The sequence below is a fragment of the Brassica napus genome, chromosome C6, assembly GCF_020379485.1.
Source record: "Brassica napus cultivar Da-Ae chromosome C6, Da-Ae, whole genome shotgun sequence".
In the NCBI taxonomy this organism is placed as follows: Eukaryota; Viridiplantae; Streptophyta; class Magnoliopsida; order Brassicales; family Brassicaceae; genus Brassica; species Brassica napus.
Genome location: NC_063449.1, coordinates 7368987 through 7513165, shown reverse-complemented (window position 1 = coordinate 7513165; position 144179 = coordinate 7368987). Strand labels below are relative to the sequence as shown.

The window sequence follows — 144179 nt, the reverse complement described above, 5'->3', positions numbered from 1 at the left end:
GAAAATGTGATATCGATGACAGAAGATCATTCTATGGGACCATCTGAAGCTCCATTTGTGGAAGTCGACGCTCCTCAGTCTACTCCTATAATTTCGACTGATACAGTGACTACGATATGTTCTCAAGAACAGATATGTGATGACGAGAATGATGTTCCGATGCAGAAACGACTCGCGATCATGAACTGACTGCAGAGGCAGAGATATCTACTTCTCCTGCTGCAGTAGACTCTGACTTAGGAGAATCTGCAAATAAAAATGATGCAGATAAGGAGACAGACGTCAGGGAGGGCTCAAATATAATGCCTAAGGGAACCACCGAGACTGATTTGGGCAAAGGGAAGAGACAACGGAAAGCTCCTGCGTATCTCAATGATTATCAAACAGGACTGGTTTGCTCAAAATCAAATGTAAAGTACCCTATTGGAGAGTTACTGTCTGATGAACGATTCTCTCTAAGTCATAAGTGCTTTCTCACTGCAATTACTACTGCAAAAATACCGAAAATCTTTGCAGAAGCAATGCATGATCCTCGATGGAGAGAAGCTATGCAAAAGGAAATTGACGCACTGGAATTAAATCAGACTTGGAGTCTTGAGTCATTACCAACAAGCAAGAAAGCACTTGGATGTAAATGGATTTTTACGATCAAATATCACTCGGATGGATCTATCGAATGGTACAAGGCAAGGTTAGTAGTATTGGGTAATCGCCAAATCGAAGGAACTGATTATGCAGAAACGTTTGCACCGGTGGCAAAGATGACCTCAGTTCGAACTGTCTTGTCTGTGGTCTCGGCTCGAAACTGGGAAGTCCATCAAATGGATATTCATAATGCATTCCTACATGGAGATTTACAAGAAGAGGTGTATATGAAGCTACCACCGGGATTCTCTTCTTCGACTAATCGGCGAGTGTGTCGGTTACACAAGTCATTATATGGATTAAAACAATCCCCACGGTGTTGGTTCGCGAAACTCAGAATGTCTCTCAAAACATATGGATTTCGACAATCTCTGGCTGATTACTCGTTATTCTCTTACATGAAGAACGGTAAGCAGCTATACGTTTTGATCTATGTTGATGATTTAATTATCACGGGAAATTCGATTGATGCGATTACGGAATTCAAGGGATATCTAAGCTCTTGTTTTCACATGAAAGATCTAGGAGTATTAAAATATTTCCTTGGGATAGAAGTTGCGCGAAGCCCAACAGGAATTTATTTGTCTCAACGAAAATACACTTTGGATATTATATCTGATATGGGGCTTCTTGCATCGAAACCGGCTGTCTTCCCTCTTGAACAGAATCACCGTCTTGCATTGGCGGATGGACCACTGCTTCGAGATGCCGCAGCATATCGACGTCTGGTAGGCAAACTCATTTACTTGGTGGTTACAAGACCTGATCTTGCGTACTCAGTTCATGTATTATCACAGTTCATGAATGAACCTCGTGAGGAACATTGGCAGACAGCATTACGTGTTGTTCGATATCTAAAGGGACCTCCTGGTCAAGGAGTATTGTTGCGGGCAGACTCTGATCTTCATCTCTATGGATGGTGCGACTCAGATTGGGCAGGATGTCCCTTAACTCGTCGCTCGCTCACAGGTTGGTTTCTCCAAGTAGTCCAATCACCGATCTCCTGGAAAACGAAAAAGCAGCATGTGGTCAGTCGCTCTTCAGCAGAGGCTGAATATCGGGCAATGGCTCTCACGGTGTGTGAAATGATTTGGCTTAAGGTTCTACTTGGGGATCTCAATGTAACCTTGTCACGACCGATGACTCTGTACTGCGATAGCATGGCGGCATTGCACATTGGAGCGAACCCCGTCTTCCATGAACGCAGGAAACATATTGAAGTTGATTGTCATTTCATACGTGACGAGATACAGAGAGGAAACATCAGTACGGCTCATGTCTCGACTCACATTCAACTGGCGGACATCTTTACGAAAGCACTTGGACAACGAGAGTTCAATGGATTTCAGTTCAAGCTGGGAATTTCAAACCTTCATACTCCAGCTTGAGGGAGGGTATTGGAGTATATACGATAGTTAATACGAAATCTTTCTTGTAAGGAATGTTTACATATTCGTATAGCTAGGTTACTTGGGCTTTACTCTAGACAACTTGTATATATGGAGACGATCTATAACGTGAATAAGACACAGGAAAACCTTCTCTAATCTCTGCAACTGTTTACAGCATTCTACTCAAAATCTGCGGAGAAACATGATGTAGTGAAGGAGTTAGAATGTGTGGCCAAAGACTTGCATGCTTGTGTTTGAATAAACGCTTTGTTATTAACAAGTTTTTTTTTTTTTTTTTTTTTTTTTTTTTTGTTAACCGAGGGTCCCAGGCCGGGGCCCAGACATCCCTCGAGGCCCGCAGCAGCCATGTCATTTCCACCCCAGAAGTAGCAGGGTGGGCCCGGGTGGCCACCTAGTGATTTAACCGTAGTAGGGTGCCTTCGAACCCAGGTCGCTTAGCTCACTGGTGTCCGCCTACCACTAGGCCACCAAGAGGTGGTTATTATTATTATTATTATTATTATTAACAAGTTGGAAAAGGTAGTTTCCAACATATTTCTTGTGATTGACTGTCCTTTTTTTTGTTATGTTTCTCTGTTTCATGTCTAACAAAATGGAATACATTTATTTTTAGTCTATCACTACAAGAAAACATCAAGGATTCTGAGGGAAAAAATCGTCGGAATTTCGTCGGAATATCGTTATTCCGACGACATACCGACGAAACACGTCGTCGGAAATAATTCCTCGGAATTTATTTTTTCCTCGGAAATCCCTCGGAATTTTCCGTCGGAATTCCGAGGAAATAAATTTCCGAGGAAATTCCGAGGATCACTAGTTTGTCGGAAATGTCCTCGGAATATACCGAGGGAGAACTTCGTCGGTATAATTCCTCGGAAGTTCATCGATCGATGCGTGTTTGGACATATATACATCGATCGATAGGAGTATACCGACGGACATTTTCCTCGGTTTATTCCGAGGAACTTTTCCCTCGGTATATACCGAGGGACCAGTTCCTCGGAATTTTCCGAGGGAGATGTCCCTCGGAATATACCGAGGGAAAAGTTCCTCAGAATAAACAGAGGAACCTGTCCCTCGGTATAGCCCGAACCTTTTTTTAAAAACGCATCGATCGATGCGTTTTTGAACAAAAACGCATCGATCGATCAAGTGAAAAATATAATTAATTTCCTCGGAATGTAAAAAATATTAATTTTAAAAAAAAAAAAAATTTCTGAAATTTAAATTCGAAAATATGAAATTAAAAGTAAAATTGAAATCATATTAATTAATATTCAAAGTTTCACAAATAAAAATAAAACATTCCGAGTTTGTGGAAAAAAAAAACTACGGGTCTGGCACGTCCGGGAACACCTCGTTCGGGTACATCCTCTGCATCATCTCCATCATTTGCTGGTTCAGCCTCCTCTGTGCCTCATAGCCCGCCTGTTGAGCCGCCATCTGGGTCTCTAACAAAGATATACGATCATCTTTGTCCTTCAACTGGGCCGTAAGTACTTCTGGATCAACGAAGGGCGGTGGTGCAGAAGAAGGGGGAACCGACCGGGTGCGACGACCCAAACCGACCAAACGTCCCTTCTTCTTTGGAACCGACTGAATAGAAAAAAGCCAAATTTAGAAATTTAAACCAAGAAATAAATGAATTGAACTTTTAAAAACAAAGAACTTACGGATTCAACGATTTCGTTGATTCGAAACCGGGACAAGTTGGTCGAAGCCGTCGAAGCGTCATCCTCGGTTTGAAGCTGAGACACTTCGTCTACCACCTGAGTTTGGACCAGGTCGACCACGTCCCTCACAAGACCGTCATCAATCTGGCCGGTCTTCTTGTTGGTATACGCCCTCCTCATTAGGGCGAGATCATCAACCGGCTCGCCATCATTTTCTTCCGCCTTGAAAAAAAACATAAATTAAAGAAACATTAGAAATTAGAAGAAATGCACAATAAATTTAAATTCTGAAACTCAAATAATTGAAGAAAAAGCGGTTGAACTTACCATGCGATCTCCGAGAGTGGCAATAGATTGAGCACCCAAGTTATGCTTGTAGATGCCCTTCCCTTTACGGTCGCTCTTGCGGTTGGTGGAGTTGGTGGAAGAAGTTTCTTTCGTCTCTTCCTTATCCCAATGCGCACACAACTCCTTCCAGACCGTGTCGTTCATCGACTTTGGGACCTTTTAATAAAAAAAAAAGAAAAATTTAATAAATTAAAAAATAGTTTAATAAATTAAAAAATGGTTTAATAAATTAAATCGAACCTTATTGATTTCCCACTTCTTCTTCCACTCGTGGATCTGCTTCCCATAGTTGTCCATTACTTTATGGACGAAGTGGTGATAGATAAAGAGCGTCTCATCGGAATTCCAGTTGAACTCTTGCTGAAAAAAAACACAATTAGTAGAAAATTTATATTAAAGATTAAAAATATAAGTAAAAAATTAGAATACTTACCGCAAACTGACGAAACCACAGAACCTGCTTGTCGGTTGGGAAGTGAGTGAAAGTCGGATGTCCACTGTCGAGGGCCGAGTACATCATACGGTTGATCCATGCGCTGATCCCGTTCCCGGATCGGTTGAACCTTATTAAAAGAACAAACGGTTAATAATGAATCCAAATTTAAAGAAAAAAAATGTTTAATTACCATGTTTGACCCCGTCCATGTGGATACGGAGTGAGATACGGAAGATGGTCACGACCGGGCTGTTGAACCAACTCCGCAACACGCATCACTCCCGGAGGACCCGGAGGAACAGGAGCGGATGCAGCAGCGGGAGCGAGAGGAGCAGGAGCGGGTGCAGCAGAGGGAGATGTATGGTTGGAGCTGTGGGGCGAAGGGGAATCCTGAAAATGGCTGGAATCCCGAGACTGGCTCCCCGTACCACCACGACCACGACGCTGTCGAGGCCGGGTCTGATCATCATGAGACCTGTAAATTTAAAAAATATATTTAATAAATACAGAAATATATAAATTAATTTTTTTTTAAAAAAAATTCCCAAATAATTTAATCACAAAAAAAGATTTATATATATTTAAAATTTTTAATAAATATATAAAAATAGTTCTAATAAACAAAAAATAGTTGTAATAAATAAAAATAGTTTAATAATTACAAAAAAATAGTTTTAATAATATATATATATTAAAAATATTTTTAAATCCCAAATAATAGTTTTTAATCACAAAAAAAGTTTTATAGATATTTAAAATGTTTTGTAAAATCCAAAAAATTGAATTTATATAGAAATTTTTTTTTGTAAAGTCCAAAAAATCGAATTTATATAGAAAAATCGTTTTGTAAAATACAAAAATCGATTTTATATACAAAAATCGATTTTATAAATAGAAAAAAAAAATTATACAAAAATTCTAAATCAATTCAACAAAACAAATCATTCAACCAAATCACAATTCTAAACCTATTATACAACCAAATCACAATCCTAACCAATCACCCTAAAAAAAAATCTATCAAAACCACACAAAAACCTAACAAATAGAACCTAAGAGAGTGGGATAGGGTCCTTACATGATTTGTGTAAGAGAAGAGGGAGATCGCCGGAGATATCGTCGGATTTCAGGGGGAAATCGCCGGAGAGAAGACAGGATTTGCGCAGAGGAAGAAGAAAGAAATGGGGAAGAAGAAGTGGCTCGGGGTTATAAAACCTAGGGTCCGACGGATAGTAAAATATCCGTCGGAATTTCCTCGGAATATTCCGAGGAAATACCGAGGAACTAGTGTTTGGGGTTTTAAAACATCAATTTTTTTTGCCGTATTTCATTTCTTATACAATTGTAATGCATACCATTGAGGATTCTTTGTATAGATGAGCATAAACCATGAAATAGAAAATTTCAAAACTAATTGAAAGTATTCTCTTTACCGTTCATTAAAAGGTATAAGTGTTTGTCTTATGTTGCGAGATTTCGTTCATACAATCGGAAAAGTGTTAATTATACGGTAAGGAACAAATTTTTGACTTCATAATGAACGTAAGACACTTAATAAGGGTTATATAGGTGTTATTCAAACGGCAAAACGTTGTTTTCAGTTTAAAAACCCTATTTCCTCGGAATTTCCTCGGATTATTCCGAGGGAACTCCGAGGAAACCCTCTTCTTCCTCGGAATTTCCTCGGAATATTCCGAGGAAATTCCGAGGAACTAGTGTTTGGGGTTTCAAAACGTAATTTTTTTTAAATAAACGCATCGATCGATGCGTTTTTGAACAAAAACAAATCGATCGATTACAAAGATGGACCGGGCCGTAAGATTGTGATCGATCGATGAGAGAATCCCATCGATCGATCGAGAATCTCAATTGTTCCTCGGAATGTCCTCGGAAAATCTTGTATGTTTTTTTAAAAACGCATCGATCGATGCGTTTTTGAACAAAAACAAATCGATCGATTACAAAGATGGACCGGGCCGTAAGATTGTGATCGATCGATGAGAGTATCCCATCGATCGATCGAGAATCTCAATTGTTCCTCGGAATGTCCTCGGAAAATCTTGTATGTTTTTTTAAAACGCATCGATCGATGCGTTTCTGAACAAAAACAAATCGATCGATTACAAAGATGGACCGGGCCGTAAGATTGTGATCGATCGATGCGTTATAGAACAAAAACGCATCGATCGATGCGTGTTCGGAAAACAGAATTATAAGGCAAAACCCGACCTTTTCTGGATCTAAACCTTAGAACTCTCATCCCCTCCGATTTCCCCTATAATTCGCCCCCCTTTCTCTCTCTATAATCATCCGATTTGAACAATTTTGGGCTCCATTCCACTTGATTTTTCGAGCTCTACCTGATTCCTACACTCGTCTTCACCCTAAGACAGGTATACTCCGCGAATCTCCACATTCTGAAATCGTGTTCTTGAGCAATTTTTTGGGTTTTGTGAATTTCTTATTTCCGTGTTGATTCCTTGATCAAATATGCATGAAACAGATGTTTAAACATGGAATAGAACACAATTGTCTGTGATCAACGAGTTTGGAACAGGATTTGAGATGATTTAGGGATTGAGAATTTTTTTCAATTTGTTTTTTTTTTATCACAACTCGATTTCGCTTTTCATTTTCATGTTGCTTTGAGTTCTTAATTGATTATAACCATGTTGAGAGCAATGATTCTATTTTGTAGAGAATGAAGCGCACGAAAATGTCAGCAAAGAAGAACACACAAGAAGAGGGTTCGTCTCAGCGAGAGAAGCAAAGGCCAAAGAAGTGGGATAAGTCTGATACCACCCACTACAACAGCATGAAGAAGGTAGCCGTTCCGGCTACACAACTAGCATGTCCTGAGACGATGACAATATTGGGAATCCAAGCAGACATTGAAGGACTGTTCCAGAACATGGGTCTAGGCCAACTATGCAACCTCAACGAACCCACTTATCCGGAGTTGGTATGCCAGTTCATAGCATCCGCATACGTCACCTCCCGATGATAGCCATCAGGAAGGTTTTCTGGCATTCGTAGTGCAGAAAGTATACTATGAGGTATCTTTCACAGACCTCTGCTGACTATTTGGATTGAGTGCAGGGGAGAGGACATCTGGTCTTTATTGGACTTCAGAGCTGTTGAACTTCTGGGAAACGATTGGCACAGGGGTTTATAGATCTTCTCAGGCAAAGGAGTCACTTATCCGGAGCCCAGTACTGAGATATGCCACACGCCTCATTGGCTCATTGCTATACGGGACAACCACAGCCGCATCAGTCACGCAATGGGAGTTGTGCCTCCTGTACCAAGGTGTGAGGCATTTGCTACCGGCATTTGGAAACTCTACATTCCCACCTGCTACTGCCTTCAACATGGGAGCGGTGCTGGCCGCAAACTTAGCAGGATACAAGGGGAAAGTAACCAAAAAAAAGAGCAATGCATGTGGATTTGGTGCAGTGATTACTCGGATCCTTAGACATGTGGGTGTAGACTGCAAGAACCAGCAGGTAGCACTGGACAGATCGAACAACATTGCTTGGAACTACCTGGATGTCATTTCTCTAGTAAGTAAGGAGTTCATAGCTGGTCCCCACTCGAGGATCCATCGGGATGGTCCTTACGTCTACGTATTCCAGGACCGAGCGAAGAAAACACTCTACTGCCACCTACCTCAGATCGGTCTCACTTCTCTACTTTCAGAGGCTGCAGTTGAGTTCCTACCCCCTGCTACCGCACTAGTAGACAAGCCATCCTTCTTCACGCCAAAATATCAGACCAAAGGCAAGGGCGTGGTTGATGAAGAAGGAGAAGATGAGGCTGCACAAGCCATTCCAGATGATTCACAACCCCATCAGCTACTCCCATCAGACTCCAGCCAGTACAAGCTGCAAGAGCTTCCACCGAACGCCACTTCGCGCCAGCAACAACATTGGAGAGATCAGAGCATAAAGACAAACAACGACATGCTACACAAGATCTGGGCTGCCATTTCACGTATCAGGCCGTGTCGTTGCCAAAAGGATGATGTAGTTCATCGGGACAACTCTCCATCCAGCTCTGGTTCGGGTTCGAGTGGTACACACAGGGTAAGAAAGAGGTCCAAGAGACCCAACGATGCAGGAACATCTGGAGCAGGAGACGAGGAGTAGGAGCTATCACCGGCTATTTTATTTTCTTTTCTATTCTAACGTTTTATGGTCTTATTTTCTGTTAATTTTGAACTGAGTTTTTTTTTGGGTTTCTTAATTATGAGTTCGTATTTCTTTTACATGGTTTCTTCGTTTTATTTGGTTGTGTTCTGAGTAGTTTTTAATTCGTATTCAGCTTTGCCTTGCTAGATAAACCAAATAACTATTATCCGAGGAAAGAGGTTATATCAAGTGTTCCTCGGAATTTCCTCGGTATTTCTTTAAAAAAAAAAAAATAAGTTCAATGGTAGTCTGTTTCCGAGTCATCATCACCAGATGAATCTGAATCTGGATCTTGGTGAAACTCTCCAATCACTGGTTCATCCTCTACGTGAACGACGGCTTCCTCTCCAAAGTCGGTTAAATCGACTACAAGGCCAACTCCAGCTAAATCTTCTGCTGCACTTAAGTTGCCGGATGTGCTTGGTTGTAGTGGGTCTTCCAGCTCAGAACTTCCCTGAACTCGGCCTCTCGGGTTGAGTCTTGTAACAGTAACCCATGGATCATCTCTGTTCCTTACCCGGGGGTACTTGATATAACAAACCTGTAACATTTAGAAAAATTATAAATTAATACACATGATGATGAATCATTCTGAATAATTAACATTTAATTACCTGATCGGCCTGAGAAGCAAGAATGAAAGGATCATAATATTGCAGCTTTCGCCTCGAATTTACTGATGTAACACCAAATGCATCTGTTCTCACACCTCGATCTGGGGTGTTGTCGTGCCAATCACAATAGAAAACAGTACAGCGCAATCCAACCATGCCCAAATACTTAATTTCCAAAATCTCATGTATGTGTCCGTAGTATACATCATCTCCTGATGCAGAACAAACGCCAGCATCATAAGTCGTACTCGAACGTCTCCTCTTCTGAGTTGTGAATGCATATCCTCGAGTACAAAATCTCGGATATGACTTCACAACAAAGTTTGGTCCAACGACCATCTCACGTATCTAATCGTCAAATGTTTCACCTCTGGCCAAACCAGCAGACACCTATTAATAGCACATATATATATATTATATCAATAAATGTGAATTAGTATAAATATGTGATAAAATATATTTTAATTTTAATTTGTTTAAAGCACTCACATAAGTAAACATCCATCCACTAAATTCTCCCTGCTTCATTTCTTCTAGTTCGTCCTCTGTGGCGTATCTATACTCGAACCGCTTTTCTGCCATGAAAATCCTGTATATGATGACAATAATGTAATTAATTAAGATTTAAATTTCAACTTGTTAAAATAAAAATTTGTAAGCTCATTTATTTACCTCTCATATTGAAGAACGTCTTCGCAGTTGGTGAGCAAATATGTTTGCAAATGACTGCGCTCCTGCTCAGTAAGTCGACGGTCCTTTGGTTTTCCGCTAAGTCGTCCAACATCTGTGAAAATGTCTGGAACCGTAACATGATATGTTGCCCGTTCGCCTCTATCATCATGCCGAGCAGGTCTTCTGTTTTTGGTCTGAACTTCTGCTGGAAAGTAGTACTCGGCAAAGTTTGAAGTTTCTTCATTGATCATCTGTGCGACTATAGAACCTTCCACCCTACTTAAATTTTTCACCATCTTCTTCAAATGGAACATATACCGCTCATACAGATACATCCATCTATACTGCACAGGACCACCAAGTTCCAATTCTCTTGCCAGGTGAATAACAAGATGCTCCATAACATCAAAAAATGAGGGAGGAAATATCTTCTCAAGGTTGCACTGAATCACGGCTATGTTAGTCTTCAAATTTTCAATACCTTCAAGAGTCACTGATCTCGTGCATAAATCGCGGAAGAAACCACTTATCCCTGCAATTGCTTCATGAACATTTCGTGGTAATAGTTCCTTGAAGGCGAACGGAAGGAGGCGCTGCATCATTACATGGCAATCGTGGCTTTTCAAGCCAGTAAACTTTCCTTCCTTTCTGTCGATACAGTTACGCAAATTTGATGCGTAACCGTCTGGAAATTCCACATCGTTTGAAATCCAATCAAAGAACGCATCTTTTCCCGCTGCATCAAGTCGGTATATGGGAAAAGGAGCCCTACCATTTTCATCAACATGAAGTTCTGAACGAGCACATATATCGACTAAATCCAGTCTTGACTTCAAATTATCCTTTGTTTTACCTTGAACATTAAGGATCGTGTTCATGAGATTGTCAAAAAAGTTCTTCTCAATATGCATGACATCTAAATTATGCCTTAGCAGATGATCCTCCCAGTATGGCAGATCCCAGAAAATACTTTTTTTGTGCCAGTTATGTAGTTCTCCAACAGCATCTACCGGAAAACGCTCATGTCCACCGACTTCTGGCGTCCTTTCTGCACCAAAATCTCTTAGTTGTATCTTCAAATCTTTCCCACAAATTTCCGGAGGTGGACTGTCAAACACCCTCTTGTTCTTCGTAAACAAATTCCTACTCCTACGATATGGATGATCAGGTGGTAGGAATCTCCTGTGACAGTCAAACCAACACGTTTTCCTTCCGTGTTTTAGTTGGAAAGCATCAGTGTTATCTTGACAATATGGACATGATAGCCTTCCATGCGTTGTCCATCCAGACAACATACCATATGCTGGAAAATCACTTATTGTCCACATTAGTACTGCCCGCATTTGAAAGTTTTCTTTACACGAAACATCGTATGTTTCAGCACCTTGAGCCCATAGTTGTTGCAACTCATATATTAGTGGCTGAAGAAACACATCAAGTGATCTCTTAGGATGCTCTGGTCCGGGAACGAGAATCGAGAGAAACAAAAACTCTCGTCGCAAGCACAAGTTTGGGGGGAGGTTGTATGGTGTAAGAATGACGGGCCATAGAGAATACTGTCTTCCACTCTTGCCAAACGGACTAAAACCATCAGTACATAATCCAAGGTAGACATTTCTTCTCTCATACGCAAAGTCGGGATACTTTGATTGGAAATGCTTCCACGCTTTTGCATCTGAAGGATGTCTGATCTCACCATCTGTTGAGTGCTCCGCATGCCATCTCATTGGTTGCGCTGTGCGTTCAGACAGATACAACCTCTGCAACCTTTCCGTCAAAGGTAAATACCACATCCTTTTATATGGCACTGGAACTCTTCCACTCGTATCTTTATAACGAGGCTTTCCACAAAATTTGCATGTAACCCGCTGTTCATCCGCCCTCCAATAAATCATGCAGTTGTCGCTGCATACATCTATTACCTGATACGATAAACCAAGACCAGCTACGAGTTTCTGAACCTCGTAGTATGAACCAGGAGCTACATTATCCTCGGGTAGAATACCTTTTACAAAATCAGCAATCGCATCCACACAGTCTTCAGCCAAATTATAATCTGTTTTAATGCCCATCAATCTTGTAGCAGATGATAAAGCTGAATGACCATCTCTGCAACCTTCGTACAATGGTTGCTTTCCAGCATCCAACATATCATAAAATCTCCTAGCTTCTGCATTGGGTAAATCTTCCCCTCTAAAATGATCATTTACCATCTGCTCAGTACCTACACCATAATCTACATCCGTTCTAATTGGTTCTTCTAATCTAACCGCTGGCTGAGGTTCGCTAGTACTACCATGTTCATAATCAGTTTCCCCATGATGATACCAAATTTTGTAACTTCGTGTAAACCCACTCAAATATAGATGAGTCCAAACATCCCACTCTTTAATAACCTTTCTATTTTTACAATTAGAGCAAGGACATCTTAACTTACCTGTTTTTGCTTCCGGTTGTCGGTGAACTAACCCCATGAATTCGGTTATACCTCGTTGGTATTCTTCCGTAAGCAATCTCGTGTTCGGATCCAAATGAGGTCGATCGATCCAAGAACGAAAATAATTTGAAGAAGACATATTTTTTATGAATCAAATTCGTGTGTAAATAGAGTAAGAGGGAGAATGAAGATATGGAGTGAATGAAGAGGAAGAGGAGTGCTTGTATATATAGATTAAATCCTGCCGACATACCGAGGAAATTCCGACGGAATTCCGACGGAAATGGCTAGTTCGTCGGAATTTCCTCGGAATTTTGTAAAATCCCCCAACGGCTCTCCAACGGCTATAATATTTCCTCGGAATTCATCGGTTTTTTCCGAGGAACACATTGTTCCTCGGAATTTCCTCGGAATATTCCGACGGACTGAGGTTTCCTCGGAATTCCGTCGGTATATTCCGAGGAAATTTCGAGGAACCCCAATTTTGTGTTTCCTCGGAAATTCCTCGGTATATTCCGAGGATTTCATTTTCCGTCGGAATACCGCTGTTTTCTTGTAGTGTATTATCAAAATGTAAGAAAGTGTGCAATGCACAACAAGATCTGTGAGTATTAGTGTGGTAGGATAAATAAAAATAAAGACAGAAAACAAACCATGTTGATCATCCTAAAAAAAAGGCTTAGCAATAAAAAGAGACATTGAAAGTGTTCAAGCTTATACACCAACCCAAAGGCACAAAACATCCATGGAGAGACACAAATCCAACTTACTACAGGTTTCTTCTGTCTCAAGTCACCTTTTAAAGAGGAACAGCTTAAACAAAAACATCATAGAACAAGAGTTTTCGATGAGAGTACTACAAACACATTTGATATATATATATATATATATGTATACATTGAATTTGCTATGATTCAATGCAAGAGATACCAAGCAGTAAATATTTTTTTATGCATTGCGGTTTTCAGTTTAATTACTCTTATTATCCATGAATTCACGAGTGTGGGAACCGGAATTCGCACTGTCGATTTCCGTTTAAATTAGGAAAGTAGGAGAGCACTAGTTTCCCAGAGGTCCCGGATATCTGCTAATACCACACGCCAAGCTAAGCAATCAGAACACGAGATAACAATGATAAATTATATGAAATCGTAAAAAGAGAGCAAAGAGAAGTCTTATTCCGAATTTGCGTATGAGCGTTTACAGCAAGGTATAAGCCTGGGCTCGAGAGCTGTCGATGAGATTCCTAGTTCTAACAACCCTAAGATGGCTAAACCTAATTGAGTCGCAGCTCGAATAACAAAAACGGAAAGTTGCCTAATTGCCCTAAGTGATAAGTTTGCTCTGAGAAAATCTCCCCCATGCCTCTCGCCTAGGACTCCTTATATACTGGCTCCTAGGTCGGTTTACGCTTTTCTTCTTCTGCCCTTAAGCCGTCATAGCATAAAAATGGAGATATTCTATTTTTTCCGATCTTCATAATTATCTTCAAAATTTCGTATTTATCCGCGGAAACTTGACATTTATCTTTCCTTACGAACCAAGTGTAAACCGTCATGCGGCTTACGGGCTGTTGGTTAAGAAATCGTAAGTTGGGTCTCGAGTAATGTCTTAGGTCCCTTTGGGCCGTCTTCTGACTCTAACCGTTTATTACGGCTTCTTTCGATAAAGAACAAACTTTCCGCGATTTTTACCGTAAAGTTTGATCGATGACTTAGAATGGCGGAAAACATGAAATGGGTTCGCTACGGTCTTCGGGAGATAGCATCAAAGGGTAGACGAGAATGCATGGACTAATGTCGTATCAACGTTTCGGAAGAGCTCAGTCGCTACGTAGCGACCGGGCGGAACGGATGCTCGGTCGCTACGTAGCGACCAAGCTTTGGCTCGAGCTCGGCAGCTACGTAGCGACCGCGCGGAACGAACGCTCGGTCGCTACGTAGCGACCGATCTTTGGCTCGAGCTCGGTCGCTATGTAGCGACCGAGCGGGACAGACGCTTGGTCGCTTCGTAGCGACCAGACAGCGTGCATGTGCGATAGTTACGTAATGACCGAGCTTGGTTCGTCCGTGTTCCGATCGTCATACTCGGACCTATCCGTAACTGGTCTGGGTATGTTTCCGATGGCTTATGTTTGATCTAAATAGTATTCGGACGAAGCTTTATCTCAGGAACATACGTTGCGACGTTCTCTTGACTGAGCATGATTTGTTGTGGAAAGACATACTCGTATTTTGCGGAGATTTGAATATTAACTTCGCCGTTACCGTTTTTGACGCCAACAGTTAGCCCCCCAGCTCGTTAGGATCGTGGATTTCTATTGAGATTCCAACGTGCGGTATGGCGAGTTCGGACGAGATTGGTGTATTTGGGCGAAGTTTGTGTCCGAAAATCTGCAAGTAAATAGTAATTTCTCATGCCTATAAGAAGGGAGGTAACTTCTTCACAACCTTTACACTTACTCATTTTCATAGAGAGGTTTCTTGAAAAATTTCTTCTTCTTTTTTTCTTTCTCTCTATTATTTCCTTCTTGATTCTTAAAAAGAAAACACGAAACGTCGAGTAAGAAAAGGATTTCTAAGAAAGGGACCTTGCCCGCGAACGTTTCTGAAGAGCTCCTTGTGCCAAAGATAGAATTTGTTCCTCATTCGGTAGACCCGGCCGAGAACGAGGCATGGTGGGTGGCGTGTTATGGTTCGATCACGCCTCCCAAAGAGAAGTCATTCCCGGTCATGAACCGTCGCCCGGTCGTGGAAGGTGCACCAAGTAGGAGTACTAGCGAATTCCTCGAGATCATGCGGTCGTTGTATCAGATTTCGGATGCGGTGGAATTTCGGGTTCCTTGTCAAGGAGAGTGCGCTAGTAGTCCCCCGGAGGGTTACTTTACTTGCTACGGAGCATTCGTAGTGCGCTGTCGCTTGTGGTTCCCAACTCCCAAAATTATCGTCCGTGTGTTGGATCGTTTCGAGGTGGCGATAAGCCAACTGAATCCCCTTGGCATCCAGGACCTCATTGGAGTCCTGATCCTGAGCTACGAGCATGGTCTCTCCCTTACCGTCGATCACTTTGAAGCGCTTCTTAGGTTACATATTATCAAGGATACGGACAAGTATAGGCTGGTCCCTCAGAACTTTATGTCAGTGGTTAAGGGGTTTACTTCTAACTTCAACTCATGGAAGAAATTTTTCTTCTTCGTTAGTGTAGACGTTGCGTCTGTTGAAAAGAGTTGTATCCCATTGTTCCAGAGGTTGCCGAACGATCGTCCCTTCATCAATCCTCTTGCTCCGTCCGTTTCCTGAGGACATTATCGCGGTGAGGGATCTGCTCAGAAATGGTCTTTTTTTCGGGACTTCCTTTACGCCGAAGAGAGTTCGAAAGGCGTTGAGGTTTGTGCATCCTAGTCCTGCTTTGGGCGGGAAAACAGGGAGTGATTCCGAGCCCGATGACCAAGGTCCCGACGGTGCTCCCACGGTTGCGACGGGGCTGAACTCTTCAAAGGGGAAAGATATTGACCTTGGTGACATAGAGTTTTTGGTGGGCGATTCTATGCTTCAGGATGGGATGCAGACCTTGCTTTCGGCGATGAAAGTGGTACGAGCGAGGTCCCTATTCGGACTTTGATGATTTCTTTGCTGGTCTTCCCTCGGGCTTCGATGTTCCTCTGGCTACGAACGAGTCGGGGAGGCCGAAAGTCATCGTGGAAGGATCTCGTACCATCAACGGGGTATAGGCTTTAAGAATTTTGACGATTGTTTCAAGTATATTTTTTTTTATAACGTGTTAATCGGTTTCGCAGGGCTTGAACTTGCTTGGATCGGCCATTGAGGCGAGCCATAGAGAAGCCATGATCTATCGCTTTAAAGCGGAGAAAGCAGAAAGGGATCTTGCTCGCATGCAAGGCGAGATGTTGGAGCGAGATGCGCAACTTGCTCGTGATCATGCGAGGGCTGTTCGCAAGGCGGAATGGAAGGGCAAAAGGGAGATTATCGAGGTGATGAAGACTCGCGCCTCTCAATTCCAGGTCGAGTACGGGAACCTCAAGGATGCTTTCAACTCGCTAGGCGATTTCCGTGAGTGTCGCGGTTCAGTCGGGAGCCTTTGGAAGACGCGGGCGGACGATTACGTTTTCGAGAAGGAGATGGAGTTAATGAAGGGTGGCATGAAGGATCATGCTCGGGCTGAGGCGCTCATTCCTCCGATCGACGGGAGGATCCAGGGATTTTGGGATCCCATCCCGGTTTCTCCTGATACTGTAGAGACCACGACCGAGTTTACCGGTGACGATGAGGAAGTGAACTATCCCGCGGATGCATTCGGAGCTTCCTTGTCCGGGAATTTTAACTTTGATCTGTGAGAGGTGATTGTTTGACGGGAAGAAGTTTTTCCCTTATCTAGTCATTTGCGGCCGAGTGTGGCTTTCGTTCATATATGTCCGGCCGAGTGTGGCCTTTGAACTTTGTATGGGCCTGTTTTGGCCGCTTTTATCTTTATCGGGACTGGCCGCTGGTGGCTTTGAATCGGTACAGCTATGCGGTTTATATATACATAATGGATGTTTGTTTGAGTTACTTTGTTTTGAGTGGGTTTGAAGTAAACATGAGTTGTCTTCTCATATTTAATTTCATTGCGGCGTTCAATCTGTTGGTTTGTTCGAGACGTGAGTTTTCGTAAAAATTATTTATTCTTACGAACTTTCGGTTACTTTAAGATATGAACGGAGAGACATGTTTTAGGATCTCATTTCGTTAAGATATCATGTCTTGAGATGTCTGAGACCAATGCGATGGGTTTAGGGCAAGACCTAGGTTTACTCTCGGTTTTAAGGTTTGTGCGGTGACAAGCCGGCTATCGATTTTCCTGTTGCGATTTCTACCTGATTCGTACCGATTTAAAGTCCGCGATAGGTTCTCGGCTTATATGACATGTATGGTATGAATCAAGCATCTGTCCAGAGACAATTTTTAAGCCAACTGGAAGTGCTAGACCAAAATTTCGGATTTTTTTGAAGCGCGCTTTCGTCCTTGTGTTGGACGTTCGAAGATCAAAAGAGTGACCAAGTTGCGTTTGTTTAAGACGGCTGCTGTGTTCGTCGGGGCCAATCGACGAACGGGGTGTAAGGTTTGTGTGGTCGCGTTCGGTCAATTTGTTCGCATCGTCTCGACTTTTAACTTGGCGACGTCTCGCGGTTATTTCGAAGACTATACGTATATTTTTGGTGCTGAAGAGAGATTGTTTTGCAATTTTGGGCCGTATGAGGCTGCTGACAAGAGTCTTAACGTTTGTAGATTTTCTAAGCATGTTCTGAGTTGAAGCGCAAGTGTTTTAATAAAAAGGAGCAACGCATATTGTAGTAAAAAATTTTGAAATCTCTAAAAAACTCGATTACAATAACGCATCATTTCCTATGCGGGAGTATACGAGTATACACACTAACTCCCCCCCCCCTTTTTAGAGAGGGGGATAGCTGAACTCGTCTTTTGACGAGCTGCCTACGTACCTCTTTCGAGGATCAAGCAATCTTGTAGTTCTATTTTACGCCGCGAGCATTTTTACTCGGCGGTTGTCGCCGTGCTGACCGCCTTGATCGTGATGACCGTGGCCGGGTCAGCGTTCTCTTCCGGATGTTCCGGTTGAGTTGTAGTGTCGGCTTCGGACTCGTGTTGAGTTTCGTCGCCCGAAGCGTTTGCGTCAGCAGACGATGTTAAATCGTCTTTTCTTGAAACGTTATTGGCCGAAGATTGACCTATCTTCGTACGCTTGCGATTTGCCGTTGCAGAAGTCGTCATTTGCCTTAACTTGTGCTCCGCGAAGAAGCATAGTCGCGACTGTTTCTGACATCCCCAGATAGTTGCGACTCCATTTGGGGTCGGGAATTTGACACCCAGGTGGTACGTCGATGGAACGGCTTGCATGGCGTTGAGCCATGGGGTTCCCATGATCACGTTTTAGATGGCAGGATGATCAAGTACCGCGAATTCGACGATTTTTGTGATCTCCTTGGCCATGACTGGTAGCTGAATCGACCCGAGGGTCATCGATACTTCGCCTGAAAAACCTGGGAGCGGTTTCGGCGATGGAGTTACTTCTCCGAGTTCGATGCTCATCCGATTGAGAGTGTCGCGGAAGATTACATTGACCAGGCTTCCCGTGTCAATGAGTACTCTTCCTACTTCCAGATCTCGTATGGCGAGTTTTATGACGAGCGGACCACAGTGAGGTTGATCGATCCCGTCGGCTTCCTCCTTCGTGAAGGGGATTGAGCAATTTTGATCATCTCGGGTAGGAGACAATGTAGGCCATTTTGAGCTCGACTCCGCCTTCCGCTGGTAAGCCTTGATGGCCGAAACCGTATCGTTGCAGAATTGCGATCCTCCAATGATCATGTTGACTCTGCGACGATTGTTATCGTTCCCCTTGTCGTCCGGCCTTCTGCCGCGTTTATCCCCAGATTGGTTTCTTCGAGGAGATTTCTCTGCGGGAGGATTTCTGTCCGCCTTCGGGGGGCGATCGGTCTCGAGGATGAGATCTTTCACGTTGGTCACTTCCGAGAGCTCTCCAGCTAGTAGCTTCGCGACCAGCCATGCTCCCAAGACTTTGCAGTTAGTCGTGGAGTGCCCTCGGGACTTGTGGAACACGCAGAAGGTGTTTTCATCATATCCTTGATTGCGAGTCCACGTATTACCCGTGGTTCGGTCCTGGTCCGAGCTGATCGCGTAGTTGTGCGCTCCTTGGAGATCTTCCCCCTCGTGATGAACATACTTGTCGTTACGAGGGTTCTTCTTCTTCGTTTTTGGATCTACATCTTTCGAGGATGGTCTTGCCGACTTATGTTTTTGCGATAAGACTTTCGTTTCTTCCTCGATTATGATGTAGTTCGTCGCCTTGTGGAGGGCGTCCTGGATCATCCGCGGTTTGTCGAGGGTTATCCATTTTTTTAATTTTGACTTGTACCAGAGCGTTTTTCTGAGCGCATCAATGGCCACCTTGTCGCTTATCCCGCTGACCCTGGACATTACCAACTTTAATCGGCTGATGAACTCGTGGAGGGGTTCGTCTTCCCTCTGGGATAGACTCCAGAGATCGACATCGGAAGTTTCTCTATCTATGAACATAGAGTATTGCTTGAGAATTCCGATCCGAGCTGTCGGAAACTTCCGATAGAGTTTCGCTTAAGGCGTGCAAACCATTCGGGGCTGCCCTTTCCAGATTCTCGATGTGGGAACCGAAATTTGCACTGTCGATTTCCATTTAAATTAGGAAAGTTAGGAAAACCCTAATTTCCCAGAGGTCCCGGATATCTGTTAAACCACACGACAAGTAATCAGAACACGCAATTAAAGACGAAAAGAAATAAGAAATCGTAAAAGAGAGCAAAATGAGTTTTATTCCGAATCCGCGTATGAGCGTTACAACAAGGTAGAAGCCTTGGCTACGTGAGCTGTCGGCGAGATTCCTAGTTCTAACAACCTAAGACTGCAAAACCTAGTTGAGTCGCAGATCGAAATAACAAAAACGGAAAGTTGCCTAATTGCTCTAAGTGCTAAGTTTGCTCTGAGAAAAGTCCTCTCCTGTGCCTCCCGCCTAGGACTCCTTATATACTCGCTCCTAGGTCGGTTTACGCATTTTCCTCTTCAGCCCTTAAGCCGTCATTACTTAAAAATGTAGATATTCTGTTTTTCCCGATCTTTCTAATTATCTTCGAATACTTCATATTTATCCGCGGAAACTTGACATTTATCTTTCCTTGCGAACCAAGCATAAACCGTCCTACGGTTTATGGCTTTTGGTTAAGAAATCGTAAGTGGGTTTCGAGTCACGTCTTAGGTCTCTTTGGGCCGTTGTTTGACTCTAAACGTTTATTACGGCTTCTTTTGATAAAAACGAACTTTTCGCGGTTTTTATTGTAAAGTTCGATTGATGACTTCAAATTATGAGAAACATGAAATGGGTTGACTACGGTCTTCGGGAGATAGCATTAAAGAGTAGACGAGAATGCATGGATTCGAATCGTATCGATTTTTAAGAAAGCACGGTCGCTAGGTAGCGACCGAGTGGTGTGCGTGCTCCGTCGCTATGTAGTGACCGAGCTTTGGTGAGAGCCGTGTATGTGCTCGGTCGCTACGTATCGACCGAGCTTTGGTGAGAGCTCGGTCGCTACGTAGCGACCGAGCTTCGGGGAGAGCTCGGTCGCTACGTAGCGACCGAGCCGTGTATGTTCTCGGTCGCTACGTAGCGATCAAGCTTCGTTGAGAGCTCGGTCACTACGTAGCGACCGAGAACGTACACGGCTCGGTCGCTACGTAGCGACCAAGCTCTAGCGACTGAGATTTGGTGAGAGCTCGGTCGCTACGTAGCGACCGAGCCGTGTACGTGCTCGGTCGCTACGTAGCGACCGAGCTTCGGGGAGAGCTCGGTGGCTACGTAGCGACCAAGCCGTGTACCCGCTCGGTCGCTACGTAGTGACCGAGCCGTGTATGTGCTCGGTCGCTACGTAGCGACCGAGCTTTGTTGAGAGCTCGGTCGCTCTGTCATGTCCCCGATCCTAGATAGGGTCGGCTAGACGGGCCATGTTGCAGGGAGACGCACCAGTCAGGTCATTGGACCTTGAGACAAGTGTATCATGGCCCTAAATGAAGGTTAAGGGCATCAGTCAGCTGAGACTTAACCAGGATAGGATGGAAACAAGGTTAAAGGAGTTGAGTGGGTGTTTAGGCAGCTGGACGAGTGTTGGTGTGAGTTCAATCAGCTAGCTGGTAGTCAGTTCACTAAGTTCTATTCAGCTCACTGGAGCTGGTAGACTAGCTCACTCAGCTGGGAACAGCTGGAGACCAGCTCAATCCGGTGAACGGTGCATTTTGGTTCGGATCAGTGTGGACGAGTCGGGGACGGTTATTGGGCGAGCCGATGGTCCGGGTACGGGACGGTTCGACCAAATTGGTCTTTGACTTGGGACAGGGAGTGGACAAGTTCCCAGAGTGTGAGCTGAGGCTCAGTGACCGAATTTTCAAAGGAAGAAAGGGGGAGAAACCGCCAATGGGCGGTTATGGGGCGGTTATGGGGTGGTTTTGGGAAGAAGGAATCTGATCCTTGGTAACTGCCACCCCAGGCGGTTGGGGGCAGTTTAAACTCGGTCCCTCTCTCTCTTTCATGCCATTCTGGTCGATTTATTTCATCTGGAGACAGAGAGAAACACAGAGAAAACTCAGGAGAGAAAGAGAGACACAAACCTTGGATTGGCCGATCTGATCCAAGAGATTGTTCTTGAGTGTTCCTGGTGTGTTTGGCGTGTGATCAAGATGATGGATTTGAGACAGAAAGACAAGGAGAAGGCAAAGGAGAAAGAGAAGGAAGTCACCCCTGGAGACCGAACCCCTAAGGACCAGAAATGGACCGTGGTAAGGGAAAAGCACCATGAGGACCGCGGCCATGGGAAGATGTGTGGTGATTGGGTTGATTCGGAAAATTGTATAATTATTGTAGCCTATTGTGCAACTTGTGAACTTATGCGATTCTAGTGTGTGATCTATTTATTAGGATGATGAATGATGTGTGAACCTTGGTTATTATCTATGAAATATCTATTTGCTTTAGTACAATGTTGAACCTCAAAACTCTGAAAAAGACTTAGAATTATTTAACACTGGAACTTGAATATGTAAATGAGACTGGTTGCATTGTTTAGTGAGACCGCGGTCTGGTTGGGTTGAGGAATCCAGGATCGGGTCTTACACGCTCCGTAGCGACTGAGCCGTATACGTGCTCGGTCGCTACGTAGCGACCGAGCTTCAGGGAGAGCTCGGTCGCTACGTAGCGACCAGCTTTTGCGCTGGTTTCTACGCGGCAACCTTGTTCGCGTCTTTCTCCGATTTTTTGTGAATGTGTTTTCTCCGCAAAATTCTTCGTAAATATAAATCTTTTTCGAAGATTTATTTTTCGTAAAAAAGTTCATGCCGATTTTTACGGACTTTCAGACATTGATTCTGTCGTGATCGATTTTGACCCAACAGTTAGCCCCCCAACTCGTTAGAACCATGAGCTTCTAGCGTGAGGTTTTAGCGAGTGGCTTGGCAATTTAGGTGAGTTAGACGGAATTAATGGTCGAAAAAGTCCGTGGTAAGTGGTCTTCTCGCTCTTCTAAATGTAGAACGCGATAAGATTGGGACTGCGTCTTATGAAGGCTGCCTACTGATCGTTTAAGCACACACCAATTAACCTAATGTGCAAACAATACCACAATCGAATGGTATGTCATTGTAGCATTTTAGGATCGAATCCACAGAGAACTAGAGACTTATAACACCAAGAATACACAAACCTTCCTAATCTAAGCAAACAAGAAGATAGATGATTTGTAACAAACTAATATCCTAGAAATATAAACAAGTGAATCCATGGGCTAAGGGAATTGACTTCAAGTAACTAAGATCCAATCTAGGTGACAAGCTTTCAATCAAAGTAATCTCTTAAGTCTAAACACAATTTTAGACAAGTCCTATGTCTAGGTAAATGTCCATTTGCTTAGAAATCATTAAACATCAAATGTCTTTGGCTTAATTCAATCAAGCAATCTTTAAGTTCAAGTTTAATAACTATCTAGCAATTTTAACATCAAGTGTCCTTGGCTAATCTCACTAGAGCTTAGTTGAGTTGATTCAAACACTTCATCTAATCATGTCTGATGAGAAGTGTTTAGAAATCAGGTTTAGAGTGATCAAGACTAAACAAGCATTAAAAATACTCAACAAGCAAGTTCATACAAGGATCTAATACAATAACACCATAGATCTTCACTAAGTTACTCTAATCTCCCTAACCCATGAATTCTTAAGGAAACTACTCACTAATCTCCATGAAAACACTTAATCTCATAATAGATTGAAGCATATTCAAGTAGATACAACAGAGAATAAAGATAAACAAGGATTAAACAAGCAAATTCAAGAGAATAAGAAGAAAAGAAACTAAAGATTCAAGCTTTCTCTCTCAAGAGTTCTTGTGTTCTTCATAAAAAAGTAGATAGATCCCCCATTATTGTCTGAAAAGTAGTTATATATTACTAAAACTCGAGCTGGGGTTGACCCATAAAAACAGATATTTTTCTCCGTAGTGACCATAAAAGGTCGCTACAAGAGGTCACTACGCCTGTAGCGACCTGAAATGCCCGCTACGGGTGGCCGCTAGGACACTTAGACGATTTTTTCGCATTCTTGAACTCATAGCGACCTCATTATGCCGCTACGGAAGACCGCTACAGAAAGCGCTTCAACTATAGCGGTCTCTCTAACCCGCTACACACTCCCGCTACGGTACTTAGGCGCCTCAGCTCTATCTTCTGTAGCGACCATCTTTTGCCGCTACGCCTGGCCGCTAGGAATGTCATATTGATATGTGTGTAGTATTTTGATCATAAATCCCTCAATACAGCTCCAAACGACTTGAAACCACCTCCATTGTAAAGCTAACTCAATTTCCAGTGTCTCCACAAATTTTGAGCTTCAGAAGAGATCTTTAAGGCCTTCATCCGTGTTCATCTTTCACTCTTTGGACTCAAAATCCCTCCAATGGTCTTCTAACTCATCCATGGTGCTCTCCAACACCTGATATGTACAAATGCAATGATATGCAACCTAAATGTGCCTAAATGATACTCTAAATGACCAAACCATGCAAGAATAAGAAGTTAAAAACATGTAAATTCACAAGATATCAACTCCCCCACACTAGTCCTTTACTTGTCCTCAAGTAAACTTTCAAGTCCTAAGAAGGAAGAAGTTTGAAAAAGGGAGCTCATATCCAAAAGACACACATCCTAGCTCTTCTACAACATTCCAAATGATCATAGCAAACAATCATTGGTCATTCTTTTATCAGTCTAGCTTCTCAATGCCTATCAAACTCTTTTTATTTCTTTATACAAAGTGCAATGCTCATCAATCAACAAGTAACTTCAACCAATTCTCACATTCATTCACACACACACACATGGTGGATTCTCACAAATGGGCACATGATCTCAATCACTTGGCTAGGTAGATTAATGGTCTTTTATGAATGAAAAGAAAGGTTCAAATACAATCTTTTTAATGGTGGTAATCACTCAAGAACAAGGAGCATGATCATTATGCAAAATTTATCTAAGACTAGGAGCAATTCATGCATACATAGCTCATTCACATCATTCTACTCTTCTTCCTAAGTGATTACAAATTCTACCCATCTTTTATATTTCAAAACCCAAGTATATACACTTCACTCACATTTCTCACCAAGTGAACTCTCTTTTTTTTTTTTTTATTTACATGATCAACCAACTAAGAACTTGACACTCTTTTTCTTTCCCCATTATGATCTTTCATTCATTTTTTTTTTTACTTTGGGGAATTCTAATTGACACACTTAAGAGTTTTCTTCTTTTATTTTCTTGGTTCCTATTGGTTTTCTTTTCTTATTGACACTCTTTGATCTTTTTTTTTTTTTTTTTTCTTCTCTCAAACCCAAGATATAACAACTTAAAAACACACAAACTCACTCACCATCCTAGATGCTAGTTCAAATGAGGATCTTATGCTAGCAATAGATGAGAACAAACATATGTCGCTCCCAATACTCTCAAGATTTTGCACATAACAAGCTATCAATAAGAGACCTCACTCAACAAATCAATATTGGTTTCAAAGAATGGCAAGGGTTCAAGGGTAGGGGAGTGCCATTTGGGTTAATCAAAGGATAATACATGGAATAAGATAACCCAAATGTGTATGAAATCCATGATCAAGTATGCAAGTGCCCATATGCAAGAGAGATTAAATTCATTATGCCCAAGTTCAGTTTGTAATTGGTTTCAAGAACAATGTCAATATCATATGAGCAACATGTTTCAAAAAGAGTTTTCAAGGCTCAAGAGATGCTTGTAGATATGTTCTTTTCATGGCAATTTCAATCATGGCTCCCTATGCATAATTCAAAACACACAACTCTTTTTTTAAATTTTTTTTTTTTTTTTTTTTTTTTTTTTTTTTTTTGAAATTTTCTATGCAATGCAATGCATGAGACTCATGACAAGTAAACAAAACAAAACACAATGTGAGATAGTAGACTCTCCCCCAAACTTACTTCACACAGTCCCTTGTGTGAGAGTAAGCTCAAAGAAGAGATCTAAGATAAACATGAAAACTAAATATGTACAAGGTTGATTGACACTTACTTGGAGTTATTGGCTGGTTCAGAGGAGGGTAGACAGAGAAAGCATCGTCTTTTGACCTCTAGCGATTTTGATTGACCTTTGAAAGATAACAGTGGACTGCCTCCCAAGTGCGCTTGTTTTAAGTCTTTAAGCTTGACTGCAGAGCCTTTTCAGGCAAGAGGTGGCCCACAGAAGGCCTTATCGAGACAACCATGATCACCAGGATCATACTCGTCGTAGAACCATCCCCTGAATTCGTTCATCCTGATTTCCTCAAATGGTATCTTCCTTGGATCATCACGTTTAAGTTCTTTGGTGGAGAGAATACCAAAGTGATTCTGAAAGGGCTTTTCTACTGGAGACTCTTCTTCTTGTACCTCTTCGGAGGATTCTTTGATGTAATTCATTTGATTCTCCACAGACTCTTCACCCTTTGCTTCTTCCTTGGCTACAGGGATCACACGCGTTTCTTCTTCACTCAAGAGCTCGTTTATAAAAACCAAGCTCTCTTTTGTCTCCTCAACGCATTCAACAACCAAATTCTCATCACCCAGATCTTCAAGAGTGTTCTCAACAAAGCCTACTTCTTCTTCATCGATGTTTGCATAATGACTCATGAATGTCATAGTCTTGGTTTGTTCTTCAGATCTTATAATAAGATTCTCATCTACCATGCATTCAGAGAGTGATTTAGACTCGTATATAGGCTCTTCAGCTTCATGTTGAAAATCATCCTCAAGCTGAGCTTCCTCTTCAAAATCACATTCCATGTATGTGGTATGTGCTTCATAAGTGTTGGCGTTGTGAAGAGGAGTGGCGCTTTCTTCTTGGTCTTCGATCATGTGAGAGATGTTGTTGTTGAAAGACTTCACATGTGCTACAACTCTATCCAACCTTGAGCTAAGAGCTTTGCCATTAGCATCTATCTTGTTAGAAAGAGAATCAAGTTGCCTTTCCATCTCAATCCTTCCCCTTTCTTGATTCTCCAACAACTTCTCAAGCATGTTGGTGATGTCTTCTTCATTTGAGTCTTGGGGGAAGTTATCTTCTTCTTCTTCATACTCTAAATCCCAAGGTTGGTGTCTCTCACCATATCTATATTGGTGTCCTTGACCAAAGTCTCCGTGTGGTTGATACTCCAATGAGGTGGTTGGTTCATAAGCTCTTTCACAAGATGTGGAGCTTCTAGATATCACCCTTTCTTGACTCTCTAAAATAGCCTTGAGCATTGATTCCAAGTCAAGAGACATGATCTTCCTCTCTTGTGGATGTATCTTGCAAAAGAGCAATCACTTGAAAGGGAATTAGTAACCAAACAAAGCAAAATAAAACATATGAAAATAAAACTTAGTCTCAAGAAAGTTTGAAATCCTAATGACAAATCTACTTAGTTCCCCGGCAACGGCGCCAAATTGATTACGCGTTTAAGCACACACCAATTAACCTAATGTGCCAACAATACCACAATCGAATGGTATGTCATTGTAGCATTTTAGGATCGAATCCACAGAGAACTAGAGACTTATAACACCAAGAATACACAAACCTTCCTAATCTAAGCAAACAAGAAGATAGATGATTTGTAACAAACTAATATCCTAGAAATATAAACAAGTGAATCCATGGGCTAAGGGAATTGACTTCAAGTAACTAAGATCCAATCTAGGTGACAAGCTTTCAATCAAAGTAATCTCTTAAGTCTAAACACAATTTTAGACAAGTCCTATGTCTAGGTAAATGTCCATTTGCTTAGAAATCATTAAACATCAAATGTCTTTGGCTTAATTCAATCAAGCAATCTTTAAGTTCAAGTTTAATAACTATCTAGCAATTTTAACATCAAGTGTCCTTGGCTAATCTCACTAGAGCTTAGTTGAGTTGATTCAAACACTTCATCTAATCATGTCTGATGAGAAGTGTTTAGAAATCAGGTTTAGAGTGATCAAGACTAAACAAGCATTAAAAATACTCAACAAGCAAGTTCATACAAGGATCTAATACAATAACACCATAGATCTTCACTAAGTTACTCTAATCTCCCTAACCCATGAATTCTTAAGGAAACTACTCACTAATCTCCATGAAAACACTTAATCTCATAATAGATTGAAGCATATTCAAGTAGATACAACAGAGAATAAAGATAAACAAGGATTAAACAAGCAAATTCAAGAGAATAAGAAGAAAAGAAACTAAAGATTCAAGCTTTCTCTCTCAAGAGTTCTTGTGTTCTTCATAAAAAAGTAGATAGATCCCCCATTATTGTCTGAAAAGTAGTTATATATTACTAAAACTCGAGCTGGGGTTGACCCATAAAAACAGATATTTTTCTCCGTAGTGACCATAAAAGGTCGCTACAAGAGGTCACTACGCCTGTAGCGACCTGAAATGCCCGCTACGGGTGGCCGCTAGGACACTTAGACGATTTTTTCGCATTCTTGAACTCATAGCGACCTCATTATGCCGCTACGGAAGACCGCTACAGAAAGCGCTTCAACTATAGCGGTCTCTCTAACCCGCTACAAACTCCCGCTACGGTACTTAGGCGCCTCAGCTCTATCTTCTGTAGCGACCATCTTTTGCCGCTACGCCTGGCCGCTAGGAATGTCATATTGATATGTGTGTAGTATTTTGATCATAAATCCCTCAATACAGCTCCAAACGACTTGAAACCACCTCCATTGTAAAGCTAACTCAATTTCCAGTGTCTCCACAAATTTTGAGCTTCAGAAGAGATCTTTAAGGCCTTCATCCGTGTTCATCTTTCACTCTTTGGACTCAAAATCCCTCCAATGGTCTTCTAACTCATCCATGGTGCTCTCCAACACCTGATATGTACAAATGCAATGATATGCAACCTAAATGTGCCTAAATGATACTCTAAATGACCAAACCATGCAAGAATAAGAAGTTAAAAACATGTAAATTCACAAGATTCTGATGAGAAGTGTTTAGAAATCAGGTTTAGAGTGATCAAGACTAAACAAGCATTAAAAATACTCAACAAGCAAGTTCATACAAGGATCTAATACAATAACACCATAGATCTTCACTAAGTTACTCTAATCTCCCTAACCCATGAATTCTTAAGGAAACTACTCACTAATCTCCATGAAAACACTTAATCTCATAATAGATTGAAGCATATTCAAGTAGATACAACAGAGAATAAAGATAAACAAGGATTAAACAAGCAAATTCAAGAGAATAAGAAGAAAAGAAACTAAAGATTCAAGCTTTCTCTCTCAAGAGTTCTTGTGTTCTTCATAAAAAAGTAGATAGATCCCCCATTATTGTCTGAAAAGTAGTTATATATTACTAAAACTCGAGCTGGGGTTGACCCATAAAAACAGATATTTTTCTCCGTAGTGACCATAAAAGGTCGCTACAAGAGGTCACTACGCCTGTAGCGACCTGAAATGCCCGCTACGGGTGGCCGCTAGGACACTTAGACGATTTTTTCGCATTCTTGAACTCATAGCGACCTCATTATGCCGCTACGGAAGACCGCTACATAAAGCGCTTCAACTATAGCGGTCTCTCTAACCCGCTACAAACTCCCGCTACGGTACTTAGGCGCCTCAGCTCTATCTTCTGTAGCGACCATCTTTTGCCGCTACGCCTGGCCGCTAGGAATGTCATATTGATATGTGTGTAGTATTTTGATCATAAATCCCTCAATACAGCTCCAAACGACTTGAAACCACCTCCATTGTAAAGCTAACTCAATTTCCAGTGTCTCCACAAATTTTGAGCTTCAGAAGAGATCTTTAAGGCCTTCATCCGTGTTCATCTTTCACTCTTTGGACTCAAAATCCCTCCAATGGTCTTCTAACTCATCCATGGTGCTCTCCAACACCTGATATGTACAAATGCAATGATATGCAACCTAAATGTGCCTAAATGATACTCTAAATGACCAAACCATGCAAGAATAAGAAGTTAAAAACATGTAAATTCACAAGATTCTGATGAGAAGTGTTTAGAAATCAGGTTTAGAGTGATCAAGACTAAACAAGCATTAAAAATACTCAACAAGCAAGTTCATACAAGGATCTAATACAATAACACCATAGATCTTCACTAAGTTACTCTAATCTCCCTAACCCATGAATTCTTAAGGAAACTACTCACTAATCTCCATGAAAACACTTAATCTCATAATAGATTGAAGCATATTCAAGTAGATACAACAGAGAATAAAGATAAACAAGGATTAAACAAGCAAATTCAAGAGAATAAGAAGAAAAGAAACTAAAGATTCAAGCTTTCTCTCTCAAGAGTTCTTGTGTTCTTCATAAAAAAGTAGATAGATCCCCCATTATTGTCTGAAAAGTAGTTATATATTACTAAAACTCGAGCTGGGGTTGACCCATAAAAACAGATATTTTTCTCCGTAGTGACCATAAAAGGTCGCTACAAGAGGTCACTACGCCTGTAGCGACCTGAAATGCCCGCTACGGGTGGCCGCTAGGACACTTAGACGATTTTTTCGCATTCTTGAACTCATAGCGACCTCATTATGCCGCTACGGAAGACCGCTACATAAAGCGCTTCAACTATAGCGGTCTCTCTAACCCGCTACAAACTCCCGCTACGGTACTTAGGCGCCTCAGCTCTATCTTCTGTAGCGACCATCTTTTGCCGCTACGCCTGGCCGCTAGGAATGTCATATTGATATGTGTGTAGTATTTTGATCATAAATCCCTCAATACAGCTCCAAACGACTTGAAACCACCTCCATTGTAAAGCTAACTCAATTTCCAGTGTCTCCACAAATTTTGAGCTTCAGAAGAGATCTTTAAGGCCTTCATCCGTGTTCATCTTTCACTCTTTGGACTCAAAATCCCTCCAATGGTCTTCTAACTCATCCATGGTGCTCTCCAACACCTGATATGTACAAATGCAATGATATGCAACCTAAATGTGCCTAAATGATACTCTAAATGACCAAACCATGCAAGAATAAGAAGTTAAAAACATGTAAATTCACAAGATTCTGATGAGAAGTGTTTAGAAATCAGGTTTAGAGTGATCAAGACTAAACAAGCATTAAAAATACTCAACAAGCAAGTTCATACAAGGATCTAATACAATAACACCATAGATCTTCACTAAGTTACTCTAATCTCCCTAACCCATGAATTCTTAAGGAAACTACTCACTAATCTCCATGAAAACACTTAATCTCATAATAGATTGAAGCATATTCAAGTAGATACAACAGAGAATAAAGATAAACAAGGATTAAACAAGCAAATTCAAGAGAATAAGAAGAAAAGAAACTAAAGATTCAAGCTTTCTCTCTCAAGAGTTCTTGTGTTCTTCATAAAAAAGTAGATAGATCCCCCATTATTGTCTGAAAAGTAGTTATATATTACTAAAACTCGAGCTGGGGTTGACCCATAAAAACAGATATTTTTCTCCGTAGTGACCATAAAAGGTCGCTACAAGAGGTCACTACGCCTGTAGCGACCTGAAATGCCCGCTACGGGTGGCCGCTAGGACACTTAGACGATTTTTTCGCATTCTTGAACTCATAGCGACCTCATTATGCCGCTACGGAAGACCGCTACATAAAGCGCTTCAACTATAGCGGTCTCTCTAACCCGCTACAAACTCCCGCTACGGTACTTAGGCGCCTCAGCTCTATCTTCTGTAGCGACCATCTTTTGCCGCTACGCCTGGCCGCTAGGAATGTCATATTGATATGTGTGTAGTATTTTGATCATAAATCCCTCAATACAGCTCCAAACGACTTGAAACCACCTCCATTGTAAAGCTAACTCAATTTCCAGTGTCTCCACAAATTTTGAGCTTCAGAAGAGATCTTTAAGGCCTTCATCCGTGTTCATCTTTCACTCTTTGGACTCAAAATCCCTCCAATGGTCTTCTAACTCATCCATGGTGCTCTCCAACACCTGATATGTACAAATGCAATGATATGCAACCTAAATGTGCCTAAATGATACTCTAAATGACCAAACCATGCAAGAATAAGAAGTTAAAAACATGTAAATTCACAAGATTCTGATGAGAAGTGTTTAGAAATCAGGTTTAGAGTGATCAAGACTAAACAAGCATTAAAAATACTCAACAAGCAAGTTCATACAAGGATCTAATACAATAACACCATAGATCTTCACTAAGTTACTCTAATCTCCCTAACCCATGAATTCTTAAGGAAACTACTCACTAATCTCCATGAAAACACTTAATCTCATAATAGATTGAAGCATATTCAAGTAGATACAACAGAGAATAAAGATAAACAAGGATTAAACAAGCAAATTCAAGAGAATAAGAAGAAAAGAAACTAAAGATTCAAGCTTTCTCTCTCAAGAGTTCTTGTGTTCTTCATAAAAAAGTAGATAGATCCCCCATTATTGTCTGAAAAGTAGTTATATATTACTAAAACTCGAGCTGGGGTTGACCCATAAAAACAGATATTTTTCTCCGTAGTGACCATAAAAGGTCGCTACAAGAGGTCACTACGCCTGTAGCGACCTGAAATGCCCGCTACGGGTGGCCGCTAGGACACTTAGACGATTTTTTCGCATTCTTGAACTCATAGCGACCTCATTATGCCGCTACGGAAGACCGCTACATAAAGCGCTTCAACTATAGCGGTCTCTCTAACCCGCTACAAACTCCCGCTACGGTACTTAGGCGCCTCAGCTCTATCTTCTGTAGCGACCATCTTTTGCCGCTACGCCTGGCCGCTAGGAATGTCATATTGATATGTGTGTAGTATTTTGATCATAAATCCCTCAATACAGCTCCAAACGACTTGAAACCACCTCCATTGTAAAGCTAACTCAATTTCCAGTGTCTCCACAAATTTTGAGCTTCAGAAGAGATCTTTAAGGCCTTCATCCGTGTTCATCTTTCACTCTTTGGACTCAAAATCCCTCCAATGGTCTTCTAACTCATCCATGGTGCTCTCCAACACCTGATATGTACAAATGCAATGATATGCAACCTAAATGTGCCTAAATGATACTCTAAATGACCAAACCATGCAAGAATAAGAAGTTAAAAACATGTAAATTCACAAGATATCACCTACGTACCCTTTTTAAAGGGATCAAGCCTTTCGTAGTTCGTCTTGGAGTTAAGGTTCGTATGACTAGTTTTCCAGCGAGACCTTTACGGTCTGGTTTTTATGTAGAGGTTATCAGGCGTGTTGCTGCCGATGGCATTTTATATGGGTGTAGAAGGAAGACTACGAGTTGTCATCTCGTAATCTAACTCTGTGTGAACTGTTATATCTGTGATCTGTTTCGAGAGTTTTCTGCAGTGTGTAAACTTGTGGGATTTCTGAAGACGCTCGAATATTGGCAAAGAGACAAATTTTGGGATCTCGTATCAAGGTTTTTGATACTATGCCTAGAGATGTTAGAGACCAGTGCGCTGGGATTAGGGCAAGACCTAGGTTTACTTCTGTTTTTAGAGGGTGCGATAACTAATTCGACTTACGTATCCCGTTTTAGTTTCATCCTGATTCCATGCCGATTTAAAGTCCGCGATAGGTTATCGGCTTATACGACTTGTATGGCTGGAACCGAGCATCTCTCCAAGGACAATTTTTAAGCCTCCTCGAAGTGCTGACCAAAACTTTTGGGTTTCTTTTATAGCGCTATTATCCTTGTGTCGGATGTACGAGAGTCATCTCTACGAGATGGCTAAGTCTGTTTAGGACGTTAAGAGTTTGTTGTGATCAGCAACAAACTTAATGGTTAAAATTACCTTTTCGAGTCTTCGCGAAGGATATGTTTTGAGAAGATGTTAGTGCGTATGACTGTCTAGTCTTCCAAGAAAGTGTTTTTATCGAGGAAGGGCGAGTAGGAGCTAGCGAAGGAGTTTAGACGAGTCTTACTTGTTTTCATCGTAAAATCTCAACGGAAAGTCCGATTGAGACGAAACGAAAAGCGTTTCGATCGAGATTCAAAAGAGAACACAAAGGAGGAGATTTTTGAGGCCTGACAGGTCGCTATGTAGCGAGCTGGAGGTCTGACAGGTCGCTATGTAGCGAGTAGAAGTAAGCCAAGAAGAGTCCTACTTGTTTTCGACGTAAAATCTCAACGGAAACTCCGATTGAGACGAAACGAAAAGCGTTTCGATGAGTTTTCAAAAGAGAGCGCAAAAAAGGACTTTTCTGAGGCCTGACAGATTGCTATGTAGCGAGTGAAGGTCTGACAGGTCGCTACGTAGCGAGTGGAAGTTAGCCAAGAAGAGTCCTACATGTTTTCGTCGTAAAATCTCAACGGAAACTCCGATTGAGACAAAACGAAAAGCGTTACGATGAGGATTCAAAAGAGAACGCAAAGGAGGACCCTTTTTAGGCCTGACAGGTCGCTATGTAGCGAGTGGAGAGTTGGCTTGAGCTCGGTCGCTTCGTAGCGACCGAGCCGTGTGTGTGCTCGGTCGCTACGTAGCGACAGAGCTGTATGCGTGCTCGGTCGCCACGTAGCGACCGAGCTGTGTACGTGCTCGGTCGCCACGTAGCAACCGAGCTGTGTGCGTGCTTGGTCGCTACGTAGCGACCGAGCTGTGTGCGTGCTCGGTCGCTACGTAGCGACCGAGCTTGGCTGGAGCTCGGTCGCTACGTCGCGACCGAGCTGTGTACGTGCTCGGTCTCTACGTAGCGACCGAGCTTGGCTTAAGTTTGGTCGCTACGTAGCAACCGAGCCGTGTGCTTGTTCGGTCGCTACGTAGCGACCGAGCTGTGTAATCGATTTGTTGCGCTTCCTTTTTCCGCGATTAACCTAGGGGTTTTCTGCGGTTTTTGGGAGAATAAGTTTTACCCTTCCGAAATGTTTATGGAAAACGTGTTTTGGTAAAACTCTTATGCATTGAGATTTCTTTTGTTCGGTAATGAGCCAAACTTACGGGGTTTGATAAGATTTATCGTTTCCCTTTATGTTTAAAAAGAGAAATCGCGAGCTCGTTTCATTGCACTTCCTGTGGCGAAAAGTCGCAGCAAGGTTTTCAATTTTCTCAAGAACTGTGGCGTTTGCATAGGCGTTGGCCATAGGCGCAGTGGCGGCTGGAGTTTTCTTACCAGCGTTGTTGCGAACTGCGATTTTCTCTTTCGTATTTCCAGACATTGTTTTGATCTAGCGTTTTGCGGCTATTGGTGTGTCGAGTTTTAACCCGATTATCTAACTGCAAGTGCACAGTAAAGTACGCAGTAGTAATGCGGGATCGAATCCACAGGGACCGATGATCACACGTAGAGTTGCAGACAAGTTAATAGCTACAGCGAACGAAGATATATTTTTGATGGTTTTTATTTAATTTTCTTTAGTGTCACTAAACATAAACAAGCTGTAAAAAGATGATTTAAACGATTTGAAAACTATTTTAAAACAAACGTTGGGCATTGGGAATTCTCAGGGATTTCTTTTTAATCAAGATACAATTAATGGCAGACACAAAGATATATTAAGAACCGTCTAGAACTCAAACACGATATTAGAATTAACCTACTTCCGTAGCGCTAATTCTCTATGTTATAGAAATCTCCACACTAACTTCCGCTGAGTTTCAATTTCTAAACAAGCATTAAGAACAGGTTCAATATGTTCACAAAGCGCAATAACATCAACTTCCGAGGGTTAAGGACACTTTGCTCATCTAAAGTATTTTCGGAAGTTCAAACAATCACTTTCGGTGCATCAAACAATCTGATATCATGAACTAAGTGATCAATTCAGTTCAAGCAGTAAGAAATCCATTAGATGAAGAACCAAAACGTAATCCCTTAGTCTACACACGTTTTATGAATCAAAACATCAAGAAATCCCCTATGAGAACCCCTAAACCCAACTAGATGACTACTCACACATAACTAAGCAAGAACAAAACGATTTTGATGAAGAAAACATGATAAGATTGTATTAAAACAGAGTAAAGGTTCAGAAGATCTTCTCCAAATGGTTTTGAGATGAACTCCTTTACAAATCTTCACAAATCACACAAAACAAGTACAAAACTCTCAAATCTCTCTCTAGAACTTGTAAATCTCCTTCTTGGTCGCCCCTGGTCTTTTCTGAGTCCCAAAGGTCGAGTTCTCTTGTTAATTATTGAGGGGAGTGGGTAAAAAGGAGTGAAAAGCTCGTTTGTGCGTGTGGAGCCCGTAGCGCCTGGGATCGGTCGATCCACATGGACCGGATCGGTCGATCTAGTGCATGAAAGCGTGGGATCGGTCGATCCACATGGACCGGATCGGTCGATCTCACGTCCTGTGCGATCAATACTTCTCATTCGGTCCATTGTTCGGTCCATCTTGCTTCTGAATAAATCCCGAATGCGTTCTTTTCTTTCAAGCTATCTAGTAACCTGCATATTACACTTAAGAACACCAAAACGCATCAAATAGACCAAAACATTAATTAAAACCGACCATTTAATTGCTCCAAAACGAGTTTAAAACCGTTAAAAACACGGAATATCAACTCCCCCAGACTTGAATCTTTGCTTGTCCTCAAGTAAAGAGGATTAAAATTTGGGAGCTCACTAACCCTCAGTAGACCTTACCTTGTGATTTCGCTAACCACTTAAATCAGAGACTGTCAAGGCATTCATTCCAAATCCCCACCAAGACCGCGCAAACCTTTCCATATTTCAGACCTGCAAGTCTCAGTTTCAAGTAATCAACTCTTTACATTCATTAAAAAGGGCGTGACCTTTCCACCAAAGATATCTCCATCAGGTATAACGGGCTCGGTGTTTGGGAGGCTGTTTTAGTGTTTAATTAGGTGAGGCTCAAGTGTTTGTGGGTATCAGCAATAACAAAAAAAATGCAAAACATTATGCAAAATCGCTGGAGAAACCGAGTATATTGATAACCACGTTTTCGAACTGCTCAAGTCTCAAATGATCAAAACCCAACAAATCTCAAACTCTAACCCCAAATTTAAACAACGCATCATCTCTGGTACACAAAATAAAAATAAAATGTCTAAATCAAATCTACTGAATGAGATATAAACATGAACTTTTTTTTTTTTTTTTTTTTTTTTTTAGAATCGACCGATTACTTGCAAATGTTTTGTGGTAATCAATCGATTCATATCTGGATTTTTTTTTTTTTTTTTTTTTTTTTTTCAGAACGAAAACTTATACAAACCGAAATCGAATATATACACTGCGATGCAATCACACACTTACAACACCCAATTTTTCTATTTACACCTCTAGACACACAGGTCCGTGTCTAACCACCTAAATGTTCCGATCCTACCTAAGCAGTCGGATGAACCATGTCTACCCTAATCTCTCCATTGTTTTTGCACATGTATGCACATATGATCAGTGTGTAAGAATGCATGGAGATGAAATAAAAGGGTAAGGTGTAGGTGTGGTACCAAACTATTGATGAGTCTGGCCATTCAGGATTATTAAAGAGTGGTAAAATGTGGTAAAGAAAATCCTGAATGTGTATATGGTGTACCGTTTCCTGATGTTGATTCCTGGTCAAAAGAAATTAAATTCATTAATGGTCAAAAATAGTTGAGTCGATTACAATTCACCGAGACTTGATAAAAGATTTAAGGAGAGGTTGCTTGGTCAAGTGGTTCCTCGGTTTGTCTGCGCTAACAGTCCTGAAAAATGGCCAATATGAAATGTAATGCACAACACACAAGGAAATAGTCTAATAATCATCACAGGGTCTGATAAAAACGTAGAGTAGAGTTTTTTTTTTTTTTTTTTTTTTTAAAACACAAGCAAATCCGATAAACTAAGAAAATAAAAGAAATAATAGCAATATGGTACATAAGTAGCATCCTCCCCCAGACTTACTTCACACCGTCTCGGTGTGAAAATAATTCCAAGAGAGATTACCGATCAGGCGTTGCGGTCAGTGCGCCTCTTCGAGCGCCTCTCCAATGCTCCATCATCATCATATCCACTGCCTCTCGATCGCATGAGCCTATCCGTCTCGGTTTCCGTGAGCCTAGCAGTCTGTCCGAGGAGCTCCATGCTCACCCTGCTGTCTCTAGGCATCTTAGATCGACCGATCCTTACCGGATCGACCGATCTGTTTCTGAGATCGACCGTTCTACGTATCCAGGATCGACCGATCTCTTATCGGATCGACCGCTTTCTTCCTTAGGATCGATCGATCTCTGCCTGATCGTGATACATGCCTGAAAATCATCTAAAAACACAACCAAAAATCAATTCACACAAGAAAACATAATCACAAAAGAGAAAGAAAATCAAACCATGTGGGTTGCCTCCCACTCAGCGCTTGTTTAAAGTCGCGAGCCTGACTATTTTGTTGTCCTTAGGCGAGATCGGGTTCCGATAAAGGAATGTTGGTTCCTTCTTCGGGTTTTGCATCTGTGAAGTAAGGTTTTAGCCTCTGCCCATTGACTGTGAACTTCCTCCCATTCTCTTCCAAGACAACAGCTCCATAAGGTCTAACCTCTGTGATGGTGAAAGGTCCGGACCAACGAGACTTAAGCTTTCCAGGAAATAGCTTGAGTCTAGAGTTGAACAGAAGGACTTTGTCTCCAGCAGCGAAGTCTCTCGGGATTATCTTTCTGTCATGCCACGCCTTAGTTCTTTCCTTGTAGATTTTGGTGTTCTCATAGGCGTTCAACCGAATCTCGTCCAGCTCGTTCAACTGAACCATCCTCCTTTCTGCAGCGGTTTTAATGTCGAAGTTCATCAACTTCGTTGCCCAAAAACCACTGTACTCCAATTCCACAGGTAGGTGACAAGACTTTCCATAGACCAGATTAAAAGGAGTGGTGCCCAAGGGAGTCTTGTAGGCGGTTCTATACGCCCATAAGGCGTCATCAAGCTTCACAGCCCAGTCTTTCCTTGTTTTGCCTACAGCCTTCTCCAAAATCCCCTTGATTTCTCGGTTCGATATTTCAACCTGCCCACTTGTCTGAGGATGATAAGGTGTAGCTACCTTATGCTTTACTCCATGTTTCTTCAGCAGTTTATCGAACGTCTTGTTGATGAAGTGAGAGCCTCCATCACTAATAACCACTCTCGGGATCCCGAATCTTGGAAAAATGACTGTCTTGAACATTTTCTTGACAACACTAGAGTCATTTGTCTTGCTGGCTACTGCTTCCACCCACTTGGAGACATAATCAACCGCAACCAGGATGTACTCATTTCCATAAGAAGATGGGAAAGGGCCCATAAAATCAATTCCCCATACATCAAAAACTTCAACTTCAAGGATGAAATTTTGGGGCATCTCATTTCTCTTACTGATGTTGCCCTTCCGCTGACATGCATCACACTTTGAGACAAACTCATGGGCGTCTCTGAAAAGTGTAGGCCACCAGTAACCAGCCTGCAGGACCTTAGAAACCGTCTTGAATGTTGCAAAATGGCCTGCGTATTCTGAACTGTGGCAGTGGAAAAGAATCCCTTGCATCTCATTCTCCAGAACACATCTCCTGAATAAACCATCTGAGCATCTCTTGTAGAGGAAGGGATCATCCCAGTAGTAGTGGTTCACATCTCTCATGAACTTTTCCTCTCATACCCCTTCAGGTTCGGTGGTTCAATTCCAGCACATAGGTAGTTTGCAAAGTCTGCAAACCATGGGAGATCATCCTGAATTTGTCTCATGACACAGCAATCAGCCTGATCCAAATACTCATCCTCCAGCAAGGTGATCACATAGACATTCTCCTCGGGTAATGTATCATCCAGTGGTGTTTCAGCTTCCACTCTCATTCGGGAAAGATGATCTGCCACTCCATTTTCTGCTCCTCTCTTGTCTCTGATCTCAATATCAAACTCCTGTAGCAGTAAGATCCACCTTAAGAGTCTCGGTTTAGCATCTTTTTTCGTCATCAGGTACTTCAAGGCTGCATGATCTGTGTGCACAATTACTTTCGAGCCCACCAAATAGGACCTGAACTTCTCGAAAGCATAAACTACTGCCAGCAACTCCTTCTCAGTGGTAGCATACTTGATTTGAGCATCATCAAGCGTTCGGCTGGCATAATAGATCACATGGAGTTTCTTGTCTTTTCTCTGCCCCAAAACAGCTCCAATCGCGTAATCACTTGCGTCACACATTATTTCAAATGGCAAGTCCCAATCCGGTGGCTGCACAATGGGAGCACTGACTAGAGAAGTCTTTGATAAACCTCCTGTAGAAACCGGCATGTCCCAGAAAACTCCGAATATCCCTCACTGTCCTAGGAGGCTGTAGGCTGGTCATAACTTCAATCTTTGCTTTGTCAACCTCGATACCCTGCTCTGATATCCTGTGACCCAAAACAATGCTATCTTTCACCATGAAATGGCATTTCTCCCAATTTAGCACCAAGTTCTTCTCCTCACATCTTTCCAGCACCTTGCACAGATTAGCAAGGCAGTCGGTAAATGAAGAACCGTAGACTGAGAAATCGTCCATAAAAACCTCCATAATGTCCTCAATAAGATCAGTAAAGATCGACATCATGCATCTCTGGAAAGTGGCAGGAGCATTGCACAATCCGAAGGGCATTCTCCTGTAGGCAAAAGTACCGTATGGACAGGTGAATGTTGTCTTCTCTTGGTCCTCTGGATGAATGGGTATCTGAAAGAACCCGGAGTAGCCATCGAGAAAACAGTAGTAGGGGTGGTTGGCTAGTCTTTCCAGCATCTGGTCAATGAAAGGAAGTGGGAAGTGGTCCTTCCTTGTGGCTGAGTTTAGCTTCCTGTAGTCAATGCACATCCTATGCCCTGTGACTGTTCTGGTAGGAATCAGCTCAGCCTTCTCATTTGTGATGACAGTGATGCCACCCTTCTTAGGAACCACATGAACCGGGCTCACCCAAGTGCTGTCTGAAATTGGGTAGATCACCCCTGCACTCAACAGCTTTAGAATCTCCTTTTTCACAACTTCCATCAGTTTGGGATTCAGTCTTCGCTGGTGCTCTATGGACGTCTTTGACTCATCCTCCAAGTGAATCTTGTGCATGCAAAGATCTGGAGAAATACCTGTAATATCATCCAAAGAGTACCCCAATGCTTTTCTATACTTTCGCAATTTTGAAAGAAGCAAAGCGGTCTCCACATTATTCAGGTTAGCACAAATAATAACAGGATATGTGGAATTCGGTCCCAAGAATGCATACCTCAGCCCAGCTGGGAGGGCTTTAAGTTCCACCTTTGGAGCATTCTCCTCACTCCAATCTGGTTGGGAGGATGACGGTTTGACGGTTTTATCGGTGCCTGAGTCTTCAAGGCTGACATAGGCGACATGCTTCTCAATCGGTGAGGCTGAATCCAAAATCTCAGAAAATCCAACCACTTCTTGGTTCATGAACCCGAACTCACTCTCCCTTTGGGTCAATGCGACTTGTAGAGGATCATCAGTGTGCAACTCTTCATCCATTTCCTCCACCAGTTCAGTCAATGTATCAACCCAGAAAGTCTGTCCATCAATAGTCGGATTTTTCAGCACCTTCTCCACATTGTATCTCATCGCCATGTCTCCTAGACGTAAGTCTATATGCCCATTCTGTACATCAATCATGGCTCCAGCAGTAGCTAAAAACGGTCTGCCCAAAATGAGAGGATCTTTAGGTTCCTCTTCCAGCTCCAGAACTACAAAATCGGTAAGCACATATCCCTTTCCAACACCAACAGGGATGTTTTCTAGTACACCGACTGGTCTTCGCACTGATCGGTCAGCAAGGACCAAGGAGATCCTTGTAGGTTTGTAGTTCGTCATGCCTAGCCTCTCAGAGACAGAGAAAGGCATTAGGCTCACTCCTGAACCCAGATCGCAGAGACTCTTCTCAAAGGTAAGTGATCCAATGCGGCATGGTAGAACAAATGCTCCGGGATCTTCACGCTTTTTAGGCATGACATTTTGTAGAACTGCGCTACATTCCTCATTGAGCATCAACACACCACGCTCTAGGCTCATCTTATCGGTAAGAATCTCCTTCATGTACCTTTTAAGAGAAGGTACCATCTTCACCGCTTCAACGAATGGCAATCTCACATGTAACTCCCCAACAAGGTTCTTTAGCTTCTCGTACTCACGTTCTTTGATCTTCTGCCTTGGTCTGGATGGGTATGGAGCCTTAGGAACATAAGCAGGAGGCGCCACATACACCTCTTCAGGTTCAGAGGAATTTGGCTTCGTTGACACGGGATCGGTCGATCCAGATGGACCGGATCGGTCGATCTCCTTCCCCTTGGATCGGTCGATCTGTTCTTAGATCGGTCGATCTCTTTCTTATTCGATCCCTCAATCGTTTTTCCACTCCTAAGTGTTACAGCATTCACAAACTCCTTGGGATTCGTCTCTGACTTCCCTGGTAGAAATCCAGGTGCTGTTGGAGGCGGTTTGAGCAACTTGCTTTTCCAAAACTTTCAAATGGGTATTCAAAGCTTCAAACTTCCCATTAAGCTCTCCATACATGTTATCCACCTTGGTGTTTATCTCTGCAGTGCTATTCTTCTGACCTTCTAGCACCATTTGCAGCATCTTCTTAATTTCGTTATCCTGAGAAGACTGTGACGAAGAGGCATTCCCTTGATTCTGGTAGTTGTTGTACTGCTGCCTTTGCTGAAATCCTGAGTTGCCCGAGTTGTTCCCCTGATATTGATTTCTGTTCTGATATCCTTGGTTGAACACACTCTGGTTCTGATTCTGGTTCTGCCTGTTTCCTGCCTGAGGGTAGGACTGATGTTGTGGATTCTCCACATTGTTGCTCCGGTAAGACAGATTATTTTGCTGATTTTGACTCCATCCAAGGTTCTGATTGTAGCCTCTGTTGTAGTTTCCTTGACCACCAATGTAGTTCACATCAGCTTGCATATCATCTGAATCATCACCAACAGTTTCTTGTGAGGAACGATAGCCTTGCTCCTCCACAAATTTCACAGATTTCTGATCTCTCTTGAGAAGCATCTCAATCTTGGCATTCAGCTCATCTATCTTCTTGGATTCATAACCAACACCCTTCTGGCTGGTGTCAAACCTTGACTTGCGGTTTGCTTTGCTGGATGACAGGTTGTTCAGCAAGGTGTAAGCTTCTTCAACAGTCTTGGTCATGAAATCACCATTACTTGCTGTGTCCATGGCATCTTGACTCTCTTCATGAACTCCATTATAGAAAATGTTCAGCAAGCTCACATCAGTGTAACCATGGTGAGGGCAGTCCTGTGTGTACTCCTTGAAACGCTCCCAAGCCTCATGAAAGCTTTCTGAATCAAGCTGCTGAAAGCTTCCAATTCTGCTTCTCAGATATGTGGACCTTGACTTGGTGAAGAAATGCTGTAGAAAAGCAGCTCTTGTCTCTTCCCATGTAGTAAGAGATCCTGGAGGGATGGACTTTAACCATCTGATAGCTTTATCAGCTAAGGAAAACGGGAACAACCTGCATTTCAAAGCGCCTTGAGGAACTCCATTATGTCTGCTGGTGTCACAGACTCGCTCAAAATGCTCCAAGTGATACATCGGGTCCTCAGACGGGTTTCCATGAAACGGATTTTTCTCCACCAAATTAATGAGACCAGTCTTGATCTCAAAGTCTCTTCTCTCAATGGGAGGTGGGCGAATCCCAGAACGATCGGCATAGAATGCATCTGGTGTATCATAATGTGCAAGCGTCATCCTAGGCATGCCATAGTCTCCAGCCTGTTGTCTTGCAGCTACACCAGCCTGCTGATTATCACCAGCATTGTTGCCTTCTCGTTCATCTACAGGAATTGGATTTTGCGGGTTGTCCTGAAACTGGTCTTCTTGGTGTTCAGCCATTTCAACCTCTTCAGCGGACTCAAGTCTTTTCTTTTTCACTTGTCTCTCTAGGCGGCCGAGCTCTAACTCCAAAGGTATTAAATTCGATGATCCTTTGCTTCTAGTATGAAATCCGCTCATTCACCTGAAAACACAAACAGAAAGAGAAAGACAGAAACATTAGACAAAATAAAAAAAATGCTATAGTCTTAAACTGATCATTAACTCTAGGGTGACCAAATGGTCCCCGGCAACGGCGCCAAAAACTTGATGTGTCGAGTTTTAACCCGATTATCTAACTGCAAGTGCACAGTAAAGTACGCAGTAGTAATGCGGGATCGAATCCACAGGGACCGATGATCACACGTAGAGTTGCAGACAAGTTAATAGCTACAGCGAACAAGATATATTTTTGATGGTTTTTATTTAATTTTCTTTAGTGTCACAAACATAAACAAGCTGTAAAAAGATGATTTAAACGATTTGAAAACTATTTTAAAACAAACGTTGGGCATTGGGAATTCTCAGGGATTTCTTTTTAATCAAGATACAATTAATGGCAGACACAGGGATATATTAAGAACCGTCTAGAACTCAAACACGATATTAGAATTAACCTACTTCCGTAGCGCTAATTCTCTATGTTATAGAAATCTCCACACTAACTTCCGCTGAGTTTCAATTTCTAAACAAGCATTAAGAACAGGTTCAATATGTTCACAAAGCGCAATAACATCAACTTCCGAGGGTTAAGGACACTTTGCTCATCTAAAGTATTTTCGGAAGTTCAAACAATCACTTTCGGTGCATCAAACAATCTGATATCATGAACTAAGTGATCAATTCAGTTCAAGCAGTAAGAAATCCATTAGATGAAGAACCAAAACGTAATCCCTTAGTCTACACACGTTTTATGAATCAAAACATCAAGAAATCCCCTATGAGAACCCTAAACCCAACTAGATGACTACTCACACATAACTAAGCAAGAAAAACACGATTTTGATGAAGAAAACATGATAAGATTGTATTAAAATAGAGTAAAGGTTCAGAAGATCTTCTCCAAATGGTTTTGAGATGAACTCCTTTACAAATCTTCACAAATCACACAAAACAAGTACAAAACTCTCAAATCTCTCTCAAGAACTTGTAAATCTCCTTCTTGGTCGCCCCTGGTCTTTTCTGAGTCCCAAAGGTCGAGTTCTCTTGTTAATTATTGAGGGGAGTGGGTAAAAAGGAGTGAAAAGCTCGTTTGTGCGTGTGGAGCCCGTAGAGCGTGGGATCGGTCGATCCACATGGACCGGATCGGTCGATCTAGTGCATGAAAGCGTGGGATCGGTCGATCCACATGGACCGGATCGGTCGATCTCACGTCCTGTGCGATCAATACTTCTCATTCGGTCCATTGTTCGGTCCATCTTGCTTCTGAATAAATCCCGAATGCGTTCTTTTCTTGCAAGCTATCTAGTAACCTGCATATTACACTTAAGAACACCAAAACGCATCAAATAGACCAAAACATTAATTAAAACCGACCATTTAATTGCTCCAAAACGAGTTTAAAACCGTTAAAAACACGGAATATCAACTCCCCCAGACTTGAATCTTTGCTTGTCCTCAAGTAAAGAGGATTAAAATTTGGGAGCTCACTAACCCTCAGTAGACCTTACCTTGTGATTTCGCTAACCACTTAAATCAGAGACTGTCAAGGCATTCATTCCAAATCCCCACCAAGACCGCGCAAACCTTTCCATATTTCAGACCTGCAAGTCTCAGTTTCAAGTAATCAACTCTTTACATTCATTAAAAAGGGCGTGACCTTTCCACCAAAGATATCTCCATCAGGTATAACGGGCTCGGTGTTTGGGAGGCTGTTTTAGTGTTTAATTAGGTGAGGCTCAAGTGTTTGTGGGTATCAGCGATAACAAAAAATGCAAAACATTATGCAAAATCGCTGGAGAAACCGAGTATATTGATAACCACGTTTTCGAACTGCTCAAGTCTCAAATGATCAAAACCCAACAAATCTCAAACTCTAACCCCAAATTTAAACAACGCATCATCTCTGGTACACAAAATAAAAATAAAATGTCTAAACCAAATCTACTGAATGAGATATAAACATGAACTTTTTTTTTTTTTTTTTTTTTTTTTTTTTTTTTTAGAATCGACCGATTACTTGCAAATGTTTTGTGGTAATCAATCGATTCATATCTGGATCTCTTTTTTTTTTTTTTTTTTTTTTATATTTCAGAACGAAAACTTATACAAACCGAAATCGAATATATACACTGCGATGCAATCATACACTTACAACACCCACTTTTTCTATTTACACCTCTAGACACACAGGTCCGTGTCTAACCACCTAAATGTTCCGATCCTACCTAAGCAGTCGGATGAACCATGTCTACCCTAATCTCTCCATTGTTTTTGCACATGTATGCACATATGATCAGTGTGTAAGAATGCATGGAGATGAAATAAAAGGGTAAGGTGTAGGTGTGGTACCAAACTATTGATGAGTCTGGCCATTCAGGATTATTAAAGAGTGGTAAAATGTGGTAAAGATAATCCTGAATGTGTATATGGTGTACCGTTTCCTGATGTTGATTCCTGGTCAAAAGAAATTAAATTCATTAATGGTCAAAAATAGTTGAGTCGATTACAATTCACCGAGACTTGATAAAAGATTTAAAGAGAGGTTGCTTGGTCAAGTGGTTCCTCGGTTTGTCTGTGCTAACAGTCCTGAAAAATGGCCAATATGAAATGTAATGCACAACACACAAGGAAGTAGTCTAATAATCATCACAGGGTCTGATAAAAATACGTAGAGTTTTTTTTTTTTTTTTTTTTTAAAACACAAGCAAATCCGATAAACTAAGAAAATAAAAGAAATAATAGCAATATGGTACATAAGTAGCATCCTCCCCCAGACTTACTTCACACCGTCTCGGTGTGAAAATAATTCCAAGAGAGATTACCGATCAGGCGTTGCGGTCAGCGCGCCTCTTCGAGCGCCTCTCCAATGCTCCATCATCATCATGTATATCCCACTGCTGGGTTATCTCTCGATTCGCAGGATGAGACCTATCCGTCTTTCGGAAATTTCCCTTTGTGCTGAGCCTAGCAGTCTGTACCGAGGAGCTCCCATGCTCACCCTGCTTCTTCTGTCTCTTAGGCATTATCTTAGATCGACCGATCTCTTTCACCCGGATCGACCGATCTGTTTCTGAGATCGACCGTTCTACGTATCCAGGATCGACCGATCTCTTATCGGATCCGACCGCTCTTCTTCCTTAGGATCGATCGATCTATGCCTGATCGTGATACATGCCTGAAAATCATCTAAAAACACAACCAAAAATCAATTCACACAAGAAAACATAATCGCAAAAGAGAAAGAAAATCAAACCATGTGGGTTGCCTCCCACTCAGCGCTTGTTTAAAGTCGCGAGCCTGACTATTTTGTTGTCCTTAGGCGAGATCGGGTTCCGATAAAGGAATGTTGGTTCCTTCTTCGGGTTTTGCATCTGTGAAGTAAGGTTTTAGCCTCTGCCCATTGACTGTGAACTTCCTCCCATTCTCTTCCAAGACAACAGCTCCATAAGGTCTAACCTCTGTGATGGTGAAAGGTCCGGACCAACGAGACTTAAGCTTTCCAGGAAATAGTTTGAGTCTAGAGTTGAATAGAAGGACTTTGTCTCCAGCAGCGAAGTCTCTCGGGATTATCTTTCTGTCATGCCACGCCTTAGTTCTTTCCTTGTAGATTTTGGTGTTCTCATAGGCGTTCAACCGAATCTCGTCCAGCTCGTTCAACTGAACCATCCTCCTTTCTGCAGCGGTTTTAATGTCGAAGTTCATCAACTTTGTTGCCCAAAAACCACTGTACTCCAATTCCACAGGTAGGTGACAAGACTTTCCATAGACCAGATTAAAAGGAGTGGTGCCCAAGGGAGTCTTGTAGGCGGTTCTATACGCCCATAAGGCGTCATCAAGCTTCACAGCCCAGTCTTTCCTTGTTTTGCCTACAGCCTTCTCCAAAATCCCCTTGATTTCTCGGTTCGATATTTCAACCTGCCCACTTGTCTGAGGATGATAAGGTGTAGCTACCTTATGCTTTACTCCATGTTTCTTCAGCAGTTTATCGAACGTCTTGTTGATGAAGTGAGAGCCTCCATCACTAATAACCACTCTCGGGATCCCGAATCTTGGAAAAATGACTGTCTTGAACATTTTCTTGACAACACTAGAGTCATTTGTCTTGCTGGCTACTGCTTCCACCCACTTGGAGACATAATCAACCGCAACCAGGATGTACTCATTTCCATAAGAAGATGGGAAAGGGCCCATAAAATCAATTCCCCATACATCAAAAACTTCAACTTCAAGGATGAAATTTTGGGGCATCTCATTTTTCTTACTGATGTTGCCCTTCCGCTGACATGCATCACACTTTGAGACAAACTCATGGGCGTCTCTGAAAAGTGTAGGCCACCAGTAACCAGCCTGCAGGACCTTAGATACCGTCTTGAATGTTGCAAAATGGCCTGCGTATTCTGAACTGTGGCAGTGGAAAAGAATCCCTTGCATCTCATTCTCCAGGACACATCTCCTGAATAAACCATCTGAGCATCTCTTGTAGAGGAAGGGATCATCCCAGTAGTAGTGGTTCACATCTCTCATGAACTTTTTCCTCTCATACCCCTTCAGGTTCGGTGGTTCAATTCCAGCACATAGGTAGTTTGCAAAGTCTGCAAACCATGGTAGATTATCCTTAATTTGTCTCATGACACAGCAATCAGCCTGATCCAAATACTCATCCTCCAGCAAGGTGATCACATAGACATTCTCCTCGGGTAATGTATCATCCAGTGGTGTTTCAGCTTCCACTCTCATTCGTGAAAGATGATCTGCCACTCCATTTTCTGCTCCTCTCTTGTCTCTGATCTCAATATCAAACTCCTGTAGCAGTAAGATCCACCTTAAGAGTCTCGGTTTAGCATCTTTTTTCGTCATCAGGTACTTCAAGGCTGCATGATCTGTGTGCACAATTACTTTCGAGCCCACCAAATAGGACCTGAACTTCTCGAAAGCATAAACTACTGCCAGCAACTCCTTTTCAGTGGTAGCATACTTGATTTGAGCATCATCAAGCGTTCGGCTGGCATAATAGATCACATGGAGTTTCTTGTCTTTTCTCTGCCCCAAAACAGCTCCAATCGCGTAATCACTTGCGTCACACATTATTTCAAATGGAAAGTCCCAATCCGGTGGCTGCACAATGGGAGCACTGACTAGAGAAGTCAACCTCCTGTAGAAACCGGCATGTCCCAGAAAACTCCGAATATCCCTCACTGTCCTAGGAGGCTGTAGGCTGGTCATAACTTCAATCTTTGCTTTGTCAACCTCGATACCCTGCTCTGATATCCTGTGACCCAAAACAATGCCATCTTTCACCATGAAATGGCATTTCTCCCAATTTAGCACCAAGTTCTTCTCCTCACATCTTTCCAGCACCTTGCACAGATTAGCAAGGCAGTCGGTAAATGAAGAACCGTAGACTGAGAAATCGTCCATAAAAACTTCCATAATGTCCTCAATAAGATCAGTAAAGATCGACATCATGCATCTCTGGAAAGTGGCAGGAGCATTGCACAATCCGAAGGGCATTCTCCTGTAGGCAAAAGTACCGTATGGACAGGTGAATGTTGTCTTCTCTTGGTCCTCTGGATGAATGGGTATCTGAAAGAACCCGGAGTAGCCATCGAGAAAACAGTAGTAGGGGTGGTTGGCTAGTCTTTCCAGCATCTGGTCAATGAAAGGAAGTGGGAAGTGGTCTTTCCTTGTGGCTGAGTTTAGCTTCCTGTAGTCAATGCACATCCTATGCCCTGTGACTGTTCTGGTAGGAATCAGCTCAGCCTTCTCATTTGTGATGACAGTGATGCCACCCTTCTTAGGAACCACATGAACCGGGCTCACCCAAGTGCTGTCTGAAATTGGGTAGATCACCCCTGCACTCAACAGCTTTAGAATCTCCTTTTTCACAACTTCCATCAGTTTGGGATTCAGTCTTCGCTGGTGCTCTATGGACGTCTTTGACTCATCCTCCAAGTGAATCTTGTGCATGCAAAGATCTGGAGAAATACCTGTAATATCATCCAAAGAGTACCCCAATGCTTTTCTATACTTTCGCAATTTTGAAAAAAGCAAAGCGGTCTCCACATTATTCAGGTTAGCACAAATAATAACAGGATATGTGGAATTCGGTCCCAAGAATGCATACCTCAGCCCAGCTGGGAGGGCTTTAAGTTCCACCTTTGGAGCATTCTCCTCACTCCAAAAATACTTCAATTTCTAAACAAGCATTAAGAACAGGTTCAATATGTTCACAAAGCGCAATAACATCAACTTCCGAGGGTTAAGGACACTTTGCTCATCTAAAGTATTTTCGGAAGTTCAAACAATCACTTTCGGTGCATCAAACAATCTGATATCATGAACTAAGTGATCAATTCAGTTCAAGCAGTAAGAAATCCATTAGAAGAAGAACCAAAACGTAATCCCTTAGTCTACACACGTTTTATGAATCAAAACATCAAGAAATCCCCTATGAGAACCCCTAAACCCAACTAGATGACTACTCACACATAACTAAGCAAGAACAACACGATTTTGATGAAGAAAACATGATAAGATTGTATTAAAACAGAGTAAAGGTTCAGAAGATCTTCTCCAAATGGTTTTGAGATGAACTCCTTTACAAATCTTCACAAATCACACAAAACAAGTACAAAACTCTCAAATCTCTCTCAAGAACTTGTAAATCTCCTTCTTGGTCGCCCCTGGTCTTTTCTGAGTCCCAAAGGTCGAGTTCTCTTGTTAATTATTGAGGGGAGTGGGTAAAAAGGAGTGAAAAGCTCGTTTGTGCGTGTGGAGCCCGTAGAGCGTGGGATCGGTCGATCCACATGGACCGGATCGGTCGATCTAGTGCATGTAAGCGTGGGATCGGTCGATCCACATGGACCGGATCGGTCGATCTCACGTCCGGTGCGATCAATACTTCTCATTCGGTCCATTGTTCGGTCCATCTTGCTTCTGAATAAATCCCGAATGCGTTCTTTTCTTGCAAGCTATCTAGTAACCTGCATATTACACTTAAGAACACCAAAACGCATCAAATAGACCAAAACATTAATTAAAACCGACCATTTAATTTCTCCAAAACGAGTTTAAAACCGCTAAAAACACGGAATATCAGCTATGAGTTAGAGTAATCCGTACCTCCCCTCCTTCTAACGCAAAACTGTGGGAACCGAAATTCGCACTGTCGATTTCCGTTTAAATTAGGAAAGTTAGGAAAACCCTAATTTTCCAGAGGTCCCGGATATCTGTTAAACCACACGCCAAGCAATCAGAACACGCAATTAAAGACGAAAAGAAATAAGAAATCGTAAAAGAGAGCAAAGAGAGTTTTATTCCGAATCCGCGTATGAGCGTTAAAACAAGGTAGAAGCCTTGGCTACGAGAGCTGTAGGCAAGATTCCTAGTTCCAACAACCTAAGACTGCAAAACTTAATTGAGTCGCAGCTCGAAATAACAAAAACGGAAAGTTGCCTAATTGCCCTAAGTGCTAAGTTTGCTCTCCTTATATACTCGCTCCTAGGTCGGTTTACGCTTTTTCTCTTATGCCGTTAAGCCGTCATAACTTAAAAATGGAGATATTCCATTTTTCCCGATCCTTCTAATTATCTTCGAATACTTCATATTTATCCGCGGAAACTTAACATTTATCTTTCCTTGCGAACCAAGCATAAACCGTCTTAGGTCTTATGCCTCTTTGGGCCGTTGTTTGATTCGAAACGTTTATTACGGCTTCTTTCGATAAAAACAAACTTTTTGCGGTTTTTATTGTAAAGTTCGATTGATGACTTCAAATGACGAGAAACATAAAATGGGTTGGCTACGGTCTTCGGGAGATAGTATTAAAGAGTAGACGAGAATGCATGGATTCATGTCGTATCGATTTTTAAGAAAGCACGGTCCCTACGTAGCGACCGAGTTGTGTTTGTGCTCGGTCGCTACATAGCGACCGAGCCATTTACGTGCTCGGTCGCTACGTAGCGACCGAGCTTCGGGGAGAGCTCAGTCGCTACGTAGAGACCGAGCTTCGGGGAGAGCTTGGTCGCTACGTAGCGACCGAGCTTCGGGGAGAGCTTGGTCGCTACGTAGCGACTGAGCTTCGGTGAGAGCTCGGTCGCTACGTAGCGACTGAGCTTCGGTGAGAGCTCGGTCGCTACGTAGTGACCGAGCTTTGGTGAGAGCTCGGTCGCTACGTTGCGACGGAGCCGTGTACGTGCTCGGTAGCTACGTAGCGACCGAGCTTCGGTGAGAGCTCGGTCGCTACGAAGCGACCGAGCTTTGGGGAGAGGTCGGTCGCTACGTAGCGACCGAGCTTTGGTGAGAGCTTGGTCGCTCCGTAGCGACCGAGCCGTGTACGTGCTCGGTCGCTACGTAGCGACCGAGCTTCGGGGAGAGCTCGGTTGCTACGTATCGACCAGATTTTGCGCTGGTTGCCACGCGGCAACCTTGTTCGCGTCTTTCTCCAATTTTTCGGGAATGTGCTTTCTCCGCAAGATTCTTCGTTAAAATAAATCTTTTTCTAAGATTTATTTTTCGTAAAAACGTTCATGCCGATTTTTACGGACTTTCAGACATTGATTCCGTCGTGAACGATTTTGACCCCAACACTCGACGAAGAGGCGGCTGTAGCCGGCGTCTTTTTTGCCGTCCTTCAGTCTTGCTCTTCCCATCGTGATGTGGAAAGCTTGAAGGTGCGCCTTCGGATCGGTCATACCATCATACTTCGGTACTTTGATTTTTCCTGGATCGGATACCCTCATATATGAGATGCGAGTGGTGAAGGGGGTCTTCCGAGCCCCTTCCAACAGCCTGTCGATCTCGGGGGCCGCGCTGGTAGCGTGATGGATTTGGGATTTCACGGCTCTTACTTCTGCCGCAGTTTTGGTGATATAGTCATGAAGATCGCGGATATCCGACGTCTCGCTAGCAGATTTTCGAGCCTGTCAGCGTTTACTGCGAGTGAGCTCGGTTTTCTTTTCAGCCAGCTCTTCTTGTTCGTTCCAATAGAGGATTTCCTGCTCTTCTGTCATTGGTTTGTCGAACGGAGAGCTTTCCCGAGCGAATCGGCTTCTGGTCCTCCTTGGATGTCTGTCGACGTCCTCATCAGTATCGTTGGAGACATCGTTAGGATCCAGGTCGACGTGCTCGACTTCGTTATCCTCCGAATCCTTCGCGGGAGGCGGAGGACTTTTAGGGTTTCCCTTTTCGATGGGAGACTTCTCGCTAGGGTTTGACCCGAAGGTCGTTCCTGCGCGGCTCTAGGCCTGTTGAGTGGGGTTGCGAAGTCGAGTCTTTTCCCGCGGACTTTAATTGTTCCGTGGGGGCGGATTGCTCGAGTCCTTGCCGTTAAAAATTCAACTTGTTTGGTCAAGGTGCTCACGAGCTTATCCTGTTCTTCCGACCTTTTTTCGTAGGTGGCGAACATCTTTTTAAACTTCTCGAGCGCCGCGGCGTTGGCTGGTGCGTTGGCCGCGGATACGTCTTCTGCGGGAATGTGGAGATCAGTGCCACTACTTCCGTTAAGAGGAGTCTGCACTGAGATAAAAACACCACACACAAAGTCGGATCATTATTTAGTCTTACAACATACATTACGCGAATTACTAACCCGGTGAACCATATCATGAGCTATTGAGATTTTGTAGTTCTTCCCAAAGCAAGGTTAACATTGAATTCAGAAACTCTAGTTAATAATGGGAGCTTGAGTTTCCTTTTTAGTTTTCTTTATACTAATTCTCAAAAGCAAACGATCGTCGTAAAAGGAAACTAAGCTAGAGGAATTGTAAAGAAAACACACTTGGAAGTTTATATTCCTAAACAGAGACACAACACCAAAACCTATATATGAAGACTAGGGTTTGTGGAACATGTGTGCTGCATCAAAAGGTAAGTTGTAGAAATATAACACTAGCCACAAGGCCCACAACTAAGACCGTGTATAAGCCCCCTAATGCTAAACAAGACCTAGTAGCAAACAGCAAGGAAGAACGTGGACAAACATTAACAATTTCTACAACGGGTAAATGAATGATAAGAATCAAGGCCTCGGATCTTCTTCTAACTTACATAAGCTATTTCATTAGGTCTTGTTTATCATTTCTTAAGGTAAGATACAAGTATGGAGAATACTCTTCCTAATAGCTTGTTTATTAATCTTTCAACATCTTAACATTGTTTTACTTAGCTTAAGGTTTGTCCTTTAACGCAACCAAAGATCTGATAACGCCGGGAGGAATACAATCAGCAAGAGGTCCAAGTTCAGATAGAAAAAAAGTCTTCTCCTTAACTAAGCTCTGCAATTTCTTCGATTCAAACCCCATCTTCTCTTCATCTACACATCAACAAGAAATGCCATTTTCTCATCACACTAGTAGTGCATTTTAATCTTTCAAGAAAGTAGCAAAACACGACAAACCTTTTTCCAGCATTGTATGCACAGCATGGAAAGGAACTGCAACAAAAAGGTCAGCTCCTGGGAGCATCATCCACGTTGGTTCTAGTCTTTGTTGTCCGGGCTTTGTTCCTAAGTGCTGTAAGAGCCTCTCGGTTCGCGTTCCTCTCCCTGTCGCTCTCCACCATCTGTTTTCACACATTATATGCTCCATTTAGTTAATGATTTCTCGCAGAACTCTCAGGATTGTTATTGAAATATCCATCGAAATGCTACCAACCTGACTTCGAATTAGGAAAATCTGATCAGCTTCAGCTTCATATTTCTCCAATACTTCAATAATCTTCTTTGGATCCAACTCCATCTTTTACGTTTTTAATAGATTCCGACGATCAACAAAGGGTGGAACAGCTAAAAAAACATAATAAGTTATGTCATATGTCCTCATAAAACCATGCTGAAGCATTCTTGTCTAAAGAGGTGATAAGGAACATAGTTCAGTCAATCTTCTCTACGTTAGTTAAGCTGTTTCCTAACTACGAATGATTGGATGATACCACGAAAAATCTCTCGAGTAAGATAACATAATAATAATATTCGCTTGTGTTAGGAATTCAATCCAACTTGTGCTTTAGAATAACAATGAATCAAAACGTATCTTTAATTCAAGAATGCAAAAGAGTCGCACAATAACAACTATTAGAGATCACAAGGTTAATAAGTAAACGAAGCCTGTTTAATATTGCTCTTGATCTTTCTCTCTTGCTCGTTATGGTCTGTGTTTTTCGGATGATCTTAAAGCCTTTACTATTTCCCTATTTATAACTCCAGCCACCGACATTAGATTTCCTATTCCTGATTGTATTCAACGTTTTGTCTCTTGTCGAACGTGAAAAGGAAACTAACGTGATTATTCCTTTTGTTGCAGGTCTTCAAACGTTGCTGGACTTGTGTGGGCCAGAATTGGGCCTTTACTTCACAATTCTCCACCTAAGACTCATATTGCTGTCCACACCTTATGGCCCAACTGCTTTTTACTTTGTCTCTGGAAACGTCGACGAACCTGGAGCGTTTCTTCTCCTTTCTCGAGTTTACTCCATAGACCTCTCCGCCTGAAGATCCTTAATCGCCATCAATCGCCATCGTCATGCTCCTTGTTCTCTTCGAAGCGGTGATGAAGTCTATCAGCGAATCATCTTCGCCATAGCTCCGATGTAGCTCGTACGCCGCTACCTTTTCCTTCACCCCCCTTTTACGGCTTCGATTTTTGAGATCGACTTATCTTCCAAATCCTCAGGTCTCTCTCTTTCAATCTCATCAGCTACTCCTATATTGTATGGGATCCGTAATCCTTTTTCTTTTTTAAAAAAAAGCTCGCGAGTTCCTTTTTTTTTTTTCTTGATGATTAACAGATCGGTATCTTGCATGTTGTAGATGATGGATGAACTGTTTCAACCTTGTCGAATTATTACACTACTCCTGGTAAGATTCTCTGTCTTGAGTTTGCTTTAAATGTTAGTGTATCTCTTTTGAGTATGACAGTGAGATGCGATTCTTCAACGTCTCGGTTTTGAGTTATATGAACCTTTAGAAGCTTTCACCATACACATGTCTCCCTTCAGCTCTTGATAAAGCCACTGTCTTTATGCTGTAGCTGTTTAAGACTATGTCTAATGAACACTATTTTGCTTCCCTTGTAGCTGAGATACTCGTCTCCCTTCAGCTCCCACAGCTGTTTAAGACGTTCTCTCACGGTGATCATCTTTGAAGCTTCTCCACCTTGAGCTAAGAACCCTTATCCCTCGCCTCTCCTTCCCCACAGGTAACGTTTCCTTGGAACTCTAAAGTCCCTTTATTGTTGTTTAAGAAATAACCGGAGTGCTCAACTCATTATTTCTTCTGTGGCGAGGTTACAACAATGACGTTACCTGTGGCGCCTAGCCCTTCTAGGCGATGTTTAAGAGATCACAACAGAGATCAAACTTAGGCCCAGGTACGGCTTTAGTTAAGAAATCTGCTGGATTCTTACTAGTATGGATCTTAGATAGGTGAACCTTGCCTTCTGCTACAACGTCTCTTATGAAGTGGTATTTGTTGTCTATGTGTTTAGTTCTTTCGTGATGAACATGATTTTTTGCTAGAGCTATAGCACTTTGTGAATCGCAGTGTATCTTAACACTTTCTTGTTCAAAACCCAACTCTGCACATAACTTTCTTAACCATATGGCTTCTTTCGCGGCTGCGGTAAGAGCCATGTACTCTGCTTCAGTCGTTGAAAGAGCTACCACTTCCTGTAAACTCGATTTCCAGCTAACTGTGTTTCCCCAAACTTGAAACACATATCCAGTTACCGACCTTCTCCTGTCAAGGTCAGTTGAGTAGTCGGAATCACAAAAACCTTCAATACTAAACTTGGAGTGTTTAGTAAATGTAAGACATCTTTTTGTAGCACCTTTTAGATATCTTAGAACCCACTTTACAGCTGACCAATGCTCCCTTCCTGGTTCTGACATGAATCGGCTTATGAGTCCGACTGCAAAGCCTAAATCAGGTCTTGAACCGACCATGGCGTACATAAGACTCCCAACAGCACTTGCGTACGGTATATCTTGCATGTACCTTCCTTCTTCTTCCTTTTGGTCTTTTGTAAGACTCCTCAATTTAAATTGAGTGGAGGTTGGCGTAATCACTTCCTTTGCTTCAGTCATCCCAAACGAATTCAGAACCTTCTCCAAGTAATTTTCTTGAGATAATACTAAGGTTCCTTTCTTTCGGTCTCTTATGATATCCATTCCCAATATCCTTAAAGCTTTTCCTAAGTCTTTCATCTCAAACTCTTTGTTTAAGCTCTCTTTCAAATTTCTGATTTCTTGTTTATCTCCCGAAGCTATAAGCATATCGTCGACGTATAGAAGTAAGTACACGGCTTGTTCTGTGTTTACGTTTCTCATGTAAACACATGGATCTTCCTTGCTTCTAACAAACCGCTGGCTCTTCATGAAACAATCAAACTTAAGATTCCATTGCCTTGGAGATTGTTTCAATCCATATAATGACTTCTTTAGTAAACAGACTTTATTTTCATCTCCTTTCTTTATGAATCCTTCTGGTTGATTCATTAAGATTCTTTCTTCCAAATCTCCATGAAGAAAAGCTGTCTTAACGTCCATCTGCTCAAGCTCATAATCTCTGTTGACCACGAGAGACAACATCAGTCTGATCGACACATGCTTCACGACAGGTGAAAATACTTCATTGTAGTCAATTCCTTCCTTTTGAGAAAATCCCTGTGCAACCAATCTTCCTTTATACCTTGGATCTTCGACTCCAGGTATTCCAGGTTTCAACTTGAAGATCCATTTGCTGCCTATAACTTTTGCATTCTCGGGTTTTTCAATCAGTATCCATGTGCCAGCTTTTTGAAGAGAATCCATTTCATCCCCGGCAGCATTCTTCCAAAACTTGCTTTTCTTGCTCATCATAGCTTCTTTAAATGACTTTGGCTCGTCAATTTCTATCTCTTCAGATGCGGCTAAAGCATAAGCTGCAAAATCAGTATCTTCAAACCGTGAAGGTGGCTTGATTGTCCTTCGAACTCTGTCTCGTGCAAGCATATATCCCTCGAGTTCTGGTTCTGCTTCTGAGTCTTTATCTTCTTCTACAGAACTGGTTTCTTCTGAGCTTTCTGATTCTTCTGTTTCAGTAGCTCCACCTTGAACCAACGGTTCTTCGGTTTTACTCGTAGGTAGTGTTGGGCCATCTATTAGGTTTTCCTTAAACGTCACTCCTTTTGTTTTCTTCTTTTCTGATTCTACCTCTTCTCGATGGGTCACTGTGTGCTTAAACATCTCTTCCTCGTTAAACACTACGTTCCTACTAGTGACACATTTTTTCTCTTCAGACAGCCACACTCGATATCTTTTTACCCCGAATGGGTAACCTAAGAAAACGCCCTTTACAGCCCTAGGACTTGTCTTTCCCTGAATCGTATGAACATAGGCAGAGCAGCCAAAACTCCTTAAGTGATTCAACTCAGGTTTTACACCTGACCATACTTCTTCCGGTAAACGGTAGTCTATGGCAGAACTTGGTGATCGGTTAACAATGTAGACCGCTGTTGATGCAGCTTCAGCCCAGAATTCTTCGCCTAACCCAGATTCTGCGAGCATGCATCTCACCTTCTCCATGATTGTCCTGTTCATTCTTTTAGACACACCGTTCTGTTGTGGCGTGTATGGACAAGTCTTGTGTCTTTTTATACCAGAGTCTTTGCATAGTTTGTCAAACTGTTTATTGCAAAACTCTAACCCGTTGTCCGTCCTAAGACACTTGATTTTCTTCCCTGTGCTGTTCTCCACGGCATCCTTCCATTCTTTGAATTTGCTGAAAGCTTCATCTTTAGATTTTAGGAAGTAAATCCAAACCTTTCGAGAATAATCATCTATGAAACTTATAAAGTACTTGCATCCTCCTAGACTCTCAGGGCTTGATGGCGCGCCCCATAGATCAGAATGCATGTACTCCAAAACACCTTTTGAAGTGTGTTTAGCCGTTGGAAAACTTTGTTTGTGGGACTTTCCTAGAACACAGGTCTCACAAAACTCTAGTTTATTCACTTCTTTATTGGACAAGTATCCATCTTTCACGAGCACATTCAGATTCTTTAAGCTCATGTGTCCCAGACGCGAGTGCCATATTTTTGTCTTGTCAGTTTCTGCCTTTGACACATTTGCTTCCCCTTTCATAACTGTTCCTTGCAAGTAATACAATCCTTCATGGTACTTACCGGATAAAATCTCTTTCCCATCTTTGAAGAAACGTATTAAGAAGTCTTTTCCTTCGTATTTGCAACCTGCTCGTTCTAGCATCCCGTAGGATATTAGATTCCTGCTCATATTAGGCATATATCTTACATCTGTAAGAATAACCACGGTTCCGTCGGGTCTCACAATCCTTATTTTGCCAATCCCTTTGACGTCGCAGTGAGTGTTGTTTGCCATCAAAACCTTGTCTCCTTCAAATTCTACTAGGTCAAACAGAACATCTTTGTTGGGTGTGATATGGAAAGAACAACCAGAATCCATGACCCATTCTGAACTGGCGTCGTGTGTACTAACTGTTAGTACAAATGGCTGCTTAGGTTCTTCAGCTACATTAGCAGCTCTATGCGTTTTCTTCTCCGGACATTCCCGTTTCCAGTGTCCTTCCTTCCCGCATGTCCAGCATCCTTTGTTGTTCTTATCGTATCTCGGCTTTGATTTGGATCGTCCGTGTCTGCTCTTAGATCTGCCTTTACCGTTTCGGTTTCCTCCTTTGTTAAATGATCTTCCCCTATCTTCCACGTACAGCCCTTCATCTTGTGATTTTGAAAGCTTTCCACTTTCAAGTAACTCTCGTTCTTTTGACTTCGCGGCACCTGTCACTTCATTGATCTTGAGAGTGTCTCTACCGTATTTGAGAGTTTCCTTAAGATGATCATACATATGAGGCATTGAGTTTAGTAACAGGATAGCTTGAACTTCTTCTGAGACGTCCACGTTCAAGTTACTTAGGTCTGCTACTAACTTTAGAAAATCATCAACGTTTGCATCTATGCCCTTGGAATCGTTCATCTTGAACGTGTAGAACTTATGTTGCAAGTAGATACGATTCGGCAAAGAGGTTTCTGTGTACAACGTGTTTAATGCGGTCCACATTGCAGCAGCGGTTTCACAGTGGCTGATCTTCCGTAGAACTTGGTTACCTACGTTGACGACGATGAGGTCTTTTGCCTTCTCCGACTTTTCAAGTTTAACGGGATCGATCTTTGATCTTGATTCCGTAGTTCCATCTCCTGTGACCTTCGTATCTCCTTCTGCTTCCTCTTTTGGCGGATCCAACAGAAGGTTCTCATCAGTTAGGATGTCCTTTAGCCCTAGGACTCCAAAGTGAGCCATCATACGAACTTTCCACAGCGAGAAGTCTCCGGTTCCGTCGAACCTATCAATTTCGATCCTTGTTTTCCCCATCCCTTAAGCACCTGCAATCTAACCTGGATTGCTCTGATACCACTTGTTAGGAATTCAATCCAACTTGTGCTTTAGAATAACAATGAATCAAAACGTATCTTTAATTCAAGAATGCAAAAGAGTCGCACAATAACAACTATTAGAGATCACAAGGTTAATAAGTAAACGAAGCCTGTTTAATATTGCTCTTGATCTTTCTCTCTTGCTCGTTATGGTCTGTGTTTTTCGGATGATCTTAAAGCCTTTACTATTTCCCTATTTATAACTCCAGCCACCGACATTAGATTTCCTATTCCTGATTGTATTCAACGTTTTGTCTCTTGTCGAACGTGAAAAGGAAACTAACGTGATTATTCCTTTTGTTGCAGGTCTTCAAACGTTGCTGGACTTGTGTGGGCCAGAATTGGGCCTTTACTTCACAACTTGAATAGCAAAACAGTTTTTTTTTTTTTTTCAATAAGTTAAGCAGGTGAAGAGACAATTGCAAAACGCATGCTAAAAGTAAAAATAAATACAATGCATATCAAAAAAATACGAGCAACAACAAGTACATTAATATCACATTACATAAACAAAAGAAGTCTAACAACTTAGTAAACAGAGGTCAAAGCTTAAGCAAAAAAAAAAAAAACTTAGTAAACAGAGGACGTACAGACAATTACAGTTGCTAGTTAGTGATAGGAGGCATTATATCGAACATGTTAAGGGCGCAGAGAAATCTCCACGTACCACGTTGATACAAGGATATAAAGAAAACCCACTAAAATCACCACAAGAACTGAAGAAGCTAAGCTATATGAACTAGAGTTAAACCTATGCATTAAACATAGCCAGAGCGACGTGAACGGTGAATCAGATCAAAGGGAACAACATAGCTAAACCTATGCATTAAACATCAACAATAGCGAGGAATATATCGTAAAAGGACCGACGATTCGGATAAAGAACTTACCTTGAAGGAGCGTGTAGAGAAACAGAGCTTCTTTTTGAAACAGAGCTTAGAGCACCATCAAAGCAAGCGCTTAGTGGAGTGATTCTTGGTGGAACCCACCATAAAACAAGAAAACTGAGTGTTTAGAGCATGATTAATCCGGAGTTCTTAGGATGAGCTTCTTAACGGAAGTTAATAAACTGTTTCTTGACTTTTAACTAAAATAGCTAAGAACAGGTTTTTAAAATAGCTAAGAAATGGTACAACGATTTTTAATTTTTTTAGTTAAAAGTTAAGAAACAGTTTCTTAATTTCCGCTAAGAACTCCACTCTAAGAACCCCGGGTTAATCATGGTCTTAAAACGCCTGATTAGGCGTCGCTGCTTGAGCTGTTTCGCGGACCCCACTGACACGTGGCGGCCCGCGATTGGTTCGTTTTTAATTTTTCCTTTTTTTTTAAACAAAGCAAAAACTAAAAAAAAAAAATTAAGTAGGAGTTATTAGTTGTTGTATTTTAATAGATTTGAAAATCCGAACTAAATCTAGTGTTATTAGTTCTATGATTTTCAAATCTGTATTAAAATCATGTGTTATTGGTTTAATAATTCATAAGCTCTATATCAAATCAAGTGTTATTCAATCGTACGGATTTACTAATATATTTGAATTTATAATGGATTTGAATGGATTTGTTTGAATTTTTTAGTTAAAAATACAAAGACTCAAATCCGAAGAAAAACCTCTGAATTTGCATATTTTAATTGGATTTATAAAATACTATATAGATTTCTAAATCAATTAAAATATATAAACCAATAACACCTATGCTAGGGTTTGGTGGTCTTAAACTACGTACATCGCTCCTCTTTATGGGCCATTAATGTTCTGATGAAGTCTTAGGCCCAATTTGGATCTTAACTTTACTCGTCCGTTGCCTTTTTCCTAGGGCTTGATGGTTTCTTTACGAGGCAAGGATGTTTTCGGTTGCCTTGCGGCTCAAGCAATCGGAGGGCAGTGGGGAAGAACAAACTGTGAAATCTATACATGAAGATACCTTGGCAACCACAACCGCGCTACTTATAGAAACGGTTTCCATAAAAAAAAAAAAAATATACAATTCTTTAGAATACCATATTTTTAAGTTTAACTGTTGTAAATGCACCGCAAGTTTTTTTAAATAATATCACAAAAGTGATTCAAACCCGTTACTTGTAACAAAATTCACCAAAGATTCCTAACATTTTATGCTTTCCTTTGCTTTTCTTCTCAAGAAATCAAATGGAGTTGGGAGAATCTCAAGAAAGGTTGCCTAAAAGCCTTACCTTTTGTATAAAAACTCTCTCTTCTTTCACCATCTATTCCTAAACATACATTCATTAAAAAGCTTAAGAGACCTAATCATAACAAAGATGCTTCACAGGCTCAGCTTTCTTGTTTGTCTTCTTGTGATTATTAACACGGTCAGCGCCAGAGAGTTTGTTGTAGGAGGATCAAAAGGTTGGACTGTTCCCTCAGATGATCAACTATACAATCAATGGGCAGAGAAAAGCAGATTCCAAATCAGTGACTCTTTGCGTAAGTTCCTAGTAAACCTACTCTGCTCTATTTGAACATAGATCTTTATGATGGCATCATACTCATGGTCAAAAGTAATGCAGTGTTTGTCTACCAACAAAACCAAGACTCAGTGCTTCAAGTGACAAGAGATGCTTACGATAGCTGCAACACCAAGGAACCCACTGCTAAATTCACAGACGGACACACTTCCTTCAAGCTTGACCGGTCAGGAACATACTACTTCATCAGTGGAAACAAAGACAATTGTCACAAGAACCAGAAGCTTATAATCATTGTCATGGCTGATAGAAGCAGTACAAATACAACAACCACATCTTCACCTCCTCCTTCACCTTCAGTAGAATCATCACCCTCTCCTACTTACACAGGAACTTTTGAAATAACCCCGGCGCCTTCACAAGATACTCCCGGAAACTCAGCTTCACCTTTTGCCTCCTCTGTTCTGCCTTCTGCTTTCATTGTTACAATGTTTCTTTCTCTTTTCAGATAAGTTGGTAAATTAGTGTGTATATGTGTGGTGCTGTTCTTTTCTCTTTTCAGATAATGTAAATGATACGCAAAAACTTATATAACCATTAGACCAATATATATGAAGGTTAAAGAAACTAAAGAGCAAGAATCATCAAGATGCTATTATTATCTTCTCTTTGATACTGTTATTGCAAAACATTTAGAGTCTACAAATTATTTAAGAACCGAGTTCTTCTTCTATGGTTTTGTAGATCATAAAAAATAAAACTGAAAAATTCAACATGTAATCACTCGCTCGTCCCTTTCAAAAGTTCTTCCCTAGCTCGACCTTTTTCATTATTCCGTAAGTGCTTTGAAATATCGAATCTAGTATCCCGGCCACCTGAAATCCAACGAGCAGAATTATAGTTTCACCATGGAATACAGAAGAGAATGATAGAAATTTAGAGGAAAAAAAGAATACTATATACCGTGAAAACACCACCTATTATGGCGCAAACATTTGTAATGAAGTGTGAGAATGACTTTGGGTTCTCGCTTATCAATACCTGAAAAAAAACAATGATCACAACGTGTAAGCTGGTATCTTCTAGGCACAGCCAGATGAAACACGTCTTGGCTCCCAAATTTTTAAAGCCATTATACATATGTTGTGTGGCCCCCATTGTCGATTTTTTTTTTAATTTTAAAATTAACATAAACATGTTTATGGTAAGAGAGAGATACAATGAAGAAAGAAACCTGCATGGGAGAGAGGTCGAAGTGAAACTTTGCAACAGGGTAATAGTAACCATGAGCCACACTGCTATGAGCTGTATATTCATATTCCTCAATCACTGAGTGTTCTTGACCGAACCTTCTTGAAACTACTTCTGTTTTGACTACTTGAAGATAATGTTCGATCTGTATTTGTCCCCATGTTAATAAAGAGGAACCTCGAGTAGTAACTTCACATAAAAGTTTGTGAAAACTTACAGTAACATTAGCAGCAAACTTTCCTTCATTAACGAACCATTTTCCATTAAGCCTGTCATGGCTTAGACCAAGATAAGGCAGTAGCCGTTTCATATCAGTCAACAACCTATCTGAAATCAGTCTACCAAATGAGAGATGTTTTACAAAATGTGTCACGTTCATTCTAGAAGCATCGAATGAATGAGCTCCTGAAACAGCTGAGATAACGAGTTCGCCAGGAACCTGAAAAAAACAAAAAAACAAATAATTACCAATATCAAACCATTAGAAGAAGAGATAAGAACATTGTAAACTCTTACCTTCTTGGCACGCACATAGCCTTCGATTCTACAACCTCCACTAACTGGTGCCTTTCTAATACTTGAAGCCGCATGATTAGTTGTACCATCAAACTTCTTGATAGGTCTTAGCAGTCCTTCCACCATCTAGAAGAAACAAATCTTCTTATGTATATATAGTGATAAAGTAGGTTGCAAAATGTGTATTTTACGGGTCAAGATTGCAAAATCCATAAAGCCTATAAAGATCCTGAAATATAGTTCTAGCATATCTACATTATTGCTATATTTTTCAGTTCTGTTAAATATGAATTATCAAAGTTTATATTATTTAGTGTTAGCAATATGTTTATGCCAATCACTATATTTATAAACCTTGTATCAAAACACAACACAATTACACAGTCTAACATTCTTATTCTATAACATTTTACATAGTATACAAAGTGGTATAAGGATTAAACAATTAAAATTATATATTCCTAATGGTAGAATATAATTCAGTTTAGTCTACCTTGACTAGGCTCTCTGTGTCCCGATTTCCATGATAAGAATCATGTTCTTGGTGCCCATGATCCTCCCTGAGCAAGATTAGATAGTCAAGATAATAAGCAAAACAGTTCATCAGCATGCTACTGGTAGATCTAAGCAACTAATGGCTGCAATAAGCTCACCTAAGATCACTTCCGTTATGGAAAATACGAATAGATGGATAGCCTTGTATATGATACCTTGATTTGATAGATTAGGATAGGTCAAACTAAAACAAAACTATTTTGAAAAAAAGATAAAGGAATATGGGAGTGAAACATAACAATGATTTACTTTGTGCATAGAGTAGGTTCTTCAGTGCAATCAACACTTCCAAGAAGGACACGCCCGTCATTCTCAGGGCCATATCTGCAATGCCAAAGAGTCATCAGAGAAGCATGCGACTGGATGATTCTTCAAAGTTTACTAATAAAATAGAAAAGAACACAATACACACTTCTGTCTTGTAATTTCAGCTGCTTTCTCCCAAGATGGTCTCTGAAAAGTTTTAGCATATATAAGAAAATAAACACTGTAAAAGACTAAGCATGAACATCGGTAAGCAGACCAATAAAAACTCACAAATTTTTTGATTCATCTACCACAAAGAAACTGTTACCTAGTCTTTATAAGATATTTTCATGAAAACATTAAAAACTGACAAGCACCCTAAGAAAAGACAGAACAACATTACCAAGCGACTACTCCAGTAGCACCACGGCGCGTAGAAGTTAACAACCAAAATTGGGAATCTGCATAAAAAAAGTTCGGTTTCAGTAGTTCATCAAACACTTGGACATGTACTATAGTAGTAGTAAATACAAAGTAAAAGAAGTTGCCAACTTACTTATGTGAAATCTTGTCAAAAGTACCACCAGATAAAGGTATAGCAGCATAAGTATTGTCGTCATGGTGTTCGTCTCCATGGTTGATGAGATCTGAGTCAGGGGTGGGGTGGTACTCTTCACCAGTTTCTCTTAAATGCGGATCAATTGGAACTTTCTTTATTGTTTTCGTTAGGTTCAACCTGTTCTGAAGAATTACCAACAAAGTTTAAACATTGGTTTGTCAAGACTTTTGCTGTTATTTTCCTCTCATTTCAGGTTAGTATTTTTTTTTAACTAGATTTTCTTTTATTTTTATACATTGCGTTAGTATAAACAGTTAGGATTCGACAATCCTGTATTAAGTTTTGTTCAAATGGTTATTTTGGATATCATCTAGTTTGGATAGGAGAGTTTGGGATCCATCAAAAACCAGGGAAATTCAGTATCGGTTTGGTTCGGATAATAAAACCATGAACTGGCTAATATCCAGAAAAAAAATCGATTTTAGATTGATTCTGGTTCGGTTTAGTTTTTTGGTAGTTCGGGTAATATATGAGTAATTCAGGTAAAATATCGAATAATTTCGAGTGTTTAGATTAAAATATCGAATAATTCAAATTATTTCGGATTAAAAAAATTGGATACTTAAGATATTTTTACTAGAGTTAAAATCATTTTATATATTTTTTATTATTTTATAGGTGTAAAACCGGTTCTCAATTTGGTTTCGATTCAATTTAAATATAGAAATATAGAAACCGTTAGGATATTTGTGAATTACAGCCGGTTTTGGTTAATTTTTTTGTTAGATTAGATTCTTAAGATTTCAGATTAATTGTCCAGGCCTGCAAACAGTCGCTAGGCAATGTATTCTGGCAGAAATAGAAATAGAAATAGAAACTTACAGTTGACAACACGTCGCTTACATCAACAGATGCAAATTCACATGAGAGAGCAGGAAAGCTACCAAAACCAAAATGCCAATGTATCAAGAAACCAAACATATAACATATACAAAGAAGAATGAATGATACTAACAAAATAGCATGTAGGTATTGTTCATTCTACCTGACGTTGAAATCAATTTGTAAGAAGTCATCATCAGAGCTATTGTCAACCACTACAGATGTTTGGGTGGTAACTGCCAAATAAGTACTCAGCTCCTACAAGTACAAACCATTAGATAGAATCACTGGACAATGCAGAAGCATATGAGATAGTCTTTCCACAAACAAAATCAAATAGATCCGAAAAATCCGAAACCAAGGCAAGAAAGAGAGGACGTTCTTTACCATTCCAAACAAAAACATCATAGCTAGGGCAGCTATAATGGATAAACCAGCACCAGAGAGAGATGCCTCTGTCAAATCTCTTGGAATTTTCCTGAAATAACAACATAAAATTACACTCATACACAATTTTCTGTGAAATGTTATCCATAATCTAGAAAACAGGCATAATGCAGCACACATAGTGTCCACATATATACAAAATATATACATAGACAACATATGTATCATCTAACGTGGGACATAAGAGAGGAAATGCAAGAGAGTGTTGGTACCTGTAGAAATCAACGGACTTGATCTTGGTGGTGGAAACCATGGCTGCGACAAATAAGAAACAAAATTAAACAAAAGCAGATCTCGACAGTGATCTCTATCTCTTTTTTATTTTTTTTGAATGATCTCTATCTCTCTCATCTGAAAATATAATAGGAAAGTATCATACAATATTCATACTATAATTAGAACTAGAATTAGGGTATCACTCACACGTGAAGTACTCTGCTTTGATCTTGAACTTTGACCCTTCTTTAAAATAAAATAATAATTAAAAAAAAAAACTTTGACCATTAAAAACGTCGTCGTTTGCTCTCTCGTTTTTAAACGGTGTCGTTTCAAAACTCGACCAAGTGATCGGAATCTGACGGAGGAGACCAATCAGAAGAGCAATGACGAGAGCTGTCCTACTCAGTGAGTACAGTAGTTGCAGTTGAGTGAGAGCTCTTCAGTTTCTTTCTTATTGGCTGGTTCTGGCTCTTCTCTTCAAGGAGCTGCTGCTTCTTGTCATACTTCTGTTTCGGAGGTAGCTACTACATTCTCACTTCTCTTCTTTTGCTTGTGGTTGTTCTCTCAGTGTTTGTACATTTTGTAGGTACTTGTTGCTGATTCAGATACATCTGAGTACTCTCTCGCTGAACCTTGGGCTAAATTGGTTGTTTTTGTTCGGATACATCCTTGTGTGTTGACTATTAGAACTACATCCTTTCCTGTTACCACCAATAACTGCAGACTCCGAGTCAAAGAAGGCTATTATCTCTCAATTTCAAAGAAGGTTTGTTTAGTATTCTCTTGTGCATCCCTGTTCTAAGCCTTGTCTTTTTCAAAACACTGAATATGCTATTTCTTATTGAAATGAAGACCCAAAGAGAAACAAACATGAAGAAATAATAACTAGAACTGAAAGAAAAAATTTTCTAAAGTATTTACGCATATTAAGAATATAATAAATATTTACAATTAAATTTATTATTTATGTTATTATACATTTTCCAATAAATATCAACCAATAGTATTTAACAAATTCAAATATTTTCAATTAATGTTTCTTAAAAGTATACAACTTTTGAACATTAACTACTAAAAGTACTTTAAATTTTTAGAAAATCTATCATTTTGGAACAAAAAATAAATTTAGAAAATCCTATTTTCGGGAACGGAGGTAGTATAATATAAGACTAGCTGTTGGAAAAGAATTAATTATGCATACTCGGGAATTGAAGCAAGTTCTAGGAAATGAAGATCTCTGTATACACAACAATTATTCTCCTAGGAAATGAAGATCTCTTGCATGTTCAGATTTTAAATTATTCATGCAAGAGCAGGCAAGTGTTGTTGCATTTATTTTTCAAATCTTGTGTTGCCTACATAAAGGTTGTGGCTTCTCTCTTTTAAGATACCCTGAATATACTTAAAATAGACAAGTTCTCTGATCTAAACTCGTGCTCTCTCTTCTCCTTTTACTTGTGTTTAATCAATGTTTACAATGTAAAGTGCTTAAGGATCATGGTTTAGAGGCTGCCTTGTACTTGTCTTGATAATCCTTAGTAAACTCTTTGTATTTTATTCTTAATTCTAGATTACTGATTCTTAATCCTTTTTATCTCTGGTACATAAACTCTTTGTGTTGTGTTGTTTCTTAAGGGTTAGTCTCAAAGTAGAGTGTTAATCTCCTCCGTATAACTGATATACTCGATCAGTAGTATTCTTGGTTGTATGGTAGGTTATTTGTGTGGTTTCACCTACAGATTGGTTGTCTCTACTCTTGTTGAGGACGAGTTCTATGTTGTGGGTGAAGGAGATTCAGTCACAAGTTGATTGTATTCTCTCTTGATATGAGTCAATCTCTCATAAATTCCCACATTTCTGTCAGCAGATCTAGATACGTGGGACAATCAAATCAGGATACAGAACGACCTGAAAAGTGTAGTTGCATAAATGTTTATGTGCACAGTTGGTGCTACTCGTGCTGCTGTTGATGCTAGATAGGTTCCTAATGACCTTCATGTAATATTTTTTGGATCTTCTCTTGACTACACTCCATCCACTGTAACGGCTTTTGAACTCCAGGAAGAGTTTGTGTGTGTGTTAGGTGGGACAAGAGCTATACATGGCGTTTGGTGTTTCAGTAGCCATTCAATACTTAGATAATAACAAAGACGCAGATGCACCTATTTTCTAGGTAACAAACACAATTACAAAACCTTTCTTCTTATCGTCAATCTAATTATCTAAGTTAGGACCCAACGATTGGGTATGATTGTATGAACTTGTAGGTAGAATGCTGATTATGGACTTGTTGGAGATCTTTTTGAGGTGATACCCGACTTGCTGGAGAAGCCTCCTGAAAAAAAATGAGAAATTCTTAAGCTCTCAGGTGCAGACCACAGTATAGTAGTAGTGTATATATTGCAAAACTGTAATAAAAGTGGTCTGAAGAATCATTTGTCATAAGCTCTCTCTCTCTCACTTCTGATTCTCTGCTACGAATATGATACACATTTATTTGCAAAGTGTTCAATATGAATTTTGATATTTCATAAACTTACTTGTCAATAGTAAATAGTATATATCAAAGAATCAGAATGATAAAAGGTAGTGATCACAGTTACGACATTCATGTCTGTATGCATCCTCTGGTTCTATAGTTTCTAATGAAACCCCATGGATCCTTTTCATAAATCCATATTACTTGGATTATCAATGATGATCTGATCTCATGATGGATTTCACAAAAGATACTAAAGCATAAAAAGCCAAATTTGTTCTTACACAAAGTAAGGAGCAATTAGCTCATAACTGAGTTCAAAACATACAAAATGAAACACTTGAACCAAACCAGTCTTCAAAAGATACTAAAGCATAAAAAAAACACACAGAGTTAAAGATAGATGTTTATATTCTTCTACTTGCATTTGACTTCTTTTCCAAAACATCATTGAACTTCCCTTAGATCAAACGAGCTGCTGTTGCTGCTGCAATTTTCTTCAGTTTTGCGGCTTTCCTTGCTTTCAACCACGCCACATTTCTTTCAGCCTTGGCAATACGCTCGTCTATTGACAACGCCAGCTTCTCTATGGACGGTGCAGCTCCTTCACATTGTGTAGACTCTTTTCATATGAGTCATTACCACCACCAACATCTTCTTTTCTCTTTTCTAACTTCTCACTGGATTTCATAGTTTCTTCACTTCCAAGGACAGTGTCATGAAAGAAGCAGTCATGCCCCTGAGTTTCATCACCTACAGCCTTGCCTTTGTTTGACTCACCAGCTACTTCAGAACCTCCGGGGGCAAGATTTTGATAAGGAGTTGGTTCATTGTTGTCTGCATTTGATGCAATCTTTTTCTGGATCAAACTGTCATTTTCTTTCTTCTCTGAGCTCGCCTTCTCTCCAGCCATGCCACCATCTTCATGAAGCAGACACTCTGGCTCCTTGCTGCCATCATCTGGCATAGACATCTTCTCCACATTTCTTCCATGTACATCAAGCTCATCGTCACACGTTTGCCTTGTCTCTGGCGGTGGTGACACAAGAATGTCTTGAGTTGCATCATCAAAACCAAGAGGAGGATCTGAAGTGTTGTTTTCATCATTTGCGCTCATATCCATATCCTTCCCTGTTCTGCTGCCAGTTTCATCATTACCTTCGTTCCTTTGCTTTATCTAGATCTAGCTGTCATCATTATGGATCAAGCTTTCTGAACTCTCTTTTTCTCCAGCTGTGGCACCATCTTCATGGAGAGAAAACTCTGTCTCCTTAGTTACATAATCAATCATGGTCATCTTCTCTACATTGCTTCCACATACATCAAGCTCATCATCACATGGTTTCGTTGTCTCTACTGGTGATACAACAATGCCCATCGCTCCACCTAAAGCAGAAGGAGGATGAGAAGGGTTCCTTTCATCACATGGGCTCAGGACAATAAGTTTCCCTGCTTTGCTTCCCGTTACGTCAGTTTCTTTCCTTTGCTCTCTATCTGCTTTGTCTACATCAGCTCTTACTGAAGCAAGCCCTGAACAATAATTGTCATCAGCCTCAAGTCTACATTTCTTACAAAGAGGTTCAGAAGCATCTCCTACACCAAACTTCTCATCATTAACTTTAGCAGCTTTGAGGGAGCTCTCATCGCCTTCATCATTGTGCGATGAAACCACAGAACTCTCATTGTTTTCATGAAATAGCTTTTGTCTCTTAGAATCCGAAGTATACGTATCATCATAGGCATCACCAACACCCTTTTCCTTCAAAGAATGATGGAGTTGTGGAAACAACTTCCTCCACCATTCGCAGAACATTGAGGTGACACGAGGTATGGCAGAACGGGAAGGGATGAATAACGTCAAATCCTCAATAGGCTTGTTGTACTCATCGCAAGCTTCCTTCTTTGAAAGGTTGTTCCGGTTCACAGGACAAGGAACATCCTGAAGCAACCCGAACTGTGAAGCCACTCGGTTGGGAAAGTAGTGTTCCAAACAATCAGACACCTTGATGCATCGAGCAAATGAGATAAAATCATCATCAAGATCAGGACCAACAGGAACCCACATCTCTTTCTCAGGGTAAAACTTAGGAAACTGCAAGTTTTTCACAGTCTTGGTGTAGGGACGCCACTCAAAACAGTCCATGCTCGAGTTTTCAAGAATCTGTCTCACATGATCTCTTGTTCTCGGTTGTCTCAGCAACATAACGTCTTCAAGTGTTATGGTTGCTTCTCCCCAAGGGAACACAAAGGTTTTGGTGTCAGGACACCATTTCTACGCAATACCAAGAACTAGATCCGAGTCTTTGCAGATTTTTAGCGTGGATGCAACAACTGCTTCGAAGATTCCAGCTTTTCTCCAAGTGGGTTCGTGAAAAGCAGACATTTTTCTTGCCCAAGACTTAAACTTTACGTTCGGAAACCTCCACCCATTGAAGGAAACGCTCAAAGACAGAGCCTTTAAGGCATGAGGAAGAAAAAATGTTGAACGGTTTTGAGGAGGAAACAGAGCTTCAGATCCATCAATCGAGATGGTGATAATAGGTTTTTTGCCTATTGCAAATGTTGTAGTATAGTGGGGTGAATGTCGAACCAGTTCTAGTGATGTGAATCAGTGAGAATACAAGTCATTTCTTAAGCTAAACAGATTCAATAGTGGTGAGTGTGTGACAAGTAGCAATAGCAAACAGAGCAATACAACAAGGTTTTAATCAATTTAGACAAGTGAATCCATGGGTATTGGGAATTGACTTCAAGTAACTAAGATCCAATCTAGGTGACAAGCTTTCAATCAAAGTAATCTCTTAAGTCTAAACACAATTTTAGACAAGTCCTATGTCTAGGTAAATGTCCATTTGCTTAGAAATCATTAAACATCAAATGTCTTTGGCTTAATTCAATCAAGCAATCTTTAAGTTCAAGTTTAATAACTATCTAGCAATTTTAACATCAAGTGTCCTTGGCTAATCTCACTAGAGCTTAGTTGAGTTGATTCAAACACTTCATCTAATCATGTCTGATGAGAAGTGTTTAGAAATCAGGTTTAGAGTGATCAAGACTAAACAAGCATTAAAAATACTCAACAAGCAAGTTCATACAAGGATCTAATACAATAACACCATAGATCTTCACTAAGTTACTCTAATCTCCCTAACCCATGAATTCTTAAGGAAACTACTCACTAATCTCCATGAAAACACTTAATCTCATAATAGATTGAAGCATATTCAAGTAGATACAACAGAGAATAAAGATAATCAAGGATTAAACAAGCAAATTCAAGAGAATAAGAAGAAAAGAAACTAAAGATTCAAGCTTTTTCTCTCAAGAGTTCTTGTGTTCTTCATAAAAAAGTAGATAGATCCCCAATTATTGTCTGAAAAGTAGTTATATATATCTAAAACTCGAGCTGGGGTTGACCCATAAAAACAGATATTTTTCTCCGTAGTGACCATAAAAGGTCGCTACCAGAGGTCACTACGCCTGTAGCGACCTGACATGCCCGCTACGGGTGGCCGCTAGGACACTTAGACGATTTTTTCGCATTCTTGAACTCATAGCGACCTCATTATGCCGCTACGGAAGACCGCTACAGAAAGCGCTTCAACTATAGCGGTCTCTCTAACCCGCTACACACTCCCGCTACGGTACTTAGGCGCCTCAGCTCTATCTTATGTAGCGACCATCTTTTGCCGCTACGCCTGGCCGCTAGGAATGTCATATTGATATGTGTGTAGTATTTTGATCATAAATCCCTCAATACAGCTCCAAACGACTTGAAACCACCTCCATTGTAAAGCTAACTCAATTTCCAGTGTCTCCACAAATTTTGAGCTTCAGAAGAGATCTTTAAGGCCTTCATCCGTGTTCATCTTTCACTCTTTGGACTCAAAATCCCTCCAATGGTCTTCTAACTCATCCATGGTGCTCTCCAACACCTGATATGTACAAATGCAATGATATGCAACCTAAATGTGCCTAAATGATACTCTAAATGACCAAACCATGCAAGAATAAGAAGTTAAAAACATGTAAATTCACAAGATATCAACTCCCCCACACTAGTCCTTTACTTGTCCTCAAGTAAACTTTCAAGTCCTAAGAAGGAAGAAGTTTGAAAAAGGGAGCTCATAGCCAAAAGACACACATCCTAGCTCTTCTACAACATTCCAAATGATCATAGCAAACAATCATTGGTCATTCTTTTATCAGTCTAGCTTCTCAATGCCTATCAAACTCTTTTTATTTCTTTATACAAAGTGCAATGCTCATCAATCAACAAGTAACTTCAACCAATTCTCACATTCATTCACACACACACACACAAGGTGGATTCTCACAAATGGGCACATGATCTCAATCACTTGGCTTGGTAGATTAATGGTCTTTTATGAATGAAAAGAAAGGTTCAAATACAATCTTTTTAATGGTGGTAATCACTCAAGAACAAGGAGCATGATCATTATGCAAAATTTATCTAAGACTAGGAGCAATTCATGCATACATAGCTCATTCACATCATTCTACTCTTCTTCCTAAGTGATTACAAATTCTACCCATCTTTTATATTTCAAAACCCAAGTATATACACTTCACTCACATTTCTCACCAAGTGAACTCTCTCTTTTTTTTTTTTTTTTTTTTTTTTTTTTACATGATCAACCAACTAAGAACTTGACACTCTTTTTCTTTCCCCATTATGATTTTTCATTCATTTTTTTTTTACTTTGGGGAATTCTAATTGACACACTTAAGAGTTTTTCTTCTTTTATTTTCTTGGTTCCTATTGGTTTTCTTTTCTTATTGACACTCTTTGATCTTTTTCTCTTCTCTCAAACCCAAGATATAACAACTTAAAAACACACAAACTCACTCACCATCCTAGATGCTAGTTCAAATGAGGATCTTATGCTAGCAATAGATGAGAACAAACATATGTCGCTCCCAATACTCTCAAGATTTTGCACATGACAAGCTATCAATAAGAGACCTCACTCAACAAATCAATATTGGTTTCAAAGAATGGCAAGAGTTTAAGGGTAGGGGAGTGCCATTTGGGTTAATCAAAGGATATTACATGGAATAAGATAACCCAAATGTGTATGAAATCCATGATTAAGTATGTAAGTGCCCATATGCAAGAGAGATTAAATTCATTATGCCCAAGTTCAGTTTGTAATTGGTTTCAAGAACAATGTCAATATCATATGAGCCACATGTTTCAAAAAGAGTTTTCAAGGCTCAAGAGATGCTTGTAGATATGTTCTTTTCATGGCAATTTCAATCATGGCTCCCTATGCATAATTCAAAACACACAACTTTTTTTTTTTTTTTTTTTTTTTTTTTTTTTTTTTTTAGAAATCACAAGAAAATCCAAAATGCAAATCATTAAAATCCACACAGATGCAAAGTGCTAGATATGTCAAATGCAAATCATCCAAATAAAACCAAGCAAAATGATCAGTTTTTATAGTACCCCCACCACACTCGAATCACACAGTCTCTTGTGTGACTTTGAATTTGGAGTGGTTTACATGATAAGTAAAATAAAAATTACTAGAGATGTGGAGAGATTTTAAACCGGATTAGAGTACTTACCTTGTGACTGTAGCGACTTGAGCATGTTACTATGGATATGTCGCTATGAGCATGTCTCCACAGCACTTGTGTTTCTTTCCTAGCCTCTTTTGAAACCTTTCCTTTTCCTGAGCACATTCCAAACTGAAATCACACACAATTCACACAAACAAACACACAAACAAGGATAGTTCACACAATTTATTAAAAACATTCACACATATATACAAAGGATACTCTTGGGATTTCCTCCCAAGTGAGCTTGTTTTAAGTCTCTAGCTTGACTTTGCCTCCTTTAGGTTAGACTGTGGTTGGATCGGAAAGTGGAACTGAAGTTCCCAGGTCTTCCGATTTGGTTCCCAAGTAAAGCTTAGCCCTTTGTCCATTGATGGTGAACTCTCTTCCATCAGAACTCCACAAAACTATTGCTCCATAAGGTTTAACCTCTTTAACTTTGAAAGGACCAGACCACCTTGACTTGAGCTTGCCTGGAAACAACTTCAGTCTGGAGTTGTAGAGAAGAACTTGATCTCCTTCTTTAAAGTCTCTTTTCAGGATATGTTTGTCATGGAGAGCCTTTGTTTTCTCTTTGTAGATCTTTGAACTTTCAAAAGCTTCAAGTCTTATCTCATCAAGTTCGTTCAGCTGGATCAATCTCTTCTCCTTGGCACTCTTGATGTCAAAGTTCAGCAACTTGACTGCCCATAGTGCCTTGTACTCAAGCTCAACTGGTAGATGGCAAGACTTTCCATAGAGAAGGTTGAAAGGTGTAGTTCCCAAAGGTGTCTTGTAAGCTGTCCTATAAGCCCACAATGCATCATCAAGCTTGATGGACCAATCTTTTCTTGTAACCCCCACAATCTTCTCCAGAATGGACTTGATCTCCCTGTTGGAAATCTCAACTTGACCACTTGTTTGGGGGTGGTAAGGAGTTGCAACCTTGTGCTTCACACCATTCTTCTTAAGGAGGTTTGCAAACAGTTTGTTGATGAAGTGAGACCCTCCATCACTGATCACAACTCTTGGAATCCCAAACCTTGGAAAGATTATGCTCTTGAACATTTTTAGAACCACCTTTGCATCATTGGTTGGACTTGCAATTGCTTCAACCCACTTAGAGACATAATCTACAGCCACCAGTATGTACTTGTTGGTATAAGATGAAGGAAAAGGCCCCATGAAGTCAATACCCCAGACATCAAACACTTCAACTTCTAGGATGGGGTTTTGAGGCATTTCATTCCTCTTGGTGATGTTTCCTCTTCTTTGACAAGAGTCACACCTTGAGACAAAGTCTTGGGTGTCTTTAAACATGTGAGGCCACCAAAATCCAGCTTGTAGCACCTTTGCAACTGTCTTAAATGTAGCAAAGTGGCCTCCATAGGATGATCCATGACAATGTGTAAGGATCCCATCAATTTCTTCTTCAGCCACTGCCCTTCTATAGAGTTGATCTCTACAAAGTATGTAGAGGTAAGGCTCATCCCAATAATATCTCTTCACATCCTTATAGAACTTCTTCTTGGCATAACCTTCAAGGTTCAATGGCTCTTTTCCACTAGCTAAGTAGTTGACTATATCAGCATACCAAGGACCCTTCTCATCAGCCGCCTTCACCTCTTCAAGTTTCTTTCCTGTCTCACAAACAGCTACCACTGCATGAATAGCCATCATTTGCTCTTCTGGAAGTCTGTCATCAATAGGGATTCCACACTCCACCTTCAACCTGGACAGGTGATCAGCTACTCCATTCTCAACTCCAGGCCTGTCCTTGATCTCAAGATCAAACTCTTGTAGCAGCAGAATCCACCTCAATAGTCTTGGTTTTGCATCTTTCTTGGCTAAGAGGTGTCTCAATGCAGCATGATCAGTGTAGACAGTCACCTTTGACCCAACCAAGTAGCTTCTGAACTTCTCAAATGCAAAGACAATGGCCAATAGCTCCTTCTCAGTTGTAGAGTATTTAGCTTGAGCTTCATCAAGGGTTCTACTTGCATAGTAGATCACATGTGACTTCTTGTCTCTCTTCTGGCCTAGGACTGCTCCTACAGCAAAGTCACTTGCATCACACATGATCTCAAAGGGGAGATCCCAATCTGGCGGTTGAACTATGGGTGCACTGATGAGTGCATTCTTCAGGTTTTTGAAAGCTTCCATACATTCCCCATCGAAGTGAAATGCAGCTTCTTTGCATAACAGCCTGGTCAATGGTCTAGCTATCTTAGAGAAATCCATGATGAATCTTCTATAGAAACCGGCATGACCCAGAAAGCTTCTTATATCCTTCACTGTTCTTGGTGGAGCTAGACCAACCATGACATCTATCTTGGCTTTGTCCACTTCAATTCCTTTCTCAGAAACTTTGTGTCCAAGAACAATCCCTTCCTTGACCATGAAGTGACACTTCTCCCAATTGAGCACCAGGTTAGTGTCCTCACATCTCTGTAATACCCTGCAAAGATTTGACAAACAAGTAGCAAACGAAGAACCATATACAGAAAAATCATCCATAAACACCTCCATTACATCCTCAATAAGATCAGAGAAAATTGACATCATTGCTCTTTGGAATGTTGCTGGTGCATTGCACAGTCCAAATGGCATCCTTCGATATGCAAAGGTACCATAAGGACAAGTGAATGTCGTTTTCTCTTGGTCATTTGGGTGTATAGGGATTTGGAAAAATCCAGAGTATCCATCAAGGAAACAATAATAAGGATGGTTAGCTAGCCTCTCTAACATCTGATCAATGAATGGTAAAGGGAAATGATCCTTTCTAGAGGCTGCATTCAGTTTTCGATAGTCAATGCACATCCTATGTCCAGTTATTGTTCTTGTTGGTATTAACTCATCATTTTCGTTCTTAACAACTGTTATGCCACCTTTTTTAGGAACTACATGCACAGGTGAAACCCAATTGCTATCAGAGATAGGATAGATCACACCAGCATCTAACAATTTGATTATCTCTTTTTTAACAACATCTTTCAAATTAGGATTTAATCTTCTTTGGTGTTCAATTGAAGTTTTAGATTCATCCTCTAGATGTATCCTATGCATGCACAAAGATGGTGAGATTCCTTTAATGTCATCAAGTGAGTATCCTAGTGCTTTTCTATACTTTTTAAGTTCATTTAAAAGCATAGACAATTCATTCTCAGTCAGCTCACTACTCACAATGACAGGATATGTCTCATTAGGTCCAAGGAAAGCGTACCTTACACCATGGGGAAGAGGTTTAAGCTCCACTTTTGGTGCCTTGAGCTCACTCCAATCAGCTTCATGGAGGTTCTCTTGAATGTCTGCTGAGGCAGCATGTTGAGTCATTTGTGGCAACTCCATGAACTCATCTTCTCCATCCTCCTCAAGGTGAACATCTAGCCTTCTTACTAGCTCATCACTCTCCTTGTTTTCAATCATTTGGGTCTCTCTTTCAATGGTCAGGGCATGTTGAAGAGAGTCCTCAATCGCTAACTCCTCAAGGAAATCATCAGCCAAGGCATCCATCTCATCAATGTAGAATATTTCTCCTTGAGTTGTGGGCTTCTTCATCATCTCCTTGATATCAAAATGGAGAATGTGATCTTTTCCAAGGTGGAGATCAATTGTGCCATCTCTCACATTCACCATTGCTCCAGCAGTTGCCAAGAAAGGTCTTCCAAAGATCAAAGGATCTCTAGGCTCTTCATCCATCTCAAGCACTACAAAGTCAGTAGGCACTTCACAATTTCCTATCTTGACAGGAAGATCTTCTAGGATGCCAATGGGGAGCTTGACAGATCGATCAGCTAGCACCAAAGAGATCTTGCACTTTTTATATTGTGTAAACCCAAGCTTCTTGGCAATGGATAGTGGCATGAGGCTGACACTTGCTCCCAAATCACATAGACATTTCTCAAATGTCAAAGGTCCAATGGCGCATGGCAGGGTGAAACTACCAGGGTCTTCTAGCTTCCTTGGGACAGTCAGTCTCTGAATAATGGCACTGCACTCATGAGTAAGAATCACCATCCCTTCCATCTCTTTCTTCTTTTGTTCTACAGCATCTTTCAAGAACTTGCTGTATTGTGGAACCAGCATAAATGCATCAATTATGGGCATGGTGAGCTGAACTTCACTCATTTGCTTGTCAAACAAGGCTTTGTACTTCTCTAGGAGTTGCTTCTTGAATCTTCCAGGAAAGGGAAGCTTTGGCTCATAGGGAGGAGGAGTGAACAATTTCTCCTTTGTTGATGTAGCAGCCTCATTTTTGTTCTCAACTTTCTCCTCTCCATCTTTCTCTTGCCCTTAGCTTCAACTATCTTCTCCAAGATTTCCTCATTAGTCTTCTCATCCACAATCACCACATCATCATCTACATTGATGACCACCTCCCCACCTTGTTTCTCATTATCCTTAATGAGAACTTTAGGAGGCAACTCTCTTCCACTCCTTAGGGTGATTGCCTTCATTGTCTCCTTTGGGTTTTGTTCAGGCTTTCCAGGTAGGGAACCTTGTTGGCGACTTGAGCTGGCTGTCATAGAGACAAACTGGTTCTCCAAGGCTTTGAACTTGTTGTTTAGATCATGGTAATTCCCATCAATCTTGTTGTGGAGATTTTTCAGCTCATACCCTAATTGTTTCTCACTTCTTGTTTGTCCCTCCAATAATTGTTTCAGCATAGCTTCAGTACTACTCTCTTGTGGAGGTTGTGTTGATGATCCAGCTTGGTCTTGTGCAGGTTGACTTGGTTTTGGTGAGAATCCAGGAGGGAAGTTCTGTTTGGGTTGGTAACCACCTTGGTTGTTGTTGTAGAATGGCTTAGGCTGATTGTTGTAGAATGGTCTTGGCTGGTAGTTGTTGAATGGCTTCTGTTGGTTGTTGTAGAAGGGTTTCTGTTGGTAGTTGTTCTGGTATTGATAGTCAGGCTCCTTCTTGTACCATGTACCCTGAGCATTGACATAGTACATATCTTCTTGGCATTCTACTCCATCAACTTCAGCAACCATATGTAACTCCTCTTTCTTGGTCTTTTCTGATAGTAGCATGTCAATCTTTTCTTGAAGTGCTTTCAGCTCTCTCTTTGTGGTCATATCTTCTCCTCCACCACCTCTGTCTCTTCTATCATATTCATCATTGTATACAGAGTCACTCTGTGCCATGTTCTCCAAGAGTTCTAAAGCATCTTCGACAGTCCTCCCCAAGAAGTTTCCATTGCTTGCAGTGTCAAGCTGGCTTTTGAATTTAGGCAAGACTCCTCTGTAGAAAGTGCTTAGCAAGCTCTCATTGTTGAAGCCATGGTGGGGACATTGAGACAAGTAGCTTCTGAATCTCTCCCATGCCTCTGAAAATCCTTCAAGTCCTCTTTGTTGAAAACCAGAGATCTGATTTCTAAGGTTGGCAGTCCTTGTAGCAGAGAAGAACTTGTTGAGGAAGGCCTTCTTGCATTCATCCCAAGTGGTGATAGTATCACTTGAGATGTTTTTCTCCCAAGTGTGAGCCTTGTCTCCCAAAGAGAAGGGAAACAATCTGAGCTTGAAAGCATCCTCTGAAACTCCATTTGTTTTTGACAAGCCACAGTACTTATCAAATCTGTCAAGGTGATCTAGTGGGTCTTCCAAGGCAAGTCCATGATACTTGTTGTTTTCAATCATGTTGATGAGGCTGGACTTGATCTCGAAATTATTGTTGGTAACTGGGGGTGCCCTAATGCCCAACCTATTCCCATTTATGTTCGGTTGATCATATGTACCGATGGCTCTAGCTTGGTGTTGTGGTTGTCTAGGTCGAAGGTTGGCAGCTCCTTGACCATTGCCCTCTTCAGCTTGAGGTTGTTCTGGAACTGGTTCCATCATAAATCCCAATCTGTGTAGGTGAGCCTGTTGCTCTTCTTCTCTTCTTCTCCTTGCGATCTGCCTTTCAAGTGGTTTAATGTCTTCAACTGGTGGAACTAGGTTTGTTGGGCCTCTGCTCCTCAAGTTCATGCACCTGAGATACAAAATTGCTAGGATAGAGTATCAGTAACTAGATATAATAAAAGTAAGACTTAGTCTCAAGCAAAGACTCAAACTCAATGTCACAATCAGACTAGGATTGGCAACGGCGCCAATTTGATAATAGGTTTTTTGCCTATTGCAAATGTTGTAGTATAGTGGGGTGAATGTCGAACCAGTCCTAGTGATGTGAATCAGTGAGAATACAAGTCATTTCTTAAGCTAAGCAGATTCAATAGTGGTGAGTGTGTGACAAGTAGCAATAGCAAACAGAGCAATACAACAAGGTTTTAATCAATTTAGACAAGTGAATCCATGGGTATTGGGAATTGACTTCAAGTAACTAAGATCCAATCTAGGTGACAAGCTTTCAATCAAAGTAATCTCTTAAGTCTAAACACAATTTTAGACAAGTCCTATGTCTAGGTAAATGTCCATTTGCTTAGAAATCATTAAACATCAAATGTCTTTGGCTTAATTCAATCAAGCAATCTTTAAGTTCAAGTTTAATAACTATCTAGCAATTTTAACATCAAGTGTCCTTGGCTAATCTCACTAGAGCTTAGTTGAGTTGATTCAAACACTTCATCTAATCATGTCTGATGAGAAGTGTTTAGAAATCAGGTTTAGAGTGATCAAGACGGCGCCAATTTGATAATAGGTTTTTTGCCTATTGCAAATGTTGTAGTATAGTGGGGTGAATGTCGAACCAGTCCTAGTGATGTGAATCAGTGAGAATACAAGTCATTTCTTAAGCTAAGCAGATTCAATAGTGGTGAGTGTGTGACAAGTAGCAATAGCAAACAGAGCAATACAACAAGGTTTTAATCAATTTAGACAAGTGAATCCATGGGTATTGGGAATTGACTTCAAGTAACTAAGATCCAATCTAGGTGACAAGCTTTCAATCAAAGTAATCTCTTAAGTCTAAACACAATTTTAGACAAGTCCTATGTCTAGGTAAATGTCCATTTGCTTAGAAATCATTAAACATCAAATGTCTTTGGCTTAATTCAATCAAGCAATCTTTAAGTTCAAGTTTAATAACTATCTAGCAATTTTAACATCAAGTGTCCTTGGCTATTCTCACTAGAGCTTAGTTGAGTTGATTCAAACACTTCATCTAATCATGTCTGATGAGAAGTGTTTAGAAATCAGGTTTAGAGTGATCAAGACTAAACAAGCATTAAAAATACTCAACAAGCAAGTTCATACAAGGATCTAATACAATAACACCATAGATCTTCACTAAGTTACTCTAATCTGCCTAACCCATGAATTCTTAAGGAAACTACTCACTAATCTCCATGAAAACACTTAATCTCATAATAGATTGAAGCATATTCAAGTAGATACAACAGAGAATAAAGATAAACAAGGATTAAACAAGCAAATTCAAGAGAATAAGAAGAAAAGAAACTAAAGATTCAAGCTTTTTCTCTCAAGAGTTCTTGTGTTCTTCATAAAAAAGTAGATAGATCCCTCAATTATTGTCTGAAAAGTAGTTATATATATCTAAAACTCGAGCTGGGGTTGACCCATAAAAACAGATATTTTTCTCCGTAGTGACCATAAAAGGTCGCTACCAGAGGTCACTACGCCTGTAGCGACCTGACATGCCCGCTACGGGTGGCCGCTAGGACACTTAGACGATTTTTTCGCATTCTTGAACTCATAGCGACCTCATTATGCCGCTACGGAAGACCGCTACAGAAAGCGCTTCAACTATAGCGGTCTCTCTAACCCGCTACACACTCCCGCTACGGTACTTAGGCGCCTCAGCTCTATCTTATGTAGCGACCATCTTTTGCCGCTACGCCTGGCCGCTAGGAATGTCATATTGATATGTGTGTAGTATTTTGATCATAAATCCCTCAATACAGCTCCAAACGACTTGAAACCACCTCCATTGTAAAGCTAACTCAATTTCCAGTGTCTCCACAAATTTTGAGCTTCAGAAGAGATCTTTAAGGCCTTCATCCGTGTTCATCTTTCACTCTTTGGACTCAAAATCCCTCCAATGGTCTTCTAACTCATCCATGGTGCTCTCCAACACCTGATATGTACAAATGCAATGATATGCAACCTAAATGTGCCTAAATGATACTCTAAATGACCAAACCATGCAAGAATAAGAAGTTAAAAACATGTAAATTCACAAGATATCAGATGGTGAAGCAGGGATCTAAAAGATGTGTTTTTTCGCTACTGCTAGGTGTTATGTTCTTAGAGGGTGAAAGTGAAACCATATGTTCTCTTCTGTCTTCGGTTGATGTTGAATCCTTCATGGAGATTGTAGAAGAAGATAAGTATGTCTTCCTCTTCTCTTTCATTTGTTCAAACGTGTTTTGAAATGTGACAGTCCAGAAGGAGAAGCTTTGTTACTAGTTTTGGAGTGAGCTTAACTAATAATTGGTCTCATCAACAAATATTCATTTTCTCCTAAATCTTTTTTAAATGTCTTAATCAATAACATTGTTATTTTATAAAGGGAAAATTGTTATTTTAGACCAAAAAAACACATACATTGTCTTAATCCCGTATATATTATTTGAAGATCGTTTTAAAAGATATAACCTTCAAATTTGTAATAATTAAATTTTAAACTTACTTAGCTGTCATCACCTTACATCTTTTTAATGTTTAGGTGACAGTCTAAAAATAAATTTGGACAAACCTTATACTAACATTTTTTCTCTAGCAAAATTTATTAGAGGTTTCTGCAAATATGACTCAAAACTTTGAACTCAAACACAAAACTAATCCATATTTTTTTGGAACTTTGACCTGCCTCTTTCACCCTCAAAGTTCAGATTATTCAAGAAAATGTCATCACTTTTTTTTTTTCTTTTTTTTTTCAAAATACATATTTTACTCTATCACCCTCATCTTCTTCAAGTACTCACAATATTGACATTGCCATCAATACACCAACCACCATGAACAACCAATTTGAAGCTCTTAATGCACCTAAAATCGATTCACACTCTCTCTTTCTCAATTCTTATGAACTAAAAACAACATCTCTTCCCCTTTCTCTCCATATTCTTCCAAAAAAATCCAAGATTTTGATTCTACAAATTTTATGGTTCATAGAGCCATTGAAGCTTACACTTCTTGGTGGTTCACTTTTGTTTGAGATTCTGGGAGCTTGGAGAAGACTTATGTGTGCTAAACAAGTTATCTCACTCGTTGAAACTATGAAATCAGTTTTTTTTTCCCAGATATGTTCGTCCTGACGACTTACATAAGTCGTCTGGCTGTAGACGACTTACATGGAAATCTTCTGGTCAATGCAGAAGTTAGTTTTGCAATTGACTTTTAAATGTGTTTTTATAGACGACTTACATGGAAGTCGTCCATCTTTGTTTGTTAAAAAAAAAATCGAGACGACTTCCATGTAAGTCGTCTAGGGTAAACAGGTTAGTTTTACATTTGACCGGATTGTGTCAGAAATTTGACTTTTCATGGACGACTTACGTGTTCAGTAAAAAAAAAACAATATTTTGTTATACGACTTACATGGAAGTCGTCTCAAGTTAGTTTTGCAAATGAAAAATAAAACAAAAAAAATTATTTTTTTCTAGACGACTTACACGGAAGTCGCCCCTCCGACGACTTACATTAAAATCGTCCATGATTTTGTTCTGAGATTCTAGTCAAACCTTTCTTATCTTGAAAAAAATAAAATAAAAAAATTTCAAAAAAATTTCAAAAAAAAATAAAATTTATAAAAAAGTTCGAATTTGAAAACATATAATCTGAAACTATAAAAAAATTATTTTTTTTTATTTTTTTTGTATTTATATATCTAAAGTATTATGGTCATTTTACCTATTAAATGGAACATTTTGATTATTTTCCTTCTTAGGGTCTATTTTTGTGATAAAAACTTGAAAAATGATCTATTCAGGAGAATTGCCCTTAATACATTTTACTTTGTTATTAATTTTTAGTACTTATGAATATATATCGAGTTAGGTACAATAAAACCTCTTTCAAAATATGTTTTTTCTTTAATGTATACATTTTGCATATAATACATTTTTAAAATTTATTTATTTATATTATAGAAAATATATATGTTTAAGATAATTAATATTTACATGTTGTGTTTAGAAATATACTTTAACATGTATCATTTTAGTATTTACAGGATTTATAAGTAAAAACAGTATTTTGTTTAAATAATATAGCCTATTATTTTAGTAAATTTTATATATAGTAGCATCTATCATTTTATTTTAGTAAATTTTATTGATATAGGATATCTTTTTGGATGTTATGATATTAAGTTTTATTTTTTTAATTAAGATTGAGAAATGGCCTTAGATAGCACTAAACCAAGTTTTTCTTCCAAATAGAGACTTCAAGACCCAACTTGACAGAAATGTTTCATTTAATGATAACTAATCACCATGGTACCCCCAATGTTAATTTAACCTAAATTATTAAATAATAAAATGGAAAACATTTTGAAAAAAAATTTCGTAAGTTTTCGGCGACGAAGTTGTGCCGTTGTATTGATGTACGTCGTCTCCGTCGTCGTCTGCGTATTGTCTCCGCTTCGTCTCCGTCGTCGTCTCCGCATCACCTCCGTCGTCGTCTGCGCATCGCCTCCGTCTTCGTTTGCGCATCGCCTCCGTCGTCGTCTGCGCATCGCCTCCGTCGTCGTCTGCGCATCGCCTCCGCATCATCTCTGATCAGTCCTCATCTGCGCATCGCCTCTGCATTGTCTCCGATCCGTTTTCGTCACTACAAGCTCGCCTTCTACGATGATGTCGTCTCCAAGGTCTTTTCATTTTTTTTTGATGCTGCTAAATCTCAATATGTGATTTATCTCTGCTCAAATCACTCATGTGTGGGGTTTCTTCTCACTAGTATTGCAATCTGTTTAATTTGATTGTTGAGAATCATCATATTATTGCTTGCATTGTATTGAATTTCAATGGTAAAAACTCAGAAGTCTTCAGTTTTGGATTCATTTATGATGTTTTTTTTCTTCAAACGGCTATTCTATTACTCAAGCTTGAGGTGGTGATTCATTTATCATGTTTAATGAGGAGGATTGGTATTACTTCATCTTAACACAGTCATTCGCATCTCTGTTTTTCTGAAATAATTAGATCAATATATGATTCAGTCATTGTTACTCTTTCTATAGTTACTTGATATTACGTGTATACGCACACCAATTAACCTAATGTGCACACTACCACAATCGAATGGTATGTCGATGTAGCATTTTAGGATCGAATCCACAGAGACCAACGATTACACTTTATCTTTATGGGATCAATAATTAGCTAAAACAATGATGGGGTTTTGAGATTAAGGTTTCGTAACAGCAAGTAATAAGATTAATTAAAGCTTTCAGATGATTAAAATGCTAGCCTAGGGTGGTTTGGTCGGGTGTTAAACAAGTGTGAGCCAAATAATTATTCAAGTTCGATTAAAGACCAGTCTAGAACTCGAATCACTTAAGATAGATCAGCCCACTGTCATGGTGCTTCACCTTTTGTCAATATCTCAGTACCTAAACTGTCGTTTGGACTGAGATGTGATGACAAACATTAAAATCAAGTCTGATCTGTTCACAAAACACCCTAACATCTACTTTCGCTGGTTAGGGATATGATGCTCATTCAAGTTATGTCTAGCAACCCATAACACTTTTGATGAATAGATTAAACCTAGAATCAGGCACTAAGTGGTTAACTTGATGCAAGCCTTAAGAACAACAGTGAATGGAGACAATCGATTTATAACTTATTTATGTCAAGCTCACGGATCTAACACCCTAGACTAAGTAAGCTGACTACTCAGCCATGAAGAAAGAAAACACAGAGACAGAGATATAAAGCAACATGAAATATGACTGAAATAAAGTAATATGGTTCAGGGGGTTCTTCTCTAAATCGAGAGAGATGGTCTTCTCCCTTTACAAATTAGCAAAATCTCAAGTCTCAAACTCTAAGGTCTGATTTCTTGTGTAAAAAGTAGCGTAGGATAGTCAGGAGAAACAGAAAAAGAAGATATATCAAAGCCACAGGCGGCTGGGAGAGAAAATAGAGAGATTAGGGCAAATCCCGATATAGGTTGTAGTTTCCTTAAAAATCTCTGCCGCTGGAACATGCACTCGGGTTGTTCCGCTCTATCCAGAACAGTCACTCGGGTTGCTCCGCTATCCGGAACAGTCATAAAGACTGTTCTGCGTGAAAATCACCAAATTGCATTGTTTTCTGCCTCTTTTGTTCCAGCTCGTGCATCTCCCATCCAATGCAACTCCAGGCCTGTAATGACTCGAAAAGGACTAGGAAGACTCGATAAAGACTTGAAAACCAATTGAAAAGCATATATACAAGATGTATAAAACACCATATATCAATTTCCCCAGACTTAGATCCTTGTTTGTCCTCAAACAATGTCAAGTATCAAGAACAGGGAGAAGGTTTGAAAGTGTGGGAACTCTCCTATTCTCAGCAACCATACTTTAACCACGAATCTCTGAACCATACAAGCAGTAAAACTAGGACAACACACCCCTACCGGAACCCCACTGACTGTTGTTCGAAAATCGGCTCCATACTCTACATCTCAAACCTGAAAAAGAAACACTATCGAGACAGAACTCCCTATATTCATTTAAGAGTAGCGTGAGCTTCTCATCACAGGCACTATTCAGGGTAGACGGTCTAGGTGTGGAACAAGCTATTTAATGGTGGAGTTAAGAGTGTTTAGGGGCTACCATTTCATTGTAGAGGATGCAGGATATCACACAAAATGGCAAGAGAGGATAGATCCATTGATGTCCACAGCCTCTACTCGTTTTTATATCTGGTGCGACTGTTCTGATGACGGAGCAGGCGACTGATTGTTCTGCTTTCCACTTTCCTCTACATACTCTTCAATACTTGGTACCAAATTCTTGCTCGACCTTTCCAGTGGCTCCATGTTTCTTTTCTTTCTTCCCCTTCTCCATCACATTATTCTCGTTTTTTCGTATCTTTTTTTCTCTTTTTTTTTTTTTTTTGAAGACTGATATGGTGACGTGACGAAGAAGGAGGTAATACATGATCGTTCTGAGCGGTTGCTCCCTTAATCTTCTTGTTCTCCTTTCTGACAGAATTTCTGCAGCAGTAACGAGTAAGAGGCTGCGTTGATCCTTTCCTCTCCGACCTTTTTGCACATATCTGCACATATGACACTGAAAAACAAATGCATGAAGGTGGAATAAAGGCTAAGGTGCAGGGTGGGAACTAGCTAAAGATGAGCTAGCCACTCAGGATCAGCAAGATGGACAAAAAGGATAAGAAGTCCTGAGTGTGTTCTCGTTTCCCTGATCTAATGCCCATAACAAGAAGAATTTCAGTCAAGATTAGGTTCAAGTTAGGTGGAGCTAAGTCTACCCAGTGTAACCTGATCGACTGAGAACTTCTAGAGAATCAAGTGAGATATGTCAGGGTGTTCCAGGTCCACATGTGTGTCTTTCGTCACTGCTAAGGTCACTGAATAAGATAACTAAAGCACGAGGTGGTCAGTGATCAACACGGAATAATGTCCTAATTCCCACAAAGTTTTGTCTGACTCGATCATAAAAACTGACTCAAATTGACCCAAAAGAAAAACAAAAGAAAGAAACGAGTTAGTAAACGACGAAAACCCTCCCCCAGACTTACTTCACAACGTCCCTGGTGTGAAAATAAATCAGAGAGAAGGTGAAAACAAGAATAAACATTTTTTTTTTTGGTTGAGATACTTACCTGAGTGGAGCGGGCACTCCATGAAAATTCTGGGTGTTCTATCGTCAGATGGTCGCCTGGAACAGCCGCTCTTTTCAGAGGGCAGGTTGTTCCATTGCTGCAACCCAGAATTTTTGAAGTCTCTCGGGTTTTTCTGCTTTTTGACCTGAGACTCAATAAACTAAAACAAAAAATAAGTAAACAAAACAAAACGAACTTATATGTACACTTACCAGTGGGTTGCCTCCCACCAAGCGCTTGGTTTAAGTCACTAGCTTGACTTGGTGATAGGGATCAATCTGGTTGAGTAGGAGGGCTTGTTCGAAAACAAGCTCCACAATCAGACATGTTCAGCTTCAAAACCCTGCTCAACAACCCTTTCACAGCAGCTTTCCCTTTCTCCTTCAGCTCATGTGTGAGAATGGCTCTGACTTTAGAGAACGGTTTGGAGGTACCCTTGCACTTTACCTCATACTCGATGGAGTTCTTATCACACTTGAGAGGTATCAAAGTCATTGTAGGATCTCCCTTGACCTTTTTCTTCTGGACTTTCTGTTTCACCCTTGAATTCCCTCTGAATTTAGTAGGATCAGTGCTAGGATCTTCATCAGAGAACAGCCTGCTCTCACCCTTATCACCATGCTCCTTCTGTGGAACAACCTTCAGCTTTTCTACATCAAACACTGAGATGCAAGAGGCGTGTGATGAGGAAGATCTGGTGGGTACAGCCTTGTAGAAAACTTTCTTGTTGATGTTGGAGAAGCAGACTCTCTTGTTGGGCATCTCGATGGTTGCTCCAACAGTAGCCATGAATGTCCTTCCAAATATCAAAGGCATCTCATGATCCTTATTCATCTCAACAACTTGAAACTCAGCAGGAACAATGCATTCCCCTACTTGAACATGAAGGCTGCGGATGGTTCCATATGGGACTGCTCTGGAAGAGTTTGCAAAGGTCAGGGTCAGCTGAGAATGCTCAACATCAGCAATACCCAAATCGTCTACAATAGCCTTTGAGACGAGATTCACACAAGAACCAGAGTCACAAAGAGCGTCCTTGAAGGTTGTTCCTGCGATGGAACATGGGAAAACAAACTTTCCAGGATCATCAACCTTAGGCAATACCTTCAGTGCTGGTGTAGACAGTGCTTTGGTGTAGAGGACCTTGATCTCCTCTTGAGTCTCTCTACAGTTTTTAAAGAACTTGAGCAATGGACGAATCTGCGGAGCATCTTCGAATGTAAGTTCTTTAGGAAGCTTTCTCACCATCTTGTTAAAACCTATCAGCTGCTCTTCACTAATGGGATCCATTAGATGTCTAGGTGGAATTGCATAGGGAACCTTGGGAACATAGACTCGAGATGATGGAGTCTCAGCAGATTCGTCGGGAGCAGTTACCGCAGAGCTAGTAGGCTGCTCTGCTCTCTCTTCTGCGCCTGGAGCAGTCTCAGTGAACGGCTGCTCTATTGCATTACAGTGCTCAGTCCTAGGATTTTTATCAGTTTTTCCAGGGAGCGTCCCTTGTTGCCTCTTGACACTCTCAGCTGTTTGAGCAAGCTGAACATCGATCTTTCTTATGTGGATCGTAAGAGTGTCATACTTGTTATTCAGCTCAGTGAACATGTTGCCCATCCTGGTGTTCATTTCCGTGGTTGCCTGATTCAACGCCTTGGCCTGAACATGCTGACCCTGCAACAACTGTTGCATCATCATACCCAGACCCTTCAGCTCATCTGGTTGACTGTTCCCGGTAGCTGGAACAGCTTGCCGATTGCTCTGCGGTTGTCGCTGGTTCTGGTTCTGAATATGCCCGGCCGTAGCTTGCTCCATGCTGAAGACGTGCCCTTGGTTGTTTTTCAGTAGCTGATCAACCTTGGCAGTCAGCTCATCTATTTTCTGGGTGTCGGAACTGTTCCCTTTCATGGAGCAATCACTCTCCTCTTTCTTAGTAGCTGAGCTAGCAGCCACGTTCTCAATCAGCTTAAACGCTCTATCAGTGGTTTGAGCCATGAAGTCTCCATTGCTCGCAGAGTTTAGAGCACCTTGGTATTTCCAGTCCACTCCATCATAGAAAATGTCCAGGAGGTAATCATCATCAAATCCATGGTGAGGACATTCTCTGCGATAGTCATTGAAGCGCTCCCATGCGTCGCAGAAAGGCTCATCAGTGAGCTGTCTGAAGGAGGTGATCTTGTTCCTCAATGCAGCTGTTCTCGCCTTAGAGTAGAAATGGCTGAGGAACGCTGATCGGACATGTTCCCATGAAGTGAGAGAGACGGTAGGGAGAGAGTTCAACCGCCATGCAGCTTTTCCATCAAGAGAGAATGGGAATAACATGCACCTGATGTAATCTGGTGGAACACCATTCGCGCGAGTGAAACTGCAGACTTTTTCGAAGCTCTCAATATGCTCCATTGAAATTTCTGTAGAGAGACCATAGAACACCTTTCTCAGTACTAGACCGATCAAAGCAGGCTTGATCTCGAAGTCCTGTCTGGTGCAGGGTGGAGGAACAATGGCAGAGCGCGTAGTAGGGATATTACGCGGAAGGTTTCTCTCCCCGATCGGAACAGTTTGTGCCTGTTGTTCCTGCCGCGCGAGAGCAGCCTGTTCAGCAGCATCCTGCTGAGCTTGGATGGTCTACTGCATTTGAATCATCTGCTGTTGCATCAGTTGCATTGCTGCAGCGAGATCATCTTGATGGCCTTGATCACCCATGTTGGTGTTGTTTGGCCTTTGCTCTTGTCGATTTGTTCTTTCTAACCTTGCTAGCTCCTGGTTGGTAAGTGTAACCAATTCTCCTTGTGCTTTCTCCGAGTATGTCTACTGATCATGCACTTGGAACATTAGTTACAACAAAAAAAGGATAGAGCAAGTTAGAGGTCTTAGACTAAATAAATAACCGAAAAATAAAGGTAAAAGATGGTCCCCGGCAACGGCGCCAAATTGATATTACGTGTATACGCACACCAATTAACCTAATGTGCACACTACCACAATCGAATGGTATGTCGATGTAGTACCTTAGGATCGAATCCACAGAGACCAACGATTACACTTTATCTTTATGGGATCAATACTTAGCTAAAACAATATGGGGGTTTTAAGAATTGAGGGTTCCGTGAGAAACAAGATTAATTAAAGTATTCATATAATTAAAATGTTAGCCTACGGTGGTTTGATCGGGTGTTAAGCAAGTGTGAGCCAAACAATTATTCAAGTTCAATTAAGAGCAAGTCTAGAACTCGGATCACTCAAATAGAACAGTCCACTGTCGTGGTACTGTTCCCTATGCTGATCGATCTTGATACCTAAACTCTCGTTTGGATCAAGACGCGACAGCAAGCAATAGAGATCAAGTCCGATATGTTCACAAAACACCCTAACATCTACTTTCGCTGGTTAGGGATATGATGCTCATTCAAGTTATGTCTAGCAACTTATAACACTTTTGATGAATAGATTAAACCTAGAATCAGGCACTAAGTGGTTAGCTTGATGCAAGCCTTAAGAACAACAGTGAATGAAGACAATCGGTTTATAACTTATTTATGTCAAGCTCACGGATCTAACACCCTAACACCCTAGACTAAGCAAGCTGACTACTCAGCCATGAAGCAAGAAAACACAGAGACAGAGATATAAAGCAGCATGAAATATGACTGAAATAAAGTAATAGGGTTTTGGGGGTTCTTCTCTAAATCGAGAGAGATGGCCTTCTCCCTTTACAAAGTAGCAAAATCTCAAGTCTCCAACTCTAAGGTCTGGTTCCTTGTGTAAAAAGTAGCGTAGAATAGTCAGGAGAAACAGAAAAAGAAGATATATCAAAGTCACCGGCGGCTGGGAGAGAAAATATAGAGATTAGGGCAAATCCCGAAATAGGTTGTAGTTTCCTTAAAAATCTCTGCTGCTGGAACATGCACTCGGGTTGTTCCGCTCTATCCAGAATAGTCACTCCGGTTGCTTCGCTATCCGGAACAGTATCAAGACTGTTCTGCGTGAAAATCACCAAATTGCATTGTTTTCTGCCTCTTTTGTTCCAGCTGGTGCATCTCCCATCCAATGCAACTCCAGACCTGTAATGACTCGAAAAGGACTAGGAAGACTCGATAAAGACTTGAAAACCAATTGAAAAGCATATATACAAGATGTATAAAACACTATATATTACTTCATCTTGAGACTATACTGGATCTTCAGTCACATATAACGATTGGTACCTAAGTTATGTGGATTTGGTTTCGGGGTTTGAAGCTAAAAATGCAATCTTTAAATTCATTTAAATGTTTATGGTTCACACTTCACACATTATAGGACTCTTTAAAGATTTAAAAATTTCTTTGCATTTTATTTGTCTACAGAAGATATCGACAACATGTATTGTTAGCTTGGTTTTTACAGTATTTTCAATCACGCCATGGGAAAGCTTTCCTCTTCAGTAAAGTGTAAGTCAATCTACCTTCAAGTTTTATTAGAGGTTTTTTGTCCTCCTGATTGAACATTGCCTTATTTCATGGTCAAAGCTGAATAGGACTAGTTATTGCTTCCTTTGGGGTTTTTGTGGACATAGACAGTGTATATGCTGGAAAGAAAGAAGATAGGATGATGATGACCAGATTTCACATTGTTGTCAATATTTACTTTGTTAAATGTGGCTCTTATGTTGGATGGAGATATGCAAGAAAAAAACATTTGTGTGGACAGAGACAGTGTATATGCTGAATAGGACTAGTTATTACTAGTATTTATTTGGGGTTTTTGTGGACATAGACAGTGTATATGCTGGGAAGAAAGAAGATAGGATGATGATGACCAGACTTCACACTGTTGTTGATATTTACTTTGTTAAATATGGCTCTTATTTTGGATGGAGATATTCAGGAAGAAAATATTTTTGTAGACAGAGACAGTGTATATACTGAATAGGACTAGTTATTGCTCGTATTCCTTTAGGGTTTTTGTGGACAGAGACAGTGTATATGCTGGGAAGAAAGAAGATAGGATGATGATGACCAGACTTCACACTGTTGTCGATACTTACTTTGTTAAATGTGGCTCTTATGTTCGATGGAGATAATCAGGAAGAAATATGTGCTTGAGCATATACCAAAACTTTTGTACATAATCAGGATAGCCTTCCTGATTTAACATCAACTTTTTTTTGGAAAGCTTTCCTGAAACTACACAAATCCTTCCTAAAATTTAAAAAACACTACACAATTTCACAAGCACAAGCACAAGCACAAGCAAGAGACTATCAATGTCATTAGAAAATTCATGAGCATACCAAAGATATCAACATGCGTAAGCCAAACAAGAAGACACCAAGCAAAAAAAAATTCAAATTTGTTAACATCGAATTTTCTGGAAAGCTTTCCTGAAACTACATAAATCTTTCCAGAAATTTAAAAAACACTACACAATTTCACAAGCACAAGCACAAGCAAGAGACTAACAATGTCATTAGCAAATTCACGGGCCTACCAAAGGTATCAACATGTGTAAGCCAAACAAGAAGACACCAAGTAAAAAGTTTTTCAAATTTGTTAACATCGAATTTTCTGGAAAGCTTTCCTGAAACTACACAGATCCTTCCTGAAATTTAAAAAACACTACACAATTTCACAAGCACAAGCACAATCACAAGAATAAGCACAAGCAAGAGACTAACAATGTCATTAGAAAATTCACAAGCCTACCAAAGATATCAACATGCGTAAGCCAAACAAGAAGACATCAAGCAAAAAGTTTTTCAAATTTGTTAACATCAAATTTTCTAGAAAGCTTTCCTGAAACTACACAAATCCTTCCTGAAATTTAAAAAAAAAACACTACACAATTTCACAAGCACAAGCACAAACAAGAGACTAACAATGTAATGTCATTAGAAAATTCCCGAGCCTACCAAAGATATCAACATGCATAAGCCAAACAAGAAGACACCAAGCAAAAAGTTTTTCAAATTTATTAACTTCGAATTTTCTAGAAAGCTTTCCTGAAACTACACAAATCCTTCCTGAAAACAACTTGTTTCTTTTATTTCTGGAAACTCATCCTAAAAGTGCCACAAGTTATCCTAAACAACTTGAAAATTCTTCAATAACAACCTAAATGAAAAAAGAGTCTTCATAATTCATTACAAACTTATTAGAACATTCCATACTTGTCCAACTAAACATTCCATACATAATAGCAAACAAAGTTCAACAACAGTCTAAAGCTAAAAGTGTGACATGTTCACTTTCTGTAAACTTCCTGGAAATCTTTATCCATAAACTGGTCAAATATCTCACATCATAACTTGCTCTTTAAGTCCATCGCAGTGTCATCATTTATATTGGACATGTCTTTCAAACTCAATGACCTGCATTTTAGCATCTTGACAACAAATAGGCCACATTTGAAACAAAATTTTGTCTTTTAAACCTTCTGCTTCCTCAACTTGAAATGGAACGATTTTCTTGAAATTAATCTCTTCACCAATATGTTCCGACAAGAGGGCAGAAATCAACACTGTCAAATACCAAAAATAATGCAGAGAGTAAGACATGACTTATCATATAAGACAATAAAGACATTTGCATAAATGATAATCAATGTTTTCAAGAGTGACCAAACTTATACAAATGCTTCAATACTAGAGGTTAAGACACAATTCACAGAATCACTGAAGCAAAATAGTAACATACACATAAACTAAAGTAAGCAAAACTTATAACAGTTTATACAAGCATTAAGACCAGAGGTACTACTTTATAGAAGCAATATCGTAAGATGCACATAATCACTTTCAGCTTATAACACACAAGCTTATGATCAATGAATCATAACTCTACAACAAAAACAAACACACAAGCTGGACAATGTTCTTTGATTATCATCAAACTACAGTAACCTCAAAGCTGAATTCTATTAAAACACAGACCAAGATTCAGACATAAAACCAGACATGATCAAAACAAAACCCACAACAAGAATGAAGAAGAAGCTTACAGGAAGTGAGGGTCTTAAACAAGAGAGATTCGAGAGCGAAACATTTGGTAAAATGATCTCAGTCGTAGGCTCTGGAGTTTCATCTACTTGATCCGGATTGGCTTCACCGTGTTTGGAAGCCGTCACATCCAATGGAGTCGTGTCAGTCTATGCAAGTACAACAAAAATCAGGAAGGCAATCCTGAATATGTACAAAAACTTCCTAAATTACTTTACAACTCAGAAAATACTAAAACAAGAACGATAATATACGCTTTCTACAGCCTCTGATGGTGTAGATTCAAAGATATCCAGTCCTTTTGATATTTGTTGTATATTTATTAAAAGTTTTAAAATTTGAGTAATACCTTTTTTTGCTCTCTTAAAAGATTTCTGCGAGCTCGAGTAAGGGACCGTGTCTCCAAAACATTTGGTGAAATGATCTCAGTCGTAGGCTCTGGAGTTTCATCTGCTTCATCCGGATTGGCTTCACCATGTCTGGAAGCCGTCTCATCCAATGGAGTCATGTCAGTCTGTGCAAGTACAACAAAAATCAGGAAGGCAATCATGAATATGTACAAAATCTTCCTAAATTACTTGACAACTCAAAAAATGCAAAAACAAGAACGAGCATATACGTTGTCTGCCAAATTTTGAGGAGAAATATGTGTCCACATAGAGAAAAACATTCAACTTTAATTTCCAAAACAAAAGTTACCTCATTGTTTAGAATTTCATCTGAAGTAACTCTTTGTCGTTTCTCTAGTTCTGACACACAAACTTTAATCTCATTGCTGTCTTTTTCAATCAATAACAAACGAGCGTTTATGATCCTAAATTTCCCATCTTGTTTTAGAGGTACTGAATCTCCCATCTTGTTTTAGAGGTACTGAATCTCTCATCTTGTTTCTATCCTGCGTAAACAAGGGAAATTTGTTATACCATCCGATTTTCTGGAAGACTTTCCTGAACTATACAAATGCTTCCTGAAATGTTTCTAAACACTAGACAGTTTCACAAGAAACAAGCAACAAGCGATTCATAAGCAAATTCAAGAGCCTACCAAAGATATCAACATGCCTAAGCAGAACAAGACAACAAGCAAAAACGTTTCAAAATTTAGTACCATCCGATTTTCTGGAAGTCTTTCCTGAAACTACACAAATGTTTCTTGAAAATTTTCTAAACACTAGATAGTTTCACAAGCACACAAGCAACAAGAGATTTTTGTTGTAGATGGTCACGAGACAGTTTCACAAGCACAAACAACAAGAGATTTTTCTAAACACTAAACACTTTTACCAAATTTTGTAGATGGTCACGAGAATTTTTGGAGATGGTTTAAACTTCGATACTTTTTGTAGATCCTTCCTGAAATCAAACAAAGAGAATAAAGAACAATGTTCTCAGAGAAATGCATAAACACTTTTCTCAAAGAGTTTAAACATGATTAAGACCTTGCAAAACACACTCGGGAACAAGCTAAAGCAATCAAGCAATCGACTCAATTTGACTTCACAGTAAGCTCATGTTTCACACTCTTATGCATTATCGATGGCAACTCTATCAAAACCTCAGAAAGCTTAAACATTTTTACAAAATCCTAAATCCAAACACAGTAATATCATTTTTACCAATAGATCTTCCTAAACCTAACTTCAAAAGCAACACAAACTCAAAACACACTTGGCAACACTGGAATATCGAGAATAGTTCCGGATCTAGAAAGCAACAAAATCAAAGAAATCTCAAAACCTTGTGTTCCCAAAATGAAGCCTTTTGATTTGAGATGGTAGCTTCGTGTTTTCGCCAGAGAAGATAACGGTGGTAGATTCGCCGGGATTTGTCTTTGTTGTCGTCAAGAGAAGAAGCAACGATTCACAAAAAGTTGAGAGATTTCATCGTCGAGAGAAGAAGGCGAAGGCAGAGACACGGATCTCTTCGTCTTCCTAGTCATTCGTCGGAGATGCTAGATGATGAAAGTGTTCGTCGTGTCGTCGCCGGAGTTGATTGAATCTCGTTGATGGTCCGTCGTTGGAGAAATAGTAGAGTCGTGAGAGAGAGAGAGAGTCGTGAGAGAGAGAGAGAGAGATCTGAGAGGTTTTTTTTTAATATATAAAACAAGGGTATTAAGGACATTTCGTCCATTAATGAATGTTATTTTTGTGACCCGTTCCGTGCTATTTTTGAGATGAAAACTCAAAAAGGTCTATTATGAAGAATTGCCCATTAAGATTTCAAAATATTAGATTATTTTAGTTTTTACAACATATATAGTTTGTTTTTCCGTGGTGTATTTTAAAAAGTTATTAGGTCTTTTCAAAATTGAAAAAATAATCATTTTGAATTTGAAGTAATACTATGAAATTCAAAATTCATGTAATCTTCCAAACTCAAAAATAGTTGTGTAATTTTTCAAAGTTTTATTGACAAAATATAAATATAATAACCTTTTGTTCATATAAAATTTAAAAATATGTTATTAGAAAACTACGAAATTTTATTAATTCATTGTTACTACACTAATACATTATTTTATAAAAAATATTTTAATTTTTGATAATATTTTCTAAATTTTTCTAAACATATTTTTTAAAATTAAAATAAAAATAAATTTATAATTAAAACTTGATTTGTCATTAATATTTTAAACGAATTAATAAAAACTTCATAGTTTTCTAATAACATATTTTAAAATTGTATATGAACTAAAGGTTATTATATTTATATAAATATTTTTAAGCAATATATTGTTGAGAGTTTCAAAATAAATTTATTTTTTATAAAAAAATATATAATTTTTGAATTTTAATCCATTTCAATGATGGGTGATAATTTATTTAAATGAAAATCTTTAAATAAAATTTCTTAATTTAACTATTTAATATAATTTTATCATATTTAATTCATAAATCACTTTTATTTTTTTATATAATACAGAATATGTTATAAAATTTGTAAAAAATAGTATATAATTTTTCTTTTTTTTAGAATAAAATCTTAATTAATATTGATTTATAAATATATTATATTACTAATTACAAAATTAATTAATGTGTTGTTTTATAAAAATATTTTAATTTTTAATAAAATTTTGTTAGATTCTTTCTCAACAGATTTGTTATAGTTAAAAAATAAAATTTAAATTTATAGTTGGTTTATTATTATTCTAAATAATCAAATATATTATATTAACTAATTTTTTAAGTGGTCATACTATGACTTATTGATAGTAGATAAAAATATGACCATAAATTAATAGATTAGATTCTATCGAAAATAAATATTATATGAGAAGCCATATGGTAAATTTCTTGTTTTGGAAGTTAGATTATGTGATCTCTCAAAGTTTCTCTGCGCCGCCCAATTCAAAATCAAAAGTATTGGTTTCCTCATTTGATCTTTTAAACTCGGTAGAGTTTGTGTGTGTGTGTGTCAGGTGGGACAAACGGGGAAAATAGTAGCACCAGAGCTATACATGGCGTTTGGTGTTTCAGGAGTCATTCAACACTTAGCTGGAATTAAGGATTCTAAGGTGATTTTGGCTGTTAATAACGATGGTCCGAATATCGTCTCACAGTTCTGATCCTCTGTAGGAATATGATACACAAAAGAAACCTATTTGGAAAGTGTTAACTTTCAATATGAATTCGATATTTCATATACTTGCTTGTCAATAGTAAATAGTATACATCAAATATACTTACCTGTCAATAGTAATAGTATACATCAAAGAATCAGAATGATAAAAAGAAGTGATCACAGTTAAGACTTAACAAAAGAATCATTAATCAATAAAGTTAGATAACACAGATAAAGGAACTATGCAGAGTCCTCTCAGCGTCAATTCACAGGTTCATTTATCTTACAATGTATGTCCGTTGTGCAGCCTCTGTCCTACAGTTCCTATGTAACACCATGGATCGCTTTCATAAATCCATATTATATATGATGATCTATTTTCACATGATGAATTCAGACTGTTTCGTTTACATTTCATCTGAGGATGAATTAGCTACCCTGCAAGCCAAATTTGATCTTACAAAAAGCAAGAAGCAATAAGCTCATAACTGAGTTCAAAACATACAAAAGGAAACACTTAAACAAACCAGTCTTTCAAAAGATACTAAAGCATAAAGAAAAGACAACACAGTTACGATAGATGGTTGATAACTTGATATTCTTCTACTTGCATTTGACCTCCCCAAAACATCATTGAACTTTCCTTAGATCAAACGAGCTGCTGCAATTTTCTTCTGTTTTGCGGCTCTCATTGCTTTCAACCATGCCACATTTCTTTCAGCCTTAGCAATACCCTCGTCTATTGACAATGCCAGCCCCTCTATCGACGATGCAAGCTTCTTCACGTTGTGTAGACTCTTTTCATATGAGTCATTCCCACCACCAACATCTTCGTTTCTCTTTTCTAACTTCTCACTGGATTTCAATGGTTCTTCACTTCCAAGGACAGTTTCATCACCAACATCTTCGTTTCTCTTTGACTCACCAGCTACTTCAGAACCTCCCGGGGCAAGATTTTGATAAGGAGTTGGTTCATTGTTGTCTGCATTTGATGCAATCTTTTTCTGGATCAAACTGTCATTTTCTTTCTTCTCTGAGCTCGCCTTCTCTCCAGCCATGCCACCATCTTCATGAAGCAGACACTCTGGCTCCTTGCTGCCATCATCTGGCATAGACATCTTCTCCACATTTCTTCCATGTACATCAAGCTCATCATCACACGTTTGCCTTGTCTCTGGCGGTGGTGACACAAGAATGTCATGAGTTGCATCATCAAAACCAAGAGGAGGATCTGAAGAGTTGTTTTCATCATTTGAGCTCATATCCATATCCTTCCCAGTTTCATCATTACCTTCATTCCTTTGCTCTTTCTCTGGTGGTTGAACAGTTTCATTTTCATCAGCTCTTACCAAACCAAGCTCCTGATGAAAGCCCAAATCATTGTTATCCGCCTCAAATCTACTCTTCTTACCAAGCGGTTCAGAACCATCTTCTCCACCACTGCACTTCTTAATACTAAATCTCCTAATTTGAGCAATGGTAATGCTAAGATCTTCATCATCATCACTGTCATGTGTCTGACAACAACCCATAGTACAAACTCTCTTCTTGCGATTCCGCTTCCTAGAACCTGAAGCAGATGTCTCATCACAGTTACCACCAACACACTTTCCCTTCAGTGAATGCTGGAGTTGTGGAAACGGCTTCCTCCACCAGTCACAGAACATTGAGGTGACACGAGGTACCGCAGAACGTGAAGGGATGAACAATGTCAAATCCTCAATAGGCTTGTCGTACTCGTTCCAAGCTTCCTCCTCCGAGAGGTTGTTCCTGTTAACAAGACAAGGAACATCCTGAAGCAGACCAAACTGTGAAGCCACTCCGTTGGGAAAGTAGTGTTCCACACAATTCATTCCACCAACAAGCTCAGACACCTTGATGCATCGAGCAAAGGAGATGAATTCCTCATCAAGATCAGGACCAACAGGAACCCACATTGCTTTCTCAGGGTAAAACTTAGGGAGCTGCCAGTTTTTCACAGCTTTTGTGAATGGTCTCCACTCAAAACTGTCCATCTTTGAGTTGTCCAGTATCTGTCTCACATCAGTGTCTCCCTGTTCCACGTCATCCCAACGAGCCAATCTTGGCTGACCTTGTAGCAGAAGATTAGGCTTTGGCCTTAGTTCCCTGAATCTCTCCCATGTCCAAACTTGGACCAACTTAAACAAAGCATTCAGCTCAATCTTGTCGTTAGAGGAGTCTCTAGTGTGGTCTTTCAAGAGAGTTAAGTCAGCATACAAGTGAGCAAGTACAGCTGGAGCCAAAGCAATCCTAACACCTTCTGAAAGATGAACAGCTATAGGCAAAACAGCCTCATCTATATGATAATAGCGTGATGAAAATACAAAGTAGCTTAACCACAAGACAAGGAAAGCCACATGCTCAAGCTCGTCCTCATCATCGCCACTGTCCATGAATCTCCCCATCCATGCAACTTGAGTTACGAAACTGACTCTATCTCTCTTAATCTTGACCCATTCTTTCTCCAGTTCCCTTAAAATCTTCTCTCCTGAGCTATCCAGAGCAGCAAAAACAGGAGAACCCAAAACAGAAAACCCTAGAAGAACCATCACATCCTCTAATGTTACCGTTGCTTCACCCCAAGGGAACACAAAGGTGTTGGTGTCAGGACACCATTTCTCAGCAACACCAAGAACTAGATCTGTGTCTTTAATGATTTTTAGTGTGGACGCAGCCACTGCTTGGAGAATCCCAGCTTTTTTCCAAGTGGGTTCGTGTAAAGCAGACATCTTTGTAGCCCAAGACTTGAACTTTACGTTCGGAAACCTCCACCCGTTGAAGGAAACACTCAAAGACAGAGCCTTTAAGTCAGTAAGAGGAGGAAGAGTAGTAGGTTGAGATGTGGTGAAACAGGGTTTCAAAAGATGGTTTTTTTCTCTGCTTCTGCTAGGTCGTCTGTTTCCAGAGGGAAGCACCATGAAATCTTCTCTCTCTTCAACAAGTTCTTCAACTGCTGCTGGAGAAGAAGATGAAAGAGAAATTTTTATGCTTTTCTCCTCTTTCTTTTTCGATTTGGTGTTTGAGGTTTGAACGTGGGGCAGAGAAACTCTGTTTTCAGAGAGAGATACCATCAGCTCTTCTCTCTCTTCAACAAGATCTTCGTTAGACGAGCAAGATGAAAGCTTTGTCTTTTTTCTCATTTTTGGTGTTCGAAATTTGAAAGAAAGTCAAGATGAAAATAAAACAATGGTGTTGCAGAAGTGGTGATGGAGCTCTAGAGCTGGAATGCAACAGTGCCTTTTTAAGGTAACTGGAAAGAAACCCATTAATTAATTATAAGGTCTAATAAATTATTATATATGGTTTGTTTTCTTATGAGGTTATGAGCCTCCAACAACATTTTATTTTCAAAAAACAATTATGCCGGTAACAAATTTTACAAAAAAGAATGGTACAATGTCGAAAAATGTAGATATTGTTATAAATCATTGAGTGGATTGCCATTAACCAGGTCCGGACCGAGATCGGCCCAATACCTGGCCCAATACCTAGAAGATGGAGAGATGGCCGAAGCCTAGAAAGAGGAGAGAGAGAGGAGAGAGAGAGAGCCGACTTCAGGAGAGAGAGAGGCGGCCACAAAGCTTGGAGAAAAGGAAACCCTTTCATTTTTCTAGTAGATGTAATCTTTCCATTATTATGTATTAGTAGTTTTCCTAATCCTAGTAAGTTTAGGTTTTGGATACTTTCCATTTATCTTCATCTTGTAATCCTTATATAAAGGAACTCTCTTGATCATTAATAAGAACAGAGAAATATTCAGTCTCTAAACTCTCTAATTACAACACGTTATCAGCACGATAGCTTCCCAAAAACCCTGAGAAAGAAAAACCCCTAAACCTAACTTAAAATCCGTCACACATAAACCCTGAATCAGACGCAACTTAAAATCGATCTATCTCTCAAACCCTGAGGAACCAGACGACGAGCCACATATCATCTTGAAGCTCTTGACGAGACAAATCCATCAGCGTAAACCGTTCGTCAATCAAATCTCAGACGCGCCCTCACTCGCAGAAACAATACGCGGCGCCGTCTTGGTCTTTTGGAACCCTAATCCGAACCAACATGATTTTCTAGCCAAATTCAAATCCTGTGAAAGGTAAGTTTATCATACCTTAGTTGTTTGATGATATCTTGTTCAGATTATGGTGTTCATGTAATCTAATACTCCTTGTTTTTATTTCATGAGCTAAGAGGAGTTGGTGCAAAGATCTAATCCCGAAGAACCCTAACTTGTTCTTGCCTCCGTTCCGGCTTGCAAACACCTGATAAGCTAAAGCTCTTAAGCGTTCCTGATCCTAGACATTCGCAGCTTCGTGTACACAACAGAACCATCTCACGTTTGCGTCACAGCCAGCTCGCAATTCAGATCAGCCGCTTGCAACAGCTCGCGAACAAGATAAGAAGAAGATGCGTCCCGATCGCGTCCGACTACCTCAGCACACGTCCGTGACCAGACGCAAGACGTTCCAGATAGCTCGCGTCCCGTCCCAGCTTGCGACCCGATAAGGAGCCAGCTCGCGTCCGTGTGCAACTAGAGGTTCATCTGACTTTGGTGGTCCGGTTCAACCCTACAAAACAAAGGTAATTCGAAATCTGAAAACAAGAATCGAATTTGGTTGTTTTGTAAAGATTGAAACCTTAAAATATAATCTCTAAAACTAAAGGCCATAGGTTAAATAGATCAATCCCCTATGAGTAAATCGAAGCTCTATAAGTTCGATCTAAAACTTAAAAACGAGATTGATCCATTGATCAATTAAAATCAGAACCTTAAAAGGTTTTTGAATCTCAAATCAAATCCCCTTGATCAAAGATCAAAGTTTTCGAAATCCCCTAAAACCCTAATTTTGGAAAATCGGTTTTAATTTTGATTTGAAACTTGAGTGTTTGATTGATCGCCTAGAGCTATGATTAGGATTGTTTTAAAACTTGAATCTGAATCTTGTTTAAACAAAAACCCTAATCTCGAATTTTAAAATTCCTAAAGGCATTGAAACCTTAAATCTCTCATTACTTAAAGTTTGAAAGATTGATTTAAAGAATTTACATATTGAATGAGAGTTAGGTTGCTAGATTATTTAATTCTAAAACCGAATAGATATGCAACTAAGAAATAGGATTGAATGCATTTAGATCCCGTTTTGTATATGGCCGTGTGGCCTAATGCATTGTTCATACTCGCGGCCTTGTGCCCTTGATTGAGATTAAAGCCGTTTGGCTTAATGCATATCTAAGTGGCCGTGTGGCCTAGTATCCGGATGGTTATATAAACCGGATTGCATCATGATCCGATCCTTAAGATGGTTGTATCAAATAATGGCTGTGAAGTCTAAGCATCACAAAACATGACCGTGTGGTCCAAGTATCATAGAGAGACTTATGAAATCATATGCACTAATTATTTCATTGGTTGCAAGAATTCTAAATCATAAATTGATAATATGATTTCAGATGCCGAGATTTGAACCCATGGATTATACCATTCTAAATCTCTCTGGAATATATTATCCAGAATGGAAATGAACACTTCAATTGCCCTGAAGTCTCAAGGATTCGGGAAATGTATCATTGAAAGAAATGATGAAATTGAAAGTGAAAAGTTAAGAGCCATTACATCATCTCACTGAAGAACTGAGAAATCAGTATCTACATATTGAGAATCCTCGTGACCTTTGGACAGAATTAAAGTCCAGATACACTATGGTATTATTACCAAAGGTCAAACATGAATGAATGAGTCTCAGATTCCAAGACTTTGAGACAGTGGCCGAGTTTCACTTTGCCTTGTCCAGGGTCGTGTACCAACTGAGATCATGTGGAGAAGAGGTAACAGATAATGATTGTCTATTCAAGACATACTCCACATTCCATCCAGAAGATTTGTTGTCAAAACATATCTACATAGAAAGAGGTTCTACCACTTACAATGACCTGATCTCTTGCCTAACGGTGATTGAGAATGACAAGGTACTAAAGAGGAGCAGTGAGATGAGATACCCTGATACAAATAAGACCGATATAGATCAGGATGAATCCAAGGGAGCCGTGTCCAATATAACTCAAGGAGTGGCCGGCATGTCTATTGACTAAGAGGGATCTCGACATTTTATTTTAAAGTCTTTGATTTGTGTTTTGCTTTAACCTAATTAGGCATTCACGTTTTTATATAAATAAAATTTTGTTTTGACTTCATTATGTCTTGCCTGATCTTACTTGAACATATAAATGATTTTCAAGAGTTGCCTAAAGAGCATAATACCAAGTAAGAAATCATGAAAGGGGTATAGTAAGCCTAGTAAAGAAACTATGGCTAAGGCATTGCTTAAAGGGCATTATACACACCCAATGATATGTGACCCATTGAATTATAAATGGTTTCCAAATAGAAACAATGGGCAAGAAGGAAACAAGTTCCTTCGGTTTTAAAGAAAAACAAACGCCTAAGACCTTATAAGTGGTCGAAACTATACCTATGATCTCTACTGATTTAAAACTATGCTATAAGATCTGTATGATAAGAGGCAAGAGAAGTGGTGACTATACTGATATATCCCATGATATTTTACACTATATGGCATGATTGGATTAGCCATCCTAAAGTCTAAACTTGATGCAAAGATTGAAATTGAAAAGGCACAAAGAGTTATCCCATAAAAGATCTCACGTTGTGTAACATGTACACAAGGGAAACTCATTAGGCTTAATTGTCCCAAGCACCATGACCTTATAGTATGGTCATGAGGGGGAGAGAGGATAAACCCATGATCAATACTACAAGTACGTGTACCACTATGGTCTAAGACACCATGTTATATGGCTCGGTCATTACTCGGCCATAAAGGACCATTCCTCGGCCGTAGAGGCCATGATACAAACGGCCAAACCAAAGAGGCCATTACCCGGCTGAAGAGACCATGAGAATAAATGGCTCGGCTGTGACTTGGCCGCACACAATACATTACCTATAAAGGTTCGGCCAAGTAAGCCATTACCTATAAAAGGTTCGGCCATGTAAGCCATTATCTATAAGACTAAGATTCTAAAGTCTATAAGCTTGGAGACATTATGTTTTACATGTATAGAATGATAATATGATCATATGCATCAGGCCATATAAGTGAGCATAGATATTCTCATCTCAGATTGAATACGGATAATAAAACCAGACATACACCATCTTAAGAGATTTTGAATAAACCACCACATACATACATGTGCCGTCTAAGATGGAACCTCAGAAGAGGATTGAGAATATATAAGAATAAGATCTTCTCCACGAATTCAAAGGACCGTGAGCCAAAACATGGGTGATTAAAATAGTGGCCAGGTACGGATTGCATGAAACAAATGAATCCGGATATTTAATATTAAAGGAGAAAGATTATAAGCTGGACAAATAAAGATTAAAAGGTAAAAGAATGATAAGAATGGTTTTAACCATCATTGTCTTGGCAAAGATCCTCGGACTAGAGATTATAATTTAAGACATCCAAAGAAAGAATATATAAAGCTAGCTAATTGAGAAGCTAATCGAAATGCCAGACACTGACCCGAGAAATGACTAACCAGCTTAGCACCAAATGAATGTCCTAGAAGAGACATAATCAAGTTGCTATAGAGTCTATACAAGATAGACCAAGTGTTCCATAAGATAAAGGAATCTCGGATAGAAAAGAATGATGCATAGAATACAGATCCAAGATTATAAGAGAAACCATACTAGACATTGAGAAAAGGCTGCGCAGCTACACATCTAAGGTACCAAACCATGTGGCTTGGGACGCCAAGCTACTAGGTAACAAAGGTCATGGATAATGAAATCTCAAAGTGATCAGATCATGTCTGGAACATAATGGAACCACATGAAAGTGTCGACACACACACACATTTGTACAAAGATACATAAAGTTATAGCACTTGAAATGAACGAGGATCATGAACCCACGAAAGAGTACTCATACAATCATAAAAGATCATAGAGATTAGAAAAGATAAAACGTGGAGGTTCAAAGTATCTAAAACAGAGATGGGCGTATTGGCCATATACATATACAGAAACGCCATCTGATAAACCAGTGAAATAGATGGATCTTGTGAGATAAAGAAACCGTGAGAGTAGGCATATGATCACGAGATCTAAGAGTGTTCATGTCTTCCTACTTAACAGCATTAGATTATAGCTTGTTACACAAGGTACTCACAGAGATCAAATGAACAGATTATAAGGAGATAAACTCCTATGTGTTGGATGCTGCTACAGATTTTCGAAATTGAAAATGGTCTGGTCATAAGAAAGATATTAGATACAAATGATGTAGTAAGCAGCATATGGATCACTGGATAAGATGAAAGAACAACTTCGTTCCTAAGCTGATTCATGGACTGAAACATAAAGCAGCTGCATATAGTATGTAAAAGAAATTGATCACGCATGATTATTGATCTTGGAGTTGTATAAAAGACAATCCAATACAGTCCATATATTTGAAATTCCTTGTGATTATACTAAACCTTAAAGAGGTTGGTAGGCATAGAATAAATCTATATGGGTGTCTGACCAAAAGCGTCCGGCCCCGGTCCTTCAAACTAAAGACGTCAGACTCTGTCCGTCTAAGGGCGTCCGGCTCTTCAGCAAAGAACGTCTGGCTCTTCTACTAGATGCGTCCGGCTTTTAAGACTAAAAGGCGTCTAGCCCTTCTTCTTGATCACGGGCTAGTAGAGACAAAAGATCAACCGGATACAAATGTATTGTATTCTATAAGCTTGTGAGAGCCGAGATCTATGACCTAATAATATATATTTCAGTGTGTGATATAATCCACAACAACAGAGGTCATGAGACACCATCAAGAGATGGATAAAGGACTACAATGTCCGAGATAGATATGGTACTGCCTAAAGCAAAGAAATCGATGTCCACATCCAAGAGAGTGTTCGGCCGCAGAGCCATAATAAGAGATTATAAACTCACAGCAATGATCATTGATCTTGAACACTCATGAGACAAGTAGTGGACATGTATAGACGAGGTCTATGACCCAGACATGGATCGGCCAGATCGAGACATAGGGTCATGATAACAATGTCTAGTACATTGTCCATAAGTACTTGGTTTATCCGACCATAGTAAAGAGTTAAGAGTAGATGATCACGTCTAGACTATGGACATATGCAAACACGATTTGGAAAGACCAAATAGTGATCTCCGAGGACAATGTGATTCACATTGCTTAGCACATATGCTTTACCGGGACACTCGATGTCAAAAGACATGAGAAACGACCTAAGAGGTCGAAGTGGTCTAGTTACGGCTTAGTAATGAAACTGGCCGATTACTTCCCATCCTATACATACAAGAAATATCACGCACAAGATGCGTAGAATGTAGAACATACACTGAGGTTCACATCAGGAGGAGTAGTGCGTGTTGTACTCTTTTTCCTTCATCATGGTTTTGTCCCACTGGGTTTTCCTGATAAGGTTTTAATGAGGCAACATGAAGCGTACTACAAATCTTGTATGGTTATGGCTTCCAAGGGGGAGTGTTATAAATCATTGAGTGGATTGCCATTAACCAGGTCCGGACCGAGATCGGCCCAATACCTAGAAGATGGTGAGATGGCCGAAGCCTAGAGAGAGGAGAGAGAGAGCCGACTTCAGGAGAGAGAGAGAGGCGGCCACAAAGCTTGGAGAAAAGGAAACCCTTTCTTTTTTCTAGTAGATGTAATCTTTCCATTATTATGTTTTAGTATTTTTCCTAATCCTAGTAAATTTAGGTTTTGGATACTTTCCATTTATCTTCATCTTGTAATCCTTATATAAAGGAACCCCCTTGATCAGTAAGAACAGAGAAATATTCAGTCTCTAAACTCTCTAATTACAACAGATATAATGATTTGCATTTGGAAAAGAGACAAAAACTGATGATTATTATTACACTATATGCACACATCTTAACAGAAACTGATTTAAATTTCTTACAATCCTTATGTATAAATATCTCAAATCATAAACTGAACATAATCAATCACACCATACTAAATTATAAACTTTAAATTCTATTAAAAATAAATACTACATGGGAAGCCATATGACTAAGTTTCTTGTTTTGGAAGTTATAGATTATGTGACCTCTCAAAGTTTCTCTGCACCTAATTCAAAAGCAAACGTATTGGTTTCCTCATTTGATTATTATAGGCTGTCTACATATGTAAAAGAGCAAAAATAAATGTTTGAATCTTTTCTTGATTGCACTCCTTCCACTGTAACGGCTTTTAAACTCCAGGATGAGTTTGTGTGTCAGGTGGGACAAACGGGGAAAATAAGGTGCTACACAATGTGAAGGAGCTTGCAACATGGATCCCTTTCATAAATCCATATTATATATGATGATCTATTTCACATGATGGATCCAGACTGTTTGATTTACACTTCATCTGAGGATGAGTTAGCTACCTCTGTAAGGCAAATCTGATCTTACACAAAGCAAGAAGCTATTAGCTCATCATAACTGAGTTCAAAACGTACAAAATGAAACACTTAAACCAAACCAGTCTTACAAAAGAAACTAAAGCAATAAAAAGACAACATAGTTAAAGATAGATGTTTGATATTCTCCTACTTGCATTAGACTTCCCAAGACATCATTGAACTTTCCTTAGATCAAACGAGCTGCTGCTGCTGCAGTTTTCCTCTGTTTTGCGTCTCTCATTGCTTTCAACCATGCCACATTTCTTTCAGCCTTAGCAATACGCTCGTCTATTGACAATGCCAGCTTCTCTATCGAGGATGCAAGCTCCTTCACATTGTGTAGACTCTTTTCATATAAGTCATTACCATCACCAACATCTTCTTTTCTCTTTTCTAACCTCTCACTAGATTTCATAGGTTCTTCACTTCCAAGGACAGTATCATCAAACAAGCAATCATCTCCCTGAGCTTCATCACCTAAAGGATTGCCACTTTTTGACTCACCAAGTACTTCAGAACCTCCGGGAGCAAGATTTTCACAAGGAGTAGGTTCATTGTTGTCTGCATTTGATGCAATCTTCGTCTGGATCAAAATTTCATCTTCCTTCTTCTCTGAGCTCTCCTTTTCTCCTCCAGACATGCCACCATCTTCATGGAGAAGACACTCTGGCTCCTTGTTGCCATCATCAGGCACAGTCATCTTCTCCACATTGCTTCCATGTACATCAATCTCATCATCACATGTTTGCCTTGTCTCTAGCGGTGGTGACACATGAGTGTCATGAGTTGCATCATCAAAACCACGAAGAGGATCTGAAGAGTTATTTGGGCTCCTAACCATATTCTTCCAGCCAGTTTCATCATTATGGATCAAGCTTTCTGAACTCTCTTTATCTCCAGTTATGGCACCACCTTCATGGAGAGAAAACTCAGTCTCCTTAGTTACATAATCAATCAAGGTCATCTTCTGTACAATGCTTTCACATCGCTCATCATCACATGATTTTGTTGAAGATATAACAATGCCCATTGCTCTACCTAAGGCAGAAGAAGGAGGATGAGAAGGGCTCAGAACAACACGTTTCCCTGCTTTGCTTCCCGTTTCGTCAGTTCCTTTCCTTTGCTCTCTTTCTGGCGGTGTTACATCTTTGTCTACATTAGCCGCCGCAAGTCTACATTTCCTGCAAAGCGGTTCAGAAACATCTTCTTCATCGTTGTTTTCACGAATTCGCTTCCGTTTCTTAGGACCTAAATCACCTACGATGTTTCTTGATTTCAGTGTTTCAGATGATTCAACAACACCCTTCTCCTTCCACCAGTCGCAGAACGTTGGGGTAACACGAGAAAGGATGTACAATGTCAAATCATCAATAGCCTTGTTGTACTCCTCCCGAGCTGCTTCCCTTGAAAGGTTGTTCCTGTTGACAACAGGAGGAGGAGAAGGAGCATCCTGAAGCATTCCAAATTGTGAAGCCACTCGGTTGGGAAAGTAGTGTTCCACACTATCCATCCCCACAAGCTCACACGCCTTAATGCATCTGGCAAAGGAGATGAGTTCCTCATCAAGATCAGGACCAACAGGAACCCACATTGCTTTCTCCGGGTAAAACTTAGGAAGCTTCCAGTTCTCCACAGCTTTGGTGTATGGTCTCCACTCAAAACTTGAGTTGTCCAGAATCTTCCTCACATCGTTCTTACCTTGCTTCACTTCATCCCAAAGAGCCAATCTTGGCTGACCCTCGAGCAGAAGATTAGGTCTTGGCCTTAGTTCCCTGAATCTCTCCCATGTCCAAACTTGGACCAACTTAAACAAGGAGGCACTCAGCTCAATAGACTTGGATCTAGTGAAAGCTCTAGTGTGGTCTTTCAATAGACTCAAGTCAGCATACAAGTGAGCAAGCACAGCTGGAGCTAAAGCAATCCTAGTACCACTTGAGAGATGAACAGCAACTTGAAAAACAGCTTCATTGATTATATAACGGCCCTGTTTGTTTCTTCATTTAGATGAATCCATTCAGCTGATCCATTTATGTGCTCCATCTAAATGATCCATTCAAATTTTTGGTCATGTTTGTTTCTCCATTTGGATGAGTCATTTGAATGAACCATTTGAATGAATTTTATGTTTGTTTCTCCATTTAGATGAATCATTCAAATGAGTTTAATAACCAAATTACATATATACCCACGTTTTGATTTAATCATATATTTGATATCAATTTTAACTACAGAAAATTTTATTATTCATTCTAAAATATATTTACACTGGAATTATTTTAAAATTAGCATTTTGACATTTATAAATTTTTATTTCATATAAATTTCATATAACTTTATTTATAAAATAGACTCAAATTTTAATAATTTTTAATAAACTTTCAAACAACTCTAAGTAGATATTCAAATTTTAATAAACTTTCAAACAGTTCAAAGTAGATATTCAAATAAAGTAGATATTCAAATGCCAACAATAATGTTTATAAAACTGAAATTTAAAAAATGTCTAGTATGGAAGTCTAGTTCCTCTTGCCATCTCCATAGTAATACAGTGACGCACACTCTCCATCAGTCTATCACCCTGCGGAATGTATCCAACATGCTCTTCTTGATCATCACCATGCTGTTCATATGATTCCACTCCTTCCCAATAAGAAAAATCAGTATCTCCATGTTGTGAATCTCGAATAAAGTTGTGGAGGGCCATGGTTGCTATCACAATCTTTATCCATTTCTTTAACTCATACTTGGGATGCTTTCTGTCTAAAACTCTCCACTTGGCTTTCCAAACACCAAAATTCCTCTCAATCATTGATCTTAAACCGGAGTGCTTGCGGTTGAACAATTCCCTAGTGTTTGATGGTGGACCTCCTCTGTTGAACTGATCTATATGGTATCTAGTCTTGCGATGAGGACCTAAGTAACCAGTTCTGGTTGGGTAACCTGAGTCGACCAAGTAGTATTTTCCAGCTGGTGGGTGAGGAAAAGAAGCTTCTTCAGTTGCACAGTATGTTAGCACCTTCGTGTCATGTGCTCTCCCGGGAACTCCAACATAAGCGTAGATGAACCTCATGTCAAAATTACAAATAGCCAGCACATTCATGGTTGGTTCACCTTTTCTACCTCTAAATGGCTCACTATTCCCAGATGGTGGACGGACAGCAATATGAGTTCCATCTAAAGCACCTATGCAGTTCTTAAAGTAAGACCAATACTGTGGTTTACCTTCTAGAAAAGGACTAGCAGTTGCAAACTCATTCCTAGTCGGTTTCACAATGTCTGATTCAAGCTTCAAGAGAGAACTTAATACCTGTAACAGAACATAATACCAACGTTAAAATGCAATTCTAGAACAAGGCGCCTACAACAACAAACACCATATTAATAAGAACAAGGCCACTCTTTATCAAATCCCATAATAACGTTGGTATTCTGTTCATATTAATAAGAACTATAGGATTTGAACAAACACCAAGCTTCAAGAGAGAACTTAATACCTGAGCACACATGTTAGCCAGCACATTCATGGTTTGTCCTGACTAATTGCCTATCAGCATCAACTTCTGTTGCTCCACCCATCTCCTCCAAAAGAGCACACATGTACTGATTCTCATCAAATAACAAATCCAACTCATCATCCTCAATTAAAAGTCTTAATATGCTCTGCAAATACACAAAGAATTTAGTAACAGATATTAGAATTTAGTAACAGGTTTATACACAGATATTAGATATTAGAATTTAGTAACAGATATTAGACTTACGTTACTGTCCATCTCGACTTCCTCTACTTCACCAAATTGTATCCTCTACTTCACCAAACCTGAAATATCAAAACCAAATGGTTCACCAAAGGTCAGAACCATTGCACTCCAAACAAAAGCTCATACAAAACACAAACAGAACAGTAGAGTTTTGAACATAACAAACACAAACCAAAAGAACAGTAGAGTTTTGAATATAACAAACACAAACCAAAAGCTGATTCTCATAACAAACACAAACCAAAAGAACAGTAGAGTTTTGAACATAACAAACACATACCAAAAGAACACTAGAGTTCATACAAAACACAAACAGAAACACAAGCATAACATAGTCTTCAAGCATCTCTACTTTCACCAGTAGCATACTCCAAGTAGAGAACCTTGTCCTCATCATCTTTATAGAACAAGAAGGTTTGACGATTGGTAGGGTCCTGCTTGAGATGATCGATGGCTGCCTTGTACAAAAGAGACCAGTGCCTGATAGCAGACAGTGAGTGTAAGGCTTCCATAGCTGTAAGCTGGTTGCAACTGAACTCAGGGTGGTTCCCTATTATCTTGTTCTTGTCAGAAAGACAATCTACTACAGCCTGTCCTACTTGAGCAGCCCTTGATCTCTTCTTGTTAGCTTTTGTTCTACTGGATGAAGGGCCAGCAGTTCTTGATTCAGCTGGAGCACTGATATCTTGAGTAGGAGGAACTTGATCCACATCAGTGTCTTCAGCATCACCATCATTATTGTCGCCTTGCTTATCCAAAGAGTCTTCGCCTTGCTGAGCAGTCCATCCTTCACCTCCACTTACATGAACCGCTCCAAACACATTCTCCAACAAGTCAACATTTGCTAGTGGATTCTCTTTAAGCTTTCTAGCTGATGGGAATTCCTAAAAACCACAACAACAGACAGACATCACATGAGGAGACAGCAACATCAGACAGACATCACTTAACATAAACAAGCAAGCAAAGATTGTACCTTAAAAAGTTGATCCCACCAGTCATCAGACATGTTTACTGATGTTAGGAGTTTTCAAGGCTCCTAAGACAAATGTTGCAGTATAAATGATTGTCGAACCAGTTCTGAGAGATATCAAAGCACCGAGAATGCAAGTAATCGCTTAATCTAAATGCAACCAATGGTTTTTTTAAAAGGGTTAATAACTAACTGATACTTTCTTAACTATGGGAAAAGAGAACTCATGGATATAGGGATTAGACCTCGGGTGATCAAGTTTCGAACTAAGGATGGCAAACGATCAATCAAACTATCAACCTTAAGCTTGGACACAATCCTAAACAGACTCTATGTCTAGATGAATGTTCATTTACTAACACAATTCAAACATCAAATGTCTTTGGTTGAATAATATGAAAGCAATCATAACTAGCAAGTCCAATGGCTATCCTAGCACCTCTAACAACAAATATCTTTGGCAAAGTATGCTAAAAGCTTAGAAGAGTTGTCTCGGGCATTTCCTCGAACACCTTTCGGGTGAGAAATGCCTAAGGATCAACAACTGAGTGGCCAACTCAGAAGATGCATTATGTTTACTCTGTTAGCAAGGAAATATGAATGATCTACACTAAAACATCCTAGCTCTAACCTAATCACCCTTAATCTCCCTAACCCATGAATTCAAAAGGTGATTACTCACTAATCTCCATGATTCCTCTTAAACCCATGTTGGATTTCAGATTAATCATGTAGAGATACACAGAAAATAGATATAAGAACACAGAATTTCAATAACAGAACTGATCAATTGATTCAAGAGATGACTTTCCCAAGGTTTTTGGTGGTTTTTCTTAAGAACAAAAGATGATCCGCCTCCTCCTGGCTTACAGAGTATTAAAACATAGGTTTAGAAAATAAAAACGTGCATCATGAAATGACCAAAAGGCCCTTGAGAAATCATAAGTTCGAGCAGAAATAAGACGCGGAGCGACCTCCGCTCGTCGCTCCGAGTAGTCGCTCCATGCTTCGGGAGCGACCTCGCTGTGTCGCTGCGAGAGGTCGCTCCGGACTCGTTCTCGCGTTTCCGAGTGATGAAAACGCGAGCGACCTCCGCTCGTCGCTCCGAGTAGTCGCTCCATGCTTCGGGAGCGACCTCGCTGTGTCGCTGCGAGAGGTCGCTCCGGACTCGTTCTCGCATCTCCGGGTGATCAAAACGCGAGCGACTCTTCCCTGTCGCTCTGGTAAGGTCGCTCTGATAGGGAGATCAGAGCGACTTGACGGTGTCGCTCCGGACTGGTCGCTCCGGTAAGGTGCTCGCCCAATGATCACTTTAAACACTTCTTTTGGACTCCAATTGCACCCAAATGTCTCCAAGAACTCCATGTGGTACTCCAATACCTGATAAGGACTCATGTATGCAAAATGCAACCTAAACATGGCTAAATCCTAATCTATATGATCAAAATGCACATGGGTGAATGGATAAAACATTAGAAATATGCAAGATATCAACTCCCCCAAACTTGTTCTTTACTTGTCCACAAGTGAACTTTCTAGAACTCATAGGGAGAGAGGTTTGAAGGTGGGAGCTCATAGCCAAAAGAAACACAACTAGCAAACACGATTAGCACACTCTCTTATTACACTCTAGCTTCTCTAGGCCTATCTCAACTCCTTTTGTCCCTACACTCATCATCAAGCATCCACACATTCAAATCAACCAACTCTCACATTCATTAAGCACAAAACATCTAGTGAATTCTTGCAAATGGTCAGTCGGTCCAAGTCATTTGGGTAAGGGAAGGCTTTTATTCAAGTGATTCAAAAGGTTCGAAACATAAAATCTTTACGGTGGTTTACTCTCGAAACAAGTAGCCTTGACATTGCACATAATATATCTAAGAAAGGGACCAACTCATGCATACAATGCTCAATCTCCATTGTTCTACCCTTTTCTCAAACATACAATTACACAATTTTTCCCAAATGTCAAGCCCAACTCACATCTCTCACCAAAAGATCTCAAGAACACCTTGCACAACAAAACTCTTTTCTTTGAAATCTCATAAGGATTTTTCTCAACTTCAAAACAAAACTTAGCTCTAAACAGTTTTGCTAGCCCACTTTCTTTCTTTTAATTTTTTTTTTTGTTTTTTTTCTTCTTTTTTTTTTTTCGGGGGCCAAGACTTTTCGTAAACTGAGCTAGAAGTTTCTCTACTTATCCCATAAAGACTAGTCAATTAACCACAAGAGTTCACTCTTTTCCTTCCACTTTCTCATACTCCCAAATCAAACTTTACAACACTCACCCCCATCTATGGCTAGACAATGATGTGCCTAATCTAGCAAGAATGAAGATCAAGCATTGTCGTTCCCGATACTCTCAACATTATGCACATGTAAGACTTTCCTAAGAAGGCCTCACTCATCAAACAATGAAAGCTTAAAAGGAGGGAAAGGTTTTTGGGAGTGGTCTACCACTAGAGTTTGTCAAAAAAGATTGGCATAAAAGATGTGACAACTCAAGTGTGTATAGCCATGACTCAGTACACAAGGGACCCTAAGCAAGAAGCATTAAGTTCGTTTAGTTCAAATAGGGTTGTAGTTGGCTTCAAAGAGTAGGTTTCAGCAATCAACAAGTTTCAAGAAGAGTTTTCAAGGCACGAAACATACAAGTCTTTTCGAGAGGTGCATAGCTTTTCAGGTGAAACGTAGTGTTCTTTATAAGGCATTTAAAATCATTGCTCCCAATGCAAGTGAATGCAACCTATATGCCCTAGACTCTCCTAGAAATGCAAAATGATGCAAACTAAATGAATTTGTTTTTTTTTTTTTATGCAAATAGGTATGCAATGCATGACTCATGAAACAACATCAAAGCAAACATGATCAAATGCTTGGTACCTCCCCCAAACTTGAGTTACACAGTCTCTGTGTGGTCAAGTAAAGAGAGAGATACCGAAAAGAAAACTAATATGCAAAAAGGAAATGGTATATACAAGGGAGAGAAAGAAGTACCTCCTATGGATAGTAGGTGGGGGCAGATGCCCCAGCATCGTCGTCGTCAGGTGGGAAGGAGGTGTAGTAACCACCGGATGCTGAACCGGAGCCTCCATACCATGGTTGGCTCTCAACCTCGTCAATCTCGACCTCACTATCAGAAGAAGCGAGGGAGGGGGACTTGTTACCGGAAGTGGAAGGTTGAGTGGGTGGGTTCCTCCTCTTACGCTGAAGCTGCGCAGCAGTGAGGGGGAAGCCAAGAGCATCAGGCGGAGGTGGAGGCTGGGGGTTTGAGGTGTTCGCGAAAGCGAAGTCTGCTGAGCTACATCCAGCTATTCCTCCCCTGGTTAAGACATCAGCTACTTTCTTCATGAATTTGGCTGAGGTCTTTGCCTGCTTCTTTACTGTCTTGCTTAGCGCCTTGCACTTATCCTTCAGCTTTTCTATCGTTCTGTCCTGAGCCTTGTTCCACCTCTGAAGGCGACTAATGTGGTCATGAGCATCACGAAGAGCTCCAGGGGGAAGAACTCCGTCATGTGGCTTGAAGTAGTAGCGCGGAGGTCCATAGATATGCTCAGAAGGGTCTGCAACAGGCGAGTCATGTCGCGTAGGAACACTTCTTCTCCTTGATGGAGCAGCATTAACTGGATCGAGAGGCCCGTGTTCTCCAAGAAAGTACTCCTGGGGTATGTTGAAGCTGATAGCTCCAGGTATCTCTAAACTCGTCAGGTTCCGGTTTGGAAGAACCACTTCGACTGGCTTGCCCTGCAAGTAGTAGTGGTAGACGTAGTCCTTCCCATACATCCCACTAAAATAGGTAGCAATCCTCAAGTAGGTGCCATCAATGAACTTAGGTCCCGCTGCGTCCTTTCCCAAGGGAACATTCAGAAATTGGAGCAGTGGTGTGATCATTCCACCTATCCCCATCTTTGGGCGCGAATCAGTGGTGTACCACGCCCAGTCTCTGTAGTGCTGGAGACGACCCACAAAGAAACTGACCATCCCGAAGGTAGCATAGATGTCGGTGCTGGGAAGGGGTAAAACTCCAGGTTGGGCGTAGGGACGGATAGCCGGACAGAGCAGTCGCATGTCTTCCTCAGTAACCGTACCAGCTTGCTTCCGTGGGTAGAATGCATGGACGAGCATCCTGTGGAGGTAACGTACGGACGGGTGTCGGATGTGTGAGTTCTTGTCAGCCCCGGTAGTGTGTTTGTTTCCAGTGATCAACTTCCAAAGCTCCGTGGGAAGGTTCTCACACTTGGGTAGGGAGTGGTCTTCTAGGTCTTGGAACCCCATGACTCTCCCAATGTCCTTGAAGTTCATGTTGTATTCTCGTCCATTGACCTTGAAACTGATTTTGCCCCATCCTTGCCTCACATGCGCGGTGTCGTGGTAAGTGACCGCAAGAGAAGATAAGAACTGACAAGTGACATCCTTGTAGAAAGGATATGCCATGGTGAGGAGTTTTGGCATCTTCAAATGTCCTAGCATCTCCTCAATGTCAGATTCAAGACCCAACTCCTTCAGCAGATCAAGGTCGGCGAACCTGGTTGGAGTCCAAGTGACCTCATTCTTCAAGTGATCATACAGCTCCTCCACAGATGGAGTTTTCGCCCTATCTCGATCAACCGCAACCCCTTTGCCTTTGGACATCTTGGCTTTCTTCGTAGGTGCCTGCTCATCAGCACTCTCAGTTTCACTTTCCTCATGGTTGGGAACTGCTACACTTTTCCCTACCCTCTTCTCCTGTTCTTTCGATTTCCTTGCAGCCAAAGTCTGCTGTCGAACAGTCCTCTGCGTCCCTGAGCCAGTTGGCTCGCAGGGTAAAGTTTTTCCTCTTAGTGCAAACTCTTGTTTTTCAGCTTCTTGCCTCTCCGCTTCCAACTTTCCCTTTGTCTTCTTAACCATTTTCACCTGAAAAATTAAAAACTTGAAAAGGGATAAATAGATGGAAGTAAAAACGGGCAAGACCTTGCAAGTGAAAATTGCAAAAGTGAACTTAACAAATGAATTATCAATTTAAACTCAAGTTCAACACAATGCAACAATTCTCACTCTTGTAACACCTTAACGCATCTAGTTCACCCACAAACACTCCCAAATCCATGAACCCTAATTTTGCCAAAGTGCAAATTAAACTCAATTTCATCATTTATTCGACAACCCAACTTGATAGATAAGCTTTCCCTAGTCTATTTCACCACAATCTAGCAAGAAAATGACCAAATTTCGATTTTCAAATCCTAGGGTTCATGGACCTACGAATTTGAATTTAAAAACTCAATACCTTGCTTTGGATGAAAGGAAATGGTGAATGGGTGGTGAGGAATAGGCTACAGGGGCGAAATCTTGGATTAGAAACAAAAACTAGTTGATTTGGGTGAGAATTGAGAAAGTTTTGGGATTTTTGGTGTGGGTGAGTTTGAGAGAGTTTGAGAGTTTGTGAGAGGAAGGGAGAGTGATAGAGATGGAGTCGCGGGGGTTGGGGGTAGGTTTAGGGTCGTCCGGTTCGGTCTAGGGTGGTTAGGATCGGTTTACTTGAATTAAACCGGGGTTTAGAGTTAGAAAACTTACCTGGACCGGTTCGGGAGCGACGTGAGGGTGTCGCTGCGAGAGGTCGCTCCCGAGTCGTTTTCTCGCGTCGTGATTCGACGAAAACGCGAGCGACCTTGGAGTGTCGCTCTCGAAACCTCGCTCTGGAGCTGGAGCGACTTCGAGGTGTCGCTCTAGGACGTCGCTCCAGGCCAGTTTTTGAGCTCCGTGACGACGAAATCGCGAGCGACCTCGAGGTGTCGCTCCCGTAACATCGCTCCCAGCTGGAGCGACTTCATGTGCTCGCTCTGAGAGGTCGCTCCGAGAGTGTTTTTGGAGCACAAAACGTCTTTAAGCCGAGCGACCTCGAGGTGTCGCTCCCGTAACGTCGCTCCCAGCTGGAGCGACTTCGAGGTGTCGCTGTGAGACCTCGCTCCCACGCACGATTTTTGCTCAAACCTGCATCGATCAAGCACCTGCACACGACTTCTCTTTTTTTTTTTTTTTTTTTATGCAATAAGATGAAAATGAAAATACCAATGCAATATATACAAGGATACGCATGGGACTTCCTCCCAAGTGAGCTTGTTTTAAGTCTCTAGCTTGACTTTGCCTCTTTTTGGATTAGGCCGGGGTAGGGTCAGACAGTGGAGTTGAAACCCCATCTTCCTCTGGTGCAGTAGCCATGTAGAGCTTAACCCTTTGCCCATTGACTGTGAAGTCTCTTCCATCAGTACTCCACAAAACTATTGCTCCATATGGCCTAACCTCTTTGACTTTGAAAGGACCTGACCACCTTGACTTAAGCTTTCCTGGAAATAGCTTCAGCCTAGAGTTGTAGAGAAGAACTTGATCTCCTTCTTTAAACTCTCTCTTCAGGATATTCTTGTCATGGAAAGCTTTAGTCTTCTCCTTGTAGATCCTTGAGTTCTCAAAAGCATCCATTCTTATCTCATCAAGCTCATGTAGCTGAAAAATCCTTTTCTCCTTGGCACTCTTGATGTCAAAGTTCAGCAACTTTATTGCCCATAGTGCCTTGTACTCAAGCTCCACTGGCAGATGGCAAGCTTTCCCATACACTAGGTTGAAAGGTGTGGTGCCCAGTGGTGTCTTGTACGCTGTCCTATAAGCCCAAAGTGCATCATCAAGCTTATTGGACCAATCCTTCCTTGTGATCCCCACAATCTTCTCCAAGATAGACTTGATCTCCCTGTTAGAAATCTCAACTTGGCCACTTGTTTGGGGGTGATAAGGAGTTGCCACCTTGTGCTTCACACCATTCTTCTTGAGAAGTCCCTCAAGCAGTTTGTTAATGAAGTGGGAACCTCCGTCACTGATCACAACTCTTGGGACTCCAAACCTTGGAAAGATGATGCTCTTGAACATCTTGGTTACAACTCTAGCATCATTGGTGGGGCTTGCAATAGCTTCCACCCATTTGGAGACATAATCAACAGCCACAAGGATGTATTTGTTTCCAAAAGATGATGGAAATGGTCCCATGAAGTCAATACCCCACACATCAAACACTTCAACTTCAAGGATTGGATTCTGAGGCATCTCATTCCTCTTGGTGATGTTTCCTCTTCTTTGGCAAGAATCACACTTTGAAACAAAGTCTTGTGTATCCTTGAACATATGTGGCCACCAGAATCCAGCTTGTAACACTTTCGCAACTGTCTTGAAGGTGGCAAAGTGGCCTCCATAAGATGATCCATGACACTGTGTAAGGATCCCATCAATCTCCTCATTTGCAACCACTCTTCTATAAAGCTGATCCTTGCAGAGAATGTAGAGATAGGGTTCATCCCAGTAGTATCTCTTCACATCCTTGTAGAACTTCTTCTTGGCATAGCCCACAAGATTCAAAGGTTCTCTTCCTGTGGCTAGGTAGTTCACCAAATCAGCATACCAAGGTTCCTTCTCTTCTGTTGCCTTGACTTCTTCCAGCTTCCTACCAGTCTCACAAACTGCTATCACTGCTTCAATAGCCATGATCTGCTCCTCAGGAAGTCCTTCGTCAATAGGAATACCAGACTCTACCCTCAACCTGGACAAATGATCAGCTACACCATTCTCAACTCCTGGCTTGTCCTTAATCTCCATATCAAACTCTTGAAGCAAAAGGATCCACCTCAAAAGCCTGGGTTTTGCATCCTTCTTGGCCAAAAGGTGTCTCAAGGCAGCATGATCTGTGTAGACAATGACTTTAGACCCAACCAAGTAGCTCCTGAACTTCTCAAAGGCAAAAACAATTGCCAGCATCTCCTTCTCTGTTGTGGCATACCTCATCTGAGCATCATTGAGGGTTTGGCTGGCATAGTAGATCACATGGGTTTTGCCATCTTTCTTCTGCCCCAAAACAGCTCCCACAGCATAGTCACTAGCGTCACACATGATCTCAAAAGGGAGATCCCAATCAGGTGGCTGGACAATTGGAGCACTAATGAGTTCACCTTTCAGCTTCTTGAAAGCTTGTAGACATTCCACATCAAAACTGAAGGTGGCTTCCTTGCACAGCAGCCTGGTCAAAGGTCTAGTGATCATGGAGAAGTCCTTGATGAACCTCCTGTAGAACCCAGCATGACCAAGAAAACTCCGGATGTCTTTCACTGTCTTTGGTGGGGGCAAACCAACCATAACATCGATTTTGGCTTTATCCACCTCAATCCCCTTCTCTGAAATCTTGTGTCCCAGCACAATCCCTTCCTTGACCATGAAGTGACACTTCTCCCAATTCAGCACAAGGTTGGTGTCTTCACATCTCTGTAGGACCCTGCACAAGTTTGACAAACAAGCAGAAAACGAAGATCCGTAGACAGAGAAATCATCCATAAATACCTCCACAACATCCTCAATCAGATCAGAGAAAATTGACATCATGCACCTTTGAAAGGTGGCTGGAGCATTACATAGACCAAATGGCATCCTTCGATATGCAAAGGTACCATAGGGACATGTGAATGTCGTTTTCTCTTGATCATTGGGATGTATGGGGATTTGGAAAAATCCTGAGTACCCATCAAGAAAGCAATAGAATGGGTGATTTGCAAGTCTCTCAAGCATCTGATCAATAAATGGTAATGGGAAATGATCCTTTCTAGATGCGGAGTTTAGTTTTCGGTAATCAATGCACATTCTATGACCTGTGATGGTTCTTGTTGGTATCAATTCATCCTTGTCATTTTTAATCACAGTGATACCACCTTTCTTTGGTACAACATGCACAGGTGATACCCATTTAGAATCTGAGATAGGGTAAATAACACCAGCATCTAAGAGTTTAAGAATCTCTTTCTTTACAACATCCTTCAGGTTAGGATTTAACCTTCTTTGATGCTCGATAGAAGTCATTGATTCATCCTCAAGATGTATCCTATGCATGCACAAAGAGGGTGATATTCCCTTGATGTCATCCAGTGAGTAACCTATTGCCTTTCTAAATCTTTTAAGCGTTTTCAAAAGTTCAGATAGCTCAGTTTCAGTAAGTTCACTACTCACAATGACAGGATAAGTTTCATTAGGACCAAGGAATGCATACCTTACACCATGGGGGAGAGGTTTAAGCTCCACTTTAGGTGCCTTAAGCTCACTCCAGTCATCTTGCTGAGTGGCTGAGACTTCTTGGTGAACCATCTGTGGAAGCTCCTCGTACTGATCCTTACTGACAAACCCCTGGTGTGAATCCAGCATCATCCCATAGGCAGTACTCTTCAGGTTCTCAATCACCACAGCCTCTCTCTCTACAATCAAAGCATGCTGTAGAGGGTCCTCTAGTGACAACTCTTCAAGGAGTTCATCAGCAAGGGCGTCCATCTCTTCAATGTAGAACACTTGCCCTTGAACTGTTGGCCTCCTCATTACCTCCTTGATGTCAAAATGGAGAATGTGCCCTTTACCCAGATGGAGATCAATCTTGCCTTCTTTCACATTAACAATAGCTCCTGCTGTTGCTAAGAAAGGCCTTCCAAGGATTAAAGGGTCTTGAGCTTCTTCACCCATTTCAAGCACCACAAAGTCTGTAGGGATCTCATAATTTCCAACCATCACTGGGAGGTCCTCTAAGATACCCACAGGGTACTTCACTGAACGATCAGCCAATACCAGAGAAAGTCTACACTTCTTGTACTGAGTGAAGCCGAGCTTCTTAGCAACAGATAGGGGCATCAAGCTGACACTAGCTCCCAAATCGCAGAGACATCTATCAAATACCATAGGTCCAAGAGCACAAGGTAATGTGAAGCATCCTGGATCTTCTAGCTTCTTTGGAATGACAAGCCTCTGAATGATAGCACTGCACTCATGAGTGAGAATCACCATGCCCTCCATCTCTTTCTTCTTTGCAGCTACAACATCTTTCAGGAACTTGCTGTATTGAGGAATCAGCATGAAAGCATCAATAATGGGCATTGTGATCTGGACTTCACTCATTTGCTTTTCAAATAGAGCTTGGTACTTCTCTAGCAGCTGCCTCTTGAATCGACCTGGGAATGGGAGCTTGGGCTCATAGGCAGGAGGAACAAAAGAACTTTCACTGGCAGGAGTGACAACTTCACCATCCTTAACTGTTTTCTTCTCTTCTCCAACCTTTCCTTTTCCTTTGGCTTCCACTATCTTCTCTAAGATCTCGTCATTGATCTTCTCATCAACAATCACCACTTCATCATCTATGTTGATGGCAACCCCCTCACTTTTTTTTCTCAGCATCCTTGGTGAGAGTTCTCTGAGGTAACTCCTTACCACTCCTGAGAGTGATAGCTTTCATGGTTTCCTTTGGGTTTTGCTCAGATTTTCCAGGTAGAGAACCTTGTTGGCGATTTTGTTGAGTGTTCATGGCAGCAAACTGGTTCTCCAAAGCTCTGAACTTGTTGTTGAGCTCATTGTAGCTCCCATCAATCTTTGAGTGAAGGTTCTTCAACTCATAGCCAACATGCTTCTCACTTCTTGTTTGAGACTCCAGGATTTGTTTCAGTAGAGCTTCAGTGGTGTTGACCTGAGGAGTTGAGGTAGAGGGATTAGATTGCTGTTGGGAAGAATGGTTGCCCTTGTTGTTGAAACCAGGAGGAGGGTTTTGCTGAGGTTGATAGCTGCCTTGCTGATTATTCCGAGGCTGATAACCACTCTGTTGGTTGTTGGAATAGGATTTCTGTTGGTAGTTGTTGTACTGAAAGTTGGGCTCTTTCTTGTACCAGCTACCATTGTTGTTGATGAAACACAGCTCTTCCTGACCTTCCAAACCCTCAACTTCATGGACAACAACTGGTGTCTCTTGGCTTGGGTTGCCAACAAAGTGCAGCTGCTCTTGGGTAGCTTTGTCAGCAATGAGGATGTCTATCTTATCTTGTAGAGCCTTCAACTCCTTCCTCGTCTGCTTATCATCTGTTCTACTACCTCTGTCGTGGTCTCCACTGTAGACTGCATCACTTTTAACCATGTTGTCAACCAGCTCCTCTGCATCCTCCTCAGTTCTCCCCAAGAAGAACCCATTGCTAGCTGTATCCAGTCTGGCCCTGTACTTAGGAAGAGCACCACGGTAGAATGTGCTCAGCAAACTCTCCTTAGAGAAACCATGGTGTGGGCATTGAGCTTGGTAGCCCTTGAATCTCTCCCAGGCTTCACTGAATCCTTCCAAGCCCTTCTGTTGAAAGCTGGAAATCTCATTTCTCAGCTTAGCAGTTCTTGAAGTAGAGAAGAACTTCTCCAAGAATGCTCTCTTGCAATCATCCCAAGTGGTGATAGAGTCGCTGGGTAGAGACTTCTCCCACTGACGTGCCTTATCCCCCAAAGAGAAAGGGAATAGCTTGAGCTTTAAGGCATCTTCGGACACACCATTGGTTTTTGACAACCCACAGTAGCTGTCGAACCTGTCCAAGTGATCAAATGGATCCTCTAGAGCCAAGCCATGATACTTGTTGTTCTCGATCACGTTGAGGAGTCCTGATTTGATCTCAAAGTTGTTGGCTGCCACAGCGGGTGCTCGGATTCCCAATCTATGACCATGAATGTTGGGGCGATCGTAAGTGCCAATGGGTCGAGCTGCTCGCTGTTGGTTAGCTGGAGCATTGTTATTAGCGCCATTGACGCCTGCATCATGCTGATGAACGTCTCCCATATCAGTGTTCAGTCTTTGCAGTTGAGTCTGTTGCTCTTCTTCTCTTTTCTTTCTAGCACACTCTCTCTCTAAAGCTCTGATGTCTGCAGCTCGTGGAACTAGGTTTGATGGACCGTTGCTCCGCAAGTTCATACACCTGTAGAATAAGCGGAGGTGAAAAAGAGTCAGTAACAAAAGAAAATAAAAATGACTTAGTCTCAAGCAATTTACTAAATCTCAATGTTTAAATCTACTCAGAATTTGGCAACAGCGCCAATTTGATGTTAGGAGTTTTCAAGGCTCCTAAGACAAATGTTGTAGTATAAATGATTGTCGAACCAGTTCTGAGAGATATTAAAGCACCGAGAATGCAAGTAATCGCTTAATCTAAATGCAACCAATGGTTTTTTTAAAAGGGTTAATAACTAAATGATACTTTCTTAACTATGGGGAAAGAGAACTCATGGATATAGGGATTAGACCTTGGGTGATCAAGTTTCGAACTAAGGATGGCAAACGATCAATCAAACTATCAACCTTAAGCTTGGACACAATCCTAAACAGACTCTATGTCTAGATGAATGTTCATTTACTAACACAATTCAAACATCAAATGTTTTTGGTTGAATAATATGAAAGCAATCATAACTAGCAAGTCCAATGGCTATCATAGCACCTCTAACAACAAATGTCTTTGGCAAAGTATGCTAAAAGCTTAGAAGAGTTGTCTCGGGCATTTCCTCGAACACCTTTCGGGTGAGAAATGCCTAAGGATCAACAACTGAGTGGCCAACTCAGAAGATGCATTATGTTCACTCTGTTAGCAAGGAAATATGAATGATCTACACTAAAACATCCTAGCTCTAACCTAATCACCCTTAATCTCCCTAACCCATGAATTCAAAAGGTGATTACTCACTAATCTCCATGATTCCTCTTAAACTCATGTTGGATTTCAGATTAATCATGTAGAGATACACAGAAAATAGATATAAGAACACAGAATTTCAATAACAGAACTGATCAATTGATTCAAGAGATGACTTTCCAAAGGTTTTTGGTTGTTTTTCTTAAGAACAAAAGATGATCCGCCTCCTCTTGGCTTACAGAGTATTAAAACATAGGTTTAGAAAATAAAAACGTGCATCATGAAATGACCAAAAGGCCCTTGAGAAATCATAAGTTCGAGCAGAAATAAGACGCGGAGCGACCTCCGCTCGTCGCTCCGAGTAGTCGCTCCATGCTTCGGGAGCGACCTCGCTGCGAGAGGTCGCTCCGGACTCGTTCTCGCATCTCCGGGTGATCAAAACGCGAGCGACTCTTCCCTGTCGCTCTGGTAAGGTCGTTCTGATAGGGAGATCAGAGCGACTTGACGGTGTCGCTCTGGACTGGTCGCTCCGGTAAGGTGCTCGCCCAATGATCACTTTAAACACTTCTTTTGGACTCCAATTGCACCCAAATGTCTCCAAGAACTCCATGTGGTACTCCAATACCTGATAAGGACTCATGTATGCAAAATGCAACCTAAACATGGGTAAATCCTAATCTATATGATCAAAATGCACATGGGTGAATGGATAAAACATTAGAAATATGCAAGATATCATCTACGTACCCATTTGCATCATAGCCAAGTCCGGTCCTCTTGTTGATCAACCATTTGAACCTTGCATACTGAGTTTTGCAAGTAGTGTGCTTGATCCCAAATTTTCTCCAAACGTGTCTTTCCCCATAAGCTTCATAAAACTTGTCGATAATGGACTGTCTCCCAACTTCATTAAGATTTCCTTTTCTTTCATTTCCTTTCAGCTTCTCCTCAACTCTCAGTTTGAGGTAGAACCGGGTTTGCTCATCAGTCCATGCCAGGGACTAACATTCAAATATTCAATACCAGAGACTAAACTAAACTAAGAGAACCATTCAAATATTCAATACCAGAGACTAAACTAAACTAAGAGAAGCATTCAACAAGCATACAAATATTTAAAATATACTCACATCAGTACCAGGGACAGATGTCATTGCAATCCAAATAAACTGCAAGAAACAACCTGCCATATAAAGAGTTTCCTCGTCAGTGTCAATGTTTCTTGAGCACATAAACACACAAGAGATGCTGTGATTGAAAACCACACATAATATGAACTAAGAATTGAACTGAAGATCGACCATTAAACTCAAGAGACCCATAAGGCACACAACATTCTAAGACACATACGTAAAGATATGTTTATCAAAAACACATGACCAAACGAGAGCTAAAGATATGTTTATAAATCCTATGAAACAAGAGCTAAATATATGTTTATAAATCCTAACGAACACTCCTCACAGCAAACCCATGAATATCCAGCAAACCCACCAAGTTCATTAGAGCATAAAACACAATGTTGCTTTATGAATACAAGCAGAACATATACCATAAAATAATTCACAAGCTATGAGATTTCACAAGCTACTAGTGAGATAAGCTAAGCTAACAAGAAACTTGAAGCATACTTATGTAATCAAACCAAGCAAACCCATCAGTATTTCAACACATTCTCAAGCATAAACCCATGACAAATTAAAAAGGAAAATCAATACATAACATAAACAGAAGCAAACCCATAAACGAATTCAAACATATAAGCATAGATCTACGAAGAAGGAGATCAAACCGGTGAGAGAGATGACGAGACGACGAGATAGACGGCGAGAAAGAGACGGCGAGAGAGACGGCGAGAAAGAGACGGCGAGAAAGAGACGGCGAGAAAGAGACGGCGAGAGAGAGAGGACGAGAGAGAGAAAGAGACGGCGAGAGAGAGAAAGAGAGAGAGCGACGGTGAGGTGAGAGCTTCAAGCTCCTTTCATGGTGGCTAGAGAGAGAGGACGAGAGAGAGAGAGAGAAACGGCGAGAGAGAGAGAGAGAGAGAGAGAGAGAGAGAGAGAGAGAGAGAGAGAGAGAGAGAGAGAGAGAGAGAGAGAGAGAGAGAGAGAGAGAGAGAGAGAGAGAGAGAGAGAGAGAGAGAGAGAGAGAGAGAGAGAGAGAGAGAGAGAGAGAGAGTGAGGTGAGAGCTTCATGCTCCCTTCATGGTGGCTAGAGAGAAACTGAGATTTGAGTTTGTCGCAGAGAGAAAGCTACGACGGAAAAAAATGAAATTAGGTTTGTAATATTTGAGTTTTTTCAAGGGAAAATCGACATTTGGATATTTCGACTGAATCATCTCCATCTAACTGCTTCGTTTCGGTTCATTCAACTGAACCATCTCCATCCAACCTAATTTTCGAAAATCATTCAACTGATCCATTCGAATGAGTGATGTTTTTTGTGTCCAAACGAACAACGCGCTCAGCTTCAGCCAAATGATTCAGTTGAATGAAGAAACGAACATGGACAACATCTTGGTGGAAACACAAAGTAGCTTAGCCACAAGACAAGGAAAGCCACGTGTTCCAGCTCATCACCACTGTCCATGAACCTCTTCATCCAAACCGGCTGCGTTATCCCTCTACCGTATAGATCTTTCTTAAGCATGACCCATTCTCTCTCCACCTTGGCCTTAGTCTCCTCCTCTCCTGAGCTATCCAGAGTAGCGAACAGGGGAACTCAAAACAGAGAAGCCTAGAAGCACCATCACGTCTTCAAGTGTTACGGTTGCTTCTCCCCAAGGGAACACGAAGGTTTTGGTGTGGGGACACCATTTCTCAGCTATTCCAAGAACTAGATCTGGTTCTTTACAGATTTTGATGGTCGATGATGAGAAAGAAGAAGAAGATGAAAGTTTTGTTTTTTTCCCTCATTTTTTGGTTTGACTGTACGTTTGAAATTTGAAAGAACGTTGAGACGAAAACGATGATGTTTGCAGAGGTGATGGAACTAAAGCTGGAAGTGCAACAGTTTCTTCTTAAGGCAAGCTGGAAAAGAAACCCCATTAATTAATAAAAGGTCTAATCAGTTAACATCAAATGAATTACTATTTTATCATCTCGAAATCTTTTTTATAAATGTTTCGTTTGTCTTATGAGCCTTCAAGAACATTCTGTTTTCAAAAATATATATATATATATATATGATGGTGCTATATTTTACAAAATAATGTTATAATGTTGAAAAAGGATTTGGTACAATAATTTGCATGTGGAAAAGAGACATAAACTGATAATTACTTTATATGCACGCATTTGAAGTGTGGTATTGAACTTTACATAGAGTTTTTGTGTGTTATAAGCTGTCTAGCATGCAAAAGTCAAAAATAAATCACACCAAAAGATTGATTATGTATGACACTGTTGTTTTGTTTCCGTAAAATTTTGTTGGAGAAGTATCACAGCAAATGGTTAGACATGAACAAGCTAAGAAAATTATGGAAACCTTCTTGCCGACTAAGTTAGTCCCAAACCATGCTAAGTAACAATTGGCTATGAAACTGTAGATTTATGGACATGTTGGAGGTTTTTTTTGATAAGGTGATAATATGCTAAACGAAATAAGACCCGAGAAACCAAAACTGGTATGTTATCATCTCCTAAGCCCTTTTGTATTCTGAGGTGCAGTCCATACAAACTAAGTAGTCTATATTGCTAAGCTGTGTTTAAAAGGGTCTAAAATATAAGCTTTATCACACTTTCGATATTTGCAAAGTGCTTAACTTTCAATATGATTTGGATTTTCTGTACATTAATTTGCAATAATAGTAAAGATTTTACATCAAAGAAACAGAACATTAAAAATAATAATCACAGTTAAAAACTTGTGTTTGAAAAGAATCATCAACCAATAAAGTTGGATAACATTGATAAAGGAACTACACAAAGTCCTCTCTTCTTCAATTCTGCTAAGAAGAATTCTTCATTTATCTTTGATACTGTGTCTGTTAAGCATCCTCTCTCCTATAGTTCCCACGTGATAAACATTTATTGTTAGGCAAAAATCAAGTTTAGGTTAAAATGGAAATATTAACCTCAATTTACTTTTTGCATGCAACAAACTGCTTCTCATAGAAATATTACCTCGGATGTAACATTGTCCACGGATTTTCCATGTTTTGCCTTATACTCCGCACCATCCAACACACTTAAACCCTGAATAAACCACACAAAATGAAATTTAACTTAACAAAAAAAGGAAAAAAAAATCCACAAATTAAGATACACTCATATGTATCTAACCTTGGTTTTATTAGAAGGAGAAGAGGCTGTGTCTTCTTCTTCCTCCTCTCTTTTTTGTTTTTCTTCTTCTTTGTGTTGATGAATGATTCGTCTCTTTTTAGGGTTTTTAGTAATGCTATAATCCTTTCTTCCAACAACATTATTAGTCTTTGTGATGTGAACAGGTGAAGCAGCGTCGGAGATCATGGAAGAGTCACTATCGTAGTAATGAATCGTTTCTTCTCTGCCTTCTTCATGATCAATGTCTCCAAAGTAGATTATCCAACTACTCTCTTCTTTTTGATCTTCATCTTCGTGTATCATTCTCACTCGTTTCAAGCTGTTGTTTACGGAGTTCTCCATTGAAGTGTTGGGGGTATGCAAAAGGAAGATGTGTATGTAAGTTGAGACGTTTGTTGGCAAACGATTTTGTTATAAGATATGCTCTCGTTTATATAGTCAAAGATAGAGAGAAGAAGATCATGGAAGTTGTAGGTGTGGCTCATTTTAGTCCCTATCTCCTTTTTTTTTGTTTTTATTTTAATTCTTATATTTAGTTTTAATTGTAATATTAATTGTCTTTATACTGACTAGTGTCGGTTCTTAGACATATCACATTATATGTACCTTTTTCAATTAGGAGACAAAATGGATCGAAAGATTCAGAACGCCATCTACCTGAGGTAAAGAGATGTTGGATCTTAGAAATGTCTGCCTGCTTTTATATGTGAAATATTTTTCTTTACGTTGCTAAATGTGAAATATTATGTTTCACAGTTGATAAAGTTTAAGAGCATTCCTTTGTCAAGTATTTTCTACAAACGAAAAACAAATACAATTTAAAGAATTTTAATATTTTTGTTTACATTTACATTTTGTAATAATCTAAGGAAAGTGATAAGATATATATAGTTTTGTTTAAATAGATATACCATGTTTAAGAATAAATAAATAGATATACTATGTTTTTAGTGTAAATGTTATAGATATACTATGTTAGCATATAAATCTAAATGCAAAAAAGGAAAAAAATTACATATCTTAAATATTTATAAATTATATATATAGGTCGACTAGTTTGGTTTCTTGATATGCAAGAACAATAAAAGGAGGGAAAGTGGTGGACCTTCTCGTGGGTTAGTGGATAATGTGATTGTGCACGTTTGACAACTCTCGTTGGTCTCTAAATGAGTTTGCTAAATCTAAACGCCACTCGGGTTATATTTTATTAGCATCATTATAACATATCTTTTTTTAAAGAATAAAAACACAATATGAATAATTTCAATTATAAATGTATATACTAAGCCGTGACATAATTAATTAACCCATAAGATTCACTCATTGAGATTGAGATTATCTGAGGAATTTAAAATAGATAACATGTTCAAACCAATGGTAAAAATCCCTAAAAAACCATGACTAACAACACCTGAAACATCATGTTCAAAGTAGATATCATCTTTCCTACTTAAATAAATTTCTATATATAGAACATCGATGGTTCGATATATAATACTATTTATTCATATACTCTGAAAATTTAACATTAGAACTTGTTTTATTATCATAACAAGTAGAATTCATTTTATATTTAAAATCCACTAATATTATAATTATAACTATATAATTAAATCATTAACTTATTGTTAATTTCATTGGTGTGTTCTTATGCTATATGTCAACCATACATTAAGCATATATCATATTTTATAGAAGATGTATTCAATCCAATACTTGAGAGAGTTTAAATTGAATTGTAGATGATTTTAGGTGAGATAAATAATTTTTAATTTTAATTAAAAATCAAGTTATATCTAAAGTTATTAACCCGTTCGACTAGCCAGTTTTTATCTCAGATTTTTTTTTTTTTTTTTTGCAGAATAGTTCTGAAATTTTGAGTTTAATACATATCTATAAAAGTTTAGAAATGAATGACCGTGCAGATTCATTAGAAAAAGATGTTAGAACCAGAAATATAGTATTTTCTATGTAAATAAAACATGGTCGAGTAAAGTTATTTTCAGAATAATCTTTAACTGATCAAAACTTGTTTCATGTATATGATAAGTTGATTAAAAAGGAATATTCCTATGATAACTACCACACAATAAGTACTTACGAATATTCTCTAGTGGCAACCAATATTAACCAACCCTTTTCACTATGACGAAATCCAATGTAGATCAGGTTTTTGACACCTTAAACTGATTACGCATCCTCTTAGCGTCATTCATTTTATGCGTCAGAAACAAAAGTTATACATTTCATTTTTATATTTCTTGAAAGTGATATTGACAACCCAATCCAAATGGGTGTTTACATCAAACTATGCTGTTTAACCCGAAAAATATTTTAAATATTATCAAAATATGTTCTGCCGGACTCAAAAGATTCAAGTAGTGTGGACCAAATTATGTATTCAAAGTTTTAAACAATGGATTAAGTACATATGTCGCTTTTCGTTAATTTGGCGTTAACCCCACTATTATCTTTGTGTTTTAAAAATCAATGCCTAAGTATGGACCAGACTATTTTCGCCTGCTTACCACGTTATAAAATCACATTCTCGTTGAATCTTTGTTAACACTTCCCCACGAATTACATGTCTTAGTCATTGACCATATTTATTTATTTCAAGAAGTAAGAACCAAGTACTATGCCGTCTCCTAATATCATATTTAATTGTGAAATTTATTTTACACACATGACATCTTGTGTCTTCTAGTTCGTAGATCAAACTAACATTTCAGTTTCTCAAAGAAAAAAAGAAATTTTAATTTTTAACTGAGAAAGAAATCAAAATACAAAGGATATGGATAACAGTAGAAAGCCAATTGACATTACATTAATTTATTTTATGTTTAATTGTAAAAATACTCATGGGATGCGTTGGGCTAGTGGTTTAGTGCTTGGAGTAGGTTCCATTGCACCCCTAGTTCGATTCTCATGGGGAGGGGTGCTTTACGCCATGTTATCGGTATCAGCGCAGGCCGGCCCCGGGCCTAGGAGGATTAAGGCCGAAGGTCCGAACCCATCCTGGTTAACAAAAAAATGTAGTAATTAACGGTACAAATACATGATCAAAGATTCAAAACTATGTAAAAGAAAAATAAACAACATTTGTTACAAGATTCTCGAATTTAGTTTGTCAAATAGATTCATTTAAAAACAATTATCTGCCGACTGGTGTATTTTAACCACTCTCTTGTCACAACGAGCTAGCGCAATATCTTTCATCACACATGACTGTGCTTACGTACTATCTTCGCGCATTAAAATTTCGAAAAGAAAGCCTTTCAAAAATCTAATTAATATTTTAGGTTGATAAGAATTTACATATTTGTGTTATTTGTCATTTTTGTTGTTATTATGAAAGAGTATGAACATTAAAATTCAAAAAAAGTAAAAATAAGACTAGACTCCCTATCTTCGTACTTATTTTGTGATTGCAGTGCATTGCTTTGCGTTTTTCCCCATGCTACACAAAATAACATCACAAGGAAAGAGATTAATACTATCCAAACAAGTTCGCTAGCCAGTTTACAAGTAACAAGCTTTTACGCGTTTGGTCTGAGTAATCAAGAGATTTATACTATCCAAACATCAACTCGTATGACCTTGTGGAACACTTTATGTGCGCTATCTAAGAGCATCTCTCAGCTCAAAGAAGCTAAATCTTTCAAACTGTGAATTGATCATCAGTAAACTAAGGCAATATTCTCCTCTTTGTCTCTAAAATCGCTCTCCTTCTCAGACAGGCTCCTGCTTATAAAAATTGTCATTGTGAAGTATAACAACCTTCTGATGCTCTGCATTCATCCTCTCTGAAGCATGTATTACCATAATAATTTTTCTTTGCAATGTCTTCTTTTGGAAAGGTGATATTAATTGAATCAATACGTTTTAATTCCATATATGATATTGAATCAATACGTTTCATCCACATCTAATATATAAAATATTTTTTTCTAAAATGTTTCTATAAATATTTTTTAATTCTAATTTTATAAACAAGTTATTTTATTACAGTTTAATTTTTGTTTATTCAGAAATAAAAACGGGTAAAAAGCTATATGAGTAACAAGCCAACAACGTCAACTAACTGTTTTATTTTATTACTTGATACTTATTTTGTACTTGTAAGTAATTGAAATAAACGACTTGATACTCGACTTGGTCAAAACGAGTATTCGGTTTTAAGAGCCAAGTAAACCACGTAATGAGTACAAGCTGAGTAGCAAGTAATTGTGCCCACCCCTAGACTGCCACGTCTAATGGACCTCTCATGTATGCTCACCCAGCCGTGGGATCCATTATGTGTGATGGGCGATGCGTTAATTTTTGTAGGATCGAAAGTCGTCTGCTGATTCTGCAATCACCACATGACTTTTCTTTGTTTTTTGGACTTTCATGCACGATATTGCAAATCAATTTCTGATAGAGTATCCATCCTTTCACTACTCTAGTCCGAGTACACTTAACTCTAGAATTCTAAATGGATGAGTGACCGAAAAGATAAGTGCACTTTGGTGATATATGTAGCTAAATTAATTTTTTAATCTTTTCCATATACCACAAGCCGGAATGTTACAGCTTGGTTCAAATAGGTTGTTCTCGAAGGTTATATTCATAACTATTGGACTATGAAATTAATCATTTCTTACTCTTGTTTCACCAACAAACTCTTTAAAGTTAAAGGATATGTCTTCCTACTCATCAAGGTAAAGCTGGAAAGCAGAAACTCTGCAAAGTTTTGATTTGATAATTGAACACCCTTTGACAGTTTAGCAACTTTTCTTAACATCTAAATTACATGGTTTGGTATATACCCCCTAAAAGCATTAATGTCTTCTTTGACTAGGAATGGGTCCAACGAATTCTTTCTGCAAGGACAAAGCAATGACTTTAATTGTATACTTTTTCTTACTACAATCAGTCTGACTCAAAATTAAACTACTATGATTGAAAAGTTGTAGGAAAGACCTATTTGACTTACCACAAAGGTTGCATGGGGAAATAGATGATATGCACTAGGCTACTGTAATTTGGTCAAGCTATAGCATCCCTCGCCATAAATTTCCTTGCTTGGCTGGTGATTAAGAAATGATGTCCAATTAGGAATATGTTACTTAGTTAGGGACTGTAAGTTTCACCGCTCTACCTCCTATGAAACTTTTTACCGAAAATGCGTAATCATCTCTACTATGAATGCTTCTTCAGCTATGATTTATGATCTCTGATTGCAAGAAAATGCGGACTTACCCCCTACCGTGATTGGGATAGAACAATGGATCAGATGATTAGTCTTCCTTCCAGTAAAGGACATCGACCAATCACACTGCTGACTCAGCTTGATTGGAAATCAATCATCTACTAGATATGGTGAGAGGAATGCATGACTACACTCAAAACACTTTTTTTTTTGTGGATGCCCTTTACTCCATCTTCGATCGACAACTCATAAACCGAATTCAGAGCTTCAGAGATAAAAACGTTAATCATTCCTTGTTGAAAGTAAACTTGATGATAACTTAGAGTCCTACTTGAGTTGATTTTAGCAAAAAAAAAAGGAAATATGTTTTGTTAAGTAGGATTAGGATTTATTAGGTTCTATATAAAGAAGATATCAACTAGTGATATCCATCGTGTGTGTTTTGATAATAGAACTTTGTGAGAGCTAAAGACTTAGTTTTCTTTAAGCTAATAATAAGACTTGAGTTATTCTTATTTGAGATCTTTGAGTTATACATAAATTGAGGTTGAAACTACAATTGGTATCAGAGCCAAACAATGGGAGATATCACAATTGCGAGTGATAATTCGAAGTTGAAAGATGGTGGCAGATCTTCTATAAACTGTCCAATGCTTACATCAACAAACTATACTGTGTGGGCCATCCGAATGAAGCTTCTTCTTAAAGTGAACAAGGCGTGGGAGGCAATAAAAACATAATCAACGGTAGCAGAAAAGAATGACATCGCCACAGCATTGATCTTTCAGTCCATACCGGAAGCACTTGTCCTTCAAATTGGAGACCTAGATAATGCAAAGAAAGTATGGGAAGCTATCAAATCGCGACATATGAGAGCAGAAAGAGTAAAAGAAGCAAGCACTACAAGAAAAATGAGTTTTAATAGCAGACCGGAATAGCGTTTTTTACGATTGTGCTATAGTTGACATACCCGTTAGTTTTAGATAGCGTTTGTATATTTGGAAATGCTATGATAGAGTGGTATATTTGGAAACGCTATGATAACATATGGTTTTATATGTATCACTTGGGTTTTGATAGCAAAACATGATTAAAAACGCTATGTTTGGTTTTTAAATCTTTAAACCCTAAAACAAGTTTTTAAACCCTAAACTCTAAATACAAATTTTAAACTCTATTTTAACATCAAATCTTAAATTTAACTTCAAATGTTAGATATAAACTCAAAAATTAATCATTTCCAAAAATTTATCTCAAATCTTAAAATCAATATCCCAAACCTTTAACTTTTAAACCATATACTCATATATTTATTCTAAACTCAAAATTTTAAATATAAAGTAATTAAAATAAATATCAACACTAAATAAAAATTCAAAAATTATTTCTTTTTCAAAAATTAATATTAAATCAATACTCTAAACCTTTAATCCTCAAACCCTATACTCAAACCTTTATTCCAAACTCAAACTTTAAATCTAAAATCTAAAGACAAACTTTTCAAACCCTATACTCAAACATTTAAACCTTTAAACTAATTTCATTTACTTTTACTCTTTTACTTTAAACCTTTTACTTTAAACCTTTAAACTAATTTCATATTACAGTTTAAAAATTTTGGACTTGGACTAATGGTTATATACGAACCACACGATCTTCTTTTGGATCTAAAGTTAGGGATCCACTAACCGTTTTCTGATTGGTCAGTGTGGGGTGACAAAGATCGCTACTTTCAGCCTTTGATAAATGTTGATCCAACGGCCACAGTTAATTAATCAATTTTTCTAATTTATTTCTGCCTCAGATTTTTTTTCTTTTCTTTCTATTTTGTTCTTCTTCCCTACGCCATCAACATATCTCTTCTTCTTTTCTGTATCTCTGCACATATTTCTTTCTTATTCTCTAAACCACCACCACCACCGTGTCTTCTTATTCCTCTTGTTCGAATGGCGGTGGACTCCGAAGAAGGAAGGATGAGAAGACAACATGGTCGAGATCTGGAAATCCAAGTGTAGGAGAGCTTGCTCAAGAAGTGTCGCGAAGGTCTTCAATCCACACAGAAATCCATTGCTTCTGCTTCATCGATCCAGAAATAGGTAGAAATCAATATAGATCTGAAATCGATTTCTAGGGTTTAGAACTGATTAAATCGTTTTATTTTTTCTTTATTAGTTGGAGAGCTTGCTGTCTATAGTTGGTGGAGTATGGTCAGTGAATAGAAAATCTTGAAGCTTGAGACAAAGGTGCGCGGAGAGGATAGATAAGCCGGAGACGAACTTGACGGTGGTGTATGGGATGAGCTTGGCAGTGGTGAGCCGAAGACGAGCTCGACGACAGTGAGTGGGAAGGGCCATGGTGATTCCGTCGTCATCTCCAACGTCGAAGGAAAGAAGAGAGAGACGCGAGGGCTTGGTTGTCACAGCAAATGGTGGTTGACGGCGGCGGAGCTAAGAAGCTTGAAAGCGGCGTGGTTTTGTTATAAGGTTTAGTTAGCAAATATGTTTAGGTCTAAGCTTGGTTTAGTTTTGGTTTATTTTTTTATATGTAAACCGTTTTTAGTTTATGAATAATTCAATTTAAAATATTTAAAATATTTTTTTCTATTTTTTTTTTAATTTTTCAATAATGTAATAATAACAATAAAAACACGCTATTAAAGAATATTTAATTGCATACAAAAAAGCGCTATCGTATCGGAAGAAAAGATAGTAGAGTATAAAACCGCTATGTAATGTCTTTTACCTATTATGACGGGCGATGATACAACACTTCAAAAACCGCTATAGTATCGTTATATAGCGTTATTCGTCCGCTATTAAAACTCATTTTTCTTGTAGTGAAGGCTACAAACTCTTATGTCAGAGTTTGAGAAACTCAAGATGAAGGATAATGATACAATAGATAGCTTTGTTGGCAAGTAATCCGAACTTTCATCAAAATCTGCAGCGTTAGGTCAAATAATTAAGGAGCCAAAACTTGTCAAGAAGATTTTGAATTGTCTCCCTCGAAAGAAGTACATACATATGGTGGCGTCATTAGAACAGATCTTGGACCTTAAGACCACAAGCTTTGAAGACATCGTCGGACGTCTCAAAGCCTTTGAAGAAAGAGTGGCTGATGAAGAAGAAGATACACAAGATGACCAAAGCAAACTGATGTATGCTAACACGGAGCCACCACAGAATTATCAACGCGACTTCAACGGGAACTATCGAGGAAGAGGTCGTGGAGGGAGAGCTTACGGTAGAGGAGGACGAGGACGAGGAAGATCGTATCGAGACTTTGATATGTCAAGGATAACATGCTTTCGATGTGATAAGAATGGACACTTTGCTGCTGAGTGTCCCGATAGATTGCTCAAGCTTCAAGAGACTTATGAGAACAAGGTAGACGAGACACATGAAGCGGATAAGCTGTTGATGCATGAGGTTGTGTATTTAAACGAGAAGAACATAAGGCCTAAGGAATTCGAGACTAACATTGATGGAGATAGGTTATGGTATCTAGACAATGGGGCTAGTAACCATATGACAGGGAATATGAAGTACTTTAAAAACATAGACGAGACCATTACGGGAAAAGTGAGGTTCAGAGATGATTCAAGTATCGACATCAAAGGTAAAGGGTCCATCTTGTTTGTGAGCTAAGACGGGGATAAGAAGATACTGGCAGATATTTACTTCATATCAGAGTTAAAGAGCAACATTATAAGCCTTAGTCAAGCAATTGAATCAGGGTGTGAAGTACTGATGAAAGATGATGTTCTAACCTTACGTGATAAAGACGACAATCTGATTACAAGCGCGAAGAGATCACCAAACTGTCTTTATAAAGTGCTTATGAAGATGGTAGAAGTGAAGTGCATGCACTCGAAGGTCCAAGATGATGGATCACGTTGGCATGCTCGGTTAGGACATATCGGAATGGACTCACTACAGTTAATGGTTAAGAAAGAGTTGGTACGGGGAATTCCTAAGATCGATATCAGAAAGGAGCCTTGCGAAGCGTGTATGCTTGGGAAACAAGCCAGACAAGCTTTTCCACAGGAAACCACATTTAGAGCAACTGAGAGATTAGAGCTCATACGTGGGGATCTCTGTGGTCCAATTACACCAACAACTACGGCAAAGAACATGTATATCTTTGTTCTTGTAGACGATCATTCTCGTTACATGTGGACAATACTATTGAAAGAGAAAGGAGAAACCTTTAAGAAGTTTAAATCTTTCAAAAGTATTGTCGAACATGAAACAAGATTGTCTATAAAGACGCTTAGAACAGACAGAGGAGGAGAATTCACGTCAATAGAGTTCAATAGGTTATGTGAAAAATATGGAATCCAAAGGCACCTAACTGCCCCCTATACTCCACAACAAAACGGAGTAGTGGAAAAGCGAAATAGGACCTTAATGGAGATGACTCAGAGCATCTTAAAACACATGAGCCTACCTAACTACTTATGGGGAGAAGCCGTGAGACATGCATGTTATATCATCAACAAAGTCGCAACAAGGTCGTTGAGTTCTCAGACTCCATATGAAGTCTTTAAGGGGAGAAAGCCAAGTGTTGAGCATCTTAAAGTCTTCGGGTGCATTGGATATGTGAAAGTCGATAAGCACCACCTGAGAAAGCTGGACGATAGGTCAAGGAGTTTGGTGCATCTTGGAACAGAACCGGGCTCTAAGGCTTATAGAATGTTTGATCCAACGAATCAGAGAATCGTTGTGAGCAGAGATGTTACCTTTGATGAAAGCAAAGGTTGGAGGTGGAGCAACAAGACGGAGGGTATAGCAGAAGAGCCGGGATAGTTCCAACTTCTCTTTGATACGTTTGGGAATCAAGGGATAGGAACAGAGGAAAGTAGTGTTGATATCACAGAAGAGCAAGGCAACGATGGCCATGAGGACAGTAGCGAGGTTGTTGAAGAACCAATCCTTAGGAGATCAACAAGGGAGAGCAAGAAACCGGCTTATTTAGATGATTATGTGCTTCTTGCTGACGACGAAGCAGAACACCTATTTCTACTTTTGAATGAAGAACCGTGGAGCTACGAAGAAGCTGTAGAAGAAAAAGTATGGAGAGATGCATGTCAAGATGAGATGGAATCTATCATAAAGAACAACACATGGGATCTTGTAGACTTGCCTAAAGGAGCTAAAGCAATAGGTCTCAAGTGGATATTCAAGATAAAGAGAAACGCAGATGGAAGTATAAGCAAATACAAATCAAGGTTGGTAGCTAAGGGGTATATACAACGACATGGTGTCGACTTTGAAGAGGTTTTTGCTCCTGTGGTTCGGATAGAAACCGTTCGTTTCATTATTGTATTAGCTGCATCAAGAGGATGAGAGATTCACCACCTAGACGTAAAGACCGCATTTCTCCATGGAGACTTGAAAGAAGATGTTTATGTTCAGCAGCCGGAAGGTTTCAGAGTGAAAGGCAAAGAGGAAAAGGCATATAAACTGAAGAAAGCGTTGTACGGTCTGAGACAAGCGCCTCGAGCCTGGAATGAAAAACTAAACAACGTACTAGAAGTCTTAAAGTTCGTCAAGTGCTCTAAGGAACCTTCCTTGTACCGCAAGGCGACGAGCAGCCAGTTCCTATTGGTCGCCGTGTACGTCGATGACCTCCTTGTTGCAGGGTCGTGTACTAAGATGATCAAGGAGTTCAGGCAAGAGATGTCTGACGTTTTTGATATGAGTGACCTTGAGCTGTTAACATATTACTTGGGGATCGAAGTAGATCAACAGAAGGATGGAATTACATTAAGGCAAGAAAGATATGCCAACAAGATTTTCAGTGAAACCGGCATGGAGGGATGCAACGCAACGCTTACTCCTATGGAGTTTGGTCTAAAGATGTCAACGGCTCAAGAGGAACAGAGCATCGATGAAGGGGAGTACAGACGCAACATAGGGTGCCTCAGGTACCTGTTGCATATACGACCAAATCTCTCTTTCAGCGTGGGGCAACTCAGCAGATACATGCATCAGCCTAAGCGGTCACACGCAGCAGCATTGAAGCAAGTATTGCGATATCTCAAGGGTACAACAACACTTGGTCTCAGATACGCTCGAGCAAAGGATGTGGAACTGGTCGGATATAGTGACTCAAGTCACAATATTGATGAAGACGATGGACGCAGCACTACTGGTCACGTTTTCTATTTAAATGAGTGTCCTCTCTCTTGGTGCTCGACAAAGAAGGAGACTGTGGCACTATCATCATGTGAAGCCGAGTTTATGGCCGCTACGGAAGCCTCCAAACAAGCTATCTGGGTACAGGAACTACTTGAGGAAGTAACCGAGTAAGAGTATCAGAAGATTGTGATCCATATAGACAATAGGTCTGCAATAGCTCTTACCAAGAATCATGTGTTCCATGGGCGAATTAAGCATATACACAAGCGCTATCACTTTATACGAGAATGCGTCGAGAACGGGCAAGTGGATGTTCAGCACATTCCAGGAAACGAGCAACGAGCTGACATCCTGACTAAAGCACTTGGGAGAATAAAGTTCAAAGAGATGAGAGAGCTTATTGGAGTTCATGATATAAGTGAAGTTAACATCAAGTTTAAGGGGGAAAATGTTGAAAGTAAACTTGATGATAACTTAGAGATTAAGAAAGAGTAATCCTACTTGAGTTGAGTTTAGGAAAAAAAAAGGAAATATGTTTTGTTAAGTAGGATTAGGATTTATTAGGTTCTATATAAAGAAGATATCAACTAGTGATATCCATCGTGTGTGTTTTGATAATAGATCTTTGTGAGAGCTAAAGACTTGAGAGTTTTCTTTAAGCTAATAATAAGAATTGAGTTATTCTTATTTGAGATCTTTGAGTTATACATTGAGGTTTGAGTTTCATACATTGAGGTTGAAACTACATTCCTCATATGTGATGCAGTGATGGTTCCGGTGGGGGATATACTTTAATCCCTCTATTTTCATCTGCATGTCTTTCTCTTTTTCTCATTCCAAGATTATCGGTCACAACTTTTTTTTTGTTTCTATCAAACAGTTAAAGTGCTTTAGATTTTCAGACGGATGTTTTATCACGGGAAAACAGTCATGTCATATCCAACATATCGCGATATGTTCAATTTATACCTGCTTATATGACCGTGTAAAACAGACACATATTTTTAAATAAATCAAATAACATACATTTTGTTTACTTTTTGACGAAATCATACACCAGTTGCCACACTAGCTACCACTTAATCTGTTTTTACTTATATGAATGCTACATTAGCTAATTTTGCTGACCAGGATGCCACAAGTATAATAATTATTTAAAATATAAAATCAGTTTTATAAAATATTTTTTTAGAAAATGTAAAAGTATATAAATTTTATTATTTAGTAAATTAACAAAAATTAATTAAATAATAAAATTTGACACGTCATCAAAAACGTAATTGCCTAATAGCCATGTTCGTTTCATAGACGCCACATCCGGCGGCTGCGTCAACAAAATGCTCCATGACGTGACGGAGACAAAAATAAAAAAGCTGGAGACGCAGAAAACCCAAAGTAGTGGCTAATACATTGCTGCTTTATTTCGCGTGCGTTATATTGGCTAGTAGCTGCAGCAGTGACTGGAAATCAGTGAATCGTGCTTCACAGGTACTGT

At 39.9% G+C, this 144179-nt stretch overlaps 5 protein-coding genes, 1 long non-coding RNA gene, 4 other non-coding genes and 2 pseudogenes across 10 annotated transcripts; 6 read left to right on the top strand and 6 right to left on the bottom strand.

The window, feature by feature from the left end:
- The first annotated feature begins 42742 nt into the window (after window positions 1–42742).
- LOC125589392 lies at window positions 42743–42849 on the top strand. The gene has a single exon (XR_007325585.1). It is a non-coding gene; the product is annotated as a small nucleolar RNA R71 (small nucleolar RNA).
- Window positions 42850–47511: 4662 nt separating this feature from the next.
- On the bottom strand, window positions 47512–123999 carry LOC125588710 (the record flags this gene model as incomplete). The annotated part of the gene is made up of 6 exons (XM_048760414.1): window positions 123409–123999; window positions 122086–123315; window positions 121850–122025; window positions 120968–121714; window positions 77087–77799; window positions 47512–49106 (listed from the first exon to the last, which is right to left on the bottom strand). Coding segments are annotated over exons 1-6 (5019 nt in total), but the record flags the coding sequence as incomplete, so codon positions are not given.
- On the bottom strand, window positions 53059–54281 carry LOC111205302 (annotated as a pseudogene).
- Window positions 55301–60520, top strand: LOC125588712. The gene is made up of 3 exons (XR_007324845.1): window positions 55301–55354; window positions 55573–55865; window positions 60249–60520. It is a non-coding gene; the product is annotated as an uncharacterized LOC125588712 (long non-coding RNA).
- Window positions 61876–62975, top strand: LOC125588711 (early nodulin-like protein 3). The gene is made up of 2 exons (XM_048760417.1): window positions 61876–62386; window positions 62470–62975. The coding sequence occupies exons 1-2, from the start codon at window positions 62221–62223 to the stop codon at window positions 62877–62879; spliced, it is 576 nt and encodes a 191-aa protein (XP_048616374.1). The 5' UTR covers window positions 61876–62220; the 3' UTR covers window positions 62880–62975.
- LOC106404822 (protein disulfide-isomerase 5-3) lies at window positions 63009–67185 on the bottom strand. The gene is made up of 15 exons (XM_013845486.3): window positions 67036–67185; window positions 66764–66854; window positions 66540–66634; window positions 66377–66434; window positions 65492–65676; window positions 65339–65396; window positions 65102–65142; window positions 64939–65013; window positions 64788–64844; window positions 64628–64694; window positions 64135–64260; window positions 63836–64057; window positions 63602–63763; window positions 63331–63408; window positions 63009–63242 (listed from the first exon to the last, which is right to left on the bottom strand). The coding sequence occupies exons 1-15, from the start codon at window positions 67074–67076 to the stop codon at window positions 63165–63167; spliced, it is 1434 nt and encodes a 477-aa protein (XP_013700940.1). The 5' UTR covers window positions 67077–67185; the 3' UTR covers window positions 63009–63164.
- Window positions 69354–76766, bottom strand: LOC106404254 (annotated as a pseudogene).
- On the top strand, window positions 80367–80473 carry LOC125589383. The gene has a single exon (XR_007325575.1). It is a non-coding gene; the product is annotated as a small nucleolar RNA R71 (small nucleolar RNA).
- LOC125589420 lies at window positions 90908–91014 on the top strand. Its single transcript, XR_007325612.1, has one exon. It is a non-coding gene; the product is annotated as a small nucleolar RNA R71 (small nucleolar RNA).
- Window positions 99709–102644, bottom strand: LOC106405640. Its single transcript, XM_013846159.3, has one exon. The coding sequence runs from the start codon at window positions 102522–102524 to the stop codon at window positions 100008–100010; it is 2517 nt and encodes an 838-aa protein (XP_013701613.3). The 5' UTR covers window positions 102525–102644; the 3' UTR covers window positions 99709–100007.
- Window positions 124000–125669: 1670 nt separating the features above from the next.
- LOC125589346 lies at window positions 125670–125776 on the top strand. The gene has a single exon (XR_007325534.1). It is a non-coding gene; the product is annotated as a small nucleolar RNA R71 (small nucleolar RNA).
- A 5060-nt stretch (window positions 125777–130836) lies between these two features.
- On the bottom strand, window positions 130837–134086 carry BNAC06G04050D (vascular-related unknown protein 2). Its single transcript, XM_048760418.1, has 2 exons — window positions 131348–134086; window positions 130837–131260 (listed from the first exon to the last, which is right to left on the bottom strand). Exons 1-2 carry the CDS (start codon window positions 131687–131689, stop codon window positions 131174–131176), a joined length of 429 nt encoding a protein of 142 aa, XP_048616375.1. The 5' UTR covers window positions 131690–134086; the 3' UTR covers window positions 130837–131173.
- Between the last annotated feature and the right edge of the window lie 10093 nt (window positions 134087–144179).

Coding starts and splice junctions, on each gene's coding strand:
- LOC125588711 (XM_048760417.1), top strand. CDS start 62,221: ATGCTTCACAGGCTCAGCTTTCTTGTTTGTCTTCTTGTGATTATTAAC. Junction 62,387..62,469: donor CCAAATCAGTGACTCTTTGC/GTAAGTTCCTAG, acceptor AAAGTAATGCAG/TGTTTGTCTACCAACAAAAC.
- LOC106404822 (XM_013845486.3), bottom strand. CDS start 67,076: ATGGTTTCCACCACCAAGATCAAGTCCGTTGATTTCTACAG. Junction 64,845..64,938: donor GAACCTACTCTATGCACAAA/GTAAATCATTGT, acceptor TATCAAATCAAG/GTATCATATACAAGGCTATC. Junction 64,058..64,134: donor GCTATGTGCGTGCCAAGAAG/GTAAGAGTTTAC, acceptor TGTTTTTTTCAG/GTTCCTGGCGAACTCGTTAT.
- LOC106405640 (XM_013846159.3), bottom strand. CDS start 102,524: ATGAGAAAAAAGACAAAGCTTTCATCTTGCTCGTCTAACGAAGATCTT.
- BNAC06G04050D (XM_048760418.1), bottom strand. CDS start 131,689: ATGGAGAACTCCGTAAACAACAGCTTGAAACGAGTGAGAATGATACAC. Junction 131,261..131,347: donor CTCCTTCTAATAAAACCAAG/GTTAGATACATA, acceptor TGGTTTATTCAG/GGTTTAAGTGTGTTGGATGG.